This window comes from Xenopus laevis, chromosome 9_10L (genome assembly GCF_017654675.1).
Source record: "Xenopus laevis strain J_2021 chromosome 9_10L, Xenopus_laevis_v10.1, whole genome shotgun sequence".
Taxonomy (NCBI): domain Eukaryota; kingdom Metazoa; phylum Chordata; class Amphibia; order Anura; family Pipidae; genus Xenopus; species Xenopus laevis.
Genome location: NC_054387.1, coordinates 33919687 through 34030350, shown reverse-complemented (window position 1 = coordinate 34030350; position 110664 = coordinate 33919687). Strand labels below are relative to the sequence as shown.

General features: G+C 40.7%; 2 protein-coding genes across 2 annotated transcripts; both read right to left on the bottom strand.

Annotated features, from left to right (window-relative positions):
• Window positions 1-4454: 4454 nt before the first annotated feature.
• Window positions 4455-58358, bottom strand: cntnap1.L (contactin associated protein 1 L homeolog). The gene is made up of 24 exons (XM_018235144.2): window positions 58117-58358; window positions 48213-48314; window positions 42745-42941; window positions 39531-39678; window positions 38841-39044; window positions 35695-35879; window positions 32757-32897; window positions 31132-31393; window positions 29841-29990; window positions 27974-28145; window positions 20397-20503; window positions 19825-19944; window positions 19410-19613; window positions 17617-17773; window positions 14506-14633; window positions 12603-12845; window positions 12206-12424; window positions 11387-11626; window positions 10749-10976; window positions 10378-10505; window positions 9351-9444; window positions 8699-8929; window positions 7338-7382; window positions 4455-6229 (listed from the first exon to the last, which is right to left on the bottom strand). Exons 1-24 carry the CDS (start codon window positions 58199-58201, stop codon window positions 6039-6041), a joined length of 3981 nt encoding a protein of 1326 aa, XP_018090633.1. The 5' UTR covers window positions 58202-58358; the 3' UTR covers window positions 4455-6038.
• A 9431-nt stretch (window positions 58359-67789) lies between these two features.
• timp2.L (TIMP metallopeptidase inhibitor 2 L homeolog) lies at window positions 67790-101114 on the bottom strand. Its single transcript, NM_001094279.1, is given in 5 exon segments — window positions 67790-69498; window positions 74717-74841; window positions 74950-75058; window positions 87569-87669; window positions 100864-101114. Coding segments are annotated over 5 exon segments (669 nt in total). The 5' UTR covers window positions 101000-101114; the 3' UTR covers window positions 67790-69300.
• Between the last annotated feature and the right edge of the window lie 9550 nt (window positions 101115-110664).

Sequence of the window (110664 nt, the reverse complement as noted above, 5' to 3'; positions counted from 1 at the left end):
ATGGGAATGAAGGGGCAGGCAGGCATGTGACTTAGATAGAATCCAGAAGGGATAGGCTGTCATGGAGAAAGGGACATTGGTCATGTCATGATGTGGAGAGAGAGGGGAACAATCAGGTTGCCATGTCATTGCGCAGTGAAGGAGTCTGCAGCCTTGTAAGTGATTGGGTGTGGAAAGACGACAGAATTTCAAGAGTGGGAAGGGAGTAGACATTGACTGCCATGTAACTGCATGGGAAAATGAACATGTGGCATATCATAGAGCAGGGGATGGAGTCTTCATGTCAACTAGCAGGGAGTAAAGAACTGTTGGGCATGTCACCAAGCTGGAAGGGTGTAAGCAGCAGACAGAAAGCTGGTGGAGAACAGAGAGTAGATGCTGATGGACTAAAGTGTGGGGGGCAGGGAAAATAATCATGGTTTTGGGGTGTAGGATACTGTAGATGTACTGAGATGCTGACTGCTTGTGGTGGGGAACATACTTTCTTTTAGAGGTGTTAGGAGGACCAAGAGGAGATTGATCAATGTACTGCATTTCATCTATAGCTTCTTGCCACTGTCAGTAAATAATTGAGCTAAGTGGCAAACTAGACATAGGCCATCAATGTGGATGTTAATGAGATGCATGTCTAGTATATAGTTTTTACTTTCTGTACTTCTAAAAGTCTATGGCTTTGAGGGCAATGATAGCAAAATGTGGGCCTGTGCTCACCCATTAGGAGAAGACCACATAAACTGACCATTGGTCTTCAGCAACTGGATTTTCTTATTTGCCCGGACAATTTTCAGCCACATATTGTTCAGATGGGCATCAGAAAGGCCCCATACATTGGCTAATAAGCTTGATCTTAATAGGCTGAGCTGGCACACATCCGGCCATGTAGTAAACTAATTTTGAGTAAGAACTGTGTGCCTGAATGATATTGCTATAAAGTGTCAATATATATATAGTGATAAAGATTCTAATACAAGTATGGGATCCATTATCTTGAAACCTGTTATTCAAACAGCTCTAAATTACGAAAAGGCCTACTCCAATCGACTCTACATTTTTTAAAATGATTTGCTTTTTCTCTTTAATAATAAAACAGTAACTTGTACTTGATCAGAACTAAGATATAATTAATCCTTATTGGAAGCAAAACCAACCTACTTGGTTTATTTAATGTTTACATGATTTTGTAGTAGACCTAAGGTATGAAGATTCAAATTATGGATAAATAAACAGGTCCCATGCTTATAATTACTTTGAACAGGGTTGGTGAACTATTAAAGAAGTCAGAGGGAGCAGACTGCAGATTTTAATCAAACATGATGCTGGTTTGTTAACTATTGGGAAATGTCTCAACCATAGCCAGTGATAAGGCGCCTGCCATTTATATGATTTATATGTGTACATGCAACTATGCAGAAAAAAAAGAAGTGTATCCAGAGAAAAAAGAAGTGTTAACAGAATAAGTTATACTCTCACACGAAAAAATGTCATTAACCCTGGAGGGTCCAAATATTGCAAAGGCACATTTGAATGTCTGATAAGCTAAAATATATGTATGTTTTAAACTGTTGTTGTCCATAAGAAAAAAAATTCTATATATTTAATTCTACAAATCTGTATATGAATAGGCTTGTATTGATATGCATGGTTATAACTTTGTATCTGGTGTATTCAAAGCTGGTGTAACAATTTAACCCGTGCATTCTTGTATTCATATTGTCATCCAATTAAATGGTAGCATTTAAGAGAACTTGTCTTATTGTGTATCTTTTAGCAGTTCCTGAGCAACACAGGGCTATTTGGTATCACGATTGGACCATGGAAACTGGCAGGTTGAACAATGACACCTATAAGCAAGTTTGACTCATTAAGGCTCCTTGCACACTGGCATTTCTCACCCCAGTGGGAGTGACCAGTGTATAAATTTATTTCACTCATAATGCATTTCTCTATTAGTTAGGAACTTGTCAAAGATGTATAGGTCTACTATATAATCATTTGTCATGTTAAATTCTATTTATATCCATCCCTTTCACTGTTTATTGACAAACAGTCTGGCCATTAGCTGTTGTCAAGCCAGTGACTTGTTTCTGATGTTTACCCTAATGTCGCTGTTAGAATGGAATGCCACCAAGGCCAGAACTAGGGGAGGCAAAAGAGGCAGCAAAAAAAAAGAAAATGACTGCATCCCTGCTACCACTGCCCTGAATCTGAAACTGTTAACCGGAATGGGAGAGGGTGAGCAAGCAGAGGAACATCAGTTGCAAGTGGCGAGGTCTGGAGTTTACAAGTAGAAGGGGTAGTGAGTGAACAGGCAGGGGGGAACCAAGGGACTTGGAGTGCGCGGGGCACCAATAGGTTAGAATACCCTTCAGCCTGTCTCTGAATGCCTACCCTCCAGCTCCTTCCAGTTCCAGTTATTTTATATAACACAATGCTATTAGGGTAATAAGCAATATGGGTCTGAGCGATGCTGCTGGTAGAGCTAACTTAGAGCTAACTTGCTGAAAACTGCAGAAAGCACAATTCTGTGCTAGGGGTTATATCACCTTCTGTAGCAAGCTTGCTTTATGCTGCCATTCCAGTTGTGCCCAAGTACAGTATTTAGCCCACTTGAGAGTGAGACTCATTCAAAAGCCTTCGTAATCATTAACAGAATGACCAGTCTACGGTATTTTTCATCAGATGGGTAAACACAGAGGTTGCAAATAAATCTAAATGGCTTGCAATCATTCTGATATTTTTGGAGAAAAAATGTACATTCTATAAAAGTATTAAATAGTACAAATATTGGAGCCTTCAAAAGGAAAATTACAAGGGACGCATAGTAGGGCATATCAAGCTCTAATTCAGAAAGCCAATCTTCTGGACTATGATGCGCCAGTTAACATCTTTGTATGAATCCTATTTTCTGGACTTGAAAATGAAAGTCTTAAATAAAGTTATGGGTGCGTCAAAGGACACTTTATAACTTATCTCAGAATGAAGGAACCAATGCACTGTACCAGGTGAAATTATTAAAGGGGTTGCTCACCAATAAATTCACTTTTAGTACGTTATGAAATGGCTAATTCTAAGCAGTTTATCCTTTGGCCTTCATTTTTTCTTTTTTATATTTTTGTTTTCGTTATTAGCCTTTTTCTGACTCTTTCCAGCTTCTAAATGGGGGTCACTGACCCCCCCCCCCCAACTAAAATCAAATGCTGTGTAAGGTTACAAATGTATTATTTGTGTTACTTTTTATTAGTTATCTTTCTAGTCAGGCCTCTCATATTCATATTCCAGTCTCTCATTCAAATCAGTGCATGATTGCTTGGTTGATTTGGACCCTAGCAACCAGATCGCTGAAATTGCAAACGGGAGAGCTGCTGAATAAAAAGCTAATTAACTCAAAAATCTCAAATAATAAAAAATTAAATCCACTCTCTACATCATACTTAAGTGCAGCTATTTATACCTCTAGACAGCTGCAAAACAAATAACATGAGATCATTGGCTTTGTAGTACTTTATGATATATATAGTGTGTGTGTGTGTGTGTGAGATCAGGAATGACACAGTATTAGAGTATTGGCAAGATTCAGATATTCGACTAATAATTCTGGTGGAGAATGTACTTTGAGTACCAATGGGCCTAACAGAGTAGCTGATCATACAATTTTCATCCAGGCCATGGAACCAGATGTAAAAATAAACAGAAATGCAAATTTTGTAGTATACACAATATTTTATTGGTACTGTAAGAGCTTATATTAGAATACTGGGGGACAGTAGACCCCTACTCATGAATACTTAGTAGTTACACAGAAATGTTTTCATTGAAGGGTTTATCTTGTACTTTAATAGATGTATTTTTCAACCTCAAAAATATATATTATGCTGCATAGTGGGTGTTGAGCTAAAAGAGTCTCCCTCTTTATTTTCAACTGTGTCCAAGTTCCATGATCATGATTTCACGATCCGATGTGGATTGAATTTGAAATCAAGTGTGAGGGGAGAATACCACTTAAATCTGGGTTCCTTTGGGGGAACGGGCCAGGTTGGTTGGCTTAGACAATACACAGGAAATTGTAATTGCTGCAACATTTAATTCTTTGGACCAGATTCAATTCAATGAGAAAAAGGTTTATCATGTCAAAACTCATCAACGAGATTCTATCTGAGATGCGATTCAATTCAGAAAAACTTATCTCATGGTTTATCACGTGAAAAAACAATTGAAGTCTATGTGGACAAACTGAAAAGTTTATTTCTCCTCGAATTGAAACTCGTCCATGAATTTTCACGTGATAAACCATGAGATAACTTTTTCTCTCTGAATTGAATCTGGCCCTTTATTTATAAAGTTCACAACTGTATGCGTGATTTACATTGGCCTTCCTCAAATCTATCTAAAACCTTTTTTAACTATGGGCCTCTTACAGTAGTAAAATAAAGTTGGGGAGCAATACAAGCATGAAAAGCATTCCTGGGGGGGGCAAATATGGGCTGTGATTGGCTGTCGGTAGCCCCTATGTGGACTGGCAGGCTAAAAAAGTTCTATTTGGAAGTAGACATAGTTTTTATGCAACTAAAACTTTCCTACAAAGCAAGAATTCCATCCAATAGGATGGTGAGCAACGTGTTGGTATCACTGATCTAGACTGTGGGCTTCAGAGAATAAAAGTGTTTTTTATTGGAGGTTAAATGTATCTGCGTTTATAGTTAGAAAATTTATCGGTTGAACCAGTCTCCACAACTGGCAAAAGACGTCAGCAAATAACAGCACCACTAAGTGATTTTTGCGTGATATGTCTGTGCTAATACGAGCACCACTAACCCACGTTTATAACAAGTAGTTTCTGGCAGTGTATTCAGACATCTTGTAATGCCGGCTATCATCAGCAGCCACTAGGAGCCGCAGAAAGAAAAACATTTATTGATACTGAATGTGGCAGGCGAGAATTTGAAACCATCATTTTATTGTTTTGGGAACCACGGATGCATTTTCATTCTAAACACAAGTAATATAGCCATCCTAAATAGATGGCTCAAATAGATATATACTCTGAGAGATAAAAATGCACCATTTGAGCAAATATTGAGATCATAGAGATTCATACATCTTCTGTTTTCCTCCCAAAATGCAGAAAAGTCTCAAAAAACAGAGACAGACAATGCGAGACATTGGTTTCTTGGATTCATTTCTCTTCCAACAGATGTTGACCAATCAGATGCTGCGAATTGTATATCAAAGGCAGTATCAATATCCTAATCTTAAATGAATTTTCCCATCTTACTTAAAAACATACCTTTCCCAAGCCAACTTTATATACAGTGTTAAACTTTATTTAGAGGTTTTTAAGGGAACACCTATTAAAATAATTGATTGATGAAGGTCTATAACTGCACTGCCAGTGAAATGATTTTGTACAGGTCATGGATCTTCAAATATAGCAGGGGTTCCTATGTCTCATGATACATAAATAGCAATGCATCACATGACACCGATATCACAAAGCACCATTTATATGGATTTATATTACATGTTCCTTATGGCTTAGGGCATTCTAATCCGATGACAGAACAAAATAAGAAGCTGCCTAGGAATAGGCTTCTTTATGGCCACGGGGTGCATAACAGACAATATCCTTCGTACTATTTCTAGACAGCTACTTATCTCCTTTAAAATGGCCGCCAATGTTGACATAAAAAGATATTTCACCAGAAATAGGGTGGGAGGTAGGAATGTAAAAAATATTTTTTTCTGACCGGATATTTGAATCAGTATTGTCTACTGGCATATTTATGTATACATATAGTTATATCCACTTGGCTTAAATTACAAAGATAAACCTGCAAAAAGGGAGTGAATTCCTGTTTCCCAGCCAAAATATAAAGACGTTTGAAGTGGCAGTAAATGAATGTGCTAGTCTCCCTCTTTTTGCTTCTTCTTTTTTTAATTGCAAGCTTTTGATCATTTTCAGTTTCTTGGGCTCGCCGTGCAACCAGAAAAAAATTTCCAGACCCAATGGCTGCTGTTTCTTGGTTCCACTAGCGGGGTAGCTATTCTTTTGTCCCTTCCTCCTCAATCTGTGGCAGGGGTTGTTCTTTCCGTACAGAACCAGGCTTTGACGAACTCGGAGCATCTATGGCTTTTGGCTCATTGGTAAGGTAAGAGCCTTTGTAACGATGGAAGAAATGGTAAACCAAAAAGAGTACCGCAATGGCAATTAGGAACAGGAAGATCACAGTAACTGAAAGGAACAAGAAGGAGAATCGTTACCTTTTTTTGCTATAGTAGCAGGTCTGCTGTTCTGAGACGCCAACCAGACTTCAGAGCAACTGCAGCAGATTTTCATAAAAGTGCATGTGCAACACATTGGTTATAATATAATCGTTGAGGCCACAATGATGGTGGAATTATGGGAAGAAATGCTACATTGTGGATAAAAACATGGCTATTGCATCTGCAATTGCACTTTGCACACCACAGATCCATAGATAAATGACTTATGGTTCTGGTGTTATTCAAGGTAAGACTAGGTTGGATAAGCTGCATAGAATCCAGTGGGTTTTAGTATTTACAGGAAGATAAACAGGAGTCAAATGCCAACTATGCAATCATTTAAAGGGGTGGTTCACCTTTCAGGTAACTTTTATTATGTTCTATATTCTAAGTAACTTTAACTATTTATTTTTTATAGTTATTTGCCTTTTTCTTCTGACTCTTTGCAGCTTCCAAATGGGCGTTGCAGACTCCCATATGTATTGTTATTGCTACTTTTTATTACTGATCCTTCTATTCAGGCCTTTCCTATTCATATTCCAGTCTCTTATTCAAATCAATGCATGGTTGCTAGGGGAATCTGGACCCTAGCAACCAGATTGCTGAAACTGCAAACTGGAGAGCTGCAGAATAGAAATCGAAATAACTCTAAAACCTTCAGTGAAAAAAAATGAAAACATTTGCAAATTGGCTCAGAATATCACTCTCTACATCATACTAAATGTTATCTCAAAGGTGATAAACCCCATTAAAATAGGGCACTTCATGCAAACAAAAAAAAAAAAAAAAGATCTAGATTAGGGCTGTCCAAAAAGAAATTTTATGGCCCCACAAGGCTTCACAGACTTCAATGTATGACATCACCATTTTAATGTAATCCGGTCCTCAAACATACTATATGAGAAATACACTTAAAAGCAGCAAGTGGGACAGCACTGATCTAGATGAGACTGATCTAGGTGCTGGTATTTATGCTGGCATTTTAGTAACACATATCTGCATGCATTTTTGTGTTTAGTGTCTTAAATGAGCCCTATCATCCCTCACCAAGTCTGGGAAGAAATACATTTACTTACATGCAATGATCCCTGCTAAGCCATCATCATGTACATGAGGGAAAACTGTTAAAACAAAGGAACATATTATTGAGACTCTTAGGGTATGCAGGTGATCAGTAAAGCAAAACCACATGTATTAGAAGGTCTGGCTCTTAGGCCAATATGTCTGGTCCTTAAGCCAATGATTAGATCCCTATGCAATAGTTCACTTGACGCATATCATATTCAGACACAGCAAATAAGGCAGGATATTTGCACAGATTTATATCTGGGCTATGGCAGCGCAGCACAAATCAGAACAAAGGAGCACAACATTGCATTCTTCTTCCACTTCTTGGATCTTTGCTGCAATCCAGCGCCAGTACACATGTACATCAGAGTGAAAAGTCGGCTTTTTATACTACTGCACATGTGCACCTGAACCGGGCCGTAGAGTGAATTCAGTGTCATTCAGTAGTATCTGAGGCTGGTACAGCAAAAAGGAGCACTGGCCATTTTTTGGGGCCCCAAGCTTCACAGCAATATGTTGTTGAGATGCCCTGCCGTCTCACTGTTACATAGTGGGGATGGAATAAGCCAACAGTTTGAGGGTGCAGCAGATGTGCTTACCGTATATACTCGAGTATAAGCCGAGTTTTTCAGCCCCCAAAATATGCTGAAAAACTCTACCTCGGCTTATACTCGGGTCAAGCGCAAAAACAGTCGCCGGTGTCTAAGAATAGTCGCCGACGTCCAAGAATAGTCGCCAGCGTCCAAGAATAGTTGCCGGCATCCAAGAATAGTCTCCAAGAATATTCGCCGGCATCCAAGAATGGTCGCCAGCATCCAAAAACGAGACGCCGGCACCTCCGATGGGAGCAGAAACCCTCAATTTTTTGATTGAAACTTACCAGAAGCTGCTGCATTTCTCACCCTCGGCTTATACTCAAGTCAATAAGCTTTCCCAGTTTTTTGAGGTAAAATTAGGTACCTCGGCTTATACTCTAGTATATACGGTATATGTTAGGTGGGTCTCCAAAGCCCCACTCCGACACTGAATATTATACCTTTATTGTATAAAAGTGCTCCATACAAAACTGTGCATAGATAATATATATCTTATGCCACAGATTAATAGTGTGCAAGTATAGATTCAAATATAGAGAATGTATAGCTTATGGCGCAGATAATGTACAAATGAATGTATAGATTCACTTGACCATGCATCCGTAATTTGGGTCTACTTGATGACTAGTAATTATAAATTACCTTTGCCTACTTTATAAAACCACGCCCTATTTAATGATAACATATTAAATGCTGAAGGACGAATCTGCTTCATTTCCTGAACATTAGAAGTACCTTTCTGTGCAACAGGGCAGTTGGTTATTGCTGCTCACCTGTACCCATGTACCACGGATCCATATCGTAAGGGATGTGCACAATCTGCATGGGCATAGCTGCACAATTAGACTCCACCAGGGAGCCTTTCACTGAGATGATACCCACTGAATCAGATGGTCTGAAGATATCCCTGATGGGGGTAATATTGTTAAAGCGCACGTCTGCCAGGCATCCCGAAAACCCTGGTGTGTTAAACTTCTGCACCTCTGAATCTATGATGCCAGTCTCTAAAAAAAGGAAAAAGTATGAAAAAGTTGGCTTTTCTATCATACTGGTGTGTTTTAATTAAAGAACATTAACCACCCTATCCTACTTTGATTTCATATTTTCATATTCCATTCTATATGCAAAGTAGGCAAACTTATTCTTGCTTATTCTTACATTGCTTTATAGTACTATACGAGTTGTACCAGAGCAAAAGAGCTCCCCTTGCTGAGCAAATCTCACTTGACATGAAAGGACCAGAAGGACCAGGAAATAAACAGCCCTAATGCAATAAAATGTTCATTTAGAATTTTTTGACTATTTTCATGGTTTCTTGAAAGATTTTTTTAATTTGAAATGCCAGTAGTTTGTTTGGCAGACTATGATTCCACACACTATAATTCTCAAAAAAAAAATAAAAACACAATATGCCCCAGAACTTACCCACTACCCTTCCTAGAAAAAGAGCTTTTGGTGTATCGAACTTCCGATCCTCCCATAGGTAGAACTGATTCCTCACTAATGGGTAAAAGTCCACCTGGAAGAATATAAATATGGACTGAAGTAAACAGAGATGTAAGGAAGTTTTCAAATACTAGGTCCCTACAGGATCTGGTTTCAGAGGTCATGGTGAGCAGGTTGAGGTGGAGCAGGAGTAGAAGAACACAGGGAGCAGGCTCAGCAGCTGGTGGGGCATTCCAGAGTATAGACGACCCACTAATATCTTTATTGACATACAATTTTAATAAATGTCTAGATTACTCCCCCTATCACAGGTTATTAAGTGTTGATGACCAGGAAGAGTAGGGGACCAACACTTTGCCAATAATGAACTACCATATTAAGGAAATTGCAGCACACAGGCAAGAGGTATAGCATTGGCCACCACACCAGTACAGTTTAATGATAGATGAACTACAAGCTCAAGATTTCAGGCAGTAAGTGTCACCAGCCTCCACTGCAACTGTTGGGCCTGGATTGTAGTCCAGCCAAACACTAGGCACCACAATCTTCAAACTAGTAGTGTGCAAGGAAACTACATTTACTATAAGTGAGTGTTATGGAAAGTTCAAAGGAAAGCAAGACTTAAAATCAACTTTCCTAATGTTGATTTTATCACCAATGTTATGTTAATATCTATCAACTGTGAGTATGGTGGGTGCCGCAGTGCAGAGAACTATGGGTGCAAATCAAAGGTAGGAATGTTGTAAAACTCCAAAAACTTGTCTTTGACTGTGCCAAGAATAACAGTGTATCCCTTCCCACTAACAAATTGGCAGCAATTGTTTTATTAATGACTGTTGGTGGCCAGCCTTGCTCTGCCCCTAGAATTATTGAGTATGCTACCCTAGTTGCATTTTGAATGCGGATAAACATGCATTTTGGCCCAATTGTTATAGGAATAAACAAGTTTTTTCTACAAGACAGATTGTAGTTGTGCTGTGCCACTCATACGCCAGCTCTGGGTTACCTGGGTATAAAGGGTAAGGTTTTCTCTGGTGATATTGACCCTGTGGGGTCTGCCATCTGTCATGTTCCTTTTGTTCAGCTGATAGATATAAGGGGTATTGCCAACCTTATAATTTAGCTGTAATGTGCCTGAAACAGAGTGAGTGATATAAAAGCCTTCATTCGTTACATATACACACAACAACCAAGATTTCCTAAGTGCCAGGTCAGCAAATGCAATCCAATATATAGAGAGGGAGTGGACCCAGAACATTCAGATGAATATCATAGTGACAGACAACCTTAACCGGATGAATAAATAAAGAGTACATTTTATGGTATGGGCGGCTGCACAAAGGCATTTAAGTTATAATTTAAGTAGGGGTTACCTACCATCTGGCTTGAGGAGTACTGCTATGTAATCATAGGAGAATGAGCTGATATACAGAAGAACAGCTGGAGCTGCTGTAGTTCTGAAACTAAAGGAGATCTCCTCACGGGTCAGGTTGTTCACAAACAGAGGCATATATACAACATTGGCAAACTCCTGTGCAGCAACCATGCCAGCTGACAAAATGCCGTGCCGAAGCCACGTGCCGCTTTCAAAGTAGGCCCCTATATCTGTAATGTTGGTGCAGCAAAGAGAAAGAAGACAAATGGTAAATGATAATATAGCCAGAATTAATCAGGAATATCAGAAAAGTGCGTCACAGCATCTCATCTAATTGAAGCATTCACCATTGGGAACAATGGTGCTTTGGTATGCTAATGAAAAGGTTAAATGAGGATGAATTTAGATAACACAGTTTCTTCAGTTTATCTTGAGTCATGACGCATTTAACACACAAATCCAAGTGGCTTCATAAGTACATTATACACTCTGACAATTCCAATGATGTTCAGTACCTTCTTTCTCCTTAACTGTGTTTCTCTGTTACATTATTTCTATACCCAATGTTACCCAGGCCCAGGAAGCAATGCATTCTACCAGTCAATTTGTATAAGTTAAGGAAATTCAGTGGTTAATTTACCTCTTGTACAGAATGGTCCCTCAAAACCTGTTCCATTACAGTCACAGGTGTAGTGACTGTACCTTTCTACACAGCGGCCTCCGTTCTGGCACTCCAGACGTGGTTTCTCACAATATCCAGTGCAGTTGGTTCTCACACCTAATGTTTCATTGGCTTTGCCCTCTAAATCCAAAGTCACACCATTCATCCGCAATGCACGCAGGCAACCAAGGAACGGTTTCAATTTGTGCTCTGCTGTGCCTGTATACCAAATAAAAATTGTAAGAGTTCAACAATGTACATTTGGTTCCCACAGCATGTCCTGCGAATCTTTGGCCTTTCATTAAGTTCCTACAGCCAATCCTTGGCCTGTACTTAAGGTATTGCATCCTATCCTTGGCCTGTCCTTAAGTTCCTACAGCAATTCCTTGGCCTGTCCTTTAGGTCCTACCACCTATCCTTGACCTGTGTTTAAGTTCCTACAACCAATCCTTGGTCTGTCCTTACGGTCCCACAGCCTATCCTTGGCCTGTACTTAAGGTCCCACAGGCTATCCTTGGCCTGTCCCTAAGTTCCTACAGCCAATCCTTAGTCTGTCCTTAAGGTCGCACAGCCTCTCCTTGCCCCAATCCTTGGTCTGTTCTTAAGGTCCCACAGCCTACCATTGGCCCTTTAAGTTCCTACAGCCAATCTTTTGCCTGTCCGACAACCTATCCTTGACCTGTCCTTAAGACTATCATTTGTTTCTTCCTGTTAATGTAATGGCCCAAATGAATAAATGTCTAAGGATTGGAATGAAGGCAGCTCTAACCCATACTTTTAAGCAAGCATCTGACTCACCTACATAGAGAGGCTGATCATATGTCATATTGAGGTAGGTCTGAAGAGGAAATTTGCGGATTGCCCATGGCTGTATGTCCACCTTGAGCCTGGCCAGCTTGACATTCATCTCAGCCTTCACTTGGTGCCATTCATTATCATTGAGCTTAAAGGGAGACTTCACAGTAACATTTTCAATACCATTGCCGATATCATAGATGAAGGCTAGTTCTGTCGTTTCTACAAAACATTACACAATATAAACAGCAGATTAGAGAGCTATTAATGTCTTTTATTCCTCACAGTGCATTTATTTCCATACATTCTTGATATGCAATACAATTAAAGAATACAAATGCATTATCATAAATACAGTTAACTCTTCAGCAGAAATGTATTCTGTTCCCCACCCACTCACTGTTCAGCTCGATCCTTATAAAATTCCGGCATCTATACCACATATCCATCCAGAAAGTCTCATATCTCAAGTCCCACGTGTGCTGCAAGGGAAAGCCACATCTGTTCCCGGATGTCTCTAGGAACGTGCCAGATCGGGAGGTAGTCTTAAAGTAGAAGGAGATATCGATGCTGGTGTCTGGTTTGAAGGTTGGGAAAAGTAGACTTGCACCTTTCATAAACGTCACTGTGTTCCAGGTGTTTCCTGACAATGAGGCAGAAGATTTCATTGTAAGTCAATTGAACAGGTTACAGTGATCTCATTGTATAGTATGGCCTAACAGATCATTTTCATTCCCGGTAAGGACGATGTAAAAAAAAAAAGTATTTCTAGCCACCAAAAGCTCTGGTGCTGAGCATGAAGATAAAACTGACACACAATCTTTTAATACAGTTCTGTTCTTTCTATACCTCTTTTTTACCTCTCTTAATCTCTCCCTTCTTTCTATTTTAAGCCCCTTTCCAGTCTACATCCACTTTCTATCCAAATCCCCCTTTATCCTCAACCTTTTACTTTCTCTATTGCTCACTTCTTTTATTCTCCCTTATATATTTCCCCTTCTGTTTTCACTTTCTGCTCTCCTTCCTTCATCACTATCATTTACACTTTTGCCATGTTACTATTTTGCACTCTTCTTCCAATAACCTCTCTCTTCTATTACCCACAACCCTTTTCGTTCACGCTCTTTCATCTTCCTTTTCTCTTTTTATTGTCTGTTGACCATTCTAGTCATCTTCATATTTATTTGTTTTGCTCTTTGGTCTGTAATGCACATAAAGGACATTATCTTGGTTTACTAAGACCATCTCACCAAGTTGGGAGGAGCTTAAGAAAGGAAGCTTTACGGTGTTGGCTACTGCGGGCGACTAATCTCCCTAAATGCCTTCCTGCCGAATCACCGGCAGGATGGCATACAAATCGCTTCGGATTTCCAAAGTTGCCTCATGAGGCATCTTCGGAAATCCAAAGAGGTTCATAGGCTATTCCATTGCTGATTCTTATTCTTGCTGGCAGGAAGGCATTTCGGGGAGATTAGTCGCCCGCAGTAGAGAAGATTTGTCTCCCATTGTGCCACCACCCTAAAGTAGTCAATTTTCTGGTGCCGTATAAAGTATAGCTGTAGATCTTTACAAAGGACACAATGGAATCCCTAAAGATTCGAAGGCAGTTTCATTTAAAGGGGTTTACATTAACATATCTAAAGTATAGGGGAAGTTATTTGATCATAGGTTTTTGGTGTCTGTTTAAGAAAATAAGAGGCTACTGGTTATCTTAGGGGTATATTTATCAAAGAGTGAAGTTAATAGTGAAGTTCTGCCACTAGAGTGAAATGCCGCCACTCTCCATTCATTTCTATGGGATTTTTAAAGGCGTATTCATCAAAGGGTGAACTTTCACTTTCACCCATTGATAAATACGCCTTTCAAAATCCCATAGAAATGAATTGAGAGCTGCGGAATTTCACTCTAGTGGCGGAACTTCACTCTTTGATAAATTTACCCCTTAGTCTGATAGTCTATCTACAAATTGTGTATTTCCCCTTTATTAGATCATCCTTTATTTATAAAGCACTAACATAGGAGGCAGCAGTTTATACAGCACATTTAGACATTCGCATAGACATTAGACATACAGCACATTTAGACAGTCTGTGCAGTGAAGCCTTGACCTAATGTGTCTTCTATAGGCACATAAACACACTGAGGAAATCTGAAAACCTGTATAAAACAAAGCAACCACACGGTGAACATACAAACAATGTTAGAGTTGGAGACAAGCTCAAGAAACCAGCACTGGAAAGAAGCAGTCCATGCCATTGTGCCATCCATGTTTAACTACACAACAACAATAATAAAACACTTACTGTCTCCATAGCAGCGTAATGGTCCCACAGAAAACCAAGCTTCAGAGCTGGTCCTGTTAGTATCTCCCACGACTACTCGTGTGACCGGTAGGTGGTCACGAAACTTCAGCAGCCCTTTGTCATAATTCCTGACATCAAAAAGAACAGTGATTGGCCAGTAATAATATTTTGTTCTTTTTCCAGTTATTATCCAGTTGTTTCCACTATTTGCAGTGATTTTATTCTAGATGTGAACATGTATACAGGCAAATATAATCTCCATCAGACAATCTATGACAATATGGCAATGGTGCCTCCTCTTTTTCCTATGCTGAGTAAATATTCTGAGGCTCAGTCTATTTGTCAGAAACTTCCACATAAGTGTACACAACTGTAGATTATCTCTGCTATGAAATGTGTAATAAGACAATGCAAATACATGGAAGTTGTACAATTTAAGAGGACCTCTAAGTGAAGTAGATATCAGAGATTTTCTGTTGAAAATGTTTGTTGCCAAAGAGGGCCTACCTTCCAATTACAAAAGTATCATTGGCCAACTGGTGAGTGGACACCTATTCTGTGCTAGATTTTGCCACCCATAAAATAACTCACTGACCAAGGCACAGTGTCGAAAATTATAGAAGAGCTCTCTATATAACATTAGGAAACTGATGGGCTAGTGTAGGAGTTTAATAAATAGGGCATGTTAAATCGGTGGGCCACGATGGGCATGACTGGGACAGTTTATTGACTTGTATTTGCCTCAATGGAGCTTTGACTACTTGAATTTGTGTATGGTAGACACCCCTCTAATACTGCAAAAGAGACGTGGTAAACTAAAGCTTCCCAAAATAGGTCTTAAACCACAAACTGGGACAGAACTGCAAATATGATGCACAAGACCACCTGCAAAATGAACACAAGATACAAAGCTTTATATAAAATTGGTGAAACTACGACAGCCTAACCCTGTAGACAAATCTTTTATTTTTGTTACAAAGGAAAGTATATGGGGGTAATGTAATATAACTCACTCTCTTGCATTAGGAATACTGACTTTCTGCTTGTTTCTTCTTGCACCCATCTTGAGCAATGTCCATGTTTGTTGTGTACCTTTTTATATTGGTATGGGCCTTAAAAATGGTGCACTAAGGTATGGCACCCAAAAAAAAAAAGGATTGCGGGGGAGTGAAATCATGCTGTATATCTTCAAGGTGAAAAAATGTGATTGGAAAAAAAAACTATTATCAAACTTCCCATTGATTTCTATGGCATCTCAACATGCTTTAGTTGGAATGACTTCTATTTAATACATCTCAAAACCATGAAATAACTGCTCGCAAGTTTTTGCTCAGTTTTCTTGAATCTGAGCCTTAAAATCAAGTACCTGTATGATTAGTCGTATTCGTCTGGTAGCACACCCTTTGGAAAGATTACATGAAATCAAGCTCTTCTGATAGCCATGAATGACCTTTATACATTTTTCTACTGACAATTTAGATCACTGTTCTTTTGCCCATTGCTCCAGTTCTCCCAGATCTGATGGATGCCTTCTCCAACTGCAGTTTCTCCAGGAGTGTTCGGTGTGATTTAGAGCTGAACTTATTGCTGGCTGCTTTAGAACAGTCAAACGCTGAGTGATGCTGGGTTCAATATTGCATCTCATGATGCCAGTCATAAGGCTCTAGGTACCCAGATCCAGGAGTAGCAAAGCAACCCCAAAACATCAGCAAACCATGTTTTCTTTAAAGGCTCTACATGTAAACAAACAGATGTTGTCTTTAACAAAACGCTTTTATCTGTCCATGGGACATTCTCCTGGAGATGGTTTGTTCATGTCTGTTTTGGTGAATTCCAGTAGCGCTTAATGTTTCTCTGTCAGCAGTGGGGGTCTTCTTGGGTTGTATATGATAGAACCCCCTCTCCATTGAGTTTCAAACAAATGTTGACTGTTGCACTTTGTGCTTGAAGGCCGACTTGATTTGTCTGTCAAATGATCAAGATTCTTTCACCTTCATTAAAAAAGGGGTGGTTCAACTTTAAGTTAACTTATAGGGGCACATTTACTATTGGTCGAATATCAAGGGTTAATTAACCCTCGATATTCGACCATCGAAGTTAAATCCTTCGACTTCGAATATCGAAGTTGAAGGATTTACCGCAATTCGTTCAAATGAACAATAAAGGGAAAAATCGAACGATTATATCCTTCGAATCGAATGATTCAAAGGATTTTAATTCATCGATCAAGCGGTTTCCTTCTATCACAAATTGCCTAGAAAGCCTATGGGGACCTTCCCCATAGACTAACATTTGTGCTCGGTAGGTTTTAGGTGGCGAAGTAGGTGGTCGAAGTTTTTTTTAAAGAGACAGTACTTCGTCTATCGAATGGTCGAACAGTTGAACGATTTTTAGTTCAAATCGTTCGGGTCGAAGTAGCCAATTCAATGGTCGAAGTAGCCAAAAAAAACCTTCGAAATTCTACGTTTTTTTCCTTCTAATACTTCACTCGAGCTAAGTAAATGTGCCCCATAGTATGTTATAGAATGATATATAATTCTAAGCAACTTTTCAATTCTTCAGTCTTCATTTTTTCTTTGGTTTTCTAATTATTTCCTGTTTTACTTCTGTTTTTTCAGCTTTCGAATGGGGGTTCACTGACCCCATCTAAAAAGCAAATGCTTTGTAAGGCTGCAAATGTATTGTTATTGCTACTTTTTATTACTCATCCTTCTATTCCTGTTCATATTCCAGTCTCTTATTCAAATCAATGCATGGTTACTAAGGTAATTTGGACCGTAGCAACCACATTGCTAAAATTGAAAAATGGAGAGCTGCTTAAAAAAAAAATACTAAAAGTTAATGTAAAGTTGAACAACCCCTTTAAAATAATCAGTCTCTGGAACCTTTGATCCATTTCTCTTCTTGCATCTATATCCATTGAGCTTAGCTACAGTGCCATGGGCCTCAAAGATCTTGATGATTTTGCATACAGAGGACAGAGGAGAATAAAGGTCTGAACTGGTACATTATTTACAAGTGCAAACTTGACAATATTTTTGCCCACCGTTGTAGATACACACACGTGAAATATGAAATACACAAAGAAATAGAAGACAAGACAGCACATACCATGATGAGTAATCTGCATCACAGTTGCAGAAAAGCTTTGGATCGACACAGGCCTTGTCAATACCGCAGGCGCATCTCTGGATTCCCGGGCTCGATCCTCCCCAGTAGAAGTGTCTTTCATTATTTCTTCCCATCCAGAAACTGAATGGCAACCCATCTATTTCAAGCAAAATAAATAAAATGTCTTAAGCACTAAAGTTTACTGTGTTGCCTCAAATTGTAAGTTTAGCAAATAGGTATATATTGCTGCCTCTATTCATTACTGTGTGATAACTGCTTATTTTTAGCTTTTATTCCATGGGGTTTCAAACACTCGACAGCAATAAAATCAGACATCGCTGGGCACAGACTTCATGCTAGAACATCTCCAACAAACAGTGATATACAAAGCTGTCAACGGAATTAAAATCTAAAATCTATTTACCCCTTATTAAATGAAATAGTTGCCAGTACCTGTAATATAAATATATGTAGCGCACCCGTAAGTGTAGCTTTTACTGTGGATTAAGGCTATGTGTGACTAGGCCAAACTGCTTGCAGATGTGTCCTGGACCCCCAGTGTACACGTGCAACTCCCTGCAAACTCCCAGTATCTGGTGTAATCCGATGCAGCAGAAAATCAATCCAACACTGTTACTGTGCAATCAAACATAACTGATTTATTGGAAAAGGAAAATAGCAGAGGGATCAATCGTGCCATAGACTCTCCAGACTTAAACGGACAAGTTTTGATGCAAGTGTTACTACACGAACAATATTGAAAGGTTGTTACAACACACCACTCTCGGAGGATCTTCCTCTGGGTCTCATCCTCTCTCACTGGGTGATAAATCCCTCTTAGTGGGCAGTCCTAGCTAGGGATGCACCGAATCCAGGATTCGGTTTGGGATTCGGCCAGGATTCGGCCTTTTTCAGCAGGATTCGGATTCGGCTGAACCGAATCCGAATCCTAATTTGCATATGCAAATTAGGGGCGGGAGGGAAATTTCGTGAATTTTTGTCAGAAAACAAGGAAGTAAAAAATGTTTTCCCCTTCCGTCCCTAATTTGCATATGCATATGCAAATTAGGGTTCGGATTCGGTTCGGTATTCGGCCGAATCTTTCACCAAGGATTCGGGGGTTCGGCCGAATCCAAAAAAGTGGATTCGGTGCATCCCTAGTCCTAGCAGTCAGAAATTTCCCTTGGGGTCTTGTGTCTTGGCTTTGATCTGGTCCTCACCTTACCCTTTCTGGGATCTTGGATCTTGGCCCACTCTCTAGTCCTCAACTCACCCTTAGAACAAGTCCCTATGCTAGTGGCCCAAATGCCACGGGGTTCTAACCCCACTATTCCTCCTCGTTGGAGCGATGGCTGCTCACTACACAAAATAACTCACCTTTCACTCCTAGAGCGACTATAACACAGATAAATCCTCACACTAGCTGTACCTAATCTATGCAGAACCAGGTCCCTGGTCCTATAGTACCTCCCTGGGAGGCGCCCAGGGAGAAAAGGCCCAGAACCCCTATTCTCTTTTCTATTTATAAACTCCCCCATTGCCCTCTAGTGGTGGCTTACTTTAATTGCTCCACCCAAACCATAGGATCTCTACATATAGAATTCACTTTTTTGTATACTCATAAGCGATATATATAATCACAATGCCTAGTTTACATATGCATTATTGGACACAAGACCCTTATCCACAGAACCTAAGCATTCCAAATAACAGATCCAAAATTTCTATCAGTAAAAAAAAAAAAGCCTGGTTAGACGGCATTTGAAATGATTATTCTGCTCCTCTGCACTCACTTGGTGTATTAAGGAGCCGAGATCTGTAGCAAGAAAACTCGATTCTCTGCTCGCAGTATTCAGATCCATTGGCAAGTGCGGATACTTCTCCCCAAGATGCATTCAAGTAATTCACCTCTCCTAAGAACGGCTGGTCTGGGCTGGAGCCGATGACTTTCGTAGAATAGTATCGGTCATGATGCACAATAGTCCACGCTCTTTCCTCTGTTGGGGTTTGAGGGCAAAAAGAGATTCCAATCAGAATTTATATTCTCTTAATATAAGAAACATATTCAGGGTCGGACTGGGCTGGCGGGACACCGGGAAAAAACCCAGTGGGCCCCACCGACCCAGATCCACATGGCTTTGGACCATTTTTGGCATATTGCCCCTTTGATGGGAGGGATGAACCCTTTAATGGAGGAAACACCAATACCTGATATGGAGCAGTAAACATAGAATGGTTTCATTGGTCCACTGCCATCAGGATCTATGGTGTAATTGCCTGAATATTTGCCACTAACCCTGTAGGCATCACAGTTTTCTTTGAAGAGGGCTAAAAAAATAAATAAATAGAGTTAGGGAACTAGAGAAGCATGACATCAATATGGAATGAAATGAATACAAGCAATGCCCAATCTGTAAAATAATTTATCTTTGGGATATATATATAATCCACCTAAGGTCGGTCTTGCAAATAATATTAGTACCAAGCACTCTTTCTTTAAAGCAGACAGGAAGTCTAGAACATACAATGTTAATGTGAGATGTAGCACTTTTGCTTAAACAGTAACAGAGATGGAAGAGAAAAAATTTTAAAAAAATAAGAGAGTAAAATAAAAGTTAAAAAAAAGTACTCAATGGACAAGCCCCTACTAAAGCTATGGGGGCCATTTACATTTTTTTTTTTTTAAACAAGATACATTTCACTTTGTTTGATTCATTGTTTTAGTTCTGGATTTGGAGAGCTAAAGCCCAAATAAGTAAGTGCATATCAGTGTTACGTACACTTGTGACAGGTCTCTCCCTTGTAACCAGTCATGTCACAGTAGCAGAAGAAGTCATCCCAGGACTGGTAGCAACGCCCCCCATGCTCACACGGATTAGGTCTGCATCTGATTTTTTAGAAGGAAAAGAAATAATATTTCACTGAAAAAAAAATGTTGTGTTGTACTCCTTGTTTCACTTAACCACAAGCCATATCTGAGCCACCTGGAGGAAGTATTTTCTATATTTACTAAAGGGTTAGCAAAGTATTAAACTACTCTATTGCCGTGTCCCTTTAAATTCTCTGGGACAGTTTCATTAACAGTTTTAGCACTTTCTTCGGTGGGCATAGTTTGAAGCTGTTCTAGCTTATCCCAACAGGCCTTCAAGCTGATCTTTCTCCTTAAGTAGAAGGCACAAGGTCAGAGAAGCAAATGTACCATCAAAGAAGCAGCTAAGCTTAGTGCTGCACATTTGTTATAAGGTGAAGCATTTCCCAAGTATACCAGTTAATAAGGTGAAGCATTTCCCTAGTATACCAGTTAAGACAGGAAGGTACAATCTATGACCATAAGTATTTGGACGACTGTCCATTTAAGGTCTCATTTCAATATATGAAGTTGGTCCTACTTACACTTTACTTTTCCAGGAAGGTTTTCCACTATGTTGCAATATTGTTTTGTTTCCATTTATTATTATTATTCAGATTTTCGCTCAAATTATTTGTGTTTGTCCCCAATCCGATTAAATTTAGATTTTTTAATAATAAATAAGGTCCAATCGTCCAATTCTTTCAAAGGGAAAGGTACCTTGGGGCAGGTAGCGCTACCTGGGGACATAAGAGCTCTTGGGGAAGAGACATTGAACTGACCGGAGTGATTTTGCATTTATCCACCCGGTGTGAGACTGTGGCATTAAGAGACTGTGCCAGGGATTGATAGTCTACACAGGTTCCCCACAGTAAAAGCTATATTGTGTGATTTGCTTTTACAGTTACTAAATACAGTTTACATAAAGTTTTGTAAAATTTGTTTTATTGCAAACTGTGTGTGTTTTATTTTTCCTAGTGGAAATCCCCTGAGGTGTGCTCCTCAGTGTTCCCTAGGTGGAGGCACTGCACTGTAAATCCCAGTTCCCAGTACTTTTCATACACAAAAGGGACTTAGGGCCCTGGATTGCCAAGGGTTAATTATTTAAAGAGACAGTAATCAAATTAGGGTTACTGTATATAAATAAGGCCCTTGTAGGTTGCAAGCAGTGAAGCAAAATGTGTGCTTAAATGAAGACACATTTGGCCACATTATTTTTACAATGCTCTGCCAAGCTCTTAAATATTTGAGTTTTCTTTTTCTAAAAATGTTATATTTTTCTTTCCAGCATTTGCCAAATATGTAAATGCTGTTCTTACATGAACTTGTGGCCCATTGTTCCTGCGAGTGTAATGGGGTATATTTAGTGAATGTGGTGCATAGTTTTACCAGTGAGAACCTCTTGCAACATCTGTGGTTTTACATATTAGGTCACAACTAACAAACACCAAGTTCTCACCCTTACAATGAAATAAATCAAATCTTCCAAGATAAAACAAATATTATATTTTCATTATTTATTCAACAAAAATAAATTAAACGTGGAGAATCCCTCTTTATATTAATTTAATAATGAATTGTCCTTTTCCTATTCCAATATCAGTTAAGTGGTTAATGAGTCAGTTGTTAAAAGTCAGGTGACTTGATTATTATGAGGAAGTGCTAATATTTCTGTATAGAACAATGAACTTTGGCAGTTTGTGCTGGAGCATTCAGGATTTTGTTAAAACCAGGCCAAGGAGAAAGTCATCTGCATTGATCTGAGAACCAGCTGTTACTACTCGTCATTCTGAGAAAGATTATAAGGCGATTTTGCAAACAGTTTGAGGTCCATAATTATACATAGTGATAATTAATTAATTTGACTGTGCAGACTAATACAGACCATTGCTAGTCTACTTTAGAGTGGGAAAGTCAGCACCCAACGATCAGTGATACTCTATAAGGGCTCTGGAATTTAAAAATGGGCTCTTACTATGAGGACACTGGGAGCAACATAAATGGGAATGGAGATCAACATGTTGCTCACGAGTCATTGGTTGTTGATCACCGTTAGGGCTCTTACTCACGAGCGGTTGTAGCTGCGCTCCCCTGAGTTCTGTTTTTCTGCGTTCAGCCGCAGGGGAGCGCAGGAATAGACGCATTACTGTCACGATCGCCGCCCGGAGCAGGTCCAGGAGCTCCGGGCGGCGCGTCCTTCCCTGCCGGCGTCGCTCCCAAAATGGCGGCGCCCATGGCCGCCACGTGGGTAGCGGCGCCGGCGCGATGACGTCAGCGCGTCGATGTCGGCGCAAGGACGCCGATGACGTCAGAATGGCACCAAATTCAAATATAAAAGCCTTACCAAGACGCCAGAATGGCGCCCAAGTATAGGATTCATTCCTGTGAAGTTTCCTGGGTTTCCTGTCTGCTTTGCTGAAGACTTTTCTTGTTCCTGTTTGTTGCTGACCTCTTGCCTGGACTTTTGGACTTTGCTGATATTCTGCCTGCTTATGAACCCTTGCCTGGACTTTGGTTATTCTCCTGATTTACCCCTTGTTGGACACCGCGACCTTGACTCCCTTGTGGGCTTCCTCCTTGATCCTGACAACCTCCCTGGTGGGAGCATCCCGGCTCCCTGACATTATATTTGGGCCATGGATCCCACGAGGAAGCTCAGCCAGATTTCGGCAGGGCCTTTCGAGGTCTGCATACTCGCATGGAGGCGTATGAAGCTCGGCAAAATTATGTCGGACGCACGCTGGAGGCGATTTTGGAAAAGTTATCTATGCTGACGCCGACTACTCCAACGCCGACAACGCCCACGCTAGTTGCTGCCGACATGGCTACACAGTCCTCCACTTCTGGTCCACGTATTCCTGCACCGCCTCTCTACAGTGGCGACCCTCAAGCCTGTCGTGGTTTTGTGAATCAATGCCAGATTCAGTTCGCCCTGCAACCTGCGGAATTTAACTCTGAGCGTGCAAAGGTTGGTTTCGTGATCACTCGTCTGGCGGGGAAAGCGCTCGAGTGGGCATCTCCGCACTGGGAGAAGGAGTCTCCCTTAATTGACGATTCCAAAGCCTTCCTTCACGAATTCCGGACGGTGTTCGATGCTCCCGGTCGGGTGGCGACCGCTGCTTCTCGTCTGTTCCAGATCCGCCAAGGAAATCGCAGTGTAGCGGAATATGCCATTGAATTCCGTACCCTCGCTGCAGAGACTTGCTGGAACAATGATGCCTATCATGCTGCCTTCTACAATGGTCTCTCTATCCGCCTCAAGGATGACCTGGTCTCCCGTGAATTACCCACGCAGGTTGAAGACCTCATTGCTTTGTCTGTCAAGGTGGACACTCGTCAGAGAGAACATCAAGCTGATAGGGACAGAGTCAAGAAATTTCAACCCATGTTGGCTCCTCGCTTTCAAAGACCTTTATTACCTCCTACCTCCCAGCAGCCTTCTGTTATTCCTCCGGAGGAACCTATGCAAATCGGAAGAGCTCGTCTCTCTGAACAGGAGAAACTCCGGAGACGTACAGATTTGAAGACGCTTCCCTCCTTCTACAAGGAGTTCGCTGATGTCTTCTGTAAAAAGTCTGCAGAATTTCTCCCTCCTCATCGTCTCTACGATTGTCCAGTTGATCTCCTGCCTGGAACCATGCCTCCTAGAGGTCGCACTTATCCTCTCTCCCCAGCAGAGACCTCTGCCATGAAAGAATATATTCAAGAAAATCTACAGCGGGGGTTTATTCGCCCTTCCACTTCTCCTGCAGGGGCTGGATTCTTCTTCGTGGAGAAGAAGGATGGAGGCCTAGGTCCTTGTATTGACTACCGGGGTCTAAACAAAATCACCATTAAGAACCGGTATCCCTTGCCTCTGATCGCAGAACTTTTTGACCAACTGAAGGGGGCTAAAATCTTCTCTAAGTTGGATCTCCGTGGGGCGTACAACCTTATCCGCATCCGGGAAGGTGACGAATGGAAGACAGCATTCAACACTCGTGATGGGCACTACGAGTACCTCGTAATGCCCTTTGGTCTCTGCAATGCCCCCGCTGTCTTTCAGGAATTCGTGAACTACATTTTCCGGGATCTCTTGGGAAAGTTTGTGGTCGTATACCTAGACGACATCCTGATTTTCTCCAAGGACCTTGCAAGCCATCGCTCCCAGGTGAAGGAAGTACTCTCTCGTTTGAGGAAGAACTCTCTCTTTGCCAAGTTGGAGAAATGTGTCTTTGAAGTGTCCAAGATTCCTTTTCTGGGCTATATCATCTCCCCAGAGGGTTTTGAGATGGATCCTGTTAAAGTGTCCGCAATCCAAGAGTGGCCCCTTCCGCTGAGCACCAAGGCAATCCAGAGATTCATTGGTTTTGCCAATTACTACCGGCAATTCATAAAGGGATTCTCTTCTTGTATAGCTCCTATCCTGGCTCTCATCCGAAAAGGGGGTAAACCCAGCTCTTGGCCCCCATCTGCTATTAAAGCCTTTCAATCCTTGAAGGATGCCTTCACTTCCGCTTCGGTTCCTCGCCATCCTGATCCGGGGTTACCTTTCTTCATTGAGGTGGATGCTTCTGAAGTTGGAGCTGGAGCTATCTTGTCCCAAAGACATCCCTCTGATGGAAAGCTGCACCCATGTGCATATTTCTCTAAGAAGTTCTCGCCTGCTGAACATAACTATGATGTAGGAAATCGAGAACTTCTGGCTGTCAAGCTTGCCTTAGAAGAGTGGCGTCACCTCCTTGAAGGTTCTTTGATTCCAGTCACGATTTACACCGATCATAAGAATCTCGAATTCATTCAGTCTCTCAAGAGGCTGAATCCCAGACAGGCAAGGTGGTCTCTCTTCTTTTCTCGATTCAACTTTATCTTGACTTATCGCCCTGGCTCCAAGAATCGGAAGGCTGATGCTCTGTCGCGAAGTTTCTCTCCGGTGGATCGTTCTCCTGAAAGACAAGAGCCAATTATTCCTCCTGTCAAGATCATCGCTTCATTGTACCCTCTGTTTGCTGATCAAATCCTGGCTGGTCAATCCTCTGCCCCTCCTGATACCCCCATCGGAATGACTTTAGTACCTCCTGAGCTTCGTCTGCCTATCCTGCAACAGACTCATAGTTCCAAACAAGCGGGACATCCTGGTCCTGTTAAAACTCTTGAACTTTTACGGCGTCTAGTCTGGTGGCGGACAATCCGTAAAGATGTCAAAGACTTTGTTTCTGCCTGTACTGTTTGTGCCACTTCCAAGTCCAGCCATTCTCGCCCCAGTGGGTTACTACAACCGTTGCCTGTTCCCTCTCGTCCTTGGACGCATTTGGCAATGGACTTCATTGTTGAACTTCCTCCCTCCAGTGGGAACACCGTGATCTGGGTTGTCATTGACCGCTTCAGCAAGATGGCCCACTTCATCCCTCTATGGAAGCTTCCATCTGCAGTGGAGTTGTCACAGTTGTTCATCCAGTTCATTTTCCGCCTGCATGGCTTCCCGGCTGAGATCGTTTCTGACAGAGGGTCCCAATTCACGGCAAAGTTCTGGCGTTCCCTGTGCAAAGATCTGGGTATTAATCTTCAGTTCTCCTCAGCTTATCATCCTCAGACAAATGGAGCGGCTGAGCGAATGAACCAAGCCTTGGAACAGTTCTTGAGGAACCACGTTTCCCTTTGTCAAGATGATTGGTCTGATCTCCTCCCGTGGGCGGAATTTGCTCATAACAATGCCTGCCACACTTCCACTGGAAGGTCCCCATTTATGTCGGTGTATGGTCAACATCCTCAAGCCTTCCCACAAGACTTTGTGTTGTCTGATGTTCCGGCCGCTGATGACCATGCAGCCCACATGTCTGCTGTTTGGGCTGCAACCAAGTCAAACCTGGAGAAGAGTGCTCTGGTTCATAAGATGTTTGCAGATCGTAGACGTAGACCCTCTCCTCCCTACAAGGTCGGTGATAAAGTCTGGTTGTCTTCCAGGAACATTCGGTTGAAGGTACCATCTCCTAAGTTGGGTCCGAGGTTCGTAGGTCCATTCTCCGTCTCGGAGGTGATCAATCCTGTGGCTGTCAGACTTCAGCTTCCCCCTGAAATGCGAATTCCCAATGTGTTTCATGTCTCCTTGGTGAAACCCGCTACCTCCAACTGCTTTTCCGTTGTCCAGCCTTCCCCTCCTACTATCTCTGTGGATGGTCAACAAGAATATGAGGTGGAGAAGATCCTTGACTCCAGAATCTCCAGGGGCTCTCTTCGGTACCTCATCAAGTGGAAGGGCTTTGGCCCTGAAGAATGCTCCTGGGAAGGACGCTCTGATGTCCATGCTCCTCGTCTGGTGAGGGAGTTCCACTCCAAATTTCCCCAGAAGCCAAGTCCTGGTGGTCCGGAGGCCCCCCGTGAGGGGGGGGGTACTGTCACGATCGCCGGCCGGAGCAGGTCCAGGAGCTCCGGGCGGCGCGTCCTTCCCTGCCGGCGTCGCTCCCAAAATGGCGGCGCCCATGGCTGCCACGTGGGTAGCGGCGCCGGCGCGATGACGTCGGCGCAAGGACGCCGATGACTTCAGAATGGCGCCAAATTCAAATATAAAATCCTTACCAAGACGCCAGAATGGCGCCCAAGTATAGGATTCATTCCTGTGAAGTTTCCTGGGTTTCCTGTCTGCTTTGCTGAAGACTTTTCTTGTTCCTGTTTGTTGCTGACCTCTTGCCTGGACTTTTGGACTTTGCTGATATTCTGCCTGCCTATGAACCCTTGCCTGGACTTTGGTTATTCTCCTGATTTACCCCTTGTTGGACACCGCGACCTTGACTCCCTTGTGGGCTTCCTCCTTGATCCTGACAACCTCCCTGGTGGGAGCATCCCGGCTCCCTGACAATTACATTTTTTCCAATGGGGCTGTACTCACACAGGCGCGTGTAGGCGCCGAACGTGGGTTGAGTCGCAACATGCTTCATTTTTCCTGCGTTCGGCGCCTGCACGCGCCTGTGTGCTCCCCTTTGGCTGAACGCAGAAAAACGGAACGCAGGGGAGCGCAGCTACAACCGCTCGTGAGTAAGAGCCCTAACGGTGATCACCAACCAATGACTCGTGAGCAACATGTTGATCTCCATTCCCATTTATGTTGCTCCCAGTGTCCTCATAGTAAGAGCCCATTTTTAAATTGCTGGCTTACATTAAAGTTTTGGAGGCATAAAGACACAGGTTAACTCCAACACAGCCTCCTAGCAGTCTACATGGGGCTATCTATTAGTCTATCACAGATCTTATTTGGCATCCTCAAGGAATATTTTCTTGCTTGCCAACCACTTTTTCATTCAATTGTGGCTCACAGGTAAAAAAGGTTGGGGATCCCTACTGTATAATTTTCTGAGCAATCTAGGGATATAAAGACAGCACGGTACATGGTACTACTACCAGAATAAACAAGTAAGGGTTTCAGGAAACAAGTAAGGGTTTCAGGAAAATAATTATTCTTGTCTACTTTTCACCCTGCTGTGGAAAATGTGAGAGCATGCACACATGATCATATATTTGCTCTTCATTAACTACCTATCAGCAATGGCGCAAACGTTGAACATGACCTCAGAGAACCTCCCGAGCAACCCCAGCTGCATGCGATGTAAGTCCACCGGCTGCCCATCAACATTGATCATCTGCATGCAGCCATGGAACGCCGTCTGGTTTGAGTAGCAGCCAGATCCTGCTGCAGGTTTTGGGCAACCTGCAAAATACATTATCACATTCAGCGATAATAAGTGATACAGATAGTTAACTTAATTTAACTTAGAATCCAATCATTTGATTCACATCATAGAATCGGAATAAAGGCTGACAGATGTTCCCAAAATCATAATAAAGGAGACTTAAAGGGGGATGGTTTAGAATGTTATAGAATGGCTAATTCTAAGCAACTGGCCTTCATTTTTCTTTTTTTACAGCTTTTGAATTATTTGCCTTTTTTTTCTGACTCTTTCCAGCTTTCAAATGAGGGTCACTGACCATATCTAAAAACAAATGTTCTGTAAGGCTACAAATGTATTGGTATTGATACTTTTTGTAACTCGCTGTTTTATTCATTCCAGTATTCCCCTATTCATATTCCAGTCTCTTAGTCAAATGGTTGCTAGGGTAATGTGGACCTTAGCAACAAGATTGCTGAAACTGCAAATTGGAGAGCTGCAGAATGAAAAGCTAAATAGCTCAAAATCCACAAATAATAAAAAATGAAAACCAATGGTAAATCGTCTCAGAATATCACTCTCTACATCATATGAAAAATTTATCTAAAGGTAAACCACCCCTTTAATTAAATAACAATGAAAAGAGACAGACAGGAGTTTCTAGTATCTAATGCTACCATTTTGCCAAATGAACAATCCTACTACATATATCTTGATTTTACACCATTAGTGATCACACTTGCAAATGTGGATTAAGGGTCAGGTAAAGCAATGATGCGTCCCATTCATCACTGTAAAAAATAGATGAGCTCAGATACGCAATCCAAGTTCATCAGATCTTGATCATTCAATGGCATTATCCCTCTATAACAGGAAAGGACATTTCCCTTAAAGTTGCCACAAAATGACAAGAATGTAATTGTACCCAGTAGAATTAAGGTTTACTTACACTGGAACCCGGGATCCTATCCCAAACTCTACACAATTTTGTAGGCTTAGCATTAGGTTCCGGATGAAAAGTTCTTGTGCTTGCCTGTACCTTTTTTGTTAGCCTTTGTGGCCTAACTACTTTACTTCCTGTTTCCCGGAGCATCTCAAGCATGGCATCCTATGCCCTAAATCCCCTAGCTCTTCAGTATAACCCCCTATAACTATAAGGGTCAAAAATCCTCAAGTTTGATAAGTTAAAAGTAATAGGTGGTTTCTTTCTCTGGAGACAATCTTCAAAAATTGTAGATGCAAAAATAGCACACAAACATAACGTTGAATAATATAAGGAAAAGTGCACCTATTGCAGAAAACCAACCATAATAAAGGTGTTGGGTTAAAGACCTAAAAGTGCAATGGCACATTAATGTCCATACATTATCTATTTGCAATTTGTTCCCTTAGGTCTCAACATAACTATTAATCCTGATGTATTTTTTAATTTTTATTATTATTATTATTTATTTATTTGCACTTTTTGATATCATGGTTGTTGATGGGAGATTGCATGGTTACGGTAAGAAATGGGTACGACTTGAATAGTAAATTACACTAATCAGAAGAAGTGTCTGGATATTTTTGGAGATCCAGTGTATAAAAATATAAGAGGGGCTATTAATGCAACTGGTAAGGAACATTTCCAAGAACTTAATGTACATTAAGAAGACATTATTTAATAAGACTTATACAGATAGAAGTACATAAATAATGACAATAATTTAAATACCTGTACTTGCAGTTGTACCTACCCCCAAAGTAGTAGGTGTCTCCTGTTCTCAGCTGAAACTCATAGTTCACCTTAAACTCTGCTCCTTCATCTTCATCTATGATAACAACAGCAGCATTCTCTCTGGCCACTAATGAGACTGAATGCCAGAAACCATCATTCAGCCGGTATCCTGGAGAAATAGAATGGCTCTGAGGCTGATTTCTAATACTCTTATGCATTCATTTCTTACATAGCCATTTAAGCTCAATTAATGTTCCCCGTTTTTGCTTTTGAATAGCCTTTCCATGTACGTATGGGTCAGTATCTCATAGAAGTTGTTAAACTTGTTTGTACTAAAATGTATAACGTAAGTGAAATATCATAATTAGAGTTAGCTTTCTTCAAAGGAACAATCATTTATCACCATATTGGTTTACAAAGGCACAGGTTTATCAGTTGGGATAATTTTTCAACACCAGGCAAATTTGTATCTGGACAGTAACACATGGCAATGAATAATTTGATTGTATTGTGTGTGTATTGTTTATTATGGGTTACTGCTTAGAGGCAGAGTTGCTCAGTTTTGCTGAAAGAACACAAATATGTAAAGAATAATGGAAGCCCTTAAAGTAGAAAAAAATAATAATTTGCCAGTAATTTATACACTTTTAAATATAGATGGAAATTGCTCAAAAAACTTTTGCTTTGGGCTCATTTTTGGAAAATTTCTGCAAAAACCCTAGTAGTCCCGCCCATCTGTTCCACTTTCTACTGCCTACTTTCCCAGGGCCTGCAGGGGAGCCGGAACTCAGCACACTGCACTGTAGGATAGGAATAAATCAGCAGCTAGGCTGACCTGAAAGGGAACTGAAGCCTTTCTTTAGTTGTGTGACTGAAGCCTGTGATTGGCTATTCTTCACAATGCTATTTACCCGCATCAAGCGCGTGTAGAGGCATGAAACACGTACGTGCAGAGGTGAGCTCCGCCCACTCCGTCCCATTTGAAACATGGACAGGGACCTAGCAGTTCTATAGGAAGGTCCAATAAAGAGGCCATTCTCGATGATTGTATTCATTTGTAGCTCAGAGTAAAACCAGCACCATATATTATTCTTTATTGTATACATTAGGGTTTTTTTTTATCTATCCTATATGTATCCTTTAAAGATAGCAGAAGTAACAGTAATCAGAAGTTCAAAGACCATAGACAGAACCAATATAGTATATTTTATTATAAAACACACATTTCCGTGAATGTTGGTACACACAAGTGACATCACTAAGCCTCAAATGACTTTGCAAAGTTATACATTTATATATATACTACTTACCTGCAGCAAATACCAGCTTCTTTGTGTGTGGCTGGGAGATTGACACATTAATCTGCCCTTCACTCAATGCCATTTCCAGAGAACCCAAGTTACCAGTAAAACTGGTGTAAAGCAGTAGTCCAACTGTGTCCCATGTTCGAAATTTAAAGCTCACCATCATCTTCGGGTTGGCAGGGACACCCGGAATCAGAAGGTAGTTGTTGATACCGGAAAAGGTCACTGGAACGTAGGGCATCTCAATACAGGAGAATTTGACCTTCCCCTGTGTGCAAGGGAAAGATGCTCTTTAGATGAAGTGAAGTGGGTTTTTTGAATGAGAAATTCATAGTGCTTTTAGACAAATCAAGATCATGACAACTGACCATATAAAATAATATGCATCTGTATAATTGTTGCCAAAGCCCATTCTCTCTTGCACCCAAAAATATAATGGTTGAGTGGAATGCTACTTTAAAAACGAGTCCATTCACAGTAGTGCACTATTACACCAGAATACAAGTGGCTAAAAAGATGTACGCCTTTGAAATTCTAAATTTGCTTTCCTTGTACTGGCTCTGCAACCCCTTTTTGAAAATGGATTATAAACAACACAGCAGAAGGGCTATGAGATGTCATAATGAAGCTTGTGGTCAGCCTGCCCCAGAAACAAAGAATGCTGCAGGTACAGTGGCCCTTTAAAGGGAAGCTAAAATAATATAGACTTAAAGGTGGAAGATGCCAATAGTAGGTGGCATGGGCTTTTTGGTGTCACATAAGCCACAGACCAATATGTAATTATAGACTTAAAGGGCATGTAAAGACAAAAAAATAAAATCCAATTTTTACTTTCTTTAATGAAAAAGAAACCTATCTCAAATATACTTTAATAAAAAATGTGGACCGTTTTTATGAGAAACCTAACTGTATGCAATGAAATTCTCCCTCCATTTACTGCTGTGGATAGGAATTGTCAGATGGTCCCTAACTGCTCTGCAGGGAAACAATCACTTATGAACAGCCCCCGCCTTACTTCCCAGCCATGCAGAACTCAAGCAGCTTTGTTTGTTTCCAAGTAGAGCAGATTATTTTGCTGCAGCCACTGGTTCTGCAGAGTTGGAGAAAGTTTGTATTAAACAATACAAAAACTATAAAATCCACATTAGATTACATGACAACACAGCACCCAATGCAGTCTGCATATTCTGATTATTAATCAGTCTTGTTGTATCGGCTTCTGGCAGATATTGTTTGACTTGAGCTGTTTTGATCATTTATGATGATCCCTAAGCAGCCCAGACCACACTGAGCATGTGCACAGTCTTGGTCTTGCAAAGATGTTTAACAAAGTTACAAGATGGTGATCCCCTGTGGCCAACTTTGAAAGCATAAATCATTTGTTTGATTAGGCTTGTGGTGCAGTAAGTTCATGTTTATTTTTAGTATACAAAATACAGCACTTCATTTTTCTATTTCAGACTTTACTTCCCCTTTAATACAACCCTACACAATAAGGCAGCCACATAACCAATTTTAATGTACTTTAGTTAAAGAAACACCATAGGGACAAAGCATGGGTTGCAACAGACCCTAGTTTAAGATATTCATACAAAAATATATCCAAATAGTTTTGGAGTCAGCATGCTCACCACAAAGGCTATTGAGGATTTCTTCCTGCGTGCCAGGTCAGCAATGTTAGTGCCATTGAAGAGAATATTTTCCATGCAGCCTCTAAAGTTTTGCTTATGGGAGATGCTTTTTTCTTGATAAACCATCCCAGCAAAAAATATCTGCAAGCAGAAAAGAATAAATATGATGATGCATTTCCATATGCTCTCAATAATTCATACAGTGCACGAAAAGTGTATAGCTGATCCAGGGGGAGCCACAAAACAGCTATTGGAATCTAGAGGAGGCTGAAATTATTGTGATGTGAAGATACAAACGGCTGCTCTATGGAGAAAGACTTGTAGCAGTTGGCCTCTTGTTTGGTGGGATGAATCAGTATTATTAATATAATTAGTTATTCTAACCTATTCATAGTACTTTACAAATTAATTGGAAATGATAACTTCTCCAATGAACAGCAAGTGCCATATCTCATAAATGTAATTGGCTGCTCAGCTCTGGACTTCGTTTAGTTCCATAATTTCCTATGACCATTTATAATGAAATTATGAAACAAAACTAATGTCTCTTGAGTAAACTGCTGGCCAAAATGTACATGCGAGCAAGCTGTCATTTTTTTGCAGCTGCCTTGTATTTAAATATGAAAAACATCACCACATGATCACCATGCATCGCTGCATAGAATTCTGCATACAGTATTTATAAAGCTGTGTAATGAATTCTGGCATAAGGCTGCACTAAGCGATTTGAATCTCCCAGCCAGCATGTAACAGATGGTACTGTATTTTCTGCTTCAATATCCTAGCTATGAAGATTAGAATTTAAGCAACCTGTAAATATCATCCACCTATGCACATGAATCTTTCTTAAAGGAGAACTAAACCCCCTTGCTAATAAAACCCCTCCATAGTCCCCCACCCTGTTCCCCCCTTCACAGGTGTTCAGTAAATGCCCCAAAGCCTATAATTACCCCTCATTGCAGAGTCAGCACAGCGGATCTGAGGGGGGCCATCTTCAGCTCTTCGGTAATCTTCGTTAAAGGAGAACTAAACCCTAAAGTTGAAAAAACCCTACGCCTGCTACCCTACATAGACCCCCCAGCCTAAGTGTTACCCTCGGGCAAATGCCCCTTCTTACCCCTCGATGCAGATTCAGGCTTCGGAGTGCACAGGCTCCATCTTCAACTGATTCAGTAATCTTTGGAATAAGTCCAGCTCTTTGGCACTTATTGTGAGTTTCAAGCGCATGCGCAGTTGTTGCGAAACTGAAAATTGCTCCAACTGAGCATGCTTCTCCATGCCGGTCTCATTCCGAAGATTCCCAAAGAGAAGAAGGTGGCACCCGTGAACTCTGCCCAGGGTAACACTTTGGCAGGAGGGAGGGGGGTCTATGTAGGGTAGGGGTTTTTTAATGTTAGGGTTGAATTCTCCTTTAAAGGAAAACTATACCCCCCAAACAATGTAGGTCTCTATAGAAAGATATTGCATAAAACAGCTCATATGTAAAACCCTGCTTCATGTAAATGAACCATTATCATAATAATATACTTTTCTAGTAGTATGTGCCATTGGGTAATCATAAATAGAAAATTGCCATTTTAAAAAATAAGGGCTGTTAACATTAACAGACAGAGTTGTGTCTTTTGCATCCACACTTCTTCCTGTTACAGTAAGAGTTGTAGTATTTCTGGTCAGGTGATCTCTGAGGCAGCACACAGACCATCACGGAATGGTGGCTCAAGGCAAGAGATGTAAAAGGGCAATATTTACTTAAATATATATTCCAGTTTGGTAAGATTCTTTAATATGCCACTTAATATGATATGAACTATCTGTCGCTTAAGTGTTCATTTTGGGGGTATAGTTTTCCTTTAAGTAAGCGCCGCATGCGCAGTTGCAGCAGTCCTCTGCTTCGTGATAACTGTGCATGCCACGAAAATTACCAAAGCACCGGAAGAAGGCCCGATTACCAAAGCGCCGGAAGATGGTGCCCGTGAGCTCCACTGCGCTGACTTTGCAACGAGGGGTAATTATAGGCTTAGGGGCATTTACTGATGTGCAGAGGGAGCAGGGTGGAGGGACTATGGAGGGTAGGGGTTTTTATAAGCAAGGGGGTTTAGTTCTGTATCATCACAGCTTAGTATATAGGTAAAACAATAGGACTCTAATGAGAGGCATGATGTTTAGAAATACGCTGATCACAATATCACACTGGGGCTTGTATATATTATTTAACTGGTTGGCCTGATGATGAGTGAGGAAACTTTCGCTTATATATAGATATCCAGCACATCTTGGCAAGTGAAGAAAGCTAAACTTAATAGCAAAACTTGTTAAATTAATGCTAGGAATCCAGGCTGCTGTATTTCCATAAAGGAAAGCAGCCTGAACCCCAGTGCTGCTTAATAAACCTGTATTTTAGATCATGTTTTTCCCCCAGCATTCTAGGGGGGCATCTCAATGGTCTTTAAAGGTCAGTGTTCTATCATAATAACAACTTCCAAGTGGTAAATACCCTTTATAGTCACTATATATCACACTCCAGCAGTTTAATACTCTTTCAGTGACTAAGACATGGCAAAGCTGGATGTGAAAAGGTCTATATGAACGCAGCCATGTGAGCTGAGTCTGTACTATCTGGTACTTGACTTTGTAGTTACCTAGTAAATGAGGCTGAATAAAATAGATGCACAACAGCTTCTACCCTCCATGCTAAAAAAAAATAAACAACCTCCTTCTTCCATACGTCCCTTTTTTTCCTAAACACCATCCTCTTATGAGAAAGACCTTCCGAATAAGGATGCTGGTGACATTTAATTTCTAACATCATTAGCAGCTTAGGAACCTATGTAAACATCAACCTATGTAACAATGTTAATGCATGCACATGTTCTACTCAAAGATAAATCAAATAAATGAAAAACATAGTTTTGCATCTTAGCACTAGACGTCAATCAACCTCAGTTTCCAGGTCCAGTTGGTCAAAGTCTCCCTTTAATTTAACTCTTTTTGTTTCTCCGTCCAAAGTTATGTTAAGGTCACGACCTTGCCGTTCAATATAGACAGAATGCCAGTGCTGATCATCCAGAAGGCTTCCTAGCTTCACAACTGTGTGACTGTCTACTGGGTGTATGGGACTGTTGCCTGTTGTCAGGGAAGAGGAGAAAAAAAGGCAGATTAACAATTGGTTGACAGGATTTCAAATCAAGATCTAATTTAAAGGAGAACTAAAGCTTAACTAAATGTTGTACATTATGTTTTGGGCTTCTGTACCAGCCTAAGGTAACCACAGCCCTTTAGCAGGGAAGATTTGTGTCTCCAAAGATGCCCCAGTAGCTCCCCATCTTCTTTTCTGCTGATTTACTGCACATGCTCTGTGCTGCTGTCACTTACTGAGCTTAGGAACCAACTCACAATATACAGTACACATAGGGGCAAATTCACTAAGCACCGAACGCTAGCGTCAATTCGCTAGTGTCGGGCATTTTCGTTACTTCGCAAATTCACTAACGGACGCTGGCGTAATTTTGCTAGTGTAACTTCGCACCCTTACGCCTGGCGAATTTGCGCAACGAACGAAACTACGCAAATTCACTAACACGCGCATTGTTCTGAATGCCACCTTTTACGCTAGACTTCCTTCGCCACCTCAGACCAGGCGAAGCGCAATAGAGTAGATAGGGATTGCTTCAAAAAAAGTGAAATTTTTTTCTAAGTCCCAAAAAACGCTGGCATGTTTTCTATATTATGGGTGATAGGCTGAAAAAGATCGAAAAAATTTTTGGGGCTCCCCTCCTTCCCCCCTACATTTCCTAACTCATGGCAATTTAACTATACAGTGGGCACATGTGTAGGGCAAAAAAAAAATTTTATTTGATGTTTTGAAGGTTTTCTAGGCATTTGTAGTGCTGATACGTATTCCTCCATTGAAATCTGAATTTGGCGCCTATGCAAATTAACCATCGCTAGCGAAACTTCGCTTCGCGAATTAACAATAGCGCAACTTCACAAACTTACGCTACCCCTGTGCGCAACTTCGGATTTTAGTAAATTTGCGGAGCGCTGGCGAAACTACGTCTGGCGAAGTGCGGCGAATTTGAGCCTGGCGCAACTACGATTCTTAGTGAATTTGCCCCATAGAATAGAAATGTCACAATATAAGGCTGATTAGTAATTAATACAGATAAATACTACATGGCAGCACAGAAAACAGTGCAACTAGCAATAGAATTTAATAATCAGCCCTGCAGCTTATATTGCAGACAATCTGTGACAACCCCTAAGCTTCTCTACAGCTGCTCAGAGCCCACTGAGCATGTGAGTGTCATAGAAACTTTCCAAGATGGTGACCCCCTGTGACAAGTTTGAAGACCTGGATCATTGCTGCTATTGAGAAGCTGATATGTTAGGCTGGTGCAATAAGTTCAGTATATAAAACATGGCATTTTTAGCCATATTCATTTTTAGGGTTTAGTTTTCCTTTACATAAGTCAAATTTTATGAGACCAGTTATTAGTAACATTTGCATATCCAAGTCTTTCTATAAAGGAGATCCTCGTATGTCTAGTTTTGTTCTCCACACTCTAATTTACACTCTGCAACTGAACTTTAATGCTTATCTTTTGTTCTTCTGAAGTTTAAAACTATTGTGTGTTTTCGGTAGCTGTTTGATTACTAAAGTGTCACTAGCCCTTGAAACCAGAGATGAACTTGAATGAAAGACTAGAACAATACTCTCAAAATAGTGCAACAGTTTGCATGTAGACCCAATGGGGCAGATTAACTAAAGGGCGAAGATCGTTACTCTGCAAATTTGCTTTTTCCGTTTCCCTTTTCGCCAGAGTCTGTTTCGCCAGGTTAGGTTATACCTGGCAAATTAATAAGAAGGTACAGCCTCGACATTATTGTGTCAGTGACATCATATCCTGTATGCCAAAAAAGTCATAAAAAATACAAAACGCTGTCGTTTTTTCATATTTTAATGTGGGATTATTTTTAAAAGTTATAACTGTTAACTATATATTTTTTAAAACTTTTTTTAACCATTTGAAGCTCATGCCACAGTTTTAGGATGGGCTCATGGCCTGGCGTGTTTATATAAAGACACTGTTGGTTTTTGCTCCCGCTCCATATTGCCTGATGAAGCAGGAAATGCCTGCGAAACGCGTTGCAATACAGTTTTGTGAATAAACTACTATTGAAAATTACCACTTTTGTTGGTGTCTGCTTGGAGGAGGTAAGTTTATTACTACCTCCTCTGAATTACCCATTGGGTTTTTAAGTGCTTTTAGCTATTTTTATCCTTTTGGCGCCTCTGTTTTGTTTTACTACCATATCGAGTCCACCCCGAGTGGAGGGGTATCATCCCCACTTTCTTCTTTTACAGAGAGCGACTTCTTATTCCTGAGTGGGGTCAGGATAATTTCCCCACCTGCCTATACAGTGGTTGCCTAGCGGTAACCCTGGTTTGTGAGTATTAACTTGTTTACTCTACCATTACTCCTTGTTAAAACATATTACACTATTGGGGCTCTTGGTGTTCCTTTTTGTCTCCTAGGATGGGCTCATGTCTATGATGCCATCATCTGTCTCTTCAGATTTCTTCGGGAAGTCAGCGCCTTATTGGTGCATTGCCAAGTTGGAGCAGTCTTCTGGTTCGTAGCAACTGCGCATGCGCCAAAATTGACAGAAATTGCTGAAGGGAGCGAAGAGCACCTGATGAATATCGAAGAGCCCGGAAGATTTCGCCCACGAACTCCGCTACGCTTACTCTGCACTTATAGGCGAGGAAAGGATATTAGGCACTTATAGGTGTTATCACCTATGCGGGGGATAGCAGGGAGGGGGGAATATGTAGGGTACTGAGTAGGGGTTTTATTTGTGGGGGGGAACACTAGTATGTATTAGTAAATGTTCCAGTTCTAACCAGGGAACCATTCTCAGGACATACAAAAATATATATTTATGTGCCAAAACAGTTTTTCACTATTTCTTATATGAATTACATAATGTGCCAATACAGTTTGTCACTATTTCTCATATGAATTACAAAGAATGCTTTATGTAGATTGACGGAATAAATGGCTGAAATGAGTCACACCATACCCAAACTGATCTGGAATATTAAACGGGCCTTTTGAAGCTCGAGTGTGATGTAATCTCCTTGCGATCCCTCTGCGTGCATTAGTATCCCATCTTTCTCCAGTGTTTTGAAGTTGAACGATATGCTGTCATTTAAGGTTCGGCTAATATTCCCTTTAAGCTTGTAGGAAAAGAGGTCATCTCCATCAAAGGACAAAACATCATGACCTGTGAGTGCAGAAACACAATCTGTCAGTATATTATACATAGTGATATACTGTATAGGAGTTTGTATGTTCACCCTGTGCTTGAATTGGTTTCTTACAGGTACTCCATTTTCCACCAAACTCCAAAACCATTCAGGCAGGTTTTTTGGCTCTGGATAAAACTGACCATAGTGTGAATGCAATAGGGAGCTTAGACTGTAATCTCCACTAGAGCAAGAACTGATGTGAATAAATCATAACCATACCAGCACTATATAAATAAAGCATAATAGTAATAGGTTTGATCCAGTGACATAACTAGAAGTTACTAAACCCACTGCAAAATCTTTTTAAGTTACCCAACCTTGAGGATGATGATCCCTTTCATACACATATTAACTGAAATGCCCCCCCCCCATACTCCAGAGGTCCCTCAGCACTTTGTAAAGCTCCATGGTTATATGTTCTCTCATAATCATAAAACACAATCTCTAAGGGCATCACTTACGATATGGGCAGCCAAAAAGACCCACACGAAGGCCAATCTTTCCTTTTGGGTTCCATGCCACCGGGACGAAGCGAACATATCGAGCTTTCACTGGGTAATGTAGGCGATGTTCTTTTACCCCTGATGAATTGACATTGCCAAAGAATGTCTGTACAGAAAGAAATTAAGATAAACAAAAAGGAACAATATCTATGTAGTATATAAACGTCACTAAAAGAGAGGTTGTCTTTATGGTGTAAAGAGCAGGTAAAGGCAAAAAAATGAAATCCCATTTTTACTTTCTTTAACAAAAAATGTGTACCGTTTATATAAGAAATCTGACTGTATGCAGTGAAATTCTCCCTTCATTTACTGCTGTGGATAGGAATTGTCAGATGGTCCCTACCTGCTCTGCAGGGAAACAATAATACTTATGAACAGCTGGGGGAGCTGTTCCAGCCATGCAGAACTCAAGCAGCTTTGTTTGTTTCCCTGTAGAGCAGTCGGCGACTGTGTAGAGATTTGTATTGTATCTTATTTTTGCCTTTACATCCCCTTTACTGTTTCCAACTCCAGCTGCAGATCATGGAGCCAGATTTAAACAGATAAACTGGGATTCTATTTTGAGGATTATGTTGCTGCAGCCACTGGTTCTGCAGAGTTAGAGAAAGTTTCTATTAAACAATACAAAAACTATAAAATCCACATTAGATTACATGACAACACAGGACCCAATGCAGTCTAACTATTCTGATTATTAATCAGTCTTGCTGTATTGGCTTCTGGCAGATATTATTTGAATTGTGCTGTTTTGATTATTTATGATGATCCCTAAGCAGCCCAGACCACACTGAGCATGTGTCTCGGTCTTGCAAAGATGTTTAACAAAGTTACAAGATGGTGACCCCCTGTGGCCAACTTTGAAAACATAAATCATTGGTTTAATTAGGCTTGTGGTGCAGTAAGTTCATGTTTATGTTTAGTATACAAAATACAGCATTTCTAGCCTTATTCTATTTTAGACTTTACTATTGGAAATATTAACTGATCAAGAAACAACTTTTGTATGTTTTTCCTAACATCTATGGAGAAGTTATTGGTTCAGCTTGTAGATTCAGTCTTATGTAAGACTCCATCATTCCTGGGCAAATTCGATCTATGACTTCTGGAATGTGCAGCAGTAAATGATCCAAGTTAAAAAAAACAAAGCAGCCTAAGAAACCCAGTGCCAATAAACTGTAGGGGTTTTGTCATTAATACGGATATTAGAGGTCATTAAAACACTGCAGTGGTCTACATGCAATTTGGAGCGCATGTTACCCATAATGCAGCATTTTCCCCACTATGCAAGTGTAAATGTGGCCGCCATGAACAGATTGATCTGATTCAAGCATTTGCACCAATATCTCTAATAAAGACGTCCATATTACTTTAATGTACCCGCCCTATTCAAATTGACCTAAGCGTAAGAGGACTAACAAACTTTCACTAGGCAGAATCGTTTGCTAGCGTCATTTTACTTTGAAACGTTCGCACTGCCGAAGTAACACTAGCTAAACGTCGCCATAGTTCGTCGTCCAGGACGCAACTCCACATTTTAGTGAATTAGCATAGTGGTAATGAATTTTCACCTGGCTGCAAAGTGTGGCAAAGCGTTCACTGGCGACAATTCGCCCTTTAGTGAATTTGCCCCTTCGTCTTTCTTCTTGTGCCTGCGCATGGGGAGTAGAGCGAAAAGCCGAATTTCAAAGAAAATGCCGGCTATTTGCCTCTACTGCGCATCCTGGGCCGGTACAGTTTTCTCCTGATAGGAGCACTAGCTCGGGTTGTCAGGTAAGCACATGCGCAGTTGCTTTCATTTTGGTGACTGAGACGTAATTGGGTTTGCATTTTGGGAAAAAGTGCTGCATTGTGGGGAAAAAGCATGGCAACTGTGTTTGAAATTGCACTTTACTTACTGTGTCTGCGGGTGTAAATGAGCCTTATAAGCAACCTTGATGCCACACTTACTGGTTGGCGCAGAAAAACAGAGTATTTACAGTATGACAGTAGTGACTTTAATCGAATATTTTAAAGAACAACAAAATTGTAATGTGCATCCGCTCTATACTATTCATTCTAATGTATATGGTATACTAAACCTCTGACTGATTTTTTAACAAATCCCCATCTCAAAGCTGTACATCAACTTTGAGACACATTAAAGCTCCTATTATTGAAAAGATTCTTGTTTTTTTCTTTCTCTCTTGTACACCTGCACACAGGTGAAACATGGCATATGTTTGTCAGCTCACCACTTGCTTTATATTTTAATACATTATTTCTAGGGAGCTCAGCAGAGAGCCAATCAGGAACCTTGTGTTGCATATGACACACAGCACTGAGGTTCCTACTGGTGCAGCCCTTATCAGAGGCCAGCCATTGATGCTAAGTATACCGTCCTCAACACTGATTACAGAGAAAGAGGATACTGAAGGAGCACATACAAAATATTGTAAGTAGACAAATATTGTAATAAGAACCAAACGTGAGTTTCACCTTCCCTTGTCCTTTAAGTGATTCCATTTTTTAGTTGTAAAAAATTGTTGTTAAATTTAGTTGTTAAAATTGTATTTTAGTATTATTTGACCAGCTACTCATGATTGTTTTTCCAGTATAATACTTATAACAGTTATACAGGGAGTGTAAGTTCAGTTTTTTCTCTTTACTGTCTTAATCAATGTCTCAGGATAGTTACCCACATTACCTTCCAAGGAACATAATCAGAAACAGAGCAACGTCTGGAGGTCCAATATGGTGTTGCTACCTGTTATGGGATACTCCAGAAATAATATTAGAAGTAAAAAAAATGATCATGGCCTGCAGAGAGATTGGGGTGGCTCTATTCTATGAGCCATGTGGTTAGAAGGGTTGGCTGTCTAAAACTATAGGAATGGAAAGGATTTATAAGTCTTTCTCTTTGTAGGTTAAAATATCTATTAATGTCAAAATGATCAAGTTGTTATTTCTTAATTGTCTGTTAGGTGAGAAGTACTCTGTGTATTTCACATTTTATTACACGTGGCACTCATTTCTTAGATTTTTTTCAACATCTGGATAATAATCTCTTTAAAGGGTGAGTCTATGACAATTTGGAAAAGAAAAACAGAACGTGAGAAGAAATGTATTAGAATTTTAATTCTTACAGAAACTGTTGTTCAAATAACTATGGTAGAGACTAAATGCATCATCTTACCCAGTTAGTTCCTTGCTGAAAATATGGCTTCCAGCTGTCTGGTCTGTCCCCATACAGCAGTATGTACTTTGTTACCCAGTCATAGTAAGTATTATGGGTCCCTTGAGTAGCTATTCCCATGATCTTATATTTCTGTCGTAAATCAATTTGAAGCCAGGGCAGTTTATCCCCAAGGGCTGGAGACCACCCACTGCTACCTGAAAGACAATGATAAAGAGAAATGCAAATTACTGTATGGGATACCATTAAAAGCAATTATTGAGTGTCACATGGTCCCCCACTTACACATATTGTCCTTGAAAGTCATTGCCTTGTGTGCCACCACAATAAATTTCTGAAGCAGATACAGTAGGCCTTACAATTAAAAGTTGCTACCCTCAGACAGGATGCATGAGTTTACTGTCAGCTTAAAGAGTTTTACCTCGAAAAACAGGAGTTTTTGTATTACAGGTATGGGATCTGTTATCTGGAACCCCGTTATCCAGAAAGCTCCGAATTATGGAAAGGCCATCTCCCATAGACTCCATTTTATCCAAATAATCCAAATTTTTACAAATGCTTTCCTATTTCTCTGTAATAATAAAACAGTAGCTTGCACTTGATCCAAACTAAGATATAATTGATCCTTATTGGAAGGAAAAGAATCCTATTGGGTTTATTTAAAGTTAACATGATTTTTAATATACTTAAGAAATGAAGACCCAAATTACCAAAAAAGCCTTTATCTGGAAAACCCCAGGCCCTGAGCATTCTGGATAACAGAAGCCATACCTGTATTTACATGTCCTATATATGACACCATACTGTATGTGTTTTTACATTTATTGGTGGATTCTAGTACAAGGGGAGACATTGCATCTATGCAGAGGGCTTCATCTTGTATCAGAAAACTAGGGATGCACCGAATCCAGGATTCGGTTCGGGATTCGGCCTTTTTCAGCAGGATTCTGATTCGGCCAAATCCTTCTGCCTGGCCGAACCGAATCCAAATCCTAATTTGCATTTGCAAAGTAGGGGCGGGGAGGGAAATCGTGTGACTTTTTTTGCACAAAACAAGGAAGTAAAAAATGTTTCCCCTTCCCACCCCTAATTTGCATATGCAAATTAGGATTCAGTTTGGTATTCAGCCGAATCTTTCGCGGAGGATTCGGGGGTTCGGCCGAATCCAAAATAGTGGATTCGGTGCATCCCTACTGAACACAGATGGGGCTAGATATTGCAGCAGGAATAATAGAAATAAGGCAATGCACAAAGTAGCTGCTCAAGGAGGCAAAAAAGAGAAGATTTTACAAGAGAATTAATGTGGAGTAATTATGATTAAGTGTCCTTGGGGGACACTAAACGCGTCCGGCTTTTATCCTTTATACGTAATGTAAATAAAGACTTTTTGTACTACTTCAATATATTATTTGGACTCCTGGATTCTACTGACTGATTTACTTTTGGTGTTCTGGAGTGGTGCCTGCCCGCTATTCAAAGTTTCTGTGAATTAAGAGAAGTTCAAGTGATCTCTAGTCCATAAATCATGATCCTAAACTTAACTAGAACATTTGAATTGGTGGCAAAAAGGCGTTTAGTGATGGTTGTGATGCATCAAAAGACAATAGAGCTAAATGTTTGCTCTCCTAAAGAAATGATGTGCTAGCAAAACAGAAACCGGTTCAGAAACCTTGATGCACCCCTTGAGACAGTATGGTGAACAGCAGCTGATATTTATGCCAAATACAAGACATGAGAGTTTCATCAACAGAACCAGAAGCATCATAGAATGAGAGAAAGATCAAACAGGAGGAATTCATAACAAAGAAACTAAAAAAAATATAAAATGCACATTTTAGTAAAGAAAAAAAAAGTAAAAATGGCAAAGGCCCAATAAAATCACGGAAGATGGGGCATATCGTAAGTTGGAAATTACAAGACAGAGAGTGAAGCAAATCAGATTATTGGAATTTAGTTAGAACATTGATTATTTGGGGAAAAAACAATGTCATATATGATGTCTAGATAAGAAAAAGAAAACAATGGAGGGTTTAGCATTGAGAGAGCAGGCATGGCATAAAGTACAATAATGGAGCTGTCTGGAGTTGTGTAGAAAAATAAATCTTGTGGCAATTGTGAGAGCAGAAAGTGATTTATATTCTTAATACACTGATAAAAGCAATAGAATGTAAACTGTGGCCTTGTTTATAAAGGGACTGTCAACATCTTAAAATAACAATGGCATTTATATCATAAAGACATTGTCAGATGATACGAGGCTTTGAGAGATGTTATAATAATAAACACATCTCACATTTTTGGAGTAAAATATAAATATAAAATAATGAAAAAATCACAGTGGAAATATCAATATGGGCTGAGCAACCTGTCAGGCATTTATAGGATCACCAGCTGGATCAACGATTAAAACAGTTGAAGTGCCCAGACCGAGATCATAAATAAGGACAGTCAAGTTAGACAAGTAGCAAGCACAGAACATATACAGGAAAGAAAATAGAGAGCTGGCAGAAAAGGTAATGCAAGACAATAGTCTGCCCCTTTGCTAAAGGACTGAGCCTCTCATGGAGTGTGTGATCAGCTACATATCCATTGAGAACAAGATTAGATTACATTGTATAATTAAAAATTTATAAAACACAGAACCTGAGCTATAAGGAGATAAACATAAATTATATTTGTTTGAAGACATAATAACATGTTGCTAGAGAGCTGTTTCTTTCTGACACTCAGCAGGCAAGAATGGAAGAGTATACTTATACTGTATATGTCAATGAGGTTATTAATGAACTAAAGCCTAGAGAAAATCGGATTAATAGTAATTAGAGTGAAGTTGCAAATATTATTTCCATGCCCCCCCCCCCTCCTAGCTGTTTGTTCAGGGCTAACCTTTTGGATATACAGTGGTGTGAAAAACTATTTGCCCCCTTCCTGATTTCTTATTCTTTTGCATGTTTGTCACACTTAAATGTTTCTGCTCATCAAAAACCGTTAACTATTAGTCAAAGATAACATAATTGAACACAAAATGCAGTTTTTAAATGAAGGTTTACGTTATTAAGGGAGAAAAAAAACTCCAAATCTACATGGGCCTGTGTGAAAAAGTGATTGCCCCCTTGTTAAAAAATAACTTAACTGTGGTTTATCACACCTGAGTTCAATTTCAAAGGTTATAAAGCCATTTCTAAAGCTTTGGGACTCCAGCGAACCACAGTGAGAGCCATTATCCACAAATGGCAAAAACATGGAACAGTGGTGAACCTTCCCAGGAGTGGCCGGCCGACCAAAATTACCCCAAGAGCGCAGAGACAACTCATCCGAGAGGCCACAAAAGACCCCAGGACAACATCTAAAGAACTGCAGGCCTCACTTGCCTCAATTAAGGTCAGTGTTCACGACTCCACCATAAGAAAGAGACTGGGCAAAAACGGCCTGCATGGCAGATTTCCAAGGTGCAAACCACTTTTAAGCAAAAAGAACATTAAGGCTCGTCTCAATTTTGCTAAAAAACATCTCAATGATTGCCAAGACTTTTGGGAAAATACCTTGTGGACCGACGAGACAAAAGTTGAACTTTTTGGAAGGTGCGCGTCCCGTTACATCTGGCGTAAAAGTAACACAGCATTTCAGAAAAAGAACATCATACCAACAGTAAAATATGGTGGTGGTAGTGTGATGGTCTGGGGTTGTTTTGCTGCTTCAGGACCTGGAAGACTTGCTGTGATAGATGGAACCATGAATTCTACTGTCTACCAAAAAATCCTGAAGGAGAATGTTCGGCCATCTGTTCGTCAACTCAAGCTGAAGCGATCTTGGGTGCTGCAGCAGGACAATGACCCAAAACACACCAGCAAATCCACCTCTGAATGGCTGAAGAAAAACAAATTGAAGACTTTGGAGTGGCCTAGTCAAAGTCCTGACGTGAATCCTATTGAGATGTTGTGGCATGACCTTAAAAAGGCGGTTCATGCTAGAAAACCCTCAAATAAAGCTGAATTACAACAATTCTGCAAAGATGAGTGGACCAAAATTCCTCCAGAGCGCTGTAAAAGACTCGTTGCAAGTTATCGCAAACGCTTGATTGCAGTTATTGCTGCTAAGGGTGGCCCAACCAGTTATTAGGTTCAGGGGGCAATTACTTTTTCACACAGGTTTGGATTTCTTTTCTCCCTAAATAATAAAAACCCTCATTTAAAAACTGCATTTTGTGTTTACTTGTGTTATCTTTGACTATCTTTGACTAATAGTTAAATGTGTTTGATGATCAGAAACATTTTGTGTGACAAACATGCAAAAGAATAAGAAATCTGGAAGGGGGCAAATAGTTTTTCACACCACTGTATATTGCAGGTGGCTGGGTGCAAAATATAAGGATATTTGACATCACTGAGAGGTTCCGTGACTTAATAAAAGACATAGGGAGGAGACTGTTATACAGGATACAGAGCTCCACTGTAAGCAGGGTCACACTACATTTCTCTGGCGGACGCAGCAGGAGGGAGCAGATCTGGGCCTGTGGCCCACTCCGACCCTGACTGTAAGTTGTAACATGACATATCCTCATACCTTACATAGGGGATTATATTACCCTTTACATAACGTATACACAAATTTCAGTGACTAGCATGACACCACTGAACACCAATTATAACTGGCAACCCAAAGCACTGTGTGTGTGTGTATAGATAGATAGATAGATAGATAGATAGATAGATAGATAGATAGATAGATAGATAGATAGATAGATATTATATATATACACACATATAGTGAATGTACCCCCTGATGTAAAACATAAGCAAGTTACAGATGAGTTCCACAACCACGAAAGTGAGGGCCAAGTGTTTTTATACAGGTCATGAAACTCAGAGGTGACTTCTAATATCCTCATATTTTACAACAGGAGGGACATTAGTATAAATTATATTACATCACTCTATAACAATTATAACTGATGACATCATTGAGCAAAGTTTATTTTAGGATTGAATTTACAAGGATATGCCTTGCGTCCATTATATACGTCCATTTCAAAACTATGTCCATTTTTAAATGTCAAGGAGCTTCTAGTATAACATTTTACACAGGGTTACATGAATAAGCTGGCCCTGCACTACTATTTCGATTGAAAGATCTGAAAATTAACTTGTAGCTGCTATCAAACATGGTTCAGCATTTTTCCCTTCCTGAAAGTCATACTTCCATCTTTAATTCCATCTTCTGTGTCATTTTGCAGTTTACTGTGAATTAGCAATACAAACTAGGGATGCACAGTTTGGGTCCAGTGGAGGGTACTGACAGAATCACATCCCAGTGACTAATTGACACTACCATATTTGGGTGAGCTATACGCCATAAAAGCAGAAATTCAATACAACTGTGACAAGCAAGGTGTTAACGAGGTGCAGTGTTTCCCATACATTTTACCATAAATGTAATCTGGTTATGGTGAGCCATTCCCTCATACTTACCGTATAATCGTGCAAAATTAGAGGCATACAGAATGGAATATCTTGAGGAAGCATCGAAAGATGTGAAATAAAGTGGGGACACCAGATCATTGTAGCACCATTCTGTAAAAAGATACACATAACATTAACATCAAAAGGTAATTTACTAAAATGTTTTCTACAATGCACTATTTTTCAGATGCACTGAACTTTTCAGCCCCATTGCAGAGGTACAAAGATTTGTGCCTGATTTTGCCCACCATGCACCCCACATGCACCCCACAACCCTTAATTACAAAACGGTTAATTGCACAACTCATTCACATATACAGTTGCAACCTGACCGGGATTTCACAGGCCTAGGTGGCAAATCGCCAGCTAGTGCCAAAAGCAGTATTACAAATTTACCAGCAATGTACTTACCTGTACATTTGTAACACCCTATAAATCCCTCCCTTCGCTGACGCTCTGTTGCCAATCTCCCCTAAAGCAGAAGTTCAACTCTGCCCTTCCCATTTCCCTGCCCAGCTGGTGCATTTTCTTGCCCCATTCACTCATTTTCTTGCCCCAACCATCCATTTTACCACCCAGCCCATCCATTTTACCACCCAAAGCAACCCACTGCATGCCCCCTGACTTTTAGGGCCAGTACTACATGAAAAAAGAAGCCAACCCTATTCACAAAGTACAAGCAGAAATCAATAAAACAAATCATAAATTATTACTATTCTTTATTTATAGAGTGCTGACATATCCCGTGGTGCTTTATAATTTGATGATTAGGGTTTGTACAAAAATACTTATACCCTCCTTGTTCACCATGAGTTCAATGAATAGGGTTTGTGCCCTACTTTTTGCCTTATGTTTAAATCAAAAAAAAAACTGTGGTTTTCTTAGGGCAGACGCCCGGCGACAAATCTCCTCTTTTTTGGGGCGACTAATCTCCCGGAACTATCTCCCCTGCCTTCCCACCGGCTAGAATGAAAATCGACGGCGTGATGGCACTCGGATCGCTTCATTTTTCGAAGTCCCCAAAGTTGCCTCACGAGGAAACTTCGGCGACTTCGGAAAAACTTGAATTGCCACGCGTGTCTCTGCCCTTAAGCTAAACCAGAAGTAGAAACTACTCCATGTTTTGTTCTTGTGAAATGTGAGGCATATAATTTGATTCCCAGTATACAGCCCCCTCCCTTCCCCATTTGTTGTTACTGTTTTGTAAGCAGAAGCCAACTTCTTGTACTAAACAGTGCAAACAGTAAAGGAATGTATGCCTGGAATTCAGCATATCCTTTGGGATAAAAAAAAGAATCCCAGTTTAGCTGGATTCAAATTAAGTCGTATCCAAAGCAGTCACAATAGACAACTGAACATGACAATTATTGTCACAGATCATGCAGTTTTACATATTTCATCTGAATATGCAAAATTAGAGTTTGATTCAGTTTAAGTGTACATGTACTGTATTATGTTATGGGACACAATTCTAAAAAATGACTATGCATATAAATTATCCACACAAAAAAAATCTTCAAAAGAACTCTCAACTTTAATTTATGCACTCATTTTTATTACCTGGAATGTTAATATATGGAGTGCAACATGTGCTGCTCTGCAACTGAAAGAATTTAACACTTCATACTTAAAGGAGAACTAGAAAGTAGGCTAGAAATGCTGCACATTATTTTCTGGGGGTTTGTACCACCCTAAGGCAACTATAGCCCATCAGCAAAGATCTGTGCCGCCAAAGATGCCCCATTAGCTCCCCATCTTCTTTTCTGCTCATTCACAGCACATGCTCTGTGTTTCTATCAGTTACCAGTGCTTAGGGGCCAAAGCACAATATCTGTATTTAGAAACTTAAAGGTCATAATTCAAGGTTGATTAGTGATTAATTCAGATTCTTATTACACAGCATCTCAGAAACCAGTGCAATTAGCATCAGAAATTAATAATCAGCCCTGTAGCATCAGCGTCTATGACAAGTGAACATTTTTCTGCTGGATAAATTGTGATGACCCCTAAGCTTAGCTACTCAACTTGCCCCCCACACACTAGGATGGAGTTCCTGGTATAGTAACAAAGGGCCACCATCAGGGGGGACTGTTGTTCTGGGCCCTGGGAAATCTTCTGAATGGGTACCAGCCTTGTTGTGAAAGTTACACAAATTATATAAGTTACATTATATAACATACATAACTAGACACATAGGGGCAGATTTATCAAAGGTCGAGGTGAATTTTCAAATGAAAAAAAGCTATTTTTTGTGTACCTCGTCTAGGGAATAGTCCAAATTCAATTTGAATTTGAAAAAAATTAGAATATCGAAATTTATCATGTACTGTCTCTTTAAAAATTCGACTGCAACCATTCGCTATAGAAAACCTGCCGAATTGCTGCTTTAGCCTATGGGGGACCTCCTAGAACCTATTTGGAGTCAATTGGTGGACTTTGAAAAATCAACTTTTTGGGGGGAAAAACGTCATCCCATTTGATCGAATGCGCTATTCCTTCGATTCGAATTCGGTCAAAAACTGACCTATTCGACCCAAAAAAAAAACTTAGACTCAATTTCCGTTGGTATTTTTGAATTCGAAATTGAACATTTTTTCAATTCGCAATTCAACTCTTGATAAATATGCCCCATTGGTTAAAGGGATGGTTCACATTTAAATGAACCTTTAGTATGTTATAGAATGGCCATTTCTAAGCAATTTTTCAATTGGACTTCATTATCAGAGATGGGCAAATTTTTCTCATTTTGATTCTCTTCAGAAAAGGCAACAGACAACGATCCATTTTGCGGCGCTCAATTGCTCCTCCCTGGCTATTTCCTATAAGGAAAGCAGGGAGGAGAAATCGAGCGCCGTACGATGGATCACTGGATCGCCTTTTCTGAAGAGGAGCGCAAGCAGAGTTATTTTTTAATAAAGACTTAGTGATTTTTAAAGTTTAATATGTCTGTGGGTTTTTTTCGTTCTACACTAACTAATTTTTTAATAAAAATATTTGATGTTACTGGTCCTTTAAAGGGACAGTACATGATAAATATTGAAATTCAAATTTTGATTTATTTTTTTACTCAAATAGAATTTGGACTATTCCCTAGTCGAATTACACTAAAATAAGTTTGAAATTCGAATTTTCAATTCAATCCTTGATAAATCTGCCCATAAAAGTTAACGTAAAGATGTATAGATGAACCACCCCTTTAAGGGCACCCAGTAATAAACGGAACAATTACTAATATGAGCACCTTGTTTTAAAAAACTACTTATCATGCAACTGTTATGACCCTTGAAGGTGCCTTTTTATAAAGCTACACTTAAAATATTAAACATTCAAACCAATTATATATATATATATATATATATATATATATATATATATATATATATACTATACTATGCTGTGCATCCAGTTGTGAAACGTGGGTAAAAATCGGGCCAGCAATGACAGATGTTCATAGGCTGAGAAATCTCTTGTATAATCACAGTTAGGCATTATCTAATTTAATCCTTAATTCATCCTCCAGTGGCATCTGCTTTGCTTTCTCCTTGTTCTCTTGCAAAGTCACATTTTTTAGCTTTATCTTTAGAATGGGACAAGCATTTGATATTTAAACACATAAGCCACAATAACCTTAGCTCACGTTGGCATTACACAAGGAGAGGTGTATTTACTAAGGGGCCTATTTATTAAACCTCAAATTTTTCTGGTTACGTTTTAAAGGGGAAAACCCTGAATTTTTATAGATCTATTATACCCGAAATCTGATAAAAATCCGAATAAGAAAATACTTCAGCTAAATCCTGTGGAGGTCATGTAGAAGTCAATGTCAGATGTCCCTTTTACAATCTGAAGATGTTGTGCACTGGGTGTTGATCTATAAATACAGGCCAGCCTATAAAGAAAGAGTTGGTTTTTGCTGAAGGGCGTTATCGGTTTATATTTTATATGATAATGTGATGGTGCATGACATCCGGTGTAATAAAGGATTTATGAGACCACTGAAACAAATAATCGAGCGAGGAAGCCGATATAAGAACATTGCAGCGTCATTTCCAATAAGAGCATCCCAGAGTGAATGCTGAGTCAGCTCAGAGTGCATTCTGCTAATTCAGGGAATGCTGGGAATTCGCATAAACTGTTCCTATTAGTCCAGCCATTGCACATACCATGCCACACTGATTAACCATTTCCACAGGGTATATAACATGGTCTGACAGCAACATAAACGTATTGTTTGGCAAATCTGCCCTAATACTAGACAGCACACCCTCTCAGTTAAAAGACACAACACAGATTAACTGCTGGAGTCAATATATTGTGCAACCCAAGTGAATCAAATAGCAAAGTATATTTTCATCCTGGGCCAGTGCTTTTAAGGAAAAAATGCACTGGCCTGGAAAAAAAATACTGCCAAGCCTTCATTACTTCTCAAAAGAAATGCCTAAAGAAAGAAAAGTAAGAGCACTGGCTCAGGGAAAAAAAAACGAGTATACACTCACCAAGTCTAGTACACCAACATATCAGAGGGAGTATTTAGCTAAGGTTGCTATGGGCTACTAGACCTGGTGAAAACTCTGAAATGTTTATTTATTGCATGACCTTATTTTTGTGCCTTTGTCAACCAAAAATATCCCAGCACTGCCAGCAGAGAAATAAAAATGCCCCAATGAAGAAACTGTATCTGTGCTCGGTGCTCATGGTGCCAGATACCTGCCTGATACACCCAGAGACACCAATCTGGATCCCTTGAGATCCAAAATCACAGCACTACATTACCTTGCGTGCCGCTTCCCCTTTAATTTGCACATGAGCAGTAATTACTGACATTTTTAACTAATGCTCATGAGTGAATTCAATTCATCGGGGGTATGTATAATTTTGGCACCTTTTAGTGAGTAGTGTTTTCCTTGTCCTTTCAAATTCCAAAAAGCCTCTTGCCATTCTCTCCTCAAACAGCTGCACCATCATTTCTGAGATCCAGTCCATTCCAGCAAAGAAGCCTGTAATTGGCAAAATAAGCAACCCAGTTCTCTACAATCCCAAAGCCCATATTCCTACATATTCTCCTATCAACTTGTTATCCCTCCTCTCCCTTTCAACAAGTAGTGTCGCATCAAATCTATTACAACAACTCACTTTGCAGCATTAGTGCTAATGGCAATCTTGGCCTAAAGCTTCAATCAAATAGATTGTCAACCCCAAAAATTATTTTTTGCCTAATAAAAGAAAACATAATTCTAAGCAACTTTGCAATATACACGAATTACAAATGTTCTATGGTTTTTGAGTTATTTGTATATGTATTGCTATTGAATGCTCGAGAACTGACTTTTGCAACATTGTTTAAAAAGTAACAACAATAAAGCATTTGCTTTTATAAATAACTTTAAAAGCACTGACAATTTTAAATAAATGTATAAGTTGCTTTATGTTTTCTTATAAGGCATTTTTTTATTTGGGGGTTGACTTCCCCTTTAATGAAGAAATAGAATATCAATACCCAGGGTGAAACAGTATAATATCAAAAATATAGGGTGGATCTATTCAGATCACTGTATGTTAGAGTCCTGCAGCGGGTCAGGTACCTGCAGGTTACCTGCAAAAACGTGCGGTACCCTGCGGGTAGAAATTCCGGTTGCGGGTGTAGACGTGGGTCAGCGGTTCTGCGGGGACGTGGGTCAGCGGTTCAGCGGGGCCGCAGGTCTTCTCAATAACCGATGATGTCACTTCCGGTTTACAATGACAACACTTCCTGATTCTTGATGGTCAGCGGGTCCGGGCAGCGCCGGATTTGCTTGGCGGGCACCCCCTAGGCTGTGCGGTCCTAGTGCCCGCCCACACTACTTCATGCAGGCGCAAGAGCTCTGGCATCCAATCGCCGAAGCACTGGGGAGCAGCACATCCCCAGTGCTACCCATTGAGTGGCTGGGCGGCATGCCGCCCTGAAAAATGTGCCGCCCTATGTGGCCTCACCACAAATCCGGGCCTGGGTCCGGGTTGCGGATGAGGTACTTGCTATTCGGGTCGGGCTTGCGTCATTTGGCGTAACTGCGCTCAATTCAACAAGAGGCAAAAGGAAGGCAGCAGCACCAAACACAACTAAACAGAAGTGAAGGAGCACATATTGATGTAATTACCTTTAATTAACGGGATTTGACTGCAGGGAAATGTGTGGCCTACAACTGTGGTGCACTAAGTAAACACCCTTATCTCTATTTAAACAAACTATCCTGATTACAGCTTGGGAGAGGAGAAGTAGAAACAATAATTAAATGTAATCAAGTTAAGGAACAGACAGATTACATTTTCAGTACAAGCGCTATTAATTATGCATGCACAGTGGATGGGAGTGGTGAGTTCCAGAAAGGAGTGCAAGGATAAATGGAAGGATAAAGGAATAGATGGATGATAAATGATGGACAGATTGTGGATACATGGGTGAATGGATGAAAGGGTGCCAGTGGAAGGAGGGAGTTGTGAAAAGAAGGAAGTGATGGTAGATAAATAAATGGATAGATGATAAAAGATGAACAGGTAGACGAATGCACAGAAGGTGGATACATGGGTGATGATAGATGTTTATAGGTGGAGCTTGAGAGAGTGGATAGATTGGTGGAAGGAAGAATCAGAGATCTAGTGGACAAATGAACCAATGGTCACATGGATTAATTGATGACTGGTTGTATGGATTCATAATGAGTGGCGCTGTAGAGGGTGCAACAAAAATATATATGCAAACAGAAGCATAACCTTTCAACTGATTTAAAAGAATTATATAGCAAATTAAACCTCTTTGATTTGGGATGGGTAACACCACATTTATAGGGTCACTAAACCTTCAATATTTATTTTAACGTTCTATTTGTCAACTAGAAATATTAAAGGACAAGGAAACTTAATAAACTGGTTACCAACTGAAAGATTCTACCCTATTACCCCAGGCTGGTGTGCCTCTTCCATGAACGATAACCTGGCCTGGGGTACTGGTGAGGCTCAGCCATTCCTGTCCCAGATATTCCTTGCAGGGGATTGGGCTGGGTGTATGCACAGTATAGCAATTATTATAAGTGTGAGTGCACTATGAGTGTGCACCAAAGCCTGAGAGCTAAAGAAAAATGGCAATGAGCACTCCCCAGCCAAGTACCCCAGGTTAATTCTTTTTACAGAACAGCCGCATCAACATGGCACAAAAGTTTAGAAAATTGGCACTGGCTACTGTGTTTAGGTTTACTGTTCCTTTAGAATTTAATGGACATTTATTTTCCTTATTCTTCCAATTTTCTCCGAAGGTACTATTGGTTCAGCTTGCAGTTACAGCCTTGCCTTCTTTCCTTCTCATCTCCCATAGCCCTCCATTTGTGTAATAATTCCTGAACAAAAGGCCACAAGCAGGCATTACCTAGCGGCTCAGCATCATTATAATGAAATAGGCGATAAACAGAACTCTCCACAAGGGGGACATCCTGAATTGATTCATAGCATGAACAGATACAAACAGATACAACTTTGACACCTAGGAGTAATAAAGCATAATTCTAAAGTAAGAGTATTGGTTTTGGTTACATCACCGTTACACACATAAAAAATGGATCTGACATTTTTTAATTTGATCCCATAATGCATTTTCATGAATCAATAAAATAACAAGATCCTTAGACTGACCCAAAACCATAGCCTGTATTTCAGATTCAAGCTAAGAGTCGTCTGACTTTGTGTGCTGGTTTTATACAATATCCTTATTTCTAAGGGACCAGAGTTCAATACGGCAAGTTTGCTGTCTGCTAGAGCATTATCTGCACAACATCCCTAATAAAGTATGTCAGGTGCCAACATTGGAAACCATTCTGCAGAGACCCTGTGCTAAAAGGGCCCATAATGTGCCACACCTATCATAATAAAGCATGCTTTAATGCCCCGGGTATAACACTACATTTGTGATTCAAAGGCCCTATCCACTGCTGGTTATAGAGGAAGTTTAAAGGACAACTAAACCCAAAAAATGAATATGGCTAAAAAATGCCATATTTTATATACTGAACTTATTGCACCAGCCTAAAGTCTTAGCTTCTCGATAGCAGCAGTGATCCAGGACTACAACCTTGTCACAGGGGGTCACCATCTTGGAAAGTGTCTGTGACACTCACATGCTCAGTGGGCTCTGAGCAGCTGTTGAGAAGCTAAGCTTAGGGGTCGTCTGATAACTAATAATAACTAATAATCAAGCAGAAAATGAGGTTTCTCTGTTATATAAACTGATGCTACAGGGCTGATTATTAAATTCTGATGCTAATTGCACTGGTTTCTGTGCTGCCATGTAGTAATTATCTGTATTACTATTCAGCCTTATATTGTGACATTTATATTCTATGTATACTGTATATTATGAGTGGGTCCCTAAGCTCAGTAAGTGACAGCAGCACAGAGCATGTGCAGTGAATCAGCAGAAAAGAAGACGGGAAGCTACTGGGGCATCTTTGGAGAGACAGATCTTCCCTGCTTAAGGGCTGTGGTTGCCTTGGGCTGGTACAGAAGCACAAAACATAATGTACATTTCTAGCTACTTCTTTAGTTAGGCTTTAGTTCTCTTAGGAGTACTAAAATCTTAGCAGGGATATTCCCAAGGACAGAGGATGATAACCAGACACAGTCCCTTGAATGAAGGACACCTGCAACAATGTACATAGATTGAATCCTTTTTTTCATGCCATGGACGGAGGGTTAATGCAGGATGGGATAGGACTGCAGTGAGGTCATTTAGAGAAACTTCTGCAGTGTATCCCTGTATGCCATTTACCCTTTCCGTTCCCAGGTAGATTAACCCCTTCAATAAATTTGAGGCTGAAACTGAGACAAAAATGATGATATACATAAAGGGGCAGATTTATCAAAGGTCGAATGAAAAAAATTAAAATTTCGAGCTATTTTTTGTGTACGATTCAATTTGAATCTGAAAAATTTTTTTAAAATTCGAATATCGAAATTTATTATGTACTGTCTCTTTAAAAATTCGACTTTGAACATTTGCCATCTAAAACCTGCCAAATTGTTGTTTTAGCCCTATGGGGGACCTCCTAGAACCTATTTGGTGTCAATTGGTGGAATTGAAAAATCGAAGGTTTTTTTGGGGAAAAACTTTGAATCGAATTCGATCGAATGCGATATTCCTTCGATTTGTACAATTCTAATACGGACCTATTAGATCGAAAACGGACCTATTTGACAAAAAAAAACTTCGACTTCATTTCGGTTGGTTTTTTGAATTCGAATTTCGAAGTTTCAATTCGAAAATTCGAACCCTTGATAAATATACCCCAAAATGTTAAGATAAGGTGACATATACCAATCTCCCCTTCTGTACAAGGGCAAATCCTCATCCCCCTTATCCCATGATATGAAGGGAACAAACTATTTCCATGGGATTTATCATACATTGTCGTTGCTTAGCAATGTGCTAAAAAAAAAAAAAAGCAGCTCCAAATGAATTTATTAGGGTTCTGTAACAGCAGAAAGATTCTTGGACAAGACCCAAAGTCTCCCACGTTTAAAAGACAGATTGCAGTGCCACCCCACCCCTGCCCACCCGAGTCTCCCACATGCCCACAGTACACAGAGAGCCTGCTGTCACCCATACGATGTATAAATGATAGAAGAAGAAGATAAGGAGCGACTGATATCGGCCGATGTGCAGCTGCAGAGAGTGCGGCAGGTTTGGGAGGCTGGGGAGAGAGCTGATGACTTGCTCAGTGCTGCAATGCAGAGTCAGACACTTTAGTTTGGCAGCACATGCTCTTCTTATCACTGCATTGCAGATGCCAACTTTGTACTGGGACCAGCACCGGCCGCTGCCCCACCTCTCCCCTAGACCTGATCTCACACAAATCCCTGCAACGGGCTCACCCCTCTGTCTGACTCTTACCTGAGCGGCTGACATGTCGCAGCTGCAGAATCCCAGCCCAAGTGAGAAGCAGGGCGACAAAACGCTCCGCTCCCAAACTGAACATCTTGTAGCCGGAATGCAGACTGTCTCACTGTGGTTAATGGGTACGTGCAGGTGGCAGCATGTGGGATCAAACGGTGCCCCTTATCCGTGTCATCCAGTCGCCTCTCATCAGCTCCTCTCCACTGCGCTTGTACCAATTCACTTTCCTCCCGGCCCACCTCAACTCCCTCCCGATGATTCATTAGCATATCACAAGAATGCTCCCTGCTTGCCCTGCCCCCAGCCTGTGTCAGCCAATCGGTACTCGCAAGGGGCGGGTATATTTATGCAAGGGTGCGACAAAATGAGGAGAAACTCCACAGAGCAGCTTCTGAAATGGTAACCTGTCCCTGCTCATTGGTTTTGCCTCTTTCCCAAAACTTAGAGCCACACGGTGTGGGTGACACTGCACTGCTCATATGGTAGGGTTTCCTCATTGCCTGCTAGGAAGCATGGGGGTCATTACCATCCATGGTGTAGAAATAGTTCTGAGGTGCTGCTGGGGGCTCTGCTGTAAATTGTGCTGATACTGGGGGGGGGGTCACTGAGCCTTTGGGATTGGTACTGAGCTGTGAGTGGGGGTACTCTGCATTCACATGAGGGGTCACTGTGCCCCTGGTGGGGTTTATTGTGGCATGACATGTTGGGGTCACTGTGCCCCTTGTGGGGTTTATTATGACATTCTGGGGGTTCTGTGCCCCTGGTGGGGTTTATTGTGGCATGACATGCTGGGGTCACTGTGCCCCTGGTGGGGTTTATTATGACATTCTGGGGGTTCTGTGCCCCTGGTGGGGTTTATTGTGGCATGACATGTTGGGGTCACTGTGCCCCTGATTGGGTTTATTGTACCATGACATGCTGGGGTCACTGTGCCCCTGGTGGGGTTTATTGTGGCATCACATGCTGGGGTCATTGTGCCCCTGGTGGGGTTTATTGTGGCATCACATGTTTGGGTCACTGTGCCCCTGGTGGGGTTTATTATGACATTCTGGGGGTCGCTGTGCCCCTGGTGGGGTTTATTGTGCCATGACATGCTGGGGTCACTGTGCCCCTGGTGGGGTTTATTGTGCCATGACATGCTGGGGTCACTGTGCCCCTGGTGGGTTTTATTGTGGCATGACATGTTGGGGTCACTGTGCCCCTGGTGGGGTTTATTATGACATTCTGGGGGTCACTGTGCCCCTGTTGCCATGTGCCCCTGGTGGGGTTAATTGTGCCATGACATGCTGGGGTCACTGTGCCCCTGGTGGGGTTTATTATGACATTCTGGGGGTTCTGTGCCCCTGGTGGGGTTAATTGTGCCATGACATGCTGGGGTCACTGTGCCCCTGGTGTGGTTAATGGGTACTTGCAGGTGGCAGCATGTGGGATCAAACGGTGCCCCTTATCCGTGTCATCCAGTCGCCTCTCATCAGCTCCTCTCCTCTGCGCTTGTACCAATTCACTTTCCTCCCGGCCCACCTCAACTCCCTCCCGATGATTCATTAGCATATCACAAGAATGCTCCCTGCTTGCCCTGCCCCCAGCCTGTGTCAGCCAATCGGTACTCGCAAGGGGCGGGTATATTTATGCAAGGGTGCGACAAAATGAGGAGAAACTCCACAGAGCAGCTTCTGAAATGGTAACCTGTCCCTGCTCATTGGTTTTGCCTCTTTCCCAAAACTTAGAGCCACACGGTGTGGGTGACACTGCACTGCTCATATGGTAGGGTTTCCTCATTGCCTGCTAGGAAGCATGGGGGTCATTACCATCCATGGTGTAGAAATAGTTCTGAGGTGCTGCTGGGGCTCTGCTGTAAATTGTGCTGATACTGGGGGGGGGTCACTGAGCCTTTGGGATTGGTACTGAGCTGTGAGTGGGGTACTCTGCATTCACATGAGGGGTCACTGTGCCCCTGGTGGGGTTTATTGTGGCATGACATGTTGGGGTCACTGTGCCCCTTGTGGGGTTTATTATGACATTCTGGGGGTTCTGTGCCCCTGGTGGGGTTTATTGTGGCATGACATGCTGGGGTCACTGTGCCCCTGGTGGGGTTTATTATGACATTCTGGGGGTTCTGTGCCCCTGGTGGGGTTTATTGTGGCATGACATGTTGGGGTCACTGTGCCCCTGATTGGGTTTATTGTACCATGACATGCTGGGGTCACTGTGCCCCTGGTGGGGTTTATTGTGGCATCACATGCTGGGGTCATTGTGCCCCTGGTGGGGTTTATTGTGGCATCACATGTTGGGGTCACTGTGCCCCTGGTGGGGTTTATTATGACATTCTGGGGGTCGCTGTGCCCCTGGTGGGGTTTATTGTGCCATGACATGCTGGGGTCACTGTGCCCCTGGTGGGGTTTATTGTGCCATGACATGCTGGGGTCACTGTGCCCCTGGTGGGTTTTATTGTGGCATGACATGTTGGGGTCACTGTGCCCCTGGTGGGGTTTATTATGACATTCTGGGGGTCACTGTGCCCCTGTTGCCATGTGCCCCTGGTGGGGTTAATTGTGCCATGACATGCTGGGGTCACTGTGCCCCTGGTGGGGTTTATTATGACATTCTGGGGGTTCTGTGCCCCTGGTGGGGTTAATTGTGCCATGACATGCTGGGGTCACTGTGCCCCTGGTGGGGTTTATTATGACATTCTGGGGGTTCTGTGCCCCTGGTGGGGTTAATTGTGCCATGACATGCTGGGGTCACTGTGCCCCTGGTGGGGTTTATTGTGCCATGACATGCTGGGGTCACTGTGCCCCTGGTGGGGTTTATTGTGCCATGACATGCTGGGGTCACTGTGCCCCTGGTGGGGTTTATTATGACATTCTGGGGGTTCTGTGCCCCTGGTGGGGTTAATTGTGCCATGACATGCTGGTGTCACTGTGCCCCTGGTGGGGTTTATTGTGCCATGACATGCTGGGGTCACTGTGCCCCTGGTGGGGTTTATTATGACCCTGGTGGGGTTTATTATGACATTCTGGGGGTTCTGTGCCCCTGGTGGGGTTTATTGTACCGTGACATGCTGGGGTCACTGTGCCCCTGGTGGGGTTTATTATGACATTCTGGGGGTTCTGTGCCCCTGGTGGGGTTTATTGTGCCATGACAATGCTGGGGTCACTCTTCCCCTCGTGGGGTTTATTATGACATTCTGGGGTCACTGTGCCCCTGGTGGGGTTTATTGTGCCATGACATGCTGGGGTCACTGTGCCCCTGGTGGGGTTTATTATGACATTCTGGGGGTCACTGTGCCCCTGGTGGGGTTTATTGTGGCATGACATGCTGGGGTCACTGTGCCCCTGGTGGGGTTTATTATGACATTCTGGGGGTCACTGTGCCCCCGGTGGGGTTTATTATGACATTCTGGGGGTTCTGTGCCCCTGGTGGGGTTTATTGTACCATGACATGCTGGGGTCACTGTGCCCCTGGTGGGGTTTATTATGACATTCTGGGGGTTATGTGCCCTTGGTGGGGTTTATTGTGCCATGAAATGCTGGGGTCACTGTGCCCCTCGTGGGGTTTATTATGACATTCTGGGGTCACTGTGCCTCTGGTGGGGTTTATTGTGCCATGACATGCTGGGGTCACTGTGCCCCTGGTGGGGTTTATTATGACATTCTGGGGGTCACTGTGCCCCTGGTGGGGTTTATTGTGCCATGACATGCTGGGGTCACTGTGCCCCTTGTGGGGTTTATTATGACATTCTGGGGGTTCTGTGCTCCTGGTGGGGTTTATTGTATCATGACATGCTGGGTTCACTGTGCCCCTGGTGGGGTTTATTGTGCCATGACATGCTGGGGTCACTGTGCCCCTGGTGGGGTTTATTGTGCCATGACATGCTGGGGGGCACTGTGCCCCTGGTGGGGTTTATTGTGCCATGACATGCTGGGGGTCACTGTGCCCCTGGTGGGGTTTATTGTACCATGACATGCTGGGGTCACTCTGCCCCTTGTGGGGTTTATTGTACCATGACATGCTGGGGTCACTCTGCCCCTTGTGGGGTTTATTGTGCCATGACATGCTGGGGTCACTGTGCCCCTGGTGGGGTTTATTATGACATTCTGGGGGTTCTGTGCCCCTGGTGGGGTTTATTGTACCATGCCATGCTGGGGTCACTGTGCCCCTCGTGGGGTTTATTGTGCCATGACATGCTGGGATCACTGTGCCCCTGGTGGGGTTTATTATGACATTCTGGGGGTTCTGTGCCCTTGGTGGGGTTTATTGCAGCATGACATGCTGGGGGTTCTGTTCCACAGGTGGGGTTTATTGTGACATACTGGGACTATGACATGTGGGTGTTGGGTTACAGCAACCTGACCTGCTATTGTAGCTGCCGGTGCAATGACATTTCTGGGGGTGGATGCTTGTACGATAGGGGGTTATTATACCATAACATACTGTGGAAGGTCCTGTGCTATTATATTCTATAGGGTCTGTATGACATAGCCTGCTTGTGGGAGTTTAGTGGCACTCTACACTATAGTATTGGGGGATATGATGCAATTATAGACTGGTAGGATCACCAGTTGCGCTTCCATGATATGCTGAGGGGTCACTGTGCCAGGACATGCAAGTGGGGGTTTTATCATAATTTGTTTTGGGTGTTCTGCTGTGCCATGAATTTCTTGTAATGTGGTGGGATTATGCTAAACTATGCAGGGGCCTTTGTACTGTACCTTGGTGAAGTATTGGGAGGGGGACACAGTGCTGACATATTGAAGGGGGACGTTGTTGCTGTGTTATGACATACTAGGGGGTAACTGTGCCATAATAACATGCAGTGGATGGGTGGGTCAGCTTTTGCTTGTTGGTTATAGTGTCGCAACACTGGGGGGGTTCACTACTACAGGTATTGGACCTGTTATCCAGAATGCTCGGAACCTGGGACTTTCCAGTTAACGGATCTTTCAGTAATTTGGATCTTCATACCTTAAGTCTACTAGAAAATCATGTAAACCTTAAATAAACCCAAGAGCCTGGTTTTCCAATAATGATTAATTATTGGAAAGTTTGGATCAAGTACAAGGTACTGTTTTATTATTACAGAGAAAAAGGAAATACACTTGAAAAATTTGGATAAAATAACGTCTATGGGAGATAGCCTTTCCGTAATTCAGAGCATTCCGGATAACGGGTTTCTGAATAATGTATCCCATACTTGTATTATTCAGTGCTGGGGTCTATTGTGCGAGCTTATGGATGAATTTGTTCATCAAGCAAATGTAGAGGCCACAGTTCAGGGCCTGTTGTATATAGGCACAAACAGCAGCTTGAAAATATATACTTTCAGTTTTTTTTCTTTAGATGACCTTGTATCGTCTTACGGTAGATTTCCTCCATTCACCCAGGCATTGCTGATTATGAGAAACAATGGTTACAAGCAAGCCTGAGATAGCTAAAAGGGGCTGAACTGAACATACACTTTGCCAATTGTTTTAATCATGATAAAACTGTTTGTTTTTTATTTTCATTTTTTAATCTAAATGGGGGAGTTAAAGCTACTCCATGTCTGGTTCTGCCAAGGTAGATAATTACCAGAGCAGAGATAATTTCCCCCACCCCCATCATAATGGACTAATATATTTCATACACGACAGCTCTCAGCTTCCTCCAAATTAGGATATAATAAGTATAGTCAAGGTTGGCACATGGTTTGATCTGATATAGAATTGAGCCTTGACTAGAAATGTCCCAAATTTTCATTCAGAAATGGCAGGCATGATATTCAAATACATGTGGGATATATATTTCATGTGTGTTAGTTTGCCTCTGGTTTTATTACAATTGAAAGGAAATCTGAAAACAGAAAGATTAAAAGATTAAAAAAAGATTTTAAAAAAACTGAAAAGAATGGTATAAAGTAGAGCCTAGATTCTTTACATAGTGAGGAAACACAGGTCTCCATCCCACCTTGTTGTTACTGTTGACTTGCACCAGCTATTGTTGGTTTTAAGTGGAGTAACTATATATCCTCAGCCAGTAAGAAAATAAATACATCTCTTTCTTTCTTCAACAGTTGCAACTTCCACCTGCCATGTAGGCATTTTGGTTGGATAGTGGGCAGTGTTTGGAGCAATGGGGCATGAATGGTGTGAAGCAGGGCAGTGGTCATTTCTGCTAAGAGGTGAGAACCTTGTCTCAGATGGCAGCACCGTGCAAGTTAACATGTGATACTCATGGTATCTTTAAGAGCCAAAATTCCAGTTATTATATTGGAAATTTAGCTCTTCCATTGCAGAGTGCAATTGTGTTCTCTGCACTAGTGATGCACCCCCCCCCCCCCATGGAGCAGCTCATGAAATTGTAAGGGAGGGGGTGGCATCATGAATATGTACTGTATGAATCCTGTATGCACGGGCCATTAAAATTTGAATGGAACCCCATTCTATTTGTTGCTAGGGCCCTCGAGTCAGTGGGTTAATAATTGGGTGCTGGTTCAGCAAGGGCCTTGCTAACTTAATAGTATGACGCACCATGATTCCTGGTAACAGCCTTGAGTATAGGGCTCTAAAATGGACACAATGGAGAGTGCACATTGACACCATTCATTAAGGCATTTGTGTCCAAACACACTCCTGCACTTTCACATGGTTGTCATTGTGTCCATCCTGCATCTCCTGATGTGCATAAGTGCACCCATTGATGCTGTGGTACCCAGGAGCAGCCACCACCCCTGTCTGTAGTTCCAGGGTTCTCACAGCGGGTTGCATCAAGAGCTCACCACACTTGCACCCAATCAAATAGCTGTTGAAGAAGTGCAATAATGTCCATTTTCATGCATCAGGAGCAACTGGACTGTCACCACAAATACCCTGGAAATCTGTTAACAAAAAACAATGTATTGGTAAAAAGCAGTCTGATTTATACCCAAAATGTATACTTTGCGCACTGCACTTGATTTTTGCAAATTACCCATATGCTGACCTACCAACTCAGGAATGTGGCATTATAGCTTGTACAGGTATGGGACCTATTATCCAGAATGTTCAGGACCTGGGGCTTTCCGGATAATGGGTCTTTCCATAATTTGGATCTTCATACCGTAAGACTACTAGAAAATCATATAAACATGAAAGAAACCCAATAGGCTGGTTTTGCTTCCAATAAGGATTAATTATATCTTAGTTGGGATCAAGTACGAGCTACTGTTTTATTATTACAGAGAAAAAGGGAATCATTTTTAAAAATTTGGATTATTTGAATAAAATGGAGTCTATGGGAGAATCGGAATTTCAGCTTGTTTGTTATATATATACAGGTATGGGACCTGTTATACAGAATGCTCGGGACCTGGGGTTTTCCGGATAACTGATCTTTCCGTAATTTGGGTCTTCATGCCTTATGTCTACTAGAAATTCATTGAAACATTAAATAAGCCCAATAGGCTGGTTTTGCTTCACATAAGTATTAATTATATCTTAGTTGGGATCAAGTAGAAGCTACTGTTTTATTATTACGGAGAAAAAGGAAATCATTTTTAAAAATCTGGATTATTTGGATAAAATGGAGTCTATGGGAGACAGCTATTCTGTGATTCGGAGCTTTCTGGATATCGGGTTTCTGGATAAGGGATCCTATACCTATATATATATATATATATATATATATATATATATATATATATATATATAATATATATATATATATATATATATATATATATATATATATATATATATATTAATGTAGAGCAGGCACCACATTTTTGCCATTCTGTATAGATATAGTTTATCATTTATATCAGTCCTGCCCAAATAACATAGTAAATTAGTAAGTTAAGTTGAAAAAAGACACACGTCCATCAACTTTTAACCATATTTTAACCTGCCTAACTGCCAGTTGATCCAGAGGAAGGCAAAAAAAAAACCCCATCTGAAGTCTCTCCAATTAGCCTCAGAGAGGGAAAAAATTCCTTCCAGACTCCAAAATGGACTAGTCCCTGGATCAACTTATACTATGAGTTATCTTCCATAACCCTGTATTCCTTCACTTGCTAAAAAGCCATCTAACCCCTTGTTAAAGCTATCTAATGTATCAGCTTGTACAACTGATTCAGGGAGAGAATTCCACATCTTCACAGCTCTCACTGTAAAAAACCCCTTCCGAATATTTAGGCAGAAACTCTTTTCTTCTAATTGGAATGTATGACCTTGTGTCAGCTGGACCTACTGGTAAATAAAGCATTAGAGAGATTATTATATGATCCCCTTATATATTTATACATAGTTGTCATATCACCCCTCAATCGCCTCTTCTCCAGCGTATCCAACCCAAATTTGGCCAGTCTTTTCTCATAGCTAAGATTTTCCATACCTTTTACCAGTTTAGTTGCCCTTCTCTGTCGAACTTCTAATCTAGGGCCCATGGACACCAAGGGGCAGATTAATCATGGGTTGAATTTCGAAGTGCAAAAAACTTCAAACCATCGAATAGGTTACTTCGACATTCAAAGTCGAAGTATTTTTAACATCGTACTTCGAATCGAATGATTCGAACGATTTAATCATACGATCGTACCATTTTACTTCGACTTCTAAAAACTTAGCTAAATGTTGGCTATATGTTCTAGGAGGTCCCCATAGGCTAACATAGCAATTCGACAGGTTTAAGTTTTTTAAAGAGACAGTACGGTCAGATACAGGCAGGTTATAGCTACTGACAGAGAGGGTGGTGCATGACCAGTACACGTGCTTCTGACATACTCAGTTATTGTATCCATTCAGAAGGTTTTTTTTGGTATAGCATGTACCTTGAGTAACTGGAAAGTTTGCATTTAAAACTGATAATGGTGCCTCTTGGTTCTTTGGCTGTTGGTTCAGGATAGCATACAGGTCATTTACAAGGGGAATGGCATAATTTCCGTCACTCAATGACATCTGGGCACAATTCTTTATGAGCAAGTTGGCTGCACCTGTTGACACAGTCCAAAGTGGGAACCCTGAAATTCCCATCAGCTTGAAGGTGGTGGCAGCTCCAGGAACTTCTGACATCTGAAGGTGCACTCACGAGAGATTTGGAACAGGAGACAGAACAGATGCACCGCTATCAGCTCCACCAATGACTTTGCACAACTACAGCTGTGGTTGCGGCTGTAAATGAGCCCTTATATCTGTGTACCTGTGTTCTGAGAGTTTGATTGGTCACCTGAAGGGGGCAGTACTGGACATAGTAATACACCATCAGTGCCAATAGATATTGCAGTTCCCTTTTTTGTTTTATGGGCATTTACATTCAATTCAGAAGGCAATTAATTATTTTGTGCACTTTCTCCCACTCTGCATTCTCCTCTGAGCTCCGTTTTAGAGCACAGACCTACAGCTAGCCATTCGAATAAGTTCTGCCTACGTTATGTAGCACTTTGTCCAAAAAGGGCAGCTGGGGGGTGGCACACAGACGTCCCCTGACACTGCCCACTGAACCGAGCGCCGGGATCTTTAATGCGGCACTTGGTGCAGATTGCATCTTTCCTCGCAGGACAAGTGCCGTTAGGCGATGGCCTTTAGCACTTGTGCCATGGGATCAGTAAATGCCTCTTTTTTCTTTAAAACAATATATTATAAAAAACTTATATTAAAACAATATGTTATAAAAAAAAATGTCCTGAAAGCGCAGAAAAGCACAGAGCTGAGATATATTTGTGGCAGATAATAATCATTTAATGCCATAGATGAAACCTTTCACATACTGTACAGAGCTTTTAATCATCAAACACCTGAAGATGTGCAAATAGCAGAGCATGCAGTTTCCTTCCACTGTCTGCGAGTTATAGTAATATTTAGGTTTATGCTGTAAAAAAAAGTCTAAGCTTTAAATTAATACTTGCAGCAGATAAATGCACAGTTTATACTTACCAAGCAAGGACTCTACAAGTAGCAGTATTGTGAATTACAGCATTTTGTTGGCACAAGGATGTTGAGTGGTATACACCTTTGTGCATGCTGTTGTTAATGGTTGCATTATGGGTGTTGGTGCGACTGTTATGCAGCTTAAAGTACAAGCTATGTATAAGTAAAGAGTAAAGTACATCATGGACTAATCAAGGCTAAAATCAGGAGTAAGTTATACGTTACTGAGCTGCTCTTATAGGTGATACCAGCAACCTATACAAGGATTTATGGGTTCTGCATTGCGTATAGCCAGGAGTTGAGTGTACGTCTGTAGAGGGTTGTTTTTGAAATGTAACTTTGAATTTATTTGAAAGAATTAGAACTTATTCTGGTAGAAATGTGGGCACCCTACATATCTTTGTACAGAGATAGCACTAGGCAACTGTCACTGCTTACTATGCTGCAATTCAGGACCCGCGCTTATAAAATTATATGATGGGTTGTGTTCGAAAAACAAACAAAGATTGAAAGCAACAGTTATAAGGATAGGTATTCTCAACTCCATGACTAGAGCGTTAAGCTGATAAATATAATTTTTATAGCAGTGGTTTTCAAACAGGATCCCTTAAAGGCTAGCATCCATTGGTGGTTCTAAAAACTACTTTTTTTTTTTTGTCTCTTTCTGGCTATAAAAAAAAAAAAAGCCCTGCATGGAAAGTATCTCAAAAATAATTTGCTGGCAGCTAGCTGGGATAACTATGTAAAAACCATTGCTGGAGAGAACCATACAATAATTAAGATACGTAATTTAAATACACATTCTAATTAGAGAATGCGGAAGAGAAAATGAAACTCCTGCGTTAGGGTGATAGGAATGAAACTTCACTCTCCCTACCACACAAGGAATGAATAGCTTCAACAAATACAAACAGACTAAATGCGAAGAAAGATTACAATGGAACCCATATTAGTAAGAGAGGGGGGCTGTAGACCAGCTACACAGATTAAAGGGAGATACTTACAAATAGGGCTTTTTGGAAGTCTAAACAGAAGCTAAATGAGAGAATTTTAAGCAGAGGGCCGGTTGGGGCAGGTCTGCATACATCTTTGAACAATTTAATCCGTTCAATGCTTGCAAATGGCCCAGCACTGAAGGGGTTAAACTTTTGGCCCAATGTGGCTTACAATGTCACTTTTTCCTTCCAGCCACAACATTTGCAGGATATGACGTCCATTCAGGACCATACAAACGTGTTGGGATCCTTTCCTTCTGGGCTGGCCCCTCAGAACTTATGTCTGGGATTTGGGAAACTTGGATTTAGGGGTCCTCAATGTCAAGGAACTCCTGCTTTGGAGGTGCCATCCCCCGATACCAGGAACAGGAGCCATCAGTGCGTTTTATACAAGCATAGTGTTTTGCCTGTCGTCCGTTTATGTTCTTCTCAGTCACCCAGTCTGTCCAGAGACACTCATCCTGAGAAGAGACAAGGCAGGGAATGGAGGGGCAACGGGATATCTGCAAGGAAACAATACAAGAAAGAGATACTTACATTCTTTGTATACTATGGGTTAGTTAGTGACTAACGTTAGTGAAAATTCGACAGCGTGACGTCATTTCGGAACTTTGCCGATTTACTAACAGGCGCAGGCGTTACTTCGCTAGCGAAGGAGATAGACTCTAGCACTACTTCGCACTCTTACGCCAGACGAAGTATCGCTCTTGCGAAAGAGCATTACTTCGCAAATTCACTATTTTAGTCAACGTTATCTGTTCCGCCAGACTTGCCTTCGCCACCTCAGACCAGGTGAAGTGCAATGGAATGTATAGGGCTTCTTCAATTTTTAGTTCAAAAATCTTCTAAGTCCCAAAAAATGCTGGCGTCTTTTACTTTTTCAGGGTGATAGGCTGCAAAAGTCTGTAAAAAATTTTTTTGGGTGCCCGGGCTCCCCCATACATTTCCTAACATATGGCACATAAACTATACACTGGGCTCATGTGTAGGGTAATATAACAACTTTATTTTATTTTGTTAAGGTTTCCTGGGCTTGTGTAGTGTAATGAATTTGCTGCAACATATACGTACATTGTACTTTAACTTCCCGCCGTATGCAAATTAACAAATGCTAGCGCAACTTTGCTTAGCTTAGCGCAGTAACGCTAGCGCAACTTCGCCAGAGTTTGGCGCCCTGGACGCAACTTCGGATTTAAGTGAATTAGCGTTGTCCTGGCAAATCTACGCGTCGCGAAGTGTTGCGATGTGAGCGAAGCCGGCGCTGGCAAATTTCCGCAGGTTAGTGAATTTGCCCCATAGTGTTTATGTGTACATTATTCTAAATTTGAAATGGTTACCAGGGTCAGTGACCTGTATTCTAATGCCAGACAGGGCTGTTGTTGGCTGATAGAACAACCCCATGTGGCATTAGCCTTAGAAACTAGATAGCCAATTTGGACTAAAGGCCCCCATACCGGGCCGGTAAAAGCTGGCGACAGTGGGCAGCTTATTGGCCCGTGTGCGGGGCCTTCCGACGGGCTTCCCCGATCGATATCTGGCCGAAAGTTAAAAAATCCCGTTGGATCGATGGCGCATCTGTGCGTGTATGCAATCCGACCACCCGTTTCGGATGCATTGTGATCCGATAGTTGAGCCCTAGGGCCCTCGATCGGATCAGCCCGATATCGCCCACTTCAATGTGGGCATATCGGGGAGAGATCCGCTCATTTGGGGTAAGGCTAGATCTAGCTCGTTAGGCTAGATTATTATTGTTTTTCAGTGGTCATTCTTTTTGCACCAGCTCACTTTTACCATTCCCACCTGTAGAAAGAGTTTTCAGGCAACTATGTTCTGACAAGTGCTGCAACATTAAGGGGGTTATTTACTAAACTCTGAATTTTTAATGGGGGGAAAAAAGTCAAATATTTCCGAATTAATGAAACCCTGAGGGTGTTAAACGTCTGAATAAAAAAGTACTCCAACTCCTGCCGAGTTCATGTAGAAGTAAATGGGAGAAGTCCATGATCTGCACTGGAGTTTTTTCCGGCACAGGAAATTTTCGAAAAAATGTATTGATAAATAAGGGGAAAAACCCGGGCAGATTTGGTCGGAGTAGTTTTCAGAGAGTATTTTTGGATTTTTATAAATAAAACCTTTAGAGAGTTAAATTCAGATAGGATGTTTTCTTTTATTCGAGAGGGGGGGTTAGATGCACATTCATAAAATTGAATTGGCCATTTCCCTGAAAGCCCTTTACAGTAAAAAACAAAAAAAAAACAAATATGTTCTGATGGGTTGAGTCCACAAAAAGGAAACTGGTCATTTTGATGGGCTTCCAAAGTGCTGGTCAGCAGGGAAAGTGCAGCAATGTCTGATTCGCCACTATAAAGGGTTGGCTAAGAAAGCAAAAGGATCAGATGAATAGCCGAATACTAAGTTTTTACCCACCAACAGCGGCTGGAAGGCACTAGATATTATTATAGCTTCCAATAAGACAACCACATACGGCTCACTTGCCCTCTGCCACCCTATTTGCCCATGGTGTGAGATTTTGCATCAGAAAATGAGTGATCTGATTTTGGACAGCCAGTACTTTATTAGTTTCCTTAATCATTATATATTCATGGGAGGGACAAGGCAGCTAATTATATAACCTGTTATCTTAAAAGGGTTGTTCACCTTTTAACATTTTGTTCAGTTCAGTTGTTTTCAGATAATTCACCAGAAATAAAGACTCAGTCTTTTCAATTACTTTTTTACTTTATATTTGTAACTGTTTTTCTAATATTGAAGTGTACAGTTGCATTTTCACCTTCTCTTGTCTAAAGCAGCTGTGGGAGGGGGTTGCCAGTAGTGATGTGCGGGTCCTTTTATAGACCCGCGCCGACCTGCCCAGCTGATGACGTCACAAAAGGGGTGGGGCGAGCAAACGCGAGACTATAAAATCGGAAGCCGGCATTTGAAGGTGGCAGGAGAAGAGCTTAACCCGCACCCGCGAGGAACAGTGCGAGGTCGACCCGAACCCGCTCGACCCGCACATCACTAGTTGCCAGCTCTTATAACTGTTCTAAATTGATACATTAGTTGATACATTTCTTATCTTGCTGAACTGAAGTGTCATTAAAGGATCAGTAACACCAAAAAAATGAAAGTGCTTTAAAGTAATGAAAATATCATGTAGTGTTGCACTACAGGTAAAACTGATGTGTTTGCTTCAGAAACACTAATATAGATTATAAAAACAAACTGTAGCAATGGCGGAAATTGAAAAAAGTCTATATGGCACAGGTTAAATAGTGGATAACAGATAACATTATGTTCTACAGAGTTTATCTGCTGTGTAACCTGGGCCTTTTCTCCTTTGAATGGCTGCCCCCATTGCTACACAGCAAACACAGCAGTTTTACCAGTGCAGGGCAACACTGCATTATATTTGTATTACTTTAAAACACTTTAATTTTTTTGAATTTACTGGTCCTTTAAAGGCAGCTGTTAGAATTGATACAATAGTTGCTAAAACTCCACAGATGCTGCTGAGAAATGTATCAACTAATGCAGCAAATTGTAACAGGTCAGAATCTGCTCCTCGATCACATGAAACTTTAATTCTGGAAAAAAACAGTAAAAAATAAAGTATATGAATGGAGTTGAAAAAAGTCTTTATTTCTGGTGAACAATCTAAAAACAACTGAACAGAAAAAAAAGGCTTTGGAAGGGGAACAACCCCATTAAATGATGTCATTATTGCAGCACGTGATTGCTCAGGCCTAACATATAAAAAAAGTGAGCTGGTTCAAGCCACAACTGGTGCCACAGCCATTTCTCGGTTATTTCACACTCCGTAAGCTAGCAATTGCTTTACAGGCTGTGGCGCCCTTATACCTGTGAGCATCATTACACACAGGCATTAAAGTGGACTTGTCACCCAGACACAAAAAGATGTATAATAAAAGTCCTTTTCAAATGAAACTTAAAATCCAATTTCTATTTTTTATTAAAGCATTCAAGCTCATTTAAAAATCTCAGCTGTCAATCAAATATTGCCTGCCCCTCCTCTATGCCTTAGGCATTCTGAGATGATGCAAGGCTTGCAGTGCCCACAAAATGGCTCCTACCTGCTTGCTATAATTATGAATTCCCAGACTAAAGGAAACAAGATTCAAATAATTTATATAGTGTCATTAAAGTTAATTTTGCTTGACTAATGTGATGCAATAGGATTTTGAATATTTGGGTGATGACTCCCCTTTAATTACCTGCCTCCTGCTGTGCCTCATGCCCAAGGGTGCTCCCTCCTGCCCCAATGAAGAGTGCCTGAGTAAGGGGTGTGCAAATGGATGCCAAGGTCCAACCCTTGCATATCAAGTCACTTTCACTTAGGGATGCACCGAATCCAGGATTCGGTTTGGGATTCGGGTAGGATCCAGCCTTTTTCAGCAGGATTCAGCCGAATCCTTCTGCCTGGCCGAACCGAATTAGGGGCAGGAAGGGAAATTGTGTGACTTTTTGTCACAAAACAAGGAAGTAAAAAATGTTTTCCCCTTCCAACTCCTAATTTGCATATGCAAATTAGGATTCGGATTTGGTTCGGTATTCGCCCGGATTTTTCAAGAAGGATTCGGGGGTTCGGCCGAATCCAAAATATTGGATTTGATGCATTCCTACTTTCACTAGCTGGTGCAAATCATATCTTCTTAGAAACTAGCTGTAAGTGCTAAGAAAAAAATGTGGGCTGTGGGTGAAAAAAACAATCATGCATGTTTTTTGCACTTTACCCAATATAATGAATATGCCTGTTTGAGTTAAAAGTTTAGAAAGTCTGAAGATGCATAAATCCTGTATATAAATGCTGCAGTGTGCTGAACAGACCAACAGTGTGTATTTCATGGTACAGACAGTATTTAGGGTTTAGGCGATGTACAACTGATGAGTAAGTTGTTATTGTGCAGATCTGTTGTGCAAGCTGAGGAGAAGGACAGAACTTTCAGCAGAAGTTAAACAGGAGCTGAGTGCAGTACAAAGGACAGATTGTCCCCGAATTGCCTTATAAATAACCAGTATGAATGTTTAAAGCCATTGATTGATCGGCCCTTGTACTGAATTAGGCCACTGTTTGTAGATCACATTCTCCAAAAATGTTACTCCTTCCCCATCTGTGTGCCAGGGCTGATGCAGGATATAAGGAGGCCACTGTAACCCATTTTCTATTCTTAGATCACGCTGGGCACAAGTAGTGCTGACTTTTTCTATTATAATAAATACTTGTGTCTTTCAATATTTTTGTAAGACATCATCCTACCACTTCTTTTTTTTCTCTTTAACTTCAGTTATCTTTTTCTCCGAGTGCCCTCTGTATGACCGGAGAGAGGAGAGCATGTGATCAGAGAGGCAAATAAGATTTTTGAACGTACACTGCATATTTCCGTTATATTCAATATCCAGTGACTGAAAGAGCACCCGACAGAAAGTTTGGCATTCAAAGATGAAAGCAGGCTTTGGTCAGTGGGGACCACTCCCTATGTCACTACAGGGGTTACTATGCAGAAGGGTTACTTTGCCATATTTGCTGTGACACCCATGCCTTGAAATGCTAGAACCCACGTTCATAAATTGTTGGGGCCACTGGGTGCTGTGTCTAAACATGCACATAGTAACGTTTAAAAAGACATTGTTTCACAAAATGATGTCCTAACTGACCCATAGCATCATTATATAGCATTGCTTAAAAAAAAACGTCCTCACCTTACACTCGCAGCCCATTTCATATCGCTGATTGAGACTCTTCTTCTGAGTTGGGGTAAGAGAATCCCATGGCTCAATGAAGTCACAAAGAGTAATGTGCATCTTTCCATCACCATCGGCTTTACCTTGAGGGCAGTAAATGAACAAAGAGGGATCAGGGCAGAAGAAGAGATTACATTAGCAAACGGATATACAAACTCAGCGGTGATGATGCGACCAAGCACTTCTCATACCTGCAATCAGATACTCCTTTTTTCCAGCGATCTCCAGTGTCACCCCACAAACTGCTGAAGATGGAGCCGTGTAGATGAATTCTATATCCTTATCGGGTCCCTTAAACATCTGCAAAGACAGGTGAAGCAAATCATAATCAGATCTTAATGACAAACGGAGAGAGTTTTGGGTAAAAGCTGATACTGTACGGCAAAACTCCCATTAAGTCACCCCAATCTATTTAATAATTTATTTTTTGGATATATATATATATATATATATATATATATATATATATATATATATATATATATATATATATTTTTTTTATAATAATATAAAAGCACATTTTAAAAAAATCAATACAAAACGTGTGTGTTTTATTGAACCATTATTATTCATGTTCATATTACTCATAAGAGCATTTCTGTATTTACACTCACAGATATATACAGTTAAACCCCCTACTGTAAAACACATACTGTAAGTAACAGCTACAGAAATACATATAGAAACCTATTCGATTCTGTAGATATTATTATAACATATTCCAGTAGCTTTTGAGAGAAAGTACTTCTTATAATGTTAATTGGTACCTGAGAATAACAAGCAGATATGAACAGCATAATGTTTATAGTTAGCGTATAACTTAGAAGCCTATTGTTTAAAAGAGAAAAATACAAATTTCAATTACCTGTTATATGAAATGAGTAGGATTGGCCACATTTTACAGGGGCAACAACATCTTTAAGAATCAGACTCTCCCCACCTTCTGCAGACTCACAGACAGCTACTGTATACACGACCTTACAAACGCAACATTTCTGTAGTTGCATTTCATGGCCCATAAGACACAAGAAGGTTATCCATCTAATAGTGATGGTGTTGTGAGAGTGCTCTGTAGTGACACACAACACATTAGACAGTGGCAACCTTCACAACAAAAGGACGCTGAGCTCATGCTTCCATTTGAGGATGTCAGCAACTCCATTTCACTTTGCATTTATTATTCCTTCTTCCTCATAAATGGGAGATGGAGTATCTACAAGACAGTATCTACAAAACGGAGATTAGAAGGAAATTTGCATTTATTAAGAATCCAAACAGGTACTTCTCCCTGACTGAGAGAGACTAAGACCTTCCTTGTGCACCGAGAAGAACACAGGACGCTTTGTTGTCATTACAAGAACACGGAAAGCGTTTCGAAGTTACCATAAATAGTCGTCAGCATCTTGGACATAAACCACGCCTGATGTTAGCAATGTTTTAGGGCAGCACAAACCCTAAGCTAAACTACTGTTGAACATATTATAGCCTGTTTCATAGTGACACCTTGTGGTTTGAAATGGTTTCATTGTAAAAAGCATGAAATCAATGTCTCATCAGATCATATATATTACAGTATCTGTAATAATCGATAAGAACTAATAGGTCCTGACTTGAACTGATATTTCATTGTGATTTCACACATTGAAACCAGGGGGTCATTGTAAGATGCCTTTGGCAGAGTGCTTTGACACAGTGAAGTGAATATTGATGGGGATATTGATCAGGGAGGGTTTGGGTTGGAATTGGAAAAGTACAGTCCTCTGCTCCAGAAGGTTCCATCTCTTGGAATCAGAGGTGCATGCAGAAGTAGTAGATGGAGCAGGAAGCACGGGTATGGGTTGGATGCAGGTCTTACAATAGTAACATTTTGCAGTTTAGGGTCAGGTGTGGGTTAAAGGGATACTGTCATGGGAAAAAAAATTTTTTTCAAAATCAATCAGTTAATAGTGCTGCTCCAGCAGACTTCTGCACTGAAATCCATTTCTCAAAAGAGCAAACATATTTTTTTATATTCAATTTTGAAATCTGACATGGGGCTAGACATTTTGTCAATTTCCCAGCTGCCCCCAGTCATGTGACTTGGGCCTGCACTTTAGGAGAGAAATGCTTTCTGGCAGGCTGCTGTTTTTCCTTCTCAATGTAACTGAATGTGTCTCAGTGGGACATGGGTTTTTACTATTAAGTGCTGTACTTAGATCTACCAGGCAGCTGTTATCTTGTTACCTTCCCATTGTTCTTTTGTTTGGCTGCTGGGGGGAAAAAGGGAGGGGGTGATATCACTCCAACTTGTAGTACAGCAGTAAAGAGTGATTGAAGTTTATCAGAGCACAAGTCACATGACTTGTGGCAGCTGGGAAATTGACAAAATGTCTAGCCTCATGTCAGATTTCAAAATTGAATATAAAAAAATCTGTTTGCTCTTTTGAGAAATGGATTTCAGTGCAGAATTCTGCTGGAGCAGCACTATTAACTGATTAATTGTGAAAAAAATTTTTTTCCCATGACAGTATCCCTTTAAGATTTTGTTGGTTAGGTTTGAATGTGGGTTGAGTTTTTCCTGACACACACATCACTAGAAGGGAAGTAAAGGAATTCGAGCTACTGGCCCTGCCTTACTCTCTATGGCCATTTGCATGTCATTGAACTCAGCGTGTAAATTGTTTTTCTGTGCACTTATAACCTAATTATCATGAGTCTCTAGTTTGATTTTCTATCCTAATCTTAAATGGAGTCACCCTTTGATCCATCGCACTGGGGTTCACTATTAAACATGGCCGGCCTTTAAAGCATTGGACCTGTGGAGCCATAAAGGAAAAAGGCACCGTGCTGGCAATGATCCTTTTATACAAACGCCAATTACAGTTAAAGCAATCATTTTTACTAGCAGTCTCTGCATACGAAAGGTGAGAGATGATACACAGCTTTACCTATGCTTTAGGAATGCAGCAAATAAAGGGAGCATAGATTTGTCAAGGAGCACCCACTATACTGTTTTGCACAAAGTGCTGCATCGCAAAGATGCAGGAAAATAAAGTGGCAGAAGGAATAGTAACGGAACTACCCGGGTCCAGACTATGCAGCCAAACCCACCCCCTCCAGAAGCAGTGATCGCAGTGGATTCACAAGTGCTGGAACTGCCAGTGGGCCCAGAGGGGATACGGAATCTGGTGCAGTCGCACCACCGGTAGTTCTGCCGCTGGAAAAGAAGGTTCAAAAACCTTCCTCTTTGCGTCAGGCAGTACCTGTATTTTATACAAAGAACTATAGCTCTTTTAGGACCAGATTTATAGGTGGTTTAAGTAATAGAATTTGCCCAAAAAAGTGCTACTAGTCTTTTTTTTTTGTGTCTCACTCTTAAATCTGAGTGGTTGCCATGGTTACCATCCTCCGTATTCCGGAAAGAAAATGTAATCTCTGCCTAGAAATGTTATTTTTCTCCAGTCGTATACTGTACACAGAAGGTTAGTTTAAGGTGTTTGGATCTTCCAAAGTCAGAACTGCCCTGTTTTCACAAGGGAATAATTTTCAGATATAAATGGAGTAGATTTAGAGCTTTATGGCTTTATAGCAGATTAAAGGAGTGGTTCACCTTTAAGCTAACTTTTGTTTTGTTATAGAATTGGTCTTTATTATTTTTTTATTGTTTAATTATTTGCCTTCTTCTGCTGTCTCTTTCCAGCTTTCAAATGGGGGTCACTGACCCCCATCTAAAAAAAAATGCTCTGTAATGCTACGTATTTATTGTTATTGCTTCTTTTTATGACTCATCTTTCTTTTCAGACCATCTCCTATTCAAATTCCAGTTTCTCATTCAAATCCGTGCATGGTTGCTAGGGTAATTTGGAATCTAGCAACCAGAAGCTAAAATAACTAAAAATTATATCAAAATATCACTCTCTCCATCATACTAAAAGTTAACTCAGAGGTCAACCACCCCCTTTATGGGAGTAGTAATGCATTTGGATACAACCTTACAAACTGCAAATCCAGTATATTAGTAAATCAGCTTCCTATGTGTTTGAGGTTTTTTTGAAGCAAAACCGAGGAAGAACAATACCAAAGCAGAACTAGCTGCTAGTGTTTTTATTGCCACAGCATGTTTCAAGCACCACACTCAAGTGGCTCCTGTTGTTGCAATAAATAACACTAGCAGCTAGTTCTGCTTTGGTCTAGTTCTTCCTCGGATTTTCTTCACATTAGATGCACCAGGAGTGAGGGTTCCCAAGAGAAGACTAGACAAATGTTCCCTTTGGTTGTTGGGCCTCTTTATCTTTTATGTGTTTGAGGCTGTTACATAAGTTCAGAATGTTTCAAATAGAACTATTAAACGAATACTGTCATTGATATCTGACATGGGGCTAAACATATTGTCAGTTTCCCATTGCCCCCAGTCATGTGACCTGTGCTCTGATAAACTTCAGTCACTCTTTACTGCAGTACTGCAAGTTGGGGTGATATAAACCCCCTCCCTTTCCCCCCCAGCAGCCCTATGGTAGGTAGGGGTCAATGTGCCGTTTAGAGGGTTATTTATTCGTTTTCACTAGAAAACTCAAATTTTGAGAGAAGAAAATTCGAATTTTTCAAGATTGAGTATACCCTGAAGCTGCAAAAAGTCTAAATCTGAAAATCCACCATCTCAGACCTGTCGAGGTTCTGTATACTGTAAGTCAGTGGAAGAGGCAATTTCTCAATTTGGCCAAAGACTCGAAAAATTCGAGCAATTCGTAGAAAAAAAACCCCAAAATATTTGAGAGATTTGGATTTTTCTCTCGATTTAATCGGATTTTTCCCACAATCAAATTAAATTTGAGTTATTTTATTAATAAATAAGCCAAAATCGGGCATGGGAGTTTGAGATAAATTCAGATTTTAGTAAATAACTCCCTAAATGTTAAGAATTACTGTGGCATGTGGGCTGTCACTGCGCCATTTAGAAATAGCAAAAATGAATATGGTTTATTGTTGAGCAAGTCTGGGCTGAGGCTCTGAGGCTGAAGGCAAGAAGGAGGGTATAAAAAAGTTTTAAAGGAGAACTAAAGCTTAACTTAAGAAGTAGGCAAAAATGTTGTACGTTTTGGGCTTCTGTACCAGCCAAATGGAACCACTTTAGCAGTAAAGATCTTTTTCTTCAAAGATGCCCCAGTAGCTCCCCATCTTCTTTTCTGCTGATTCACTGCACATGATCTGTGCAGCTTAGGGACCCACTCACAATATACAGTACACATAGAATAGAAATGTCACATAATTAATACAGATAATCACTACATGGCAGCACAGAAACCAGTGCAACTAGTACAATCAGCCTTTTAGCATCAGCTTATATTACAGAAAAAGCAAAAAAGAAGAGAAATTGATCAATGCACATTCCCTGGTCTCCTGTCATATAAAATGCAGATGCATGTATTTACAAAGACATTTGATATTATGACCAGAGGTAAATATGGCACCGCCATATGGGGTTTACCTTGACGTGATCTTATGATCATAATTTTGTAACTAAAAACCTCTGTCTTTGGAAATACATGCATCTGCATAGATTACTTATATGTCAGGGGACCAGGGAATGTGCATTGATCAATTTCTCTTCTTTTTCTCTATGTCTGTTAATTTGGCCAGATCAGTAGCATTTCCATTTTAGTACATTTTTATTTAGCCATGGAGTGCTCCCACAACCTTTCCTTTTTGCATTTCATATTACAAACCTCATTTTCTGCTTGACGATTTGTGACGACCCCTAAGTTTAGCTGCTCAGAGCCCACTGAGCATGTGAGTGTCACAGACACTTTCCAAGAAGGTGACCCCCTGTGACAAGTTTGAAGTCCTTGATGATTGCTGCTATCGGGAAGCTGAAACTTCAGACTGATGCAATAAGTTCAGTATATAAAATATGGCATTTTTAGGCATAATCATTTTTAGGGTTTAGTTCTCCTTTAAAGGGATTCTGACAAGTTCTAAACTTTTATTTACAGACCCACCTCATAAGGGGCCCCCAAAAATGTTAGTCATATTGTAGGGACAGCTATCATGGAGCCTGAGCATCCGAAAAACCAAACTGTGAAAAAATAACTTATGTTACACAATATTAAAGGTCTTTTGTAACTTAATAGTTGGCATCATCTGACAGCCTCTAGTTTGCCATTTTGTTATGTTTTATATAGTTCTTAGTGGAAGCAAGAAGTGATGCAAAATATGAAATATGTGGATAAGTACAGACTGTTCTTACACAAACTCAGTTGTTGCTACTGCTGCTGCCACCAAGTTTTTCGGAAGCATCTGGACACATAATGAGGTTGTGTCAAGTTACAAACCTCTTGGCTTTGGTTAAATAATCAATCACAAATGTCAGTAATTGTTGTCAGCTCCCCTCCAGGAGATAAACAGGAGTCATTGTTGGTGCTGGGGGGAGCTTACTGTTAGCAGGAGTCATTCCTATATTGTACTCCTGCTATTACGGGTATGGAATCCCTTATCCACAAAGCTCCAAACTACAGGAATACCATCTCCCTTAGGGGCAAATTTACTAACCTCTGAAAATTCGCCAGAGACAGCTTAGCTCACAGCGCAACACTTCGCCAGGCATAGATTCCAGGACAACGCTAATTCACTAAAATTCAAAATTGAGTCCAGGGCACCGAACTCTGGCGAAGTTGTGTTAGCGTTACTGCTCCAAGCCAAGCGAAGTTGCACTAGTGTTGCATAATTTGCCTACGGCGGGAAATTAAAGTTCAATCTACTCTATTGCACTTTGCCTGGTCTGAGGTGGCGAAGTCAAGTCTGGCGCAAGACGTAATGTTCAGTAAAATCCACATCTTAGTGAATTTGCGTAGTTACGTCTATTCGCCAGAGCGCAAAATCGCCAGGCATTAGGGAGCGAAGTACTGCTAGAGTCTATCTCCTTTACTAGCCAAGTTACGCCAGCGACCGTTAGTAAATCGGCGAAATTATCCAATATGACGTCACTTCGCCCTTTAGTAAATTTGCCCCTTAGTGTCCATTTGAAGCAAATATTTCCTATTTTTCTTATTTTTAAAAACAATTTCCTTTTTTCTCTGTAATAATAAAACAGTACATTGTTAGTGGCATGAATCCATATTGGAGACAAAACAATTCTATTGGATTTATTTTATTTTTAAAGGGCACCTGTTGGGTAAAAATGTTATCCCTAACCAAAGGTGCGGGCTAATACAGCCCGCATTCTTTTTTAAAAAAACGACTGTTATCCCCAACCCTTTGAGTGATTTTTAGGAGACAGTGGGCCAGATTCAAATATTATTTTATGGTGTTTCACATAAACAATTTACAATTTCAGGAGAAGGAAACTTTTCTCCTCATTCAGTTCCAGTTTTTCCCATAGACTTCAATAGATAAACAGTGAGATAAGATTTTCTCATTGAATTGCATCTGGCTCTATGGGAAAATAGAGAATTAAATTAGGATATACACATTTCTCATCAAATTGAATCTGATCTAATGTATTGTGATTTAAGTTAGAGAAAATATCCCTTATCCAGATCATCCAAGGTCCCAAGCATTCTTGATAAAAGATCCTATACAGTATACAGTCTATTTCTACATTCGTCTATGAAGGCATAAATCTAATGATATTTATATCTGTGTTTCTATATCATTATTTTTTGAATGTTTGATAATGTTGCTGTGATCTCTAAATTTGTATTAAAAATATTATTTTTACTTATGGTAATTCTGGAAACTGGGGATCCTCATTCTGTTATGGTCTTTCATTTGGCAGATCTAAAGATAAGTAACTGAAATGATTTTGATATTAACAAATACAATGGAGCTCACATTTTACCAGAAAAAATTATGTAAAAAATGATGTAAAATCCAGGAAAATGAAGAATCAGAGAAATGCATAATGTATTATATATTGGTGGGGCCACAAAGAAAAACCATAACAGAACGAGGATCCCCAGTTTCCATAATGTATGTGAGTAATAATATTCCAAAAGCCTATGTGCAAATTGAATGTGAGCATACTACTGGTTGGGATAAAAGGAAATTATGGAAAGGCTGTCTCCCATATAATCAAATAAATAATAATAATAATCAAATAATCCAAATCTTTAAAAATGATTTCCTGGTTTTCTCAATAATAAAACAGTAGCGTGTACTTGATGCCATCTAAGATATAATTAATCCTTATTGGAAGCAAAACCAGCCTATTGGGTTTATTTAATGTTTATATGATTTTCTAGTAGACTTAAGGTATGAAGATCCATTACCCGTAAAACCCCAGGTCCTGAGCATTCTGGATAACAGGTCCCATACCTGTTTGGAGAATATTGGGTATAATTATTTTTGATGATTATGTCCTATGGTGCCCGTGGAGCAGGCTGGAGGCTTGGAATTTTCTCAGTTTCTGGCTGAGAGGAAGAAAAGCAATTAAGTTGATTCAGTTCAGTTGAGACAGTTGAGGCTTGGAATTTTCTCAGTTTCTGGCTGAGAGGAAGAAAAGCAATTAAGTTTGTTTGAGCTTTAAAACATAATGCTTCTGGAACATCCTCTTCATCAGCATCCTCTTCTTCAGCATCATATTTGCCCTCCTCATACTTATTTATTTGTATCTCATAGTGAAAACACTGTCGAAATGTTTTCACTATGAGATACAAATAAATAAGGTATAAATTGCACCGATTTTTCCGTTTACAAATCGTTTATCTATATTGGTTAACTGACCAGTTGCATCTGTGCCATAGTGGAGAAGTAATCTCTGACACAAGTGTTCCTCTTCCTGTTCTGTCATGTTGCAAACCCATACTGTAAAGATCCCGCATTTGATATGGCTTCCTACAGGTCACCCAGATTTAGAGGCATCCTTTATAATGGTGGCTGCTGCTTTCTTCTCTTGCTATTTATTTTCTGCAGGCTTCTTCAGTGACTGAGGTTTCACAGACCAGCATGTCCCCCTGCTCTAATTCATTGAGACCCAGTTCCTGGTTATAACGCTGCGCTGGTTTCCAGCCCTGTGTGTTCTGATCTCTGGCTGTCCTGGACTATGCTAAAATGAATGTTGTCAGAAACATACTGGATAGTATATAAACGTTGACTGGATGAGTGTCATGATCGAGCAGTGACACTAAAAGATCATACCCTATTCAACCAAGGTAAGACAAATGGAATGGAGGCGATGATTTGTAAAGGAAGAGGTAGTGTAGCCTTCATAAGGTTAAAAGTCAATTTAAGATAATGAAAAATTAAAAATTTCCAAACTGGGTTCTAAGCATAGTTGTCCTGATATAAAGTGATGCATTGAAATATATTTATTTGTCTCAACTGAACTAAATCAATGCTTGCTCCAGCTGGTGTAGCCTGCTCCACCACATCTCCGATGGTCCGTACTGCAGGCCTTCTCTATATTTGTTTCCTTAATGCTTTAGAGACCAATGGCACATGCAGTGTTTCTCTGCCAACATAGTTCAGCCAATGGAGAAAAACATTAATAGACGCCATCTGTAACCACTCAGAAAGGGGGGTTTATAATTCCGAAAATGCACAATTTGCAATATGGGCCTGTAACCGCCTGTTACCATGCCACAGCCATGGGATGGGGTAAATTACATTCCTTCTCTGGCCAAAATTGACTTTATATGGAGGCTGAAGGTTTTGAATGAATGGACTATTCACGCTCAGCATATAAACCCTTCTTTGTATCTCATAGGTAACTCAATTCCTATTAATTGTGCTTCTGGCAGTTTATGTGAATCAAAATGAATCTCACCCAGTGGTACCCCTAAGAAATGTAGGCACAGCCTGAATTAATCTCTTGGAATATATAAGTGCTGCAGGAAAATTACATAAATGTGCAGCCAACCACCGGCTTGAAGGCTAGATATCTATGCGGGGCTAGCCAACAGCCAAATTCCAGATCTTTTTCTGTGCTTGTAGTACTCATATGTATGTCTAGCACATATATTTTGACCTTAAATGTATATTTTATTTACCTATTTATAAAAAGGACTTAACTACAAATAGTCAAATACATGTGTTAAAGCAAATTTAAGATATTTAATGGAAATAAGATTCCACTGACTGAAACTCATATTAACTCATACACACACACACATATATATATATATATATATATATATATATATATATATATATATATATGTGTGTGTCACGAGTCACTAAGGCTTCTTTAGATACTACTGTCACTTCCCAACAAAAAAGTCTAAAAGTGTCATTTACATACTACACTGCAGTGTGCAAAGTGCAAATGTGGCTGCAGGTTGCAGTGTTATTTACCCACATTGCAGTGTTTTTTCCACAATGCCAGCACCATTGCAGTTGCCAGTGGGAAGTTGCACATAACACAATTGCAACTGATGGGTTGAAATAGACGTAACAATGCTTGTTACACTATTGCACAAAAAAGTCAAGATTCCTTTAAACTTGCAAATTCAGTGCATAAAGGTGCAATTTCAAATGTAATCACCATATTCCCCCCCCCAAAAAAATTCAAGGGGGCGAAGTGGCCGTCGCTAGCGCATCCACAGGGATATCGACAATTCACTAACAGGCGTAGAGGACAATACACTAGCGAATGAGACCGTCACTAGCGTTCATTTCCACCCTATTGCCTGGCAACTTTTCGCTCTGGCTTTTTGCCTTCAAAAAGTCCAAATTATTTAAGATTTATGTGTGAAAACTTTTTTAAAACTAATTTGAGGGGCATGCCACATTTGTTTAAGGGTGGGCTCATGTCTAGGGCATTAGAGGATCTCCTCTATCTTTAGGCTCATTGGACATGTGTTTGAAAAAGTGGCCACTTCATGCATTTGCACCAACATTACTATTAAAGACGTCCATACGACTTTTAGGTACCCGTCCTATTCAAATTAACCTAAGCGTAAGAGTGCTAGCGAAGTTCGCTAGGCAGAAATGAACGCTTGCAAAAATTTGTTCGAAAATGCTCACCCAGCCTTAGTAATGCTAGCGAAAATTCGCCAGCGTTCAGCTGCTGAGATGCAACTTCGCATTTTAGTGAATTAGCATAGTGGCGAAGCAGTCGCTGATGAAAATTCGCCCTTTAGTAAATTTTCTTGCATTTTGTCTCAGAGTGGACACAATTGCACGGAAGTCCATTTTCACTGTTGGTGTGCGAGCACCACCTGAGCCCGATTCTTTAGGGGCAAGTACACTGTGCCATTTGACGCTGGGTACAAAGGGAACCCTGAAACTACTGCCTTGACAGTAGGTGGTAGTCAGTAGTGTAACTAGATGTTACTGGGCCCACAGCAAATTAATTTTAGGGCCCCCAACATATCCAGAGGTTGTCCTGTTTTACCAATATATATATATATATATATATATATCTATATATATATATATATATATATATATATATATTTTTTTTTTTTTTTTTTTTTTTTTGAAATTTTTCATTAGTACTGTTAGAGCCTCATGGGGCCCCTATGCCTCCTGGGCCCCCTGTGCAGCTGCAGGGTCTGCTTCCTCTATAGTTACGCCCCTGGTGGTAGTGGTTCTCCACTACCACCAGGAGCAGCAGTGCTCAATTTAGAATGGGAGGCAGGAAGGACTGAGCGACGCAAAGCAATTCAGAAGTGCAAGGAATACATGTTATATGAATGGGATGAATGGGATATTTCGCTCCAAGCGCAACTGAAGTTGTGGTCATGCATAACCCCTTAAATGTTGACCGCAGTGTTGTTTTGTGTAAAAAGAAAATACATATCTGTTGGCTGCATCCAAGTGTTGTTGCTCTTGCGAGCATACTTTTCAGTCATTTACAGATTTTTAAAACTGTATAAAAGCAAAAGATCAGCCAAACTACCTTCCCACACATGTGATTCCTCATCACAGGCCATGGGGTAAAAAGTGGGCACTGGATACCTGTAATATTTGCTCTTTAGTTTACAGGTACACAAGGTATTTTCTCTGCTGGCATATATTTCATCTAATGGAGAAGTGCCCAAAACAGCATCTATCCCCTTCCATTGTCTGTAATCTGCCTGAAACTCTCTAGAGCAGTTCCAGGCCTTACAGCCAATAGGACACAGTCACAATTGTGGGGTGCTCATCTCTGAAGTGAAACACTTTTGTTGTGTCAGGTGCTGTGCCGGAGGACCCACTCCTGTCATATCATTGCATTGAAGAAATGAAGAATTTATTCAGCCCACAAAAAGCATTTTTGTATGATGTGGGCTGAATAAATTCTTCATAAAGCAATATTACGAGTTATATAGTGTGATGCTGGTCATTTCTTCAATTACAGCCAATAGGAGACAGCAGGGGAAGTTCCAGGCACTTGTAACTAGGTTGACGTATGCTGGCATAGAAAATGCCCAATCTGCCTTTAGCCTTAGGTGCAAATACTTCTCTTATATGGTATTAATGGTAATGACATATTTATCAAATTACTTATATCCTGACATGCTTAGGGTCATATATAAATCACAATTGTCCCAGATGCCCACTCTTTTGGTTATGAAGGCTATATAAAGAGACCTTCTTTGTATATGAACTGACAAGGGGCCCAGAAAATGTTGTTGTACGGGGCCCTGTGATTTCTGATGGTGGCCCTGCCCTAAGATTTGTTCTAAGGTTTTATATTGATTTACCCTTTTATGACTGTCCAGGCCCTCTCTGCCTTCTAGGCCATGTCTCAGGCTGATATCTTGTAGAAGGGATTTATATTTTGCATATGTTTGTTAAAACCTCAAGCATTTTCCAATAGCAGTGCACCAGCATGTTGCGAGGGAACAGAGGCAATGTTCCTAATAGGGCAGGAGTTTTCACACAGTGCTGTTATTTTGTATTTTTCCTTACCTTAATTTGTTTGATCTCATATTGGATCCTTTTGATGGGATTACCATAGACATCATTCCCACTTTCCACCTCTTTTCCAGTAACGGCTTTGGCTCGAATAACTGAAGGCAAAGGCAAGAGAGGTTACTATAGAATATAGTACATTTATCCTATCTCTTATTTTATGGAAAAAAACCCATTTTTTTTTGTTAAAACAAAGAGAAACGTAAGTGTCCATTTATGTTACTCAAAGGCTCATTTATGTACACAGTATGCTTTTTGTCAAACCTTTTTCAGGTACTTGTGTCCAAATGCAGTTAGCCTGGCAGCACCAGAAATGACACCAGGCTGACTGCAAAAATATTTGGCACAACTGCGTCTGATTTACTGCAAAGCTGGAGTTGTATCCATTTTGATGAATTGGATACGGTTGCACCGGATGCAGACGCAGTGCAATTTCATTCATTTCAATGCCCATGTTGCAGTGCATGTTGCCTTTATGGGGAATGTTCCAAAGAGGAGGACAGGAGTTTAAGGGGAGCATTCTCCACAGTCAGGTACCAGCTGCCTCCAGGTTGACACCCATAAAATGGTATATTCTAGTGAGGCAGAGACTTGGCATGAGTCAATGGTTGATGTATATCATCTTTATAATCTGTATAATACCTTATGAATGAGAAGAGGCTAAGCTAATGCAGCAGGGATGAAATACGTGAAATAGGAGTTGCTAAGGGTTTCATGCTATCAGGCATATCTGTCTAGCACAGAGTGCTGTATGTAGGCCAATGCTGTCCAACTTCTGTGGTTATGGGGGTGGGAATTTTTCTACGTGGTGGAGGGCCGATAATGAAAGCCATTGTTAACCACTCCCAATTTTAAACCACACCCACTTTCAGCCACACCCATGTTACCACAAGAACTTAGACATGTCCACATTAATGGCGGTAGCACACCAAAAAAACAAATCTCTCTGCAGGAATATTACTCATACCTGAGCATATTTAAGTCATATTAAAACACACCCTTAAATACATATGCCTCTTCCCCTGTGGATAATACAGCACCCCCCCCAGCACATGATTAAACAACTTAGGGGCCCCTACCAACAATTTCCAAATGCTAACAAACCCTTCCAGACTCATGTCCCACAGACAGTGTAGGGTAGGCAGAGTATATCACACACAGAGAACATATGGGTAGGCAGAGTGTGTCACACACAGGGAGCATAGGGCATTCAGTGTATGGAACTCACAGGGAGCATAGGGCAGAGTATGGAACACACAGGGAGTAGAGGGCAGTTACAGTATGGCACACACAGGGAGCATATGACAGGCAGAGTATGGCACACACAGGGAGCATATGGCAGGCAGAGTATGGAACACACAGGGAGCATAGGGCAGGCAGAGTATGCCACACACAGGGAGCATAGGGCAGGCAGAGTATAGCACACACAGGGAGCATAGGGCAGGCAGAGTATGACACACACAGGGAGCATAGGGCAGGCAGAGTACGGCACACACAGGGAGCATAGGGCAGGCATAGTATGGCACACACAGGGAGCATAGGAAAGGCAGAGTATGGAATGCATAGGGCATGCATAGGGCAGGTAAAGTATGGAACACACAAAGCATAGGGCAGGCAGAGAATGGTACACACAGGAGTATAGGGCAGGCAGAGTATGGCACACTCAGGAAACATAGGGCAGGCAGAGTATAGCACACACAGGGAGCATAGGGCAGGCAGAGTATGGCACACACAGGGAGCATAGGACATACAGAGTATGGCGCACACAGGGAGCCTAGGGCAGGCAGAGTATGTCACACACAGGGAGAATATGAAAGGCAGAGTATGGAACGCACAGGGAGCATAGGGCAGACAGAGTATAAAGCACACAGGGAGCATAGGCAGTCAGAGTATGGCACACACAGGGAGCATAGGGCAGTCAGAGTATGGCACACACAGGGAGCATAGGGCAGTCAGAGTATAGCACACACAGGGAGCATAGGAAAGGCAGAGTATGGAACGCACAGGGAGCATAGGGCAGGCAGAGTATGGAACACACGGAGCATAGGGCAGGCAGAGTATGGCACACACAGGGAGCATATGGAAGACAGAGTATGGAACACACAGGGAGCATAGGGCAGGCAGAGTATGGAACACACAGGGAGCATAGGGCAAGCATAGTATGGCACACACAGGGAGCCTGGGCAGGCAGAGTAGGGAGTCTCGGCCTGAAGTGTGAAGAGTACAGGGTTTTAGAGGTGTTATAAGTGTGAACAAATGCAAGGGGGATAACATATGTGAACAATACGGGATTTTACAGTCTGAAGTTGAGGTGTAAACAATGCAGGGGCCAGTTAATCTCAGTACTAATACATTTTAAAGCTTACACAAGGAAAGCAGTCAAAGCAGGCAGACTTTCATGTGGGGGCCACACGGGGGGGGGGGCACAGGCCGCCAGTTGGACAACACTGCTGTAGGCTATGCTGGGACTACCTTCTGCCCTGAAGGTATAGTAGTTAAACAGCTTATTTTGTTCACAGTGGCCCAAAGCACTCCAGCTTTAAACCCTGTGAGGCATAAAGCCAAAGGGGCAGGAATTCCGTACACTCTGGGCTCCATTCAGAAATTACATCCATTCTTTGAATTTATGTACTATTTGTATATATGTCACCAACGTAATATTAAAGTATAGGGTCAACTGAGTTGTTGAGAGGGGAAGACAAGCCGTTCTATGTAGTCATGTGATAAGATATCTGTTGTACAGCTGTGCTGTGGTCAGTCAAGGGTGGTAGTCTCATACCCTGCGGCTTCATCATTGAATCCGCCAGTTCTTCTCGTGCTGCTGAATCACAAGAAAAAAATGCACCCAAACTCGGAGGGGTTTATGGAGAACTGAGTAATTTTGAGGAGGAAACTGCTACATTGCATTTTCAAAGCCAAACCCAGAGCAACAGAGCCAAGATGGGCATGTGATGCAAGGAATAAAGGGAACGGAGAGGAGGATGACAGATGTGAAATATATGTATTCAAAGGCATAATTTTTCATAGAAAGACCTTAAAAGGTTATGGAATCTAAAATAAACATGCCCTAAAAGGATCAAAGGACTTTATAAATATAAAATAAATATTTCTTATGCAGCTATATAAAGACACATATTAGAGAAATTAAAATCTCAGAATTATTGCAGTTAGTTCTACAATCTGCTACCCCTTTCTCTGTTATTTATAGTTTAATTGCACGGCAGAAGTGATCGTTTTCTTGCCAGAAATGTGCTTTTCCTCAGAAATACAAGACAAATGCAACATAGGATAATACCTTATCAGTTCCAAGTAAAGAGATCATGGTGGGAAGCAATAATAAAGCTCTAAGTGCCGACAGGATACTACAGTCAAGCAATGAGCACAAAATGTTTTGCTTAATTCATATACTGCTGAAGCAAGTGGGTATTAGAGTTTAGTGGACTATAGATTATAAAACACACCAACTGGGTCTCCACTGGGAACAATCTGTTCGTCATGACTGTGTTGATGGCAAAATTGGTACAGATGTGCCTTCTATAGGCTTACAAGGCAAATGCTTGGGTGAGCAAGAAGGCCCACAGAGACCTGAGCCCACCAGGAGTTTTCCTGGTATCCTATTGGGCCAATTCAACATTGATGACATTAGCAAACCAATGCAGACCTTATCTGACATGGTTCTTAACCAGGAACCCTTTGAGGAAGTCATTCAGAGTCAAAGTAACTTCTCTAGCACGGAGCACCAGCTGGGCCAATTTTCTTAAAGACAATTTTTTATTGATATTGATGGATCGTTCAGGAATATGTATTAGAACCACACGCTTGATGCATTTCGTGGCTACCAGACACTTTCTCAAAAGCTATATGGTACTCTGTACCACCTCTAACCATTTAAACTCACTAGAACCCACCCCTAAAAACATTCATCCATTAGCACAATGGACAATAGATCTCCCAGCATTAATCCACATTGCTATATTAAAATATACATGAAAGAATGCAGAGAAAAGTGAGCTAAATTATTAATAACAAAATTAACCAATATCTGTTGCATTCAAATATCACAATAATATAAAAATAAACATATCTATATAAATTGTGTGACAGAAAACTACTTATAAAGCAAGAGACCTCCCATTCACGATTTAGATCCCCATAGGTCTCTATTGTTTTAAGATGATATATCCAGTATGCCTCTTTCTCCAATGTTTTTTCCTCTGTATCACTTTTCCTCATAGTATAATTAGTAGGGATGCAGTGAATCCACTGTTTTGGATTCGGCCGAACCCCCGAATCCTTCACAAAAGATTCAGCCGAATACGGAATCAAATCTGAATCCTAATTTGCATATGCAAATTAGGGATGGGAAGGGGAAAACATTTTTTACTTACTTGTTTTGTGACAAAAAGTCATGCGATTTCCCTCCCTGCCCCTAATTTGCATATGCAAATTAGGATTTCTTTTTTTTTTTTTTTTTTTTTTTTTACAATTGTTATAATACAGCCAAGAAGCAAGATCGTTTAATCAATAATGTTGTAAATAATGTGGATATTACAAGTCACAGATTGGGCACAATGACTACTTAAAGGCACGAGTCTGCAGACCAAGGGGCAGATTTACAGAAGGGGAAGTGACTAACAATGGCAAAATTCGCCAGTGTTACAGTTTTCAGGGGCTTGCCGATTTACTAACAGACGCAGGCGTCATTTCGCTAGCCGTGATTTGCACTCTATCGCCAGGTGAATTTTTTCTCTGTCGAATGGACGTTACTCTGAAAATTCACTAAGATGCGTATTACTGAACGTTACCTCTTTCGCCAGACTTGACTTCGCCAGCTCAGACCAGAACAAGTGTATTGGAGTGCATAGATCTTCCTCATTCTTCTGTTACTTACATCATATTTTTTAGTGGAAAAGTTTCTAAGTATGAAAAATACTGGCATCTTTTCCTTTTTTTGAGTGGTAGCCTGCAAAAGTCCTTAAATTTTTTTTTGGGTAACCGGGTTCCCCCATTCATTTTCCAACATATGGAACATCAACAATACAGTGGGCTCATGTGTAGGCCATTATAACAACACTATTTTCTTTATTAAAGTTCCCCGCCATATGCAAATAAGCCTGAGCGAAGACCTCTAACGAAGTTGCGCTAGGCAGAATTAAATGCTAGCGCATCTTCGGGCATATTTATTATGCTGTGTAAAAAAACAGTGGCATAATATACCACACATCTCTAAGCTTTGCCATGTAAAAAGCGAGTAAAATGTTTACGCATTTTTTCTTAGGGGCATATTTATTATGCTGTGTAAAACAAAAATTTTTATACGGTGAAGCCTGGTGATCTGTTCTTTACCCCACATAATATATATAATATGCCCCTTATAGTGAGTTCTGCTGTTTTATACAGCATTATAAATATGCCCCTAAGCAATGTAAGATAACGGAGGCAAATCTGGTGTTCGCATGGCGTAAAATTATACACACCTTGAAAAATTCGCCATTTATTTGACAACGATTTTTACTTCGGTTTTTGTGCAAATTTAGTTTTACACAGCATAATAAATATGCCCCCTATAATCTTCTACTGAGACCTTGCATTGATATACCAAAATCTCCTATGGTTCTATGATCGAGGCATAAAATAGCCTGGGACAGCCCTGATGAAGGACAGGAGAAAGAAGCAGAGGCAATATTGCTTATTTAGCTCTGTGTGGCATACAGTAACTGAATCTACTTAAAGGAGCAGTTATGGAAACCAGATGTAATATCTCAGTTATTAAAGGGGACCCATCACCCAAAAAAAATATTCCTATTTTATCACATTAGTCAAGCAAAATTAACTTTAATTACACTATATAATTATTTTAATCTTGTTTCCTTTAGTCTGGGAATACAAAATTATAGCAAAGAAGCAGGAGCCATTTAGTGGACACTGGTATTAAGACAAGCCTTGTATCATCTCCGAATCTTGTTTGTGCACCAGAATGGGGGACCCGATGTCAATCCCCATGCCCTGGTTACATAATTAATCGGTGAAGGGAATGTGGGGAGAGCAGCGAAATGTAGGAAGTGCTGAATGGAAAGTGAAAGTAATAATTTATTGACAGCTGAAATTTTTAAATGAGCTTACAACAGCTATGAATGCTTTAATAAAAAATAGAAATTTGATTTCATGTTTAATTTGAAAAGGACTTTTATTATACCAATTTTTGTGTCTGGGTGACAGGTCCACTTTAAGAAGGACTGGCCAAGTTGCAATTGTTAACATTGGAGAAGAGGAAATTAGGCAGTTATTATTACTGTGTGTAATTTGGGCATCCATTCTGATGGATAGAGATGAATAGGGTTTCATTTAATTTTAAAGGAAGAAAAGCTGTGATATTGTGAAATTCTCTCCTTCAAGGGATTGTACAGGCTGATATATTAGATATCTTTAAGAAGGGGTTGGATGGCTTTTTTTAGCAAGTGAGGAAATACAGGGACATTGAAGATAGCTCATAGTACAAGTTGATCCAGGGACTGGTCCAATTGCTATCTTGGAGGCAGTAAGGAATTTTGGAAAGCCAGATGGAGTTTTTAGCATTCCTCTGGATCCACTAGCAATGAGACAGACTTACTTAGAAAACAGTTGAAACTGTTGTGAATTCAATCTCATCATACAATATGACTTTCTACTGTAAATGTAACTTCCTAACTCAAATGAGACAGAGATAGGGACATATGTTGCCTGTAACAGATATCGTAAGATATCGTAAGTCTATGACAGGTAATGGTATTCCCCACCAACCACTGTTTTCAGTGGCAGCCAGACCAAACCCATGATCTGTTCTAAGCTTGTACAAATTTAGTCCCCACCACATCCGCAGAAAGCCTATTCCAAGTGTTTATCAACCTTTCTGTAAAGAAGTTTCTTTCCTTGCTATATATGGGATTGTTTAAACTGGAAGACACTATTAAAGAGGACTTGATCACTATGTTAAATATATAAAGGGGGCAAAAAATAAACACTCTAATTTCTGAATCCGAAAAACTTCCATATCAGATGAAGGCATACCCCGAGATCTTATCCCGGAGCATACCCTTAGATTAGAAGAAAGATGGTTTCTTCTTATGACAAAATCGACTTAAAATATCAAATAAGGTAAACAAATAAAGACCAAACACGCTGTCATGATCGGCACCCAGAATCCAGAACCAATGCTAGGCTCCCTGGTCTCGTCTCTTACTTCTGCCTTTAACAGCCGCCTTTCACCTCGGAGGAGCCTTCGTTTAATTGGATGCCGCCAGGTCTTATAAAGAGAGGAGCCAAAGAGGGTTCTGGACGAGCAGAGGAGCACGATCGTTTAACAAAGTCTTTGGGCAGAAGGTCACAGTTAAAGGAATAGACATAAAGCGTAGTCAAACAGGTTCCTCACACATGCATGGAGTCGATGATTATCATCCTAATGACTTGTGGTTAGTGGACACTTCCCCTGGAAATAATGCATAACTAAAGAAAATGTTGTTCTAGTTGGTTTTCCATTCCAATATATATTAACTAAAAATCATCAGCATTAATTTGGAAATGTAATTGCAATTGATCTTGTATGTCTGCACTATTGGTGGTGACAATTGAAACAGTACAGCAGAAGCCAGCGGATCAACAGCCTTGTGAAGGAGCACACACAGCATTGTGATAAGCAGGAGTTTTGGCTGAAGGATAGCTGGTTTCTGTGACAGATCTAGCAATGCATAAACGGACTAACACTGCTTTCAGTTGTAATTGCATTTTTGAATACCTTTAAAACCACAGAAAATCTTTAGTTGCTTCGAATTACATTTTCTTTAGTTATAAAATGACATTTTGGGTGGTATACCTCTTTATTTAGTACACTAGCATTGCCTTATTTCTGAGCTTTCTGGATTAAGGAATAATAGATCTCGTACCTGTAACAGAAGCATGGATGGAGAAAACATATTCCTAACATTCTAATTTGTACCTCTTTGCATTGGCTTTCTGGGCCAGCCCCCCGCAGGTCCCAGCATGCCTTGTGTGCCCTGTGCAAGTGAAGGTGCCCTTGTGTGAGCTTGCACCTAAATACTCCACCAGTAGAAAATATGCCCTGTATGCATTTACCCCCAAGCTTTAATAAAGTCTGTTACAGATAGGGATGCACCGAATCCAGGATACGGTTCAGGATTTGACCTTTTTCAGCAGGATTCGGATTCAGCCGAATCCTTGTGTCTGGCCAAACCGAATCCTAAATTGCATATGTAAATTAAGGGCAGGTAGGGAAATCACGTGAGTTTTCTTTTGTTGTCTTTTATCGGGGATTCGGCAGAATCCCAAATAGTGGATTCAGTGCATCCCTAGTTACAGAGCAACTTTTTCCATTAAAGCATTAAATGTTGTGAGAAATATATCTCAGGTGCCTCTTAGTGCTCATTCAGCAAGTGCTTATTTTCACGGTCTGGCTCAGGGGGGTAAGGTCATAGGCCAGGCAGTAAGGACAGGGCCCCATTGCAGCCTGTGGTATCTGCCACTCCCCAACTTGTGTGTCTAAATGGAGTTCAAGTTATGGGATGGGTAGAGGGATGAATGAATAAAATGACATTCTCAGTGTATGTATTCATTTAATATATGTTTATTGCATGTTGGAACCTCCACAGCTCCTTGAAGTATCTGAACAGTTACTGTATGAGTCAACTTTAATTGACAGTTGAAAAATTAGCGAAAAGGGAATAAACAATCACATTTCACACTGTGATAATGTTGGTTAGGCCAGTGTCAGACTGGGACACCAGGGGCCCACCCAAAAACCTTTGACTAGGGGCCCACCAATTAATCTTAGACCAGGGACCCATTCTTAGTACTATTATTCTTCCTCTTCTCACTCAACCTCTATTCTCCTCTATTCTTTACATACTATAATCTATTATTCCATCTATTTAGCCTCCCTGTTCTCCTAGAAATAGGGAATGACCATGAAATAGGCCAAATGTCTAGCAGTATGAGGGACAAACAAGGGAAAGTTGTGCTCACCACTAATTTTTAAAAACATTAGGAGGGGGTGCAATGAGGCTGTGACCACAAAATACATATAGACAAATACAAGAGTCCTCTGCACTCAACCCATTATCAATATATTTAAGACAGAGACATTTTGTGCATACTGCTACTGAAAAATGCCTTACCCTTTAAACAAAACAGGGATTGTTTGTCCATATATTGCAATATATTTAAGCTGGCCAACTACGTCAAAGTCATCCCATATCTGGCCAGTCCTACGCTCAATTTTCATCTGATTCATTAAGAATTCAATTGCTTAATTATACATTTTACAAAGGGACTAAGTTTTACCTGCAACTTACTAGCTGCTTTCAAAGTAAAACTCCCAAACTTGGCTGCCCTTTTATTAGACACCAGTGGGATCACCTGACTATAGCTGGGAAGGGTGGGAGCTACAATACAGTATGAGGGCCTACTGACACCTGGGCCCACTGGGACTTTTCCTGGTATCCCGGTGGGCCAGTCCGACACTGGGTTAGGCCATTTATTTCCCCATTGCACACTGCCACATTACTGGTGAGTTTCTAACAGGAACTCCCTGATCTGTCCCCACTTCAGGATTCCTAGCACTTAAACGGTTAAGCAGATTTTCTCCACAAAGTGAGTCTGACTCATAGAGCTGCTTTTAGACCCTTATACAGTGCTGTGAATCTCCGAGCAAAAAGCGTACCCATGCTGAAAATCCTAGCAATGGAGGCACTCATCTCACATAAACATGTATACAGGGTTGGACTGACCCACCATGAAATGGGGAAAATACTGTCCCCAAATAGTTAATGCACTGCACCTCCAGTCTCTGCTTGCTTTTTGATCCGGCACTCACTGCAGTGAGCAACGACCCCCTGGAAACAGGGCTCTATAAATTATTGCACCCCCGGGGATCGTAAATGAACCCTTTTATATTTCACCTATGAGAAAGTATGCTAGTTCCCATGTAATCTAGGAATAACTCAATTGCATGTGCTACATTTAAAGCTGACTTGTTGTAGAATAGAAATAAAAAATAGTAACAGTTTAAACTGTACAAATGAAGTTTAATGTCACAAAATTAATATTGTTGCTCAGGTGTGTGGAAAAGACATCCCCTGTAACAAGGTTGTAATATCCAATTAAGATGCCAAGGGAAAGCCAATCCCAATAGAAATTTTGCCTAATTAAAAAAAACTAATTCTAAGCAACTTGCCAATATACATTTATTACAACATTTCAGTGATTAAAAAGTAACAACCAGGAGTTAATTAAATGCTGCTTTCAATAGCAATTGTGTTTACCAATAACTAAACAATGTTGCGAAAGTCAATAAAAAAAAATCAAAAACAGTCTGAGCCACCAGGGCAGAGAATAGAAAGGGACAGACAAACACTGCTTTCAATAGCAATAAATACACAAATAACTTAAAACAATAGATGCAACAGAATTGTAGGCAAAAAAATATTTTTGGGTTGACATGCCCTTTAAAATAACAGGAATCAAAACAATGTAATAAAAGGTACTAGGTTTGCCCAGGAGCAGTAACCCATGGCAACCAATCAGCAAGTAGGATTTACGAGTCACCTGTTTAAAAGCAAACTTCTTATTGGTTGCTATGGGTAACTTTTATTGCATATGGGGGTTGGTGAGGAGTTATAGATCTAAACATTAAAAACCAATATGGGGTAGAAATGCTGTATTACATATCCTGAACTTACTTCACCAGCCTAAAGTTTCAGAATCTATAGAACAGTTATGATACAGGCCTTCATAGTTAGATTTTGATGCAAATTGCAGCGGTTGTTCAGCCTTGTTTTTGACTTTGGTAGTCTATATATACAGTATATTGTGAGTCTGTCGCTAAGCTCAGGTAATTGACAGCATCACTGGGAATTAGCAGAAAAGAAAATGGGGAGCTACTGGGGCATCTTTGGGGACAGATCTTTACTGCTACAGGACTATGGTTTTCTTGTGCTGTACAGCATCTCTAAACATATTGGGCCCCCTCAAAGATCAATTTGGGGGTTATGGTGTCTCTGTCGCAGTTAAAAGTGAAAGATTTGGGTCTTACAGTCACTCAAATGTCCAGGCCTGAATCTCTTTACCGTTTGGACTGCTTACCATTAAGACCAAATACAGCCCATTGGTTATGAATGCTATGTAAACATGGCTCATTTACTAACCTTAGGCAAATCTCCACTGCAACAGAAACCCCTGGCAACCAAACAAATACTGTACATTTTATAATTCTTTCTGCATCTGGCTGAACAAAGCCAATTGGTTGCTATGGGTTACTGCCCAGATGCAACTTTGGCCAGTGTTAGTAAATGAGCCCAGCTGTCTGCATTTGCTTTGTTGGGATCCAGGAAAAAACTATTCAGCACTCAGGGCCCTAATTGACAGCACCACAGAATGTACAGTCTAAGGCAGGGAAAAAGGTTAATTGCTTATGTTTTACTATAAAAGCTTACAGATGGAGTTTTAAAGTGAGTTCCAAATATATGGTAGCTCAACCTTGAAACAAAGATAAATGAAAACACTGCTGTCTAAGCCATTCATCTATAGTTCTCCAGAAGTCTCACCCTATCTGGCTTTAAAGGGCACCTGTCACCCCACATTGTTATTGTTTTTACAGTGTTTTTTACTTGAATAACTGTATACGCTGTCACAAGACCTGATAGGTAAAAAATTCTTCCCAAAATGCTTTGCCATCAGCAGTAACTTACTAATGGGAAACATATGCAGCACTTTGTTTTCCAAAGTCACTTGAAGCTTCTTCTTGACAAATCTCTCCGAGTGCCCTTATTTAGCCAACAAGCTGTCTCTATTTGGAGACACCCTGAATGATTCTTTTTAACTCTCAAAATCTGAGGCAATTTCTGAGCTTTCACCCCAGAAATTAAAAAAAACGATAGCATTCTATGTTCTCTAGTGATACAGCAATTGACACAGTGGCCCCAGCAATATATGACACCGACAATACATTCTATGGTACAACTGGTTACTCTTTTATATATTTAAGATTTCTGTTATAAAGTAGAAGGTTGCTTTTGACTTTTGCACTCACTACATTCAACCATAGCATTCGATATTGACTAGTGATCCAGCCATTGACACAGTGGCACCAGCATTATATTTAACTGACGATACATCCTAACTGGTTGTTCTTTTTATATATTTAGGATTCCTGCAGTAAAGTACTACAGGGATGCTTTTGTGTTTTCTTTTTAGGCAAATGAAATGACAGTCACATGCGTACCAGGAAATTCACTCACAACTATAGCCTTTTTCGGTGTTAGACTCAGCCCTGTTTCCATGACTTTACACAACATTTTTAGGCACAAATATATCATTTTTATTATAATGAGTGTCCCTTTAAGATTTTTTTTTAATAAATAAATTACCAAAATGGTACATCATGTGATGAGCGCATCCCTAAAATTGATATTGAATAAAGTGACATCTAGTGGTAGAAAACAGGTGATAGTCACAGAAACATCATGGAGACATGTAAAAACAGCAGGGATTTGGCTTGCAGATGAGAAAAACTAATAGACGACATGATTTGAGATATCCATATAGAATGTAATAAAAGTCAATTAAGGTAAGAAATGAGCTAATCTTGGCCGATAATCAACAGAAAACAGTACCAGGGTCTTACACTGAGTCCAGATTTTATCATGCGTAGCAAAACTGATGTGCTAGATGTTGCTGAATTACAACACCCGTCATCCTGAGACATACAGATGGGCTGATCTATCCTATAGTGTTCTAAATTAAAGCCAGGTGGGTTATAGCATTGCAAAGCCACATATCATTCCTGTTGAGCATTGTCAATTCTATCAGACCGGGTCATTTCTTCTTTTTCCCAACCCAACGAGCATCATTATCACAATTCTAGCATGAACGATGGTGCGTCACTTAATTTCATTGCTGTTAGGAAGAAACAACCCAGACATAAAGAGCAACGGTCGCCGTTGCTTGAAGCACGGGGCAGTGCCAGCAAAGTGAAAAAGTTGGCAGCTAGGAGAAAGGTAAAGTGTTTAATCCGTCAACTGTCTGTGCTGGGAGGCCAGTATTGCAGCAGACATCTATGGACATTGCTGCCCAGGTCTCCCTGCGACAGGGTTGGACCAAAAAAATGGAGCCAATGACACCAACAGAAGCTACACTCACTGGGCCTGGAATCAACCTGACTGGCAACACTGCCACCTAACACAGCTGTAAAGCAATCAACATATAACATCTGTTAACACATCAGCAATTTTGAGAGGCCTTACCTATGTCTGCGTTACAGAAGGCCTGTTGAGGGTGCACTGGTGAGCAACTGCAGGCTTCAGAAAGCTTCTGTGATGGCCATATCAACACAAGCATAGCAAGAGGGAGCAGAAGGCTGGGAACTGGAGCTGCCAGCATTTTCCAAGGCGTTTGCACAGCTAGCGTTGGTGTTGGAATGTCAATGTGCTGCAAACCGCTAGCTCGGATTAGCTAATGTTCCAAAGTACGTCTCTTCTGTGAGCTTGCCTGTGTGTGCACTCAGACTCCTCCTCCTGGGCTGTCAGCCACAGGATACAGAGTGGGTTGGGGGAGATGCTAGGGATGTGAATGCAAGGGAGACAAGGTCAGGCTCTTTAACACGTGTCACATTGATGAGGACTAATATGTGTCCCAGAGAAAACAAAGTACTTGACTTGTGTGGTCCCTGCCATTCTGTAGGCCAGGCTTTGGTCTGCCAGAGGGGAAAGTTGCAATGGCATGCTCTGGCAAAACACTTGAGCTCTGAGCATGGCCCCACTCTCCCCCCCCCTCCCCTTCCTCAGGCAGCAGAACAATAGGTGAAGGGGCTCAGAGTTGCCAGAGGAGGGAAACTTAAGGGTGGGCTTGGGTGGGGAGACTTAAGGAAAGGCAACTTTGCATCAGGCTAAACTTCACTTTCAGTTCTATTTCAGAGCTTACCAGAGCTTGCTAAACGCTAAAGACAAGTAAAGTTCCTTGCTTGTTTTATGTGGGGGATTTGCTTGTAGATTTGGGTGAAAGGCTTGGAGTTGCTTTTAAGCAGATGTGTATTGTATCAATGGTCTTATTTACCAGCTAACTAGGACTTTATTTTTTTTCTTTATTCACTTTTGGCTTCTTTGGAGAGTTTGTTGTAAACTTCCAGTTCGTGTCGAAATGACATACATTTCACAGTGCTTCACTGTATTACAAACAGGAAACCTGATTTAACAAATACCTGTTGCCTAAGAAATAAGGGTTAGAGGACCTTGCTCAACTGAGCAGCAACTGAACCGTTTACTCCTGACCAATACACACAGAAAAGCAGAAGTGATATACATTATAGATAGTGTGCATAGACTTATGTTTGCTCTGTATACAGGGTATTTGCTATCAATAATATAATTTTGATATAATTCATAATATTATAATATATAATTTTCTTAATATAATTGTATAATTATATATATAATGTATGTGTATATAGGTATAATGCATATAATATATAATATAATTTAGTATAATATATAATTAATTTATTATGTGTGTGTGTGTATATATATATATATATATATATATATATATATATATATATATATATATATATATTATGTGAATATAATATATATATATATATATATATATATATTTATTTATATAATATCATGTTTATATAGAATGCTTAATGTAATATATTGGTAATACACATATGGGACCTATTATCCAGAACAGGATAAGGGATCTTTCCGTGATTTCAATCTTATACCTTTCATACCTTAAGTTAGTCTACATAAAATTATTGTTAATATTCAAATAAAATCCAATAGGATTGTTTTGCCTCTGATCAGGATTAATTATATCTTAGTTGAGATCAAGTACAAGATACTGCTTTATTATATCAGAGAAAGAAAAATTAAAGTTTAAAAATCAGAATTATTTGATTGAAATGGAGTCTATGGGAGACTGATTCCCACAATTCAGAGCTTTCTGTATTCGGGTTTCCAGGTAACAGATCCCATACGTGTATTATATGTAAAGGATGAGCACCAGGGTTAACATACTTAAAACACAGCAACATAGCGTTTGATAACAAAAACAAACTGGTTTGTCTTCCTTGTCTCATCTTTTACATACTCAATCTTTAAATGGTTACCATCCCTGCAGGAAGTCTGTTCCTTGTACTTTTTCAAAGAACTGTTCCCTTAAGGTGGCCAAACGAGCGGGTCTTTCCCCGATATGCCACTAAAAGCATAGCTAAATCGGGGGTAATTCGAACGTTCGGCCTTATGGCTCCGACGGGTCGGTCGGGTAAAAATCAAACCTTCCCGATCGATATCGTGGCCGGATATCGATCGGGAAGACCCGTCGGAAGCCCCCATACACGGGCAGATAAGCTGTCAAATTGGTCCAAACGACCGATATCGGCAGCTTTATCTGCCCGTGTATGCCCACCATTACAGTTTTCCTCCCTCCAGTTTTATAGTGTCCCCTGGTGTCTGCGGTATGTAATAAATACATTGAAAAGCTTAAGATTTTTGTCTAATGACTGTTAAAGTAAAATTTTTGAATATCTTGATATTTTAGCTGTCAATTCTGCTGCTTCATTCTGAAGCTTATCTGTCTGTGTATGGGGCACTCTAATGAGCCTACATCTGACTGATTGGACAGGTTTAAAAATGTTGTCAGAGTAATGACCACATCCAGGGCTAGACTGGAAGTGAAAAGCAGCCCACATATAAACGTGCGAGCTCTGCCAGGGTCCCATTACAAGTTAAATATAAAAAGCTTGGAGGCCAGGGTCACCCCTACAAGTAAAATAAAACATAGGTGGTCAGGGTTATGGTTGACAGATACATTAGATAGCTTCAAGAAAGGATTGGATGCCATTTTAGCAAGTGAGGAAATAAAGGTTACTGAAAATAGTTCTTAGCACAAGTTGATCCAGGGACTAGTCCAATGTGATTTTGTAGTCAAAAAAGTTGCATCTGAGGCAAATTGGAGAGGCTTCAGATGAACGGGGTCACTCCTTCCTGATAAACTAGCAGTAATGCAGTTCTCATTTAGACCAAAAGCTCTAATGAACGTGTGTCTTTTTCAACCTATGTTACTATGCTATATTGCTTGGGCCCTGTGTTCTATAATACTAGGGCTGCTCTGTCATGAAATCGAGGCAATGTATTAAAGATGTGCGGGCCGACCCAGGACCCCCAGGTTTACCCGCTGGTTGGGCGGGTTAGGCTGACCTCACTCACTGCACCCTTTGTGACCTTAAGCTGGCCATAGACACAAAGATCCGATCGTTAGATGATTCGAACAATTGGATGTCCCCATCTCCCGACCTGCCACTAACCTTCAGTTAAAAAAGAACAGATCAGCCGATGTTAGAACATGACAAGTTACCTGCCGCTCCATCTCCCTGCTGATGGCTTCTCATCTGACCGGGGAGACTTTCTCTGCGTACCAGGGAGCGTGTCTTCTACCGAAGGCCTAGTGAGGGGTTTGTTAGAGGGCAGGATGGAGGATCTCCCAGAGGGAAGCCCACCACCGTCCCTTCTATAGCACAAGCGCAGTACTGGTATTCGCCATTTTTTATTTCTGGCTTCCACACGGGCTGCAGGTAGGGTCAGGGGAACAATGGGGGAGGGGGAGAAACAGGGGACCCCACAGGGATGCAAGTGTGGCGCCCCCTAGAGACTTGCATCTAATCCAGCCCTCGCATCATTCACTGCACTTCAACTACAGCTCTCGGCTTCTGCCGGCAATCTCCCACTGAAGATCGGCAGATCGGCAGTACACACAAAGATATTATCGGCAGCCGACAGAAAATTTCTAACCTGTCTGATCGGCATGGCACGACAATCAGTTGATATAGACACCAAGCAGACAATACAGAAAAGGAGCAGAGGGTCAGTAGACCATGTGATGACAAAATGCATGTATAAAAAGTCCAGCACAATTAGTGCAATGATGCATGAAATTATGTATGTCTTGGTGCATGTGCTGAGAAAAGTGCAAATGTGCTTTACAGTCCCACAATTCAAATATCTACAAGCAAAAATGACAATGGCCATTGACATATTTGTGCAAGTACAATAGCTCTTGTGAACAGGGCCCTCTTAGCCTATTTTAATTCTGTAAACCTTGTACATAATGTAAGATGTTTGTTTAAATAAACAGTGATAATGAACTGCTTTCTGCAATTGGACGGATACTTTACCGGCAGAGAGAGAGATACCGCGGACACCACACCACGCACTGATGGTGTTATAAGTACACTTGGTAAATATTTCACTTGCACCTAAAAAAGGTCGAGGTGGATAACACCGATAAATGTGTGAATTTAAGCACAAGGAGGTGTGATCCCAGAAAAGAACGCTACACTATTATTGTCTTGTTTTTCTCCCTTTTCTCTTTTTTCGAGGATCGGCCAGTGACACACCTTGGATTTTGACTTTTTTGAAGGTTTGAGAGAGCCTTATCTTGTTGCTGGATTGGAGAACTCGCTTGGTTTTGAGACTTTGGTTTTCAATATTTAGTGATAATGAATGTGACAGCTAATAGCATTTGTTCCCACAAAGCAACAAGAAACTGTTTCAGAGAGGAAAGGCCAAAAGTACATTCAGGAACTACACCAGTGGAAACCTGGAGCATGGACAGTAGGTACAGGTATGGGACCTGTTATCCAGAATGCTCGGGACCTGGGGTTTTCTGGATAACAGATATTTTCAGAATTTGGTTTGTCAGAACCATAAGTCTACTAGAAAATCTTGTAAACATTAAATAAACGGTTTTATATCCAATAAGGATTCATTTTATCTAAGCAATTCATACAAAACGAAGGAGGCCACAACAACATCAGAATTGTGCTGCTAATTTTTATTCCACAACATGTTTCGGATCACATGAACCCTTTCTCAATTCCACAACATGTTTCGGATCACATGGACCCTTTCTCCATTCCACAACATGTTTCGGATCACATGGACCCTTTCTCAAGATACATGAGAAAGGGTCCATGTGATCCGAAACATGTTGTGGAATAAAAAGTAGCACCACAATGCTGTGATTGTTGCAGGGCCGGATTTACATAGCAGTGCCCCTAGGCCTGAGTTGTTGTGGCCTCTTTCGTTTTGTATGAATTGCTGAATTTCTGGCCTTTACGGTGTGACCTGAGAGGATGCGTCCACAGGATAACAAACTTAAGGGACGCTCTGAGGAAAACTACACAAGTTTATTTTTTATCTTAGTTTCCATCAAGTGCCAAGCACTGTTTTATTGTCACAGAGAAAAAGGAAATAATTTTTAAATATCTGGATTATTTGGATAACATGGAGTCTATGGGAGATGACTTTTCTGTAATTCAGAGCTTTCTGGATAATGGGTTTCCAGATAATGTATCCCATACCTGTATTGCATAAGTCCACATTGGACAAGCTTCTAACTTGTATCTAGCAAGTACAACATGCAGAGCAGCAATATGGCCACCAGATGGGGATACTAGAAGCAACACATGACGATCACATGGCCCAATAAAATAGGTTTGCAATGGGCTCAGCTAAAAGGAATGCTTTTTAACTCCTTTGAGAGACTGCCTTATATTGACCTTGTTGTTATTCCTGCTGGGAGATACAGAGGCCTGGATTGAGATTCAAAACTGGCCCTGGCATTTCAAGTACATAAAGGTCCAAATGGCCCCCCCATAGGCCCAATAAACAGTGACTGTCAATGGCATTTTACAGCAGCCTCTCTGACATTTGCCCAAATATACAGGCTGCCAGTACATGCCTGGTGGAGCTTGACTAAATAATAAAACTCCTTCATTTATTGAAGCCATAAGGGTGGGCCTTAAAACAGTCCAGAACAAAAAGTGTGATCGTAACTTCTGTAAAAAAAAAAATAATACAGAGAAAAAATTGTAGAGGTGCCACCCCCCGGTATAGCAAAGACTATGGGGCAAATTCGCAGCCATCGCAACAATTCACCAGGTGTAAATTCGCTAGGACAACGACAAGTGTGAAGTTGCGTCCAGTGCGCCGAATGCTGGCGAATTTTCACTAGCATTACTTCGCCAATCAAATCGAAGATGCCCTAGCATTTCCTAATTTGCATATGGCGGAAAATTATAATGTTACATGGACGTATATGTTGCAACAAATACATTACATTACACAAGTCCAGGGAACCTTAATAAATAAAATAGAGTTGTTATAATGCCCTACACATGAGCCAAGTGTATAGTTTATGTTCCATATGTTAGGAATGGAGGGGGGAACCCGGTTACGGACCTATGCAGGCTATCACTCTGAAAAAAGAAAAAGACGCCAGCGTTTTTTGGGACTTAGAAAAATTTTGCACTAAAAATTGAGGAAGTCCTCCATTGCACTTCGCCTGGTCTGAGCTGGCGAAGGCAATTCTGGCGAATGAGGTAACGTTCAGTAAAATCTGCATTTGAGTGCCAAGCAATGCTAACGTCTATCTCCTTTGCTAACGAAGTGACGCATGCACCCGTTAGGAAATTGGCGAAGTTCCGAAGTGACATAACGCTGGCAAATTTTCACCAGTGTTAGTCACTTCGCCCTTTAGGGAATCTGCCCCTATGGATCTCTAAAACATAGCTCTAACTTAATTGGCTTTTGGTAGAGAGCCTAAAATAGATAGTTTGATGTGCACAGAAAATCTTTTTATCCCTCTTTCTATTTCCAAAATGTTGGGAGGTACTGTATGTATTATATCTATTATAAATAACCTAAAGGGTTTATTTAAAGGGTGGTTCACTTTCAAGTTAACTTTTAGGGGCAGATTTACTAAGCTCAAGTGAATTAGTTCGAAACCAAAAATATTCTAATTTTGAACTAATTTTTTGGGTATTTCAACCATCAAATTGGTCAAATTCGATCAAATCAAATGATTCGAACGATTCGAAGTAAAAATAGTTCGACCATTCGATAATCGAAGTACTGTCTCTTTAAAAAATCCTTCGACTCAATACTTCGCCAAATGAAAGCTACCGAATTGAATGTGTACATTGTACACTTGTGCACTTTTTATGATCGAATAAAAATCATTCGATCGATCACTTAAAATCGTTTGATTCAAACGATTTTATAGGGTTTTTTTATTCTATCATAAGCTTTTGCGCTAAAATCCTTCGAATTCGATATTCGAATTAATACTTCGATGGTCGAATTCGAGGGTTTTAACCCTCAAAATTCGACCCTTGATAAATCTGCCCCTTAGTATGTTATAGAATGGCTAATTCTAAAGCAACTTTTCAATTGGTCATATTTTTTTCTTTTTTATAGTTTTTTCTTTCTTTCCAGCTTCCACATGGGGGTCACTGACCCCATCTAAAAAACAAATGCTCTATTATACTACAAATGCGTTGTTATGGCTACTTTTTTATTATTAATTTTTCTATTCAGCTTCTCCTATTCATATTACAGTCTCTTATTCAAATCAGTGCATGGTTGCTTGGGTAATTTGGACCGTAGTAACCAGATTGATTAAACTGCAAACTGGAGAGCTGCTATACCTTATAAACCTCAAATAATAAAAATTGTCTTACATTAACTTTCTAAAAGTTAATGTAAAGGTAAACAGTCCCTTTAGTAAATTTTGGAGACTACAATCTGCCACTGCAAAAGACTAGGTGGCACCCTTCCTCACTTTCTCATTGGGGCATCACTGCATCTCCTTGAGTTGCCAAATGATTACCATGATTACTTAAGCCGACGACAATTTATGGGTTCTTGTTCTTACCTTTATGGTTATTATGGAGCCACCATGATTTTTATAAATTCTGCTACATGGCACGGTCTCCTTTCCAAAATTCAAATTTAGTTTTTAAAAAGAATTGTTATTGTTATAACGGGTTGTGGTCTTGGAGTGCCACACTGCACAGGTTAAACTAAAAATAGGGTTGACCTGCGCCGGCTTCCGGCACACAGCAGAGAAGGGATATTCTCTACCAGCGTTTTTTATCCAGAGGAGAAGCACCTGAATGTAGCTATGCAGTCTGTCATTTGCATTAAGGGGATAAGTGTGTTACAAGCATTTGATTCCATGAATCAGGTTTAAAGCAGGTACTTTCCCACCACCTGAGTGGACTATGGCCCTATGGTAGTGGGCTGCTCTTGTTCCAGGGAGGGCCCTTTGCTCCACCTTCTTAGGTAGCGAAACTATAGGTAAGGGGTCTGCCAGAGAAGGGGAAATGAATTAGGGTGGCTGCTTTAAACAAGGAAAGTCCAGTTGTACATCAGACTTACTTTTGTTTTCTATTTTTCCCCTCTCTTTTTGACCAGGCTGAAAACGTAAACTTATGATGACTGAAGGTTATAACCAGTTGTGCTTGACATTAGTGCTGCAAGTTACTAGGATTCAAGTTTGTAAATAGCTACAATGCACTTTCACTTGCCTTTCTTTTGTATGGCAATGAGTGGAGGATCACGGAGGACAGAAGAGAAAACGTATGAAATGGTTACGTTTCACTTGGAAAATTCATGGTAACCTGGTATAACTCTAAGGGGCAGATTAACATACACTATTAATAGTGTATACTTGCTGACAATGTTTTCCAAATGATTTATACTATAACCCCCTCCCAAGACTCATGTAGGGCCTCAGGCTACTGTACCACCTTACCAGGTATAGATGTAAGTGTGGAAAAAAACGACTGGCAATGCAAAAAGATGGAGGCTTCTGTCTGAGGTAGGAAAAAATACAGACACCTGACCCTCCACATATTGTTATACTACAACTACAAGTTGTTATGAGGTGAATAATACATTAAGGCTTTTAATTTGTATATAAATTATGTATTGTAACTATAAGGTTCATGGGAGAAGCCTAGATATGGATAGGTGCTGTTGCTAGGACACAGTCTATTTTTGGAGGATCACTTACTAGCCTCAGTCAAGTGAGAGCACAAGACACTTTACAGTCTTCTTTACAGCTTAGTTGGTCTTCATGACCAAAATTTAATATGAAGAAAATCATGGCCCCTGGAAAAAAAAAGAATTGTCTTTTGCTGCAGGAGCTTCCTTTGTGCATACTCTGAAATATGAAACTTGTTCAATCCCTAACATTGGTTTTCAGATGATCAGAAAGCCTACCAAAGGGTTATAAGTAGAAAAGGTCTCTAAATCAAAAGATTTTGACCAGGTACATGGATAAGCAGCTGACAAATCATCACCCTCATTTTGGAGGAGGGACAGTTTTAAATGTTAGAAAGAAACTGTTTCTGGAGACTGAGTGAGTTTCTAATTCTATCTATCTAAAATATACTAAGTACATAGAATAATCAGCAACTATAATCTCTTATGTAAAGAGATAAAGGTGAAGATATTCACATTTCAAAATGAAACTCCATATAAGATCCACAGTTTCCAATAGGACTTCCGCACACTGAGCAATAATGTTAGTAATAGGAATGTCGGACCTACAAGCTGTGTGCATACAACACGACTGTCGGATGAAGATGGAACATGCGGCGTTCACATCCAGCAGTCGAGTCGGATGCACGCAGCTTGTAGGTCTGACATTACTTACATTATAATCGGCGCATCCGTCTCGTCGCATCCGCTTCCTCTCTTCGTGCCGCACCGTGGAGTTCAGCCCTAAGGCAAATAGGATAGTATCTGTCCATTGTGTGCTGCTGAATATTAAAACAATGCAGCAGAAGCCAGCTGATTACGAAAATACCTGTTAAATGCAAACCCAAAAAATGTTTGCCTAATAAAAGTAAACTTAAGCAACTTTGCAATATATATTCATTATAAAGTTTCTATAGTTTTTACGTAATTTGTATATGTATTGCTATTGAAAGCAGTGTCTGTCCCATTCTATTCTCTGCCCTGGTGGTTCAGACTGTTGATACAATGTAAGACAAGCCAGCGATTAACGGACCTACACCTGGTGAAGTGTTGCGATGTGAGCGAAGCCGTGGCTGGCGAATTTTCGGAGGTTATTGAATTTGCCCCTTAGCTGGAGGAGAGCTGACTGCTGCTGCAGTGTTACAAGTCAAGAAATAGCAATAGAAAGGTCACTGTTTTCAACTGCAATTACATTTACAAATAACAGATGAGAAT

Excerpts from the sequence above, each read along its gene's own strand:
- cntnap1.L (XM_018235144.2), bottom strand. The coding sequence starts at position 58,201 with ATGTTCAGTTTGGGAGCGGAGCGTTTTGTCGCCCTGCTTCTCACTTGG. Across the intron at positions 39,045-39,530 it reads TCTTTTTGGCTGCCCATATC|GTCATGATGTTTTGTCCTTT; the intron begins GTAAGTGATGCC and ends CTGCACTCACAG. Across the intron at positions 10,506-10,748 it reads AGTACTCCTCAAGCCAGATG|GCACATTACAGCTAAATTAT; the intron begins GTAGGTAACCCC and ends ACTCTGTTTCAG.